Genomic DNA, 144,179 nt, shown 5'->3' with positions numbered 1-144,179 from the left:
AACTATGTGGTAATAATGCCAGATGGCTACTTGTTGGCTTAATTTCTAATAAAAAATGAGATATAGAAAGTAAGATATCTGGTCCAGAATCGCAGCATCTGGTGTGCTCTTTGTGCTCTCACAACAACAACAGTCTTTGAATATAGACAATACCCTCGTTAAGTTTGATTTATTGTTGACTCTGCCTTTAGACATCTTTTGATTTATTTTTTGAGCTTGAGATATCAGTGGTATCACCTGAGGCTCATGTTGCCATAGAAACCCCTCATGTATGAAGTAGTAAAGACAACTTTGTCTCAGTGTTGTGATGGTGATGCTCATCTTTTCCTTTATAAATCCTCCTCAAACATGGGATTAATTGGATTAAATTTTAGCAAACCGATGTCATGACAAGTCATGATAATCGTAAGCAATGGCGAAAATGTAAGAAATCAGACGAGTTAGCTTGTAAAGAAATGTACAACTTTTACTCCCAAAGGGAAAAATAAACAAACCAATGAATGATGATGAATATCCACTAACCCAAATCTACACCTAAACATAAAGTCTAATGCCCTACCCAAACTCTAAACTTAAAGAAGCACTCAGTAACTTTTTATGTGTGTTGTAGTGGACTTACACTGACACCTAGTGGTGTGGATGCTGCATCCTTCAAACACAATAGTTTTCAGTTACCAATGCCATTGTAGAAATTCACTATTCACAATCAGCCATGATTAATTTAATCCATAAGTGAAAGTGACAGTTACACTGCTGTTACAGAGATTAAGCAAGTAGTATCCATTTGGTGATTCTAACCTGGCAGCCCCCATGTGTGGATCCTCTCCATGTAGAACAAAACCGAGTCTTCATCTCATTTAAGTGGTCATTATTTTATTCATATGTTTCAAAATTATTATACATTTCTTTAGGAGTAAAACTTTTTAATGAGTAATTAATGAGTGTTTGGTTGGTCTCTTTGGGAATAAAAGCCATACCTTTTCATACGAGCCAAGTCGTACGACATCTTCAGTTTCGCCATCCCATATGAACTAGTATGAGTTTTCATGTTGGTCTTAGAGAAAAGCTGCTTTTTTCAACATTTGAATGCTAAGTGTACATTCATGAACGCTGCATGTTGATATCACCAGCGGAATATTAAGGCCAAAACATACTCAACGCAAGTTCTTGAACGCAGATCAGAGCGCTTGACCACCACATTGCCAGCGTGTGGTGTGGTTGAATATGCTTAACATGCGTTCATGCATTACCATGGTTGAAAAAAAAACTCAGAATTCAAGGGGGCGCTAGAGTTACCTTCAAATTCTGTGATATTAAACTGGTGTTATTATTTAGGTGAGCTGCTGTAAATATATAAGCGTTAATTTTTTTGCTCAGCAACATTATCTTCAAACTGTTGCTCTGCCATGAGAGTAATTGAGTTGAAAGAAAAACTCACTGCAGAAGCGGACAGTTCACACTAATCTCACTATAGTGCCCCTTGTGGCAACACTGAGAATGCAACGCATAATTGCGGTCTGATGCATTTTAGAATGCAATGATGCATGAAATCAAGATTGCGTGGAGCATGTTTCGGCCCTTACACAAATTGGCGGTATCCTTGAGTTAGCTGGCAGACTGTCTGGATATCCCATTGTGTTTCATTCTTATTTGGAGGTCTGGCCGCTGAGGTGGCACAGCGGTCACCTGAAATATATTGTTAGGCTAATTGGAGTGGAAACAACAGGAGCTGAGTCTCCTGTACTTTCTGTGCTGGTACCACAAATTCAGAATCATATAATTCAGGAATCTAACTGCAGGGCCGACAGATAATGATGTGTCCAATTAAACGCAGCTGAGACTGTTGCATTATGACAGTAGAAGCAATGTGTTGAAATGCCATGTTCTTCCAAATGCAGCTTAATTGCCACCCACTGCTTCTGTCAACAGGTGCCAAAGGCTCTGAATCATAATGGGGGGAAGAATGTTAAAGCTTTTCACGCTTCCATCTTGGATTATACTTGAATTCTCATCAGCCTGGTACAGCCTGGTGTTTCAAATCTAGATAAATCCTGGTTAAGGTTCTCTGGAAATTGAAGTAAACTATAGCAAGACTGATCACTGTGAGTTCGGCCACAGTAGGTTGAAAGTTTTGCAGCAGAAATCGGTCTTTGCTAACCGAAATTCGAGCCACTTTCTCCAGTATGTTTGGAATTTGGAATATAGTGCACAAGTCATACACACTAAAAAATGTTTTACATTTATGGCATGTTTTCTCTGTGTTACACAGTTATGCATGAATATGTGCATTTCCAGAATAACCAGAGAGAGCAATACATTTTATGCTGTCCTCTATTTCTGATAAGACAGCTTCCACAAGATGCATTTATCAGCTGTGGGTAAGTAGTTAGCAGCACTGGAGCACTGCCGGCAGCCTCCCCATGTCTTTACAGACCATTTTTTCATTTTTACCCCACATTAGGATTGACTGACACATAATCCCTATCTGCAAGAGTGGCCTCCATTTTCTTGGCAAATCGTAGCGTACTAATACCACCCTCTGTCCAAAATAACAACTCACACAATTTTGTTCCTGTAATTGGACTATAATCGCCATGGTGTGAGGGCTGAATTTTCGAGCATAATTCTTAGGCAGTCCAACAAAGTTGTTACTTTAGAGGTTTTTCAATGGCCACTCAAGAACAATTGCTTGAAAAGCAATTTAGCCAAGGCTAGCCTAATATCTGTCTCTGCCAAACTCACCTACGAAGAGCAGCCTGGATTCATGTAAACTGTTAAAGTTTTTGTTTGTCTAAGCTTTGCCAGCATTCTAGCTAATATGGCTGATATAAATGATAAATTCTAAATGATGCCACATTGTCAATATTACATATTTCAGTTATCTATTAAGAATGTCTGGTGACCTTATACCAAGAAGGAAATATTTTTCATGTTCATGTGTCATGGATCATCTTCATCTTTTTGTGTTCCTGGATCTTCATCATATTCGTGTGATGTCATGCGCTCGTAAAGTATCTCAGCAAAATTACAAAATTACTTCCGTTTTGGAAGTCTGAATTCAAGTGGCCTTCTTTTGCACTTTTCCAATTAGGAAGTTAGAAATTCCAACTTTCCAAATTGCAATGTCGATGTCTGTTTTCCAATCATAGTCTAATGCCTCAGCCACAATAATCTGTATTCAGTTCTTAAAGTCACATTTTTCCTAAGTATGAGTTACTACTACAGTGCGTTTTCGAAAGTCACCATTTTCAGTGGAGGAAAGCACCGTTCCAGTGTGGATAAGAGGTGTGAATGTAGCTAAATCAAGTTTTCAAACAAAAATAAATTCTAACCTGTTTATTTTCCAGTTAGGAATGTATTAAAGGAACCACATGGGGAAACTTTCTCAGGAAAGCTGAGTGGCTTCAGGGAGCTGATTGAGAACATGGTAATGGAAAGTCCAAACAGATGATATTCATTAGATCGACAAATGTTGATATTCATCAAATGTGATGGATCTCTGTATGAAGATACAGTGAACTTCTAGAGATTCATAACACGTAAGCAGACATACACATCCATAAATTACTGAGTTTTATTAAGGGGAAAAAAATATTTCCTCACTTGTTTTACCTTAGAATTAAGTTTATTTTTCTTCAATTTTTCTTAAATCGTTTTTTTAACACTATGTTTTTCAGTGTATTAACTGTGTATTTTTGACTGCCAAAGGGTGAACATACTGCTTGTTTTTATGACTACATTCTAGTAAAAGTGCATATGTGTGATTACTGATTATCCATTTTTCTATCAGGCACAAAAGTGTCTGTGGATTCATTAAAGCGATGAGACTCTGTCAGATGTATTTACTGTGATCTTCGTAATTTTTTTGAGACGTGTCTTTGTGCTATATTTGTCAACGGTGCTAATCTAACTGTAGCTATAGCAACGTGCTAAAATTATAGCTCTGGGTATACATTGTCATAAAATATTTCCTTCAGTTCAACCAAGGCAAACAGATTAACTTATTATTATTGAAACAGTGAATAGCAAATTTCAGCCAGGATGTTTGAAGCTATTTGTGGGTATATTTAAACAGATAGCACCCAGAGATTTGGAGTGGGTGATCGGCAGCTAATAGTCTGAAAACTGGAGACGAAACTTTGTGAACTTTGTGTTTGATTTTACAACTTTATTCAAATGAGCTGTCTCCATTCAAGATCTGTAGAAGAAAGAGACAAGCAGTCTTTTATATTCATGTCACACCAATGAGATAAAAGTTCTTTACAGACTTTAGAGTCTTAACAACTAAAGAATGAATAACACATTCTGGATTTGTGCCCTGCTTTGGGGAAGTCTTTGATTTTAGTGTTGTAACTTTTCTCAAAAATAACAAAGGATGAGAGAGTGGAAAATGCAAGATTTGTACAATTTCTGATGAAAATGTGAGTGGTGTTTGCCCATGCAAAAATTGCTGTCATGGTGTTTTTGCCAAGTTGATTGCCAGGGTGATACTGTGTGGTTTTTAGGGCATTGCTAGTTGATTGCTAGGGTGCTCTTGGTAGTTGCTAAGTGGTAGCTTACTGTCCCAAAGAGCCCTCTACCAAGTCTGTATGATACTCAGCTCCCTAAATTCACTGGCCCCTTTTTAATGTACTGTAAGTATATAGGAGTATATTGTCACGAAAACTAATAACACACCTCTTTTCAATAGGCCATTTGATTTGAGGTATCATTCATGTTGCTAGTTATGTACCAAAATGTAATAGTCAGGGATAGATTTTTTGTAAAATATCCTTAACCATAGTAATAGTAATACTGGTGCTTACCTCAGCAAACATCACTAAAGTGTAAGTAAAAGAAAAATTAAAGATCAGCAAAAAAGAGAGATAAAAAAAAAAATAAAAAAAAAATCAGATATAAACAGAAACAGAAACAATGTTTTAATAACAAAATATCATCCATCTGATTCTCATAAAACATCAAAACAAATAATATACGAGTCATAATTCCATTAAAAATAAAACATTCACTTTTTAATGAGTTGAGGAAATTAATGGCTACGTCCAACATATCACCATAATTACAAAAAATACATAAATAAATAAATAAATAAATACAGAACATGATGACAACACATTTCTTAACACCTATAGCAAAAGCTGAAAATGGATAGATTTATTCACAGCTGTCTGTGATTGTACAATCATAGGGTCATGGAGTTTTTTACAGTAAGTGTGATTTTCTTGAAATGAATTGCTGCCACTTGACAACTAAAAACATTTAGTTAGTTTGCTTTTGAACTGAATGGACCCCACTAAAGTCGTATGTCTCTATCTCATGAATTTTTCTCATCAATACCTTTATCTCACTAACACACGTTAGGACATGTAACTCAGCAGTTCACGTTTCCAAATTTCCTCTGTCCACATCAAACTCTTCTAATTTAGCCTTGTCATGTTTCCTCAAGTTCAGGTTCCTCTGGAAGTGTGGTGAGATCTTGTATGACCACCTGCGGAGTTGGTATGGTAGCAGACATGGGCATTGTGAGTGGTACTGCCCCTCTAGAACTTTGTGGCACTGCATCCCTCTGTAGTTCTGTTGCGAGAGCGGGCACTGGCGCCTCCTGCAGGTGTCTCCGGTACTGCACAAAGCTGCAAGTCTTCAGGACAATGGCGACGACGTTTTTACCCATGAGTATTCCAGACACTCGAACATCTCTATAAAACACCATGTTACCTCCACGTATAAAAAGCGTAATAATGTTGATAGCAACCAAACTCAGGATGGGATACAACAACATCTTATGCGGCACAATGTTGACACCTTGCATGCTAATTTCACTCAATGAAACACACGGCAGTATCAGAAGAAGTATGTAGCAGTAGAAAAAAGTAAGGCCCTCCACCCATAGGGGGAGCCCTTTCCTTTGAGGTTCCCACAAACTGGCCTGAATGTCCAAAATGTCCAGTAGATCCAACACAACCCAGAATAGTCGACTTCTAAGCTCCTCCCTCTTCTTGATTGGTCGAACGTATTCCATGTGGTCAATAGCTGCTAGCGTAACGTAAAGCCCCGGTACGAAAACTGAAAGCAACACCGTCAAAGCCTTGCAGGTGAGTGAATCGACTTTGTCGCCTTCCGCCTTGTAATTCTGGTAAAGGAAGTAGACCTTGATCTCCAATACGAAGACATAGAAGAACCAAAGGATCATGGCGTAGCCGCGCTTCGCAGTTCTTACCTCAGAGCCCACCCAGACCGCTATGTACCTCAGTACGATAAGGAAGCAAACATCCCCAACCATCACCATGATACAGACGCCCACCTTCCGTGGACCTTGATTCTGCTCCACCAGGTAGGCGTCCAGTAGAGCCATGCTACTCATTATCAGCACACACAAAAGGCAAACGTGTGGCTTGTTGGAAGGGGGAGGAGGGACCATACTGATTAGCAGGAACAAGGTAAGAAGGATGGAATGTGTGGTGGAATATTTGTTCAAACTGGGCAGCTTTGTGCCAAGAATTTAGCAGTTTTGAAAAGCAATAACAGAATGCTTTTCTGAAATTGTTCTTTTTAGGTAGCTTGACCCCACAGGTAATGTATATTGCTTAATTTGATTTACAAAGGTAGCAAATCATGATGCACCAGTGATGCAACAGTTAGAGCAGCAATGTTTATACTTAATCTGCTTATTAGCAAGATGACTTGTTCCTCAAAATGAGGAGATAACGAGAAAGCGAAAAAAAGACCAAGTAGGTGCCAAGCTGGCTGTTTTTAAATTCAGCCTAAAGCAAACACAGTAATTCAGGATGTACTTGTACACCTGTCAATCACGAGCAGTGAAATGTCCTCTATTCTTAACTCACTCCCACAGTTCTCCGTGTGAACATAGGCAACCTATGCATATTGATCACAGCTCCTTCGTTTTTCATTAATCGTTAATTGCATCATTCACAGCTGGAGTCCTAAATATTTCAGATCTGGCGGTCTGTAAGCAGAACCATCGGCTGTTATTTTCTAGAGAGGAGCCTCACAGCATAAAAACAGAGAGGGAAGATGTAACAAACCACATATTCTCCAGCAGAGTGGGTCAGAAATGATTGGCTGTATTACATTTCTCATTTGGAGCCAGAAGTTTAATTGCAGGTCCCAACACTATTCCTCAGAGAGGTGGAGACAAAACTACAACTGACATGTTGCTCCTATGAGGGCTGTCATTCCAAATCCAAGACAACAGATTGCATTGAACTGTAATCCCAATGAAGTATGGTTTGCGTATTATTCACCAAAAAATTTAAGCAATAATGTCTTTAATGCCCCAAGTCTTAAACCCAATCCACTCCTTAGTTGTCTCCTGATGAATAAACGAAATTTTCATGGATAAAAATGGAAAGAATTTTGGGAAAAATGGGAGAACTCTTTTAAAGTAATTTAAGAAAGTTTATGCAGACAAAAATGACCTCTTTTCGGAAGGATTAGAGGCTCCGCCACAGCAACTCCTCCACAGCAACACATAAATAGAGTAACAGTCTGCAGCTTCTTTTGATTAAAATCACTCTCCTCTCATATTATCCAAGTTAGGTCAATAAGTTCACACTTCCCCTCACCTCCAAAATCTTCACAGCAATAATCTTGGCTGGGGACAACCCTCTGGTCTTCTCCTTTCATTCTGGTTTCCTTATTCATTCGTAAACTCCAGAGAAATGTGCTGTGCACAGCCTGTGGCTCCTCAACATAGTCTGGTCAGATTGCACCCTCCTCCTGCTGTTTTTCTCACTCTCCTCCCTCTCTCTGCTCCCCTCCACTTAGATGCAGTCAAGCATTGGGTGTCGATGAGTAGAGCTCAGCAACAGCTTCAGATGAAGAGCATGTGAAGCTTGCATTTGATCAGCTCTGTGCCGTCACATCTTGTAATGTCTTCGCATGGACTCTCTTAGGAATTCCCTTTATTGTCATCTGGCGTTCAGTTCCTCAGTCCAGAGGTCTTGAGGTTCAGGGTCATAAATAGTAAAGCTCAGAGGAACTTAAACTATAGAAACAATGACGAAGTGGATATTGGACCACTGAGGTACCGCAACGTAGAGAAGGACAAAGATGGTAAGGTCTAGATGGTAACTCTCTTTCTGTGGAAACATCCCGCGAGATTCAAATGCGACATACAAACACTTCACTTTTTTGGAGCAGTCCTGGCATTTGTGTGGGCGATGTTCAGTTCTGTTTGTTTGGCACCAAGAGAATAAATCAATAAAAGAATACACACAACACACACACAAAGATTTGAAACCCAATACAGCTTATATGAATTTGTTAAAATAACATATTTACTGCACTGATTTTTACATTTAACTAAAATAATCTGGAATGTAAGAATATTTATAGATACATATGTATAATTCAAGTGTATTAATGTTATATGTAGTTAATAGTTCATCTTTTAGTTAATCTGTAGTTAATCTTTTTAAATAGAGAGGCAAATGGTGCAAGGTTTATAAAAGGTGGCTAGCCTTAGAAATTTTTGTTTGGCTTGCAACATTCCTATAAATAAAAAAAGATGATTATTTGATATTTGTTCGTACAAATTATGCTTAAAATAGAACATGTTGCTTTGCATGTTGCTTTGCACTCTTTCACAAACATCTAGTCAACATATGTGTGTTTACAGTAATGAGGAAATAGTGTGAATAAGTGTGAGTACCTGGGAAGGAATGAAAAAAATACATTAATTCAAGTGTTTGATTCTGAGGCTTTGGGCACAGCTTTCATTTATGAACTGAAGAGGAAAGAACAAAGGATTCTGATACAGAGAGATTTGAGAATGAAATCAGAGAAACAGAAATCAAATGAATAGTTTCCTTAGAGGTCCTACACACCGAACGCATCCTTGCACTAAAAAAAGCTAGATGCAGTGCCACGAACGCATGTTTTTAACAGTTGAAATTCTTTTAACTTGGCACAGCATCTAAAAAATCCTTGTGCACAGGATGCTGAAAAACAGTGAGCTGCAGCACAATGGTCAAATACAGGCATTTAGTGCTTGTTTACACAGAAAAGCAAAAATGAAAAACAGCAGATGCAAAATAAGTTGGGTGTGAATGGCCACCCAGGTGACCTTTTGCATAAGGTACTTTACCTTTGTAGCCATTTACTGTACATGCTAGTGTACTCGTAAAGGTTGACTTAAAACTTTTAGCAGGCATACGCGTGGACCAAATGGACCAAAAATTTGTGATTCACTTGGGAAAATTCCTTTCATCAAACTGCACACATGCTGGGTATGTCTATGATTTTAAAAGTGGCAAGACATAAACCTTCAGATTAAATTACCATAATGATCGACAACGCATTGAAAATGCACAGAGCCTTTTTTCGTTAATTATGAATCGTCTTATAAATGTCCTCCCATCTTAGATTACCACAGTGTTAGACAGTCATGAATATTTGACAAGAATCCAGGCCATTAGTTCTAACAACGAGAGTGGTCTCAGGGCGATCTCACTCCTTTGTTAATTGGATGTGTTTGATCACTTTCCCAGGCGCCCTTCTGAAAAGCACCAGGCATCAATCTAAATGTGCCACTTGGAGAAGTTACAGTACGAGGAATCGTCTGATGGATGGTAGTTTGTACTGTCAATGTGTCAAAGAGCGCATCCATCCACAAACGCCGTAAGACAGTGATTCAGATGAGTTCATGATCATAGATGACCATTAATAAATGATTCAACAGATAGTGATGGGTAGAAATTGTACATTTGTATATCAGCATAGTTGGGTGCAAAGGAATCTGGAGTTTCGATATTATGATTGACTCCTATAAGGCACCAAGTAAACAATGGCTACAGTATATTAAGAAAGGAGTGCTACTATACTGCTTATTACATACTAGGTTGTGTTCAGGCTATTTTTACTATTTAAAACAGTAAGAAGTCTGTAATGATTCATTTAAACTGTAGAAATCTATAAAGTAGCTCATGTAGCTATTAAGTATACATCCTGCATAATGCTGTAAAAATAGTACAAACAATATGGTACTATGCCATTCTTAAGATACCAAATGTAGCTGGGTGTTTCTTCAACTTTGGGTACTTTTAGCACTGTGGACGTCTAGAAGCTACAGTCTCGTTAAGACATTTGTCACACTCTCACTAGTTTATTCAATTTGTCTTCTAAAAATGTCCAACCGTATATGTACATCCATCACAAGAGATTTCTGTGATTTTCTCTGAAAGTCATGAAAATTCCTGGTGGAAATTATGCTGATGGAAATGACATTTTCATTGTATTTGAAATAAAATTGCTAAGTTACATCTGAAAATGCACCCTCTCATATCAAATCTAATCAAATCAGCTGCATCCAAACTATTCATTTCAAAGACACATTTGTCTCAATTAATGAAGCACTTGGAACACAAATTCAGCACGAAGTGCCAAATTACCCTCTTCTTAACCTGAGCAATTACAAGTTTCGAACTTCTGCAAAATATATTGCACACCATATTGACAGGGTAGCGCAATGAAACATACCCTTTATGTCTCTTAATTAAATCTTCTGGCTGTAAATGTAAGTGACACTGAGCTTGTTCCATGTAGTGAAGAGGGAGGCATAATTCCATTACGGCATTGTACCAGGAGATGCAAACTAGAAGCATCTGTAATTATACTTGATCAAAGAAGCAATAAACTGTGAAAGCAATATAACAAGTCTTCCAAGCTCAGCAACATGCATTATACATGGGAAAGGGATGCTGTAGATGAAATACAGAAATCTGTGTTCTAATGGTGTGTTAATGTAAGCTGTGTAAATCTCTCAGTGAGTTTTCTTACCATGAGTCACTAGCAAAGAAATTTTTCACATGATGTCTTTAAACTCATAAGAGGTGGTACCGCATTTATACACACCTTCAATACCTGGGTCATTCCTATGCAGTACATTTTCATGCTGCTATTATTATGTCTGTATATAATGGATAAAATATTCTCACAATTTTTTAATGATGAAAATCATAAAATATGTTACAAGTTAAGCTCAATCAAAAGCATTTGTGGCATAATGTTGATTACCACAAAAATGTATTTCGACTTGTCCCTCCTTTTTTTTAAAAGAGACCAAAAATCTGGGTTCCAGTGAGGCACTTTCAATGGAAGTGAATGGGGCCAATCCATGAATGTTAAAATACTCACTGTTTCAAAAGTATAGCCTCAAGATAAAAACAATGTCAAGATTATTTTAGAGTGATAAAATTGCTTGCTAACCTTTTCTGTGTAGTTACAACCAATTTTACAACATTGTCATGATGACGACATAAACCCTAAAACCCTAAAATGACAATAAAATCGACAATATAAACAACTTAACTGCTTAAAAAATACACAAGTTTTAATAGAAGAATTAATGCACATGATATTATAAAATTATAAGCTGCCTTTAAACCCTCCAAAAAATTGCCTCATTCACTGCCATTGGAGCTGCCTCACTGTATTTTTGCTTTTTTAAAGAAAATGAGAGACAAGTCGAATGAATCTTTTGAGATGGTCAACATTATGCCACAAATGTTGTCAATTGAATTTAACTTGTATTGAACCCATAGTACTCCCCACGTTGCAACCCCTCCTATATTTAAGCCAAATCTACGTCCTTACTCCTATAAATTGCACCAGTCCGTTTTTCTGACATCAGACTAACAGACCAAGAAAAATAAAACATAGCTTGGCTAAGTCCAGCATGGATACGCGTTAATAGGGGTATCAGTTGGCCTCGGCATTGTGCGCACGCTCCAAAAGACATTGGTGGCCCACGACGTGTATTTAACCGGGCGTATTTGATGTCCTTCTTTCAAATATTCAATAACACGTTTTGTTATACTTAGAAGACTGTAGCTTGACTTCGCTAAAACCTGCCTCGTACCTCGTACCTCGATTAAAACTGCGCATGTAAACACACTTAATGACATCATACCTGACACGATGCGTCAACACAGCATGCATATTCATTTCTTAAAAGTCCCGGAGTTCAAAAGGTACTGCAGAACAGATATAATCTGTCAAACACTCAAAGAAAAAGAAAAAACCTTGAAGTGTTACAAAAAAACATTTGGGAAATGTTGTTTCTGCTAAAAGTGACTGTTTTTTCCCCCCTTTATACACAGAGAAAGCACATATTTTCTTCAATGTTTTTTTCCCTATATCTGTGAGCAAGAGAGATCGGGCTCCAAGTGTTCATTTTTAGCAGTGGCCTACTTCTCTGTCACCGTGAAGAATTGTCCCCGGGCATAAGACCTGTTCCTCGTGCCTCTCTCCCTCCGTCTCTCTCTCTCTATCTCTCTCTCTCTCTCTCTCACTCGCTTTACAATTTTTCTCCTTCCTTCCTTCCATGTGGTTTAATTTTCACCCAAATCCACAGACATATTCACCAGATGCTTGTACAAGCATATACCTTCTACTTTCAAAAAGTGTTTTAAAGGGATCATGTAGTTTCAAACCCATATGACTTTCTTTCTATCAAAAGAAATTCTGTTAAGAATCCCTTTAAGTAAGTCCAAGTCAAGGTATGTCATAAAAAAAAATCCATTATGTAAACATGTGACCCTAATCCATAACCCCTATATGCATGTGTTTCTGCATTATTTATCATATATAACTTGATTTTGTGTGCATGTGTGTGCTGTGTAGGAGTTCAAGGTCTCTCGTTTTTCTGCCTGGGCAACTGCAGCTAGAGATTGCAGACTTTATCGCCCTCAGGCAAATTGATTTTCATTTGAAACGGCTCACCCATGGTGGCAGCATACTGTACCTCTCCTCGATAATAACTCGCCAGCACATTCTGGTGGATTTATGGGCAGCAACTGCAAGTTAACATGTTGGTTCCACTCGTAAATTTCCAGTATATTTATGGTGACATTGTTAGTTCATACAAATATGAACAGGTCCATTTGCTGATGAGTATTAAAAACCAAATGAACACTGAGGGGGAATTCACCAAGAATGAATTGTGTCCTCCAATAGCACTTTCTGTTTGTCCGTGTCGCTGTTGTTTTAGTGCCCGATCAATAAAGGAATTGCAAATTAGCTCTTTAAAATGCTTCTGTTTTAAGCATAACAGTATAGTTCTGGAAGTAAAAATCCCATTCATTTGTTCCATTGGGAAATCCATTCATTTCCAATGGCCGGTCATTTTTGACCAGGAACACAACAAGTGTAACAGAGTGAAATAAAACCAAAACATTTTACAAAAATGTTGTGTGTGTGTGTGTGTGTGTGTGTGTGTGTGTGTGTGTGTGTGTGTGTGTGTGTGTGTGTGTGTGTTTTCAGATACCATATGTGAACAAACTAAAAAAAAATAATAATAATTGCACGAAAAAAAGTTGTCTGGGTCAAAATGAATGGAACACAACACAAAGGTTAAATCAAGTTTTATTTTCTATCATTTGATCATTATTTGATGAATTGCTGCACCCACGATTACTAGAAAATATAAAAAAATATCTCATTAGATACAATCAAGACATATTTGCATTAAAAGGTGGTGGGTTTGCGCTGAAAAATAATGATAATTATTCATATACCTGTAAATACTCATGGCAATTTCAGGACCTGGTTGGATTGCAGATGGTTAGTGAATAAGTTGTGCCACCCTCAAATTTGCATTAATTGTTATAAAGTATAATAAAAGTTATAAATTATGTCATTAGATGGTATATTTTACAGTTGCATGTTCAGGAGGGCTAGAGAGAAGCTTATTCAGAGTGGCTCGCATGTTCAAGGGAGAACTTGCGTGGTTTAGCACTTAAAACAATGCAAGTTCTCGCGTAATTATAAATTAAATGTAAATATAATTACATAATTGCATGGTAGATATTTACTGTTAAATATTCATGAGTGCTATGAGAGAAGCTTGTTCAAATTTGCTCATATTTTAACGCGAGAATTTGCAATGTATAGCATTAAAAACAATGCAAGTTCTCGCATAATTATAAATTCTGTCATCGGATGGTATACAATTACAGATGCATGTTCATGAGGGCTATGAGAAAAGCTCGTTCACAGTGGCTTGCATGTTCACACGAGAACTTGCGTTGTTTAGCTCTAAAACAATGGAAGTTCTCGCATAATTATAAATCATATCATCGGGTGGAATATATTTACCATTGTGCATTTGTGAGGGCTATGACAGAAGCACGTTCTCAGTGGCTAGCATGTGTGACGAGAAGCTAAAAACAATGCAGGTTGTCATGCAATTATAAATTATATCATTGGATGGTATATATTTAAAATTGCACGTTCATGAGGGTTAGAGAGAAGCTTATTCACAGTGGCTCCCATATTCACAATGCAAGTTGTCTCATACTTATAAATAATATCATAAGATGGTATCTTCTGTAAATTCTCGTGTAACCATCTGACGGTATATGAACACATGATGTGAACAATATGTGTTCATACCATATATGGTTTTCACCTATATGAAAAAGTCACTTGTACATAGATGTAACACATTTCAAAATACTAAAAAAATTACAGTTTTCATATGTAACATATTTTCCCAAATACTAGTGGAATTTGAATATATACATAAATGCTTGATACATACTGTATACTGTATATACAGCTCTGCAAAATTATCAGTTTCTCTGGATTTGCTATTTATAGATATGTGTTAGAGTAAAATAAACATTTTTGTTTTATTCTATAAAGTACTGACAACATTTCTCCCAAATTCCAAATAAAAATATTGTCATTTAGAGCATTTATTTGCAGAAAATGACAACTGGTCAAAATAACAAAAAGATGTTTTCACACCTCAAATAATGCAAAGAAAAAAGTTTATATTAATTTTTAAACAACACAATACTAATGTTTTAACTTAGGAAGTGTTCAGAAATCAATATTTGGTGGAATAAACCTGATTTTCAATCACAGATTTCATGCGTCTTGGCATGGGTGACTTTATGCCACTCCCAGTGCAAAAATTCAAGCAGCTCAGCTTTGTTTGATGGTTTGTGGCCATCCATCTTCCTCTTGATCACATTCGAGAGGTTTTAAATGGGGTTCAGGTCTGGAGATTGGGCTGGCCATGATAGGGTTTTGAACCGGTGGTCGTCCTTCACAAAGACGAATCTGCCCGATTCCAGCCTTGCTGAAGCACCACCAGATCATCACTGATCCTCCACCTGGTCGTCTAATTGTTAGACGGAGACCTGGAGAGGCCTTCAAGCCACAGTGTCTTACACCCACTGTGAAATTTGGTGGAGGATCGTAATAATCTGGGGGTGCTTCAGCAAGGCTGGAATCGGGCAGATTCGTCTTTGCGAAGGACGCATGAATCAAGCCACGTACAAGGTTATCCTGGAAGAAAACTTGCTTTCTTCTGCTCTGTCAATGTTCCCCAACTCTGAGGATTGTTTTTTCCAGCAGGACAATGCTCCATGCCACACAGCCAGATCAATCTTCAGCAGTGAATAAAATTCAAACAAAATCATAAATAGTTAAAACATTTCAAAATGGTATGTTTGTAAAACTGTTCATTAAATGTGAAAATATAAATCTAAAACCTACTAAATAAATTACATGTATGGGGTGTTCTTATAACATTAATCACACATATGTAATCATTGATTACATTTGCTCTAGATGAATCTGGCTCATTAACTCTCAAGGGACGGTGAGCGCAGAGCCTCAAACAGATGTTTACCAAAGCGCACTATCCAAACTCTTCAACCATTTATTTTCTTTGTACTTCAACTTCAAAGCTTAAAGGGGGCAATCACCCACACATTTGCATATATTTGCATTCCCACAGAAGCGCGTTAATTTAAGGCAGCTGTTGGCGTAAGTGAGTACAATTAAGGAAAAGAGGGAGTTTAGGACCTGCTGCGACAGACTAATGTATGTCAGTCCCCCTATCAAGTAACATGAGACCACTTTGGTCAAAAAGTAGTAGAATTTTTGGCCACGATTTAGTTGCAGCTCACAGAAGTACTGTATGTAACAGGCACTTTCAATGAATAGGCCACAGCCACCACACTTTGGTGTAATGTTAAGAATACCATGTTTTTTGTTGTGAGAACTATTAGATATGTTAGAATAACTATTATCTGACATACAGTGCATCCAGAAAGTATTCACAGCGCTTCACTTTTTCCACATTTTGTTATGTTACAGCCTTATTCCAAAATTGATTAAATTCATTATTTTCCTCAATTCTACAAACAATACCCCATAATGACAACGTGAAAGTTTGTTTGAAATCTTTGCAAATTTATTAAAAAGAAAAAACAGGGGTATTCACAGCCTTTGCTCAATACTTTGTTGAAGCACCTTTGGCACCAATTACAGCCTCAAGTCTTTTTGAGTATGATGCTATAAGCTTGGCACACCTATTTTTGGGCAGTTTCTCCCATTCTTCTTTTCAGGACCTCTCAAGCTCCATCAGGTTGGATGGGGAGCGTCGGTGCACAGCCATTTTCAGATCTCTCCAGAGATGTTCAATCAGGTTCAAGTCTGGGCTCTGGCTGGGCCACTCAAGGACATTCACAGAGTTGTCCTGGAGCCACTCCTTTGTTATCTTGGCTGTGTGCTTAGGGTTGTTGTCCTGTTGGAAGATGAACCGTCGCCCCAGTCTGAGGTCCAGAGAGCTCTGGAGCAGGTTTTCATCAAGGATGTCTCTGTACATTGCTGCATTCATCTTTCCCTCGATCCTGACTAGTCTCCCAGTCCCTGCCGCTGAAAAACATCCCCACAGCATGATGCTGCCACCACCATGCTTCACTGTAGGGATGGTATTGGCCAGGTGATGAGTGGTGCCTGGTTTCCTCCAGACATGACGCTTGCCATTCAGGCTAATCTTTGTTTCTCATGGTCTGAGAGTCCTTCAGGTGCCTTTTGGCAAACTCCAGGCAGGCTGTCATGTGCCTTTTACTGAGGAGTGGCTTCCGTATGGCCACTCTACCATACAGGCCTGATTGGTGGAGTGCTGCAGAGATGGTTGTTCTTCTGGAAGTTTCTCCTCTCGCCACAGAGAAATGCTGGAGCTCTGTCAGAGTGACCATCGGGTTCTTGGTCACCTCCCTGACTAAGGCCCTTCTCCCCCGATTACTCAGTTTGGACGGGCGGCCAGCTCTAGGAAGAGTCCTGGTGGTTCCAAACTTCTTCCATTTACGGATGATGGAGGCCACAGTGCTCATTGGGACCTTCAATGCTGCAGAAATTTTTCTGTACCCTTCCCCAGATCTGAGCCTCGATACAATCCTGTCTCGGAGGTCTACAGACAATTCCTTGGACTTCATGGCTTGGTTTGTGCTCTGACATGCACTGTTAACTGTGGGACCTTATATAGACAGGTGTGTGCCTTTCCAAATCATGTCCAATCAACTGAATTTACCACAGGTGGACTCCAATCAAGTTGTAGAAACATCTCAAGGATGATCAGTGGAAACAGGATGCACCTGAGCTCAATTTTGAGTGTCATGGCAAAGGCTGTGAATACTTATGTACATGTGATTTTTTTTTTTTTCATTTTTTTTTTTAAATAAATTTGCAAAGATTTCAAACAAACTTCTTTCACGTTGTCATTATGGGGTATTGTTTGTAGAATTTTGAGGAAAATAATGAATTTAATCCATTTTGGAATAAGGCTGTAACATAACAAAATGTGGAAAAAGTGAAGCGCTGTGAATACTTTCCGGATGCACTGTAAAATGAACAATGCATGAAAAGTAGGTACTTTACATAAAATATATATATATATATTATTAACTTCTCATAATGATCAAAAATCTAATGTTTAGCTGAGTCTCACATTTTGCATGCATGTTACCACACAGTTTTCTCCTTTTTTACACAAAAATTAACATTCCTTCAAATTGTGACCCAGGAAGTAAAATAATTTAGACTCTTTCTACAGTATGGCAGGAAGACAAGTACAGTAAATAATGTCATAAAATCTTCTTAATTTTTGCACAAATTGCTGTGTTGATATTTGTCAAGCTCGACCCTTCAACCCTGTTACGAACGCTATTTTCAGAAACATGATCAAACAAATATTTTTTCCCCTAATTTTTGGGAACTGTATGTTTATCATTAACTACTAACAAACTTTTGGTTCCAAACTAGCAAGCCCTTACTGAGTGATAGCTTAATTTAGGCTAAATTTGCAACCCTGTTATTTATTTATTTATTTAGTGTTTTTTTGCATTTTACACATTTTTATTTAATTTTAAAGTTTATTTTTAATGTTTACTGCTAGAAACTAACAAAATCAAGGTTTTAAGCAACATTTAAACATGTCCCAAATTTTGGTAACAGGGCTGAAAAATTGCAAACCCCACATAAAATAAAAGATTTGGACCCTTTTTACAGTATGGCAGGAAGACGAGTAAGTAATGTAATTAAATGTAAACATTTTTACAAAAACATTTGTGTTGACTGCATTCGTCAAGCTCAACCATTCAACCCTGTTAACAAAGCTATTGTAAGAAAATTTCACAAACTATTATGTTTCATTGTTTTATGGGAAATGTAAGTTTATTAAGAACTACCAACCAACATTTGGTTTTAAACTTGCCTTAATTTAGGCTACATTTCAACCCTGTTATTTGCAACCCAGTTACCCATTTAGCCATTTGTTTGTTTTTTACTAATTTAGTTTATTTAATTATGATGTTTATTGCCCGAACTACAGTAACAAAAATCACACAAAAATCAAGGTTTTAAACGTTATTTAGACATTTCCCAAATATTTGTGGTTGCAAACCCCAAATAAATAAATGTTTTTAAAAAAAGTTAATATATGCCAATGTATATTCAACAAAGAATGATCAAAGAATATTATTCATATAATATTTTATTTAACTTCCTGAGCCTGACAATCAACATTTTGAAGTTTAAGCATCTCCTTTCACTGACCATTGGAAAGAGAAAATAACTGACTTCAAAATTTTCATAATTGAGTTTCAGGCACTGTTTTGTACTCTATGTGTGGAAAGTCCCAACAAATGACAATACTTTTTATTTTATTTTTGTTTAATTTTTTTTTTTATCCCATTTGCTCCCAATTTGGAATGCCCAATTTCTACTACTTAGTAGGTCCTTGTGGTGGCGTGGTTACTCACCGCAATCCGGGTGGCGGACGACAAGTCTCAGTTGTCTCCCCTTCTGAGACAATCAATCCACGCATCTTATCACGTGGCTCGTTGAGCATGACACCAACGGAAACTCCGCATATGGAGGCTCATGCTACTCTCCGCGTTCCACACACAACTTACCACGCGCCCCATTGAGAGTGAGAACCACTAATCGCGACCACGAGGAGGTTACCCCATGTGACTCTACCCTCCCTAGCAACTGGGCCAATTTGGTTGCTTAGGAAACCTGGCTGGAGTCACTCAGCACGCCCTGGATTTGAACTCGCAACTCCAGGGGTGGTAGTCAGCGTCAATACTTGTTGAGCTACCCAGGCCCCAACAAATGAAAATATTATATTATATGGTCATTATTAAACAGACAAAGAAAATATTACTCCATAAACTCACCAGAACAGCTTGCTCTTTGTTTAATTGTGTCTCATAAACTAAAAAGGCTTTAAAACATCTGTGTAGTCCATCTCATAAAAAAGCCATAATTATGCTTATGAAAATGGCAGACTTCCTGCAAGCCCTTCCTCATTGTCCAGTGCCCATCTTCAGGCAATAGAATTGATTTTCCTCACTTCTATATTTAAAGGGTATTAAACATAAAGAGATTAGTGTCTGGTGCTTTCGCATCTGCGGTTTGCCACATTTTCCTATCTCATTTTTCTTGGGACTATTACCGCTTGCCTATGAGTGCTTATGGATAATCACAGTTGGCAGCCTCGGCCGTGTAGCAGCTAATCTTTTTAGCTCTTCTCTTGTTCTTGTTCAATTTGTAGGAGTGCTGTGTATCCAAACAACAGTCAATAAGCCGGCTGGCAGTGTTAAACATTTGCAGGCTTGTTTTGTTTCTGGTGGACACTTGGGTGAGTCATTTATCAAGTAAATCATCTGCAATGAGAGAAAGCTCGCACACAATGTCCATAGAAAAAATTTTTTAGGAAGAATTTATTAAGAAGTCAAAAAAGTGCCAAAGTGCTCAGTGCAAGAACAAAACTTTTTCGATTTACATCGTCATCAGTGTCAATCGAAAACGATCTGTTCTTGCACTTTTTTGGACCTGTTAATAAATACTTCTTATGATTTTTTCTATGGACATTGTTTACAAGCCTTTTATTTCATTGCATTTGAATTTTTGAGCCTAGTTACCTAAGCAATATATACAGTAGACCTTATTCATTGCAGTGCCATCTTTGATTTAACGGGAATGAAAATGAAGCTGTGAGGGATGGACTTACCTTATCTCTTCAATGGCATGCACCGAGAAAAACTCGCACACTTACTTACTGCTCGAAAAAATGTGTATTTAATAAATATCCATATTGATAATGTTTCGACCCATGAGTCTTCCTCAGAACATTAAGACAAACTTTGTGATGTCAGTTTCAACAAAACATCCCATGGTTCCCACAGGTGCTCACAATTTGATGTTAATGACTCTGAGATTTGTGTGTCTTCGGTAAAGTATAGATAACCAGCTCAACAGGGTGATCAAACTCTTTCTTAGTCATTTCACCATGATCAAGAACATTTTTTAACATATCATGTATAATTTCTTTAAATTCAAACATATGGTCTGTAGAAAGTATTTTATAAAATTTGTCATCATTTAATTTTCTGTATATTTCATGTTCATAATCAGTTAGAGACTGTAAAACCACTGCCCCTCCTTTATCTGCAGGGTGAATCACAACATATTTATCTTTTTGAAATTCAATAATGCCTAGTCCCTTTGCCATATTATTCCAAATTCTAAAATCTCCATTCTTGTGTTCATTCATAGCCAAATTAATGTCCCGTTCAACCAGTCTGCAATAGGTCTCTAATGAGGTATTCCTGCTCTTAGCTGGAATAAACAAGGATTTACCTCGGAAAGGAGTATCAGTCCTCAAAGATGATGTTTAATGGAAAGTGGGAACGGTATCCTTAACAGTGTCGATGGGATTAACCCCGTAACTCCAGGGTTGGTCACTGTTGCTGACATAGAAGACCCAAAGAATTCCTTTAGATGGAGATTTCAAAAAAACTTTTGAAAGTCTATATTCCTCTCAAAGTCTCGACAGTGTGTGGTGGGAACAAATGAAAGGCCTTTTTGTAGAGCTGTGCATTGTGCCTCAGATAAAATCTTTTGGGAGAGGTTGATTATGTTTTCTTGGGACAGGCTGCATGCAGCGGGCCTCTTCTTACCTCTCCGACATTTCTTCTTCATTCTCTTTGTCGGATCTTACCCGATCGCTGCAATGGAGGAAATTTGTTGTCGCTGTGAACTCACTCTGCCCCACGATGAATTACTGCTGTTCTCCAATGTACTATCCAGGGATGAATAGGATGTTGAGTTTCCTCATTGTCTGTACTGTGAACGATTGCAGTTCATTCTTTTTTGTTCACTCCTCCAAAAGTATTTTGCATTTGTTATCCACTGCATTTCGATTGAATTTCTTGATCTTCGTCAGCCTAGTCTCTGTTTACATCTTGGACTTCTAGGACTTCAGTTCTTCACTTATTTTAGTGAAATCCACTCTCCCAGGATCACATTCAGACGCAGTGGAAAGTTTCACATTGATTTCCTCTATATCTATTTGGGTACATTTCAGCTGATCGGACACTTCCTGGATGATGAGAACCATTAAATTAAAAGAGCATTTATTAAGTATTTCGCTCCACTTATTAATTAAGTGCTTTAGTCTGTTCTGTAAATTTACTGCATCTTTCATCTCCGGTGCATCAAATAAAGAAGATTTTAAAATAATCAGTTCATAATCTTTGAATTTGAGTTGAATTCAAAGGTACGACTTAGATGAATATCCATGTCAGCCATTTCAGAGATTGACTTTTAAAAGACAACATAATCTAAGAGATATGTTGGTTAGAGCTGACATGCCTCCTCAAAATATTGGAACATTCTTAGATAATATACCCGATGGCAATTATAAATGTGGGTCCTTTGCCCAATGTAATTTTACATAGAAATGACGATTTTTCGACCATCCTAGTACAGGCAAAAAAATTTAAAAATACAATCAAGGTTTGTAATACGAACAACGTTATTTATCTTCTAAAATGTCCATGTGGTTTGGGATATGTAGGTAACACTAGGAGACCTTTGAAGATTAGAATAGGTGAACATTGCTGCAATATACGCACTGGTAACATTAATAGTACGGTAACTATGCACTTTCTGAAATGTAATCACTGAGTATCTACCCTTAGATATTGGGGTATTGGAAGAGTCAATACCCCATGGAGGGGTGGTAATATAGAAAATCTACTTCTCCAGAAAGATACTTTTTGGATTTGTTTTTTTTACATTATCTCCGAATGGTCTGAATGAGGATTTTAATATCAAACCATTTCTTTAAGTGTTTTGGTCTTGATATGTTCTTGATGTTTGCATCTCTGGTACTTTTTGTTGTGTGTAGAGGGATATCTGTATTCAAGCTCTATGTATGTGCAGATGCACAGTTATGTATATAACTATATGTATATATGTGTGTGGATATGTATGTATATACAGTAGGTATATATTTAGAGTTTATGGGTGCGGTTTATTGTGAAACTGTATGTAAATTATATCCATTTGTTTTTGATTATATGTATATCATTTTCTTTGTGTTGTCTATGTCCACCCTAGGATTTCTGAATGGGTGGAGTCATTAACATCAAATTTGCAAGCACCTGTTGGAACCATGGGATGTTTTGTTGAAATTTACATCACAAAGTTTGTCTTAATGTTCTGAAGAAGACTCATGGGTCGAAACATTAACAATATGGATATTTATTAAAGACACATTTTTTTGGAGCAGTAAGTAAGTGTGTGAGTTTTTCTCCGTTTTTTTATAGTACTTTTTGACTTAGCATGTTAAGAAATTTTGCTGTGGTGTGCGTGTGCTTTTATGAATGTTATTATGCACCGTAAAAAAGCCATATAAAGCTCCTAAATCCCATCTGAATTTCCACAACTCGTGTTTTCTGGTGTTTTTTGTCTACTGAATGTTTCTGGGAAGATATTCTTTCAATGTTTTGTTCGCGGAGCGACCCAAAACACTTTAACACTTTTACAGCCCATTGAAGAGACTGTACGTCCATCCCTCACAGTCTCGTTGTCATTCCTGTCAAAAATCAAAGATGGTGCCAAGTCTATTACAAGCTTTTTAGTGTTTGGCCCAGAAGATTAAACTATTTTTTCAAGTAAATCATTAAATGTTTATGAGCCATAGAACGCAGTGCACAAACACACAATTGGTCTCTTACATAATTTACACAGTGTGATGTCATTATGAGAGTATTTATTTATTCCAGCTGATATGCAACATGCGATCATTTGAAAAGCAGGTGATCCAGCACAGCGCTTTTGGAAAGAGCCATGAAATATTGCATCGAGGAAAGTAAATATTTTCTGTAATTACCTATCAGCTTTGAAAAATTGGCCTCTTCATTCATCGGTGAGTTATTCTAATACCTCCCCACATATGCCTGAGTGATCTACAGTAAATCATGTGGGCACATGTCAACGATACTTCTTTTCCAATGTGATATGGGCTTGGGTCCGAAAGCTAAAAAATTGAGGTAGGAAGGCATTAAAGGAATATTCGGGGTTCAATACAAGTTAAGATAAATCGACAGCATTTGTGACATAGGCACTTACGATGGAAGAGAATGGGGGCCAATTTCAGAACATTTAAATACTCACCATTTTAAAAGAATAGCCACAAGACATAAACAATATGCATGCAAACATGATTTTAGTGTGATAAAATCACTTACTAACCTTTTCTGTGTAAAGTTATAGCCAATTTTACAACTGCTTTGCCATGACCAGGGTCGTATCACCGCACGGGCTTACTGGGGCTTAAGCTCCGGGGCTGCAGGGAGGCCCCGGACTCCCAGCCACGGCATCCTCCACCATATTCTCCCCCGTCTAAGTTCTCGGGAGGGTGCATATGTAAACACTTTCAGCGGGAGATGCTGATGTAAACACAGAGAAGGTACGCAATGGCTAATACCGTCCGTGTAGCGCATGGTCATCGAGTGATAACGATCCGCCTCCAACTACCGATCATATCTCGAGCTTCATCTCATGAAAATTACTTGACTGTGGTGACATTTTTGCAAAATGATTTTGGTTCATTGCACATATCGCGGCAGTTCCAAAGTGAGATGTCCACTGATGTTTTTAGTAGTGCTAAAAACAAGTTACTGTAAATTTTCTCCCAAACAGATGAGGTTCTTAAAAGTTAATGCTCTATTGAGTTTTAAATAAAAAAATAAAAAAAAACTACTTCCCTACCCTAAACCTTAAAACTAACTGATAGTGTCATAAAATGCAATTGTGAGATGAAAAATGTCAAAGCAATCACGTAATTTTATGGTGCTTCTATGACACTTTCGGTTCATGTGTCAACTTTCATGCTCTTCAGGACTCGAACCTTGGTCCTTTGCAACACGTGCAACACTCTATGCTATCTTGCTTTTAGGTAGCAAGCAAGGTAGCATATTCAAGCTCATTCAAGCATGATCAAATTGTGTAACTGATAGTGTGTTGCATATGCATTGCAATTTGACATGGGTATGAGTCATGAAGTGCAAGTCAACAAGAACTCCTCGTGTTTCATCCATGAGGCCCAATGAGGAAGAACTTGTCACTAAATTTGCCATGTTCTCAAGGTTTGTGGCATTGAATCTTTGAAAAGTATTCAGGTGTTTTGTTAGCTGCAAGAATAGGCAAGTAAACCGGATGTCCTTGAGCACAATATTCCGCTTTGTTATCTGAGTTATATCAGTGAAGTAATCAGTACTAATTACACTGGACAGACAGAAATTCAGACGCCGAATCACAAATTTTTCCACTAATGGACTGCACATTTTGATAACTTTGTTGCATGCCAGTATATTATTGTGTTAGCATTGATTTCAGATTTACTCATATTTTTATGACATAAAATAGTGAAATGTTGGTTGTTTAAAATGACAACCCCTTCTGGGTAAGTAAACACCATGTGATATTTGAGGACTAATATTATATTCCTTCCTTTCTTCAGTTTCCCTGCACTGCCAAAAACAATATCAAGAAAAGAGCTATTGGGCATGCAAAATATTTCTGACAATGCATAAATGGTTTTGTTCTCTCTCAGATGGAACAGGGCAGACTAAAATATAGTCACAGAAATGGCATAGCACTAAGGAATAGCGGGCACGTTTTAGGTAATTTCATGGAGAGCATTTTTCACAGCATATCAAAAATTCATACACCAACAGTATATATTGGCAATATGCACCCTGCAGAGTGTACCAGTGACTTCCTACTGGTTTTGATGTAAATAAACCAGATATTTGCAGTGAATGTAGTATCTCTAGAGTCACACATAAGCCTAAATATCAAAACATTTTGCCGTATAAATGTTGTTTAAGGTGTTTGTTAATATTAGCATTAAAATAAAATTAATATTAATTCCAAATTTCCCCTCTGAGATCAGTAAAAATACATTTTTAAAATAGATTTTAAAATCGGAATGGATGAGGCATGCAAAGTCAATATGGAACCAATAAGGATTCTATACTAATATGCCAAGTTGTTACAAACTATATAACACCCCTTGAGTAAATCTAACGAAAACGCATACATCATGCGTCATTTCACCCCAAAATTTTTTACATATTACATATTTGACCAATTTAGTTATTTAAATCTACATATTTTTAAACGTATTTTTTTTTTGTCTATTTAACTAAAAAAATAAATAAATATTTTTTGCTGTAGTATTTTTTCTTTACTGTTATATAATTTTAAGATATTTAACTTTAACATTTTACTTTCTTTACTATATCTTATTATTTACTGTTATGTTATAAAAACTTATAAATCAATAATAAATGAAAAAATAGAATAAAAAGAAAAAATTCATTGTATTTTGCACTTTTAATTCAAGTGCTGTAGATTACATTTTACTGTACATTACATTACTGTAAAGAAATGATTTTTTAAGTCAACATGAATTTAAGCAGGTACAACAAACAATACTTTGATGTACATATACTTTAAATAAGATGATTATTTATTTTTAAATTTCCTATATCTGTCTACTAATAATAAGAATTTTTTTTTTTTGCAATATCAGCTGCAGTTGACGCTTCTTTCTCCTATAAATCAATAAATGCACTGGGTTCATGTAGTTCTATAATTCATCTAGATCTTCCTTCAACCTTCCCTTTACCTCTAAATTCTCCTCAATACAGCAGACACATGGAACTCTCCATTTAGCACACTTCCTGTGTTTGCCATATTGACAGCGCATAGATGCATATCCTTGGTACCACAGTGTTGTAATGAGCTTAGACAAGATCCATATCCCATCCAATTAACTACATCAGCACTGGCTGAATTACACGCATACATGTGCAAATGTCTTAATATCACTTATAAATTATTAACAAGGCACAGATTATTATGAATATGCAATGCACTGAGCATACAAGATTTTACATGTGATATGCACTACACGTTGTATCTGCAGGAGTGGTGAACGCAAATTTAAATAATTCATGAACATGCATAGATATGAGGAGAGAGGCTTTTAGTTATCACAAACATCAAAGGTAGGAATATTAAAACCTTTACGCCCACCATATAGCAATGTAACACACAACCCTAAGATAAAGAGACAGTATCAGCGCTTAACTGATTGGAACAAAAGGCCTTGAATTAGAAAATTAGCATGAAAAATCCTACACATATTGCTTCTGAAAAACCATACTAAAGTTAATAAGCTCAAATGTGTTGCTCGTATGCAAGCTACAATTTGCAAATGATTTTGATGAAGATGTAACTTAGCAACAAAATCAATCAATCAATTTTTCATGCTGGCACTGGTATTCCACCAGGATTCCTTTAGCCTGGGGTGATAAAAGACAAAAGCTTTCAAAAAATTAGCCATGAAGAAATCAATGCTGATAAAGCATGCATAAAAGAGGAGTCTTTAAAATAATAAAAGTCATCATCGATGTAAAATGACTACTCACTAAATGACTTTTATTTTATATTGCAATTCAAAACACTTACTCAGATCATGTACAAAGTACAACAAAATTGCATTTTAATAATAAAAAAAGACCATCTACGAAGGCATTCACATTGTCGAAGTGTGGAATATCTCTTCTCTGAAACAACAAATAAATTGCCATCAAAGAGGAACTGCAACTAATGGCCTCAGTTTTCACAAGTCAGATTTTTCTGATCTGAAGACAAAGTCTTCTGTGATGTGGGAGCTGGACCACTTGAAAAATCTGATTTCTTCTCTTGGATTGTGTATTTAGATGAAGGACCAGCATCTATAGACAGCAGAATTGAGACACATGAATATGGGCAGAACATCTGTTTTATTATAGGTAAAGTGTACAACTACAGTCTCTTTAAAGCCCATTTAAAATGATAATACAACTAAATTGACATTCTATGTGGTTTGAAACCCAACTAATGTTACTGGCAATTCCTGCTTGACAAAACAAATTTACATGAGGGTCAGAGTATAGATAAATGCTTTTTAATTATCATCTTTACCTGGCAGAGTCTGGTTTTCTAGTTGAGCCTCTGGTTGGTCCACCCACAGTTTATGCTTTGGGTTGTTTGGGAACCGTTTGGTCAGTCCACAACTTAAACATCGCACAATGGTCCTGCACTGTCGTCTGGGTCCCCCTTAATTATATGGTTTAATATTGATACATTGTAACAGACAGACAGACAAACAGACAGATAGGTGGAAGAACAAACAGACAGACAGTCAGTCAGACAGATAGAAGACATGTGGACAGACAGACAGATAGATAGACAGACAGACAGATAGATGGAACAATAGATGGATGGATGGAAGGACAGAAAAGACAGAGAGAGTGTTAGAGAGACAGACTGATAGATAGATAGATAGATAGATGGATAGATAAATAGACAGATAGATAGATAGATGGACAGAAAAGACAGAGTGTTAGACAGACAGATCAATCAATCGATGATGGAAGGACAGAAAGAGTGTTAGACAGACAGACCGACAGATAGATAGATAGATGGACAGAGAAGACAGAGTGTTAGACAGAACGATCGATTGATAGATGGAAGGACAGAAAATACAGAAAGAGTGTCAGACAGACAGATAGACAGACAGACAGAACAATAGACGGATGGATGGATGGATGGATGGACAGAAAGAGTGATAGACAGACAGAGACAGGCAGATATATGACAGATAGACAGAACAATAGATGGATGGATGGACAGAAAGAGTGATAGACAGACAGAGACAGGCAGATATATGAGACAGACAGACAGACAGATAGAAGACATGTGGATGAACAGACAGACAGACAGATAGATAGATGGAACAATGGATGGATGGAAGGACAAAAAAGACAGTGTTAGAAAGACAGACAGATAGATAGATGACAGACAGAGAGATAGATAGATAGACAAATGACAGACATGTGGACAGACAGACAGAGAGAGAGACAGATAGATGGAACAATGGATGGAAGGACAGACAGAAGGAGTGTTAGACAGACAGACAGACAGACAGATGACAGACAGACAGACAGAAAACATGTGGACAGACAGACAGACAGACAGACAGATGGATAGATGGAACAATGGATGGAAGGACAGACAGAAAGAGTGTTAGACAGACAGACCGACCGATAGATAGAAGGACAGAAAAGACAGAAAGAGTGTTAGACAGACAGACAGATAGACAGAGACAGAACAATAGATGGATGGATGGACAGAAAGAGTGATAGACAGACAAAGGCAGACAGACAGATAGAAGACATGTGGATGAACAGACACAGACAGATAGATAGATGGAACAATGGATGGATGGAAGGACAGAAAAGACAGAGTGTTAGAAAGACAGACAGATAGATAGATGACAGACAGACAGAGAGATAGATAGATAGACAAATGACAGACATGTGGACAGACAGACAGAGAGAGAGACAGATAGATGGAACAATGGATGGAAGGACAGAAAAGACAGAAAGAGTGTTAGACAGACAGACAGATAGAAAGATGACAGACAGACAGACAGAAGACATGTGGACAGACAGACAGACAGATAGATAGACAGACAGACAGCTGGATAGATGGAACAATGGATGGAAGGACAGACAGAAAGAGTGTTAGACAGACAGACAGACAGACAGACCGACCGATAGAAGGACAGAAAAGACAGAAAGAGTGTTAGATAGACAGACAGACAGATAGACAGACAGACAGACAGAACAATAGATGGATGGATGGACAGAAAGAGTGAGAGACAGACAAAGACAGACAGACAGATAGAAGACATGTGGATGAACAGACAGACAGACAGATAGATAGATGGAACAATGGATGGATGGAAGGACAGAAAAGACAGAGTGTTAGACAGACAGACAGATGACAGACAGACAGAGAGATAGATAGACAAATGACAGACATGTGGACAGACAGACAGAGAGAGAGACAGATAGATGGAACAATGGATGGAAGAACAGAAAGAGTGTTAGACAGACAGACAGATAGATAGATGACAGACAGACAGACAGACGGATAGATGGAACAAAGGATGGAAGGACAGACAGAAAGAGTATTAGACAGACAGACCGACCGACCGATAGATAGAAGGACAGAAAAGACAGAAAGAGTGTTAGATAGATAGACAGACAGACAGAACAATAGATGGATGGATGGACAGAAAGAGTGATAGACAGACAAAGACAGACAGACAGATAGAAGACATGTGGATGAACAGACAGATAGACGGATAGATGGAACAATGGATGGATGGAAGGACAGAAAAAGACAGAGTGTAGATAGGCAGATGACAGACATGTGGACAGACTGTCAGACAGATAGGTGGACAGACAGGAGCAAGCAAGCAAGCAAGCAAGAAAGAAAAATCTTACTTTTTTGTCGAACAGTTGATGTGACACCTGGTACCAATAAAGTGCAACATTTCTTGCAAATGGTTCTTTTCACTGAAGGATCTCTGCGGAGAGAAATAATCATGTTTTAATGAAGCACAAATGTTTTTGTGTATTCAAGCAATCATAACAAGCATTATATCATCATAACACCTACTGCATTTGTCAGAGAATGACTGACAAAAGTGAGAGTACTCACTGTCGCAGCACCAGTCGTTTGGAAATGGTCTTTTGCGTAAAGCAGTAAAATCTTGCCAAGTCAATATTTTCTGGATTTTGGGCCAAAACACAATGAGCCGCCTGAGATCCATAAAAACAGTATAAGAAATTTTGGAGATATTAAAATAAATGGATCTGACAAGAAAACACATATTCACAAACTTACTTGATAGAGGAAGTTCAAGCGCTGAAATGCTTCTTTATCTTTAATATTTCCCGCCATGTGTCTTTATTGACGTCCAATCTGGAAAACAATAATATTAACGATACTTAATGCTGTAAAACGGTCTAATGCAACTCAAGCTGCAGACAGCATGTTGTTTTCTCTTCTTCTCAGCGACAGTGTCAGGTTGAATCACTATGTTTGCCGCATATCGCCATCTAGTGGAACAGCGGTGTAACGAGAACAAAAGTACTTCCAATTCATCAGACAGCTGCAGTGCAAACAAACGGCAAATAGTATAAAGAATCCCGAATTGCGTGTCATAGAGACGAGAACGTCTGTTTAAGTACTTTGCAAATAACAATTCATCCAGACTATTTGCTGGTGAATTTTAAATAAAACTATTTCTGAAGGGTGATCTCATTTCAATCAGCCCCGAGTTCCATGTATCCTTATTGTACACAGGGGAGGCGAGATTATGGCATTTAAAAGGATAGTTCACCCAAAAATGAAAATTCTCTCATCATTTACTTTTCTTCGTGCCATCCCAGATGTGTATGACTTTCTTTCTCCTCCTGAACACAAATTGTTTTTTTTATAAGAATATCTCAGCTCTGTTGGTCCAAACAATGCAAGGCAAAGATTTGAAGCTCAAAAAAGCACATAAAGGCAGCATAAAAGTAATCCATATGGAGCCTTATGGATTACTTTTATGCTGCCTTTCAGTCCTGCCGCTCCCTATACGCATAAGACTGTGTAGGGCACCAACTCCCTACGGGGGCACCATCTTTCCCTAGGGGGGCACCAAGAAATCCACCGATTGCCCTTCAATGTTCAGAACACGGACAATCACCTCACAGCTCTCACAATTCTATATGTTATGAATGATTAATTTAATCATTGATTCAAATGATAAAAAACATAGTGTCGTTCACGAACAAAACACAAAAATGATTCATTCACTTAGAAAATTTGTTCATGAACACTTATTCATTTACGTGTCCAATGTTTACTCTCGAGTGAAGTTAAAAGATTATACAAAATGATAAAACTATGATGAACTGCACAGAAAATACAGATTTGTGCATCATGGTAATATTTTATATAATGTATCGCTATGCATATAGCGTTCACTACTTTTGCTATTTATAATTATTATAATAAATTACGTCTATCTATCTGTCTATCTGTCTGTCTGTCTGTCTATCTATCTAGCTATCTATCTATCTATCTATCTATCTGTCTGTCTGTCTGTCTGCCTGTCTGTCTGTCTGTCTGTCTGTCTATCTGTCTATCTATCTATCTATCTATCTGTCTGTCTGTCTGTCTGTCTGTCTGTCTGTCTGTCTATCTATCTATCTGTCTGTCTATCCTGGAAACATGAGCAGATAAAGTTTGGCCCTGCATCTCGGGCAAAGGGAAGGGGAGTAACTGGAGTGGGCGTTCAAAACTGAAAGCCAGCAATCTCTCTCTCTCTCTCTCTCACACACACACACACACACACACACACACACACACACACACACACACAGTGGACACATGTTCCCACACAGGGCCCTTCCTCGCATGTCTCCAAACCAGCCTGTCAAATCACGGCAGCATGTGAAACCCCCTGCAAAACCTTTTCTCTGGATACTTCAATCACCGGCTTTTAAATGTGCATCTCTTCTGGATAATATTTTGTACTTGTCTTTGATTGTTTTTCTCTTTCCAGTACATTGGCTCACAGGGCTTTATTTGGACTGAAATGGTGCAATGCTCCCTAGGACAGTGCCGCGTTTATTTTGGATGTGTTGGATACTGCTTTTCTGTCCGTTAATATGGGGCGTTGAGTGTGCCAGTGCACAAAGTTGTCATGAAGTTAAAACTGCTTTCCAACTGCGCCAAGTCGGTCCATTAAAATGGGTTCCAGAGACAGCAGCAACAGGTTTGTTCATATACAGCAGGCTTCATTATAGTCATAGTAATTTACAAAAACATGCATTTACATTCTGACTAAGACTTTGATTACTTCCAAATGTCCTTTTATTCAGCCATTTGACTGGGCAGTCCAGAGACTCGCACAAATTAATTCAATTCCACTTAATTCTGTATTAACATATAATAAATGCACACACACACACACACACACACACACACACCCGCACGCACACACACAAAGATTTACACATTTCAATTATATGAAAAGCTTCTATGAAACTGAACTTAGTCATCTTCAAATAGTGTACATATTTTGTTTCAGAATAAATGTGACATATTTAATTGAAATTAATGAGGAGTATGAACTTTTACAACTTTGTAAGTTTTAAACAGTACAATTTGGTAAATGGCAAAGCAACTACATTTGATTTGGCATTAACTGAACTAATTTTATACTTTGCAAAATAATGCTTATTGAAATAAATTGATTTAAATATAAATTTAAATATTAATTTAATTTAAATAATTATTTATTTAATAAACTATTTGTTTAAATCTTGCCAAGATTTGTTTTATTTTTTACTTATTTATACATTTTTTGTGTATGTGTATGTAAAATACATTTTATTTAAAGTAGTAATAACAATGTGCATCTAGGTAGTTGAAAATACAAATTTTCAACTACTTGTTATTTAAAGTTTTTTCTTTCTTTTTTTTTTTTTTTTTTTTGAAGTACAGATATTCCATAAAGTCTCTCAATCTGAATATGATCTCATAAAAACTGTATGTATAATAATTATATAAGAATTAGAAAATTGTTGTGTAAAATAATAAAGGAAAGCATGCTAATCTGTAGGACACTGCTGTTACTGCTTGACCTGTCAAGTAACCAATTTTAAGGTGATCCACAATATATTTACATATTATTTATTAGTATTATTGTGTTAGTTTTTTTATGTAAAATGTAGCTGAAACACTCATCTAACTTCATGTCATTGTGATGACAAACCATAAATCAAAAATGTCAGGTGCTGACTAGCTTTACTGGATTGCCATTCCTGTAGGACAAATGGCGAATGTTTTCCATGTTCCACATTTAGTATTAAATCAAATAGTCATTCATGTGAATTAGCCAGCTCAAAAATTCTGGAACTTGTCATGAAATTATGAGCATATCAAACTCTCGCTTGGAAAAGACACATTGGATACCTAGTTAAATATGAGCAAAACAAACTTTTATTCTTTTACTTAAAATTCTGTCATCATTTATTTACTTTTATGTTGTTCCAAACCTGTATGACTTTTTATACAAAAGTAGATATTAGGCAGAATGTTAGCCTCAGTGACCAATTACTGTCATTGTATAAAAAATAAGAAAAAAAAAAGTTAATGGTGACCGACATTTTATTTTTGGGTGAACTATCCCTTCAAGTTTCGAGGCAGCCTGAAAGGGAGGCATCACTTCCTGTGTACTGAGAGCAGGGGGTGAGAGAGTTCAGGAGTATCACTGTGATTGCAGTCAGCTGTTCTAATGCATGGCTTATGAGGTCCCATCGGTGTAAAACTGGTCTTATAGGACAGGGCAGGGTGACTAACGGAGCAGATATCATCTGTCTTGATCTATATAAGGTATCTCACAGACTCACACACACTCTTGCTCACGTGTGCTTTCTTTTACATGCACCTTATCTTCTTACTTACATTAACTTATGAAGGTGCATTAACTTAAGATAATAAATAACATGTTATTCCTCCATAGATGCAGATCTTTTTATCTGCAAGCACCAGGGTCCCACCTGCTGCACCCGGAAGATGGAAGCGAGCTACTATGCAGCCGCCCAGAGAGACACACTCCAAAACATTCTCTCCTATAGCTTCGAACTCAAATTTCTCATCCTAGGCCATGTCTCTTCCTTCCAGGGTACGTATGCGATATGAAGTAAAGCTTAATGGGAAGGCTGTTGTGGGCAATGTACTTTTTGCATTTGCACCACAGCTGGGTCATGGGGGTACACTGTAAAAAAAAAAAAAAAAAAAAGAAAAAAAACTTAAAATTTACGGTAAATTACCAGCAGCTGTGGTTGCCAGACATTTACCGTGAACAATACGGTAACCACGTTTCAGGCTTTACGGGATGTAATTTTGATGCCTGTATATTTTATGGTGCATTACTGTTTATATTATTAATTGATAAACTTGATATATTAACCTTCTGAAACTGTAAAAATCTGCTTTCACTTTATAATGTATTGTTAATCACCATAGTAATTACAGAAGGGCACATGATGACAGAGATGTTGAGACAGTGCTCAGTGTCACTCACACAAACACATAAACACCATCATGTGAGATAACACATGTGAAATTAAAATAATGCAGTAAACATGAACTAAACTACATAAAATATAACACAGAACACCCCAATGTACATAAGTGATATTAAAAATAAGAAGAAACAAAACTATTCCCATAAAATATAATAAAATGCAATGGGTCACGCAGGGAATTCTGGGAACGCCCTTTTATTGTTTTTTACCGTAATTTTAACAATAATTTACCGTAAAAAGTACATGCACTCTCTTGTTAAACATAATATACGTTTTTACCATTAATTATACAGGAAAATTATATTATAACTTTTTTCTCTCTCCTTTTTCTCCCCAATTTGGAATGCCCAATTCCCAATGCACTCTAAGTCCTCATGGTGGTATAGTGGCTCGCCTCATTCCGAATGGCGGAGGACGAATCTCAGTTGCCTCCACATCTGAGACCGTCAATCCGTGCATCTTATCACGTGGCTTGTTGATTGTGTTACCACAGAGACATAGCATGTGTGGAGGCTTCACGCCATCCACCACAGCATACACACACAACTCACCACGCGCCCCACCGAGAACAAACCACATTATAGCAACCACGAGGAGGTTACCCCATGTAACTGTACCCTCCCTAGCAACCGGGCCAATTTGGTTGCTTAGGACACCTGGCTGGAGTCACTCAGCAAGCCCTGGATTCGAACTCGCGACTCCAGGGGAGGTAGTCAGCATCAATACTCGCTGAGCTACCCAGGCCCCCAAATATATTATAACTTTTTACCGTATAATTCAAGGTAACTACCCGTTAACCAATGAACAATTTTTTACTTTAGCATTTTTACAGTCTTTTTCCGTTAAAGGTAAGCCTCTAAGGCAAGCATCACTATTACTTTTGCTACTACTATTTGCTCACCATTGCAATTAAAAGTTCTTATATGCAACAACAAAATTTAAACCATTTGTATGTGAGCAATAAGTGTCATTTCCGCCTACGAGGAGCATTGAAACAAAGAATATGTTTATTGAGTCTGGTGTCTGCTTTGCTATTGTCAACTCTCGAGTGCTTGAACTTTAGCAGGTTGCCATGGGCGCGTTGTCAGGGTAGCATGCTGGTCACACACCACTGCACAAATTTCAGAAATGTAGGATGGCAGGGGAAGAGTCATTCATATTCATGAGAAAAACTATACTTGATTGGACATTTCAGTAAGATTCATCAGGAAGTAACTTTGAAGTAAATTTGGAGCAGAAGAAATAGAAATAAACCTTGTGTAAATTGTCAGCTTTACGCTAAGCTAAAATGCTATTTCTAGCCATTTTATATACACGTTACCAGACACGATCATATTTTTTAATCAAGAAAATTCACGTTGGATCATAATTTCTTTTTTTCTAGTAAGATCTTTGATATTAGAGCAAAAATCGTATTTTTGATAATAATTTTTGTATTGTTTTCCTGTAAAAATATCTAAAACTCCTTTAAACAAGATCAGTTTGATTCATCTTGTTTTAGAAACAACACTGCATAAGATATTTAGGTTTTTCCGAGAATGTATTTTTAACGTGTATTTTGTCTTACTGTACTGGCAGAGTTTTTATAGTCAAAACAAGTGAAAAAATCTACCAGTGCTGAAGAAGTAATCCAAAGTATTTAGAATACGTTACTGACCTTGAGTAATCTAACGGTATACGTTACAAATGACATTTTACAGCATGTGTTCTGTAATCTGTAGTGGAATACATTTCAAAAGTAACCCTTTCCCTGCCATCCTATACATTTCTGAAATCAAGAGTTACGCATTTACAGTCTGCGTATGTAACCGGTCCTGCTCGACCTGCTCGGAGCGAGATTCGGACCGGTGTCAGCAGGTAGGGGAGACAGGCACGCTAACGATGAGGCTCAAGGCTACAGCCCCTAGCATCAGTCGCTAGTCCGCCTCTTTAGGCCAAGGAAGTGAGGATTACACTGCACAGCAATCATATACCAGCTGGCTCCCGTTACACATGCAAAAAAATGCTGAGTAAACTGATGCAATCAATAAAAATGTGAGATATTATTCTGTTTTCCCTCTCATTATAACTGATTTGGAAACTTTTTTACCAGGCCCTCATCAATTCTTTTTGGAACTTTTGAAATGCCTTTAATGTATAAATTTGACTGTTTTAGCCTTATTGCAGACCAAGACTCCTAATATTAAACTACGAAAATCCATTATAAAAATACAAATTATTACATGTTTAAAACTATGATAATCTAAACAAAGAGTACAAAAAAATCTATATTTATTCTGTGAAAATCATCTCTAACAATTTTTCAAAAAATATGACTGTCCCACAATTGTGGCGCCATTTCTACGGCAAACAACTTTGCGCCTAATAATGTTTTTTTGTTGTTGTTGTTCTTTTGTTTTTGTTTTTTAAAGTTAATGTACTTGTTAACCAAGTGGACAAAAGTTTCAGTGAAGAGCATGATTGAGATGAAATATGAGATAAGTGATGTTTGAAGAAAACAAAGAAAATTTTAGGTAAATATGACTTGAGAGCACAATATTTTTATTGGGAGTCATTTTGAATCAAGCTGTAATTTTGCCAAATTACAGAAAAATATCATTTAATTGTGTATATTTAGGATACATAAAATGTTAGCTACAAAGTTAGCCTTAGCAAGAAAAGAAGTGAGAGTAAGAGTGTGAAAAATGTTTTATCAAGACTTTACTTTCTAGAAGTGCTAAAAGTGGCAGAATTTGAAGAAACATCAACATACAAAACCCTTTAAGTCACTTTGGATAAAAGTGCATGATGTATTGAGTTGCTTCATTACTTTTTCTAAGTGATCAGACTTATTTTCATCCTAAAATAGGTGAAAAAAAGATCTCATAGCTTTTGAAGCAGGGACCTGAGTCATATCTAGGGAACAGAATATCTTAGATACTTGCATGGTGGGCTGTTTTTTTCTTTTCTTGGGCCAATAAGCATCAACCTAGCAACCCCCCAGAACACCCTAACAACAACAAGCAACGCCTTAGAAACCAATCAGGACACCTGTGCACACCAACTGCACAGCAATGCCCAGCCAAACAACCTGGGCTGAGTTTCTCAAAAGCATTGTAAGCCTAAGTAGACCATAGAAACAACTGGCACCACTAAGATCAACTTAAGCTTGCGATGCTTTTGGGAAATGCAGCCTTGAACACTTTAGCATTGAGGCATTGACTGTATGGGCAAGCATCACTCTCATATTCTTCAGAAAATGTTAAAATCTACTCTCTCTTTAGCTTGTTCCATTATTAGGGATTATATGTTCAGCCATGTCTCTTATTCATATCAGAAGAATGCCAGCCTAAGAAACTGGGGTGCAGCCTGCAAAAAGGAGTCTACAAAAAGGAGTCACACACCATGAATGTCTGAATGTTATTTCCAGATTTTCTTTTTGTCCACTGTGTCAAGCTCACAAAATGATCCTTTATCTGACTGCACTCTCCTCTGAAGCAGTACATGTGCCTCTTTGGGGTTGATTGGCGCTTGAGGATAAGAACAAATCCTTTCAGAATCAGTGTTTGAATAAAACAAAAAGAACCAATCAGATTCTTTTGCACACACACACACACACATTTACAAACACACAGGCTCTGTGCATGTTATTATCTCAGTCCAGTGCGTTTTGAGTTTAACATATGGCATTATCAACCGTGTTTAAACCATGTCAGCTCAAATATATGACACTAAAACCCCCTAACCCAACCTAACTAAATATTTAAGTTCTTCCAATTTGTCCGCTCGTACTTCACAAAAACCCTTTCAGGTTTACAGGAAAAGGGCACGGTCGCAGTACCCTCTGTTTTTTCTACCAGCCGAGTGACTATTTAACGAGTTTGAAGCAAACCAAGAGAGAAATGTTGAAATTCCTTGGGTATCCTTGGCGATCCGTCTCAGTGAACTTCAATGTATTGCTATATAATGAGAGCTTCTGAAAAGATCAGTTGTCTTTTTCGGCTACTTTTCACATTGTTGTAGCTGGTGTCCTGTTTAAAAGAGAGAAAGGTTTGTAAAGTGTTTTTCATTCCCATGTGAAAGAGGATTTTTAATGTAGACAGCTTTGGTTTAAATACCCCTGTGTGTTTAAGGGTAAAGTGATTATTCAAATATGAAGAAAAAAAAAAAACCTTGTTGACTCTCTCTAGAATCTGTTTAAGGGTTTGTTCACCTAGCATGGAAAATTCCATCATTCTGGTTGCACCACAGGGGAAGGTAAATACCTTGGAGCCAATGCAAAAATGTCTAATAGGAGTTGCTGCTTGTTGGTGATTCTGCGTTATGTGGCCGATCCTAGGGTACTGGAACTCAATCGGTGTTATCATGTTGTTAAATCTGTTTGTGCCAATACAGTTTTTTCCATTGTATTTGTTAATACCAGTCTGGGATCTCTCTACCCTTCATTTAAAAGCAAACACAACATTTGTTACTCACATACTGGCTAACCAACAGAGCTCAACTATCCTCACCAACCTAAAAGGCACTAAAAATACTGTGTGTTACCTCACCTTCTCTTGATCTAAATTCAGTCCTGGACTGGGTACAACATGTGAGCAAAAACGTTTGGACACTGATATGCTCTAAAGAAGGACCCAGACCAAATTCAGCAGGCACTGATCATTATAGAGTTAATAGAGCGATCTGAAGTACAGTCATCCAAGCTGACCCTTCAATCCGCCTGTCCCAGAGGTCATATGTTAGTTGTGGTGATCCTGGGCACCCTCGATGACCCCTACCATCTGTGTGACCTCACCCCACATACCTGCATGGCCCAGATCCATGTGAGAAGAGACCCGTTACAAGATCCAGGCATAATCCCCAGCAATGTAACCCGATATCAAGGTGTTTGGGTGTAGTTGCCAGGATACATCCCAGAAGGGATTTTTAGACATTCAGCAGTTTAAAGGTTTAATTTGGGATGTTTTATAGATTTGCCATCGGACTGAAAAGGCCACCTCCGAATAACGATTTACATTTTGTGTCTGTTCCTAAAAGCTATGGTATGGCTAGGAATAATTTGGGGTGGTCCAGTGAGTTATGATTCCAATTAGTTAATGTTTACAGCTGGTACAACTTACCAGTGACTCACTTATATATCTCAAAGTGTCATTCTACATCCAGAACTTTAACATGTTCTCCACTAGCCAGCACCAACCACCTGTCATGCTTCCTAAACATTCATCTGACACCCCTACCTCAGCTATGTGGTTTTGGGTTTGTGAGTGGGAAGCCAGATGCCCATTCCTGACCTGAGAAGGTCACTCTCATAATGTTGTTAGAATTACGGGATGGTTTGAATGCCATAAGGAGATTAGTGAAAGTAGGAATGCTGACTTCGGTTGCAAGACCAGTGATGCTGCATTTCAGGAACCCACTGGTTTTCTTGCAAAACCTTAAAGGCTTGTTACAGTTAGCCTATTTCCTGTTGCAAAAAAACAAACAAACAAAAAAAAACCAGCTCAAAACCTGCCGGTTGGCTGGTCTTACCTGGTCTCCAAGCCTGGTCAGGCTGGTCAGTTTGCTGATTTTGGGCACTTAAAAACTGATCAGGATAAAACCAGCTAAAGACCAGTTTGGATAAATTGTGAGACCAGCTTAAACCACATAAGACTATCTTAAACCAGAAGAAACCCAGCTGAGAACCAGCATGGCTAAGCTGGGAGACCAGCTAAGACCATCTTGAAACCAGTTAAAACCTGCTGAGGACCAGCTTGGCTAAGTTGGGAGACCATCTTCAATAAGGTAAAACCAGCAAAGGACCAACTTGGCTAAGATGGTAGAGCAGCTTAAACCAGCTACAGCCAGCTACAACCATCTTAAACAAGCTAAAACCAGCTGAGGACTGACTTTGCTAAGCTGGGAGATCTTCTTTAACCAGCTTATACCATCTTAAACCAGCTGAGGACCGACTTTGCTAAGCTAGGAAACCACATTAAACCATCTACAACCATCTTCAACTGGATAAAACCAGCTGAGGACCAGCTTGGCTAAAATGGGAAACCAGCTTAAACCAGCCAAAACCATATTAAACCAGGTAAAACCAGATGAGGACCAGCTTGGCTAAGATTGGAAACCAACATAAACTAACAAAGATCATTTTAAACCAGTTAAAACCATCTGAAGACTGGATTGGCTAAGTTGGGAAACCATCTTAAACCAGCAAAGTCCATCTTAAACCAGCTCAGAACCATCTTGGCTAAGCTGAGAGACCTGCTTAAATCTGCTATTAAACCAGGCAAGACCAGCAAACAAAGAGGTGTTCTTTTGTTCTTCCATCAATAAAGAGCAAGCATGTTTGGCTCATTCTTAGCATGCTAATCATTCATATTGAAACAAGATTGAACTGGAATGCTTTGATTGTTATGAATAAGATGACACTAAAACAAACTGCACCTCTACCAGCTGTCTACATAAATACCTGTCTGTCACGTTACACAAAATGTATATGCCATTGTAAATAATGTGTATGGTAAGATTTTCAATTTCCATTTGCAACATATAAGCATTGTATGGTATAGTATGTCACCCCTGGTTGCTAAAATTGGTTATAAGCTAGTTGCATGTGTCACATATCTCCAACATAACCTTCATCCCAACAGCGCCAGCCCAGAAGATCCATGGATTAAACGTTGTCAGCTCCCATTAGCCTAATGGAAAGAGAGATTAGATGTGTAAGAAAGTGTCATAAACAATGTGAAACCAGGGTGAGACTGGCTGGTACGTCTGACCCTCTCGTAAATGTCAAACAAAATGACCACAATTGTTGCTCCTCTTATGTTACGAATGTTTATACCTCTGTGTTGACTGTACAAAATTGCTGTTCACAGATGCAAGCACGTGGTATATTTTTGTGTTCCCTAGCTTTAGGGCCATTAAAATTGCACTTTAAGGAATAGTTTGTACAGTCACAGAAACCTTTATGTACTGTGCTTAGTTTCACCGTCAGAGAAAAAAAAAAATATTATGTTGGCAAATGTGTTAAATGGAATGAAGAAGATGCTGTATTATTTGTTTTTGCTTTTGTACATTAGAGCTGACTTATATGGTGATATTTTCACAGATGGACATCTTGGGGGCAGTTCACAACAAACAAAAAATGTTTCGCATGTTTTTCAATAGTATTCTATGTAAATGTGCCAGAGAGATGTCTTTGACTGTTGCAATGTGACTTGCCATTTTTTTAGCATCTCGCACAAGAGCTGCACGTTTTTGAAGATGGTGTGTCAAGTTATAAGATACTGACCTATTAAAAACGCATCTCAAGGCATTTGCGTTCGGGTCCATTTGTCAAGAACATGGTCGGTCTGCACAATTTTGTGAAAATCGGACTGATATTATTTAACTCAGACTAAAGTGTTTACATGACATTTTAACTACCACGAAGAATTATTAAGACTAATTATTGTTCTAGTCCAACTGAATTTGAACTTTAAAAGTCCATATAAATGTACTGAATGTGAAACGTAGAAAATCCAGGTTTCCATTTTCCTGGGGTTAAGAATGACCCTGGTTTAACCATTTAAAGTGTGAAAAGCACATTTGAATTTTTTCTAGTGTTGTTCAGTCTTGCATTTCTATTTTTGTTTCTCTTTCCCACAGATTCCTTCCATTCCCTACTCTCCTTTACATTAAATCACACCTACTCCCTATTCGACAGTGCCTACAAGCCAATCTCTCAAGACGCAAGACCAATAGTGTCTACCCTCTTCTTTGAGCTTGGTGCCTACCTCCGTGGCAACGCCAACATCTCCGTGGAACGCTCTGTTAATAGTTTCTTTGACAAACTTTTCCCGTTGGTCTATCAACACCTGGTCAATCCTGGCCTGGGTTCCCCCGTATCTATCTGGTCTTTCGATGGAAGTGAGTGCTTGCGTGCTACGCGGCACGATGTCAACCCCTTCGGTTCTCATCCACAAGACCTTTTCCAGGAGCTGTCTAGGGCACTAGCTGCTGGACGTGCCCTAAGTCGGGCTCTGGCGGTGGGTGGCGAGTTGCTGAATGCCACAGAGTTGGTAGGGTTGGCGCGCCAATGTGGACACGCACTGGTGCGGATGCAGTTTTGCCCACATTGCCGTGGGTTGACGCTGATCCGACCATGTAGAGGACTGTGTCTCAATGTGATGCGGGGCTGTCTGGCGGATCTTGCAGAGTTGGATGGACCTTGGCGACGCTATGTAGCATTGCTAGAGGGGCTGAGTGGGGCACTGGCAGGAGGTTACGAGTTGGAGCTGGCCCTTCTACGCATCCGGGAGAGGATCAATGATGCCATCCTTACAGCACAACTGCACGGACCACATCTCAGTGCTGTGGTGAGTCATGTTACACTCTGATTCAGAGAACAAATTAATTTGTATGGGATATAGGAGATGCAACATGTGCTGGACTAATTAAGGTCAGGCGTGCATGCAACTGCAGCAATATATTTATTGATTGGTGCGTATTTCACGGTCAGTCAAAGGCTGGGCTATTGCAAATCTGTGGCAATGGTTCGATCGGGTCTAGAAAGGAACCGTTGGGCCAGGAAAGTCTTGCTAGAGTTGTGTTTGCTGTTAAGGTTAAAGTAAGGGTTAGGGGTAGGGTTAAGTTTAGAGTTGGGGTTAGGGGTAGCTGTAGGGTTTCTGTGGGTCTACAATACAGTGAATGAATGTCACATGCGACTCATGCGAGAGTTTCCCCAGCCACACGGTTCCCTTTTAGACACAATGGTGTGGTGTTTTATATTCTAAAAACTGTGTTTGTTGAATAATTTTCACTTGTACAGTATACTTAAACATGAAAGATATTTCTTATTTCATGTAACTAATTGCGATATAGAGTATATTTATGATCATTTTAGATTTGCTTACGTTATTTTGAGCTTTCTATCTCCATCAACAAAGACAGGTGTTAGAAGTTAACTTCCAGTTAAATGATTATTTTTTTATGTTATTTTTAAAAGTACAAAAATGTGTTGCTATATTGATTTGTAGTTAAACATCAGTTATTTATGCCATGCACAACAATTATTTTACCACATGTACGTAAATCTTAAAGGGATAGGTCACTAAAAAATGTTGTTCCAAACCTGCATGACTTTCTTTCTTCCATGGATCACAAAAGAAGATATTTGTTAGAATGTTAGCCTCTGTTCACTTTAATTGCCTTTTTTTTTTTTTTTTTGTAAAATGCAAGTGAATGGTGACTGAGGCTGACAAACTACCTAATATCTTTTGTCATACAGGTTTGGAACAACAGCAGATGGAGCAAATGATGATAGAATTTTCATTTTTGGGTAATTATAATTATTTTAATTTAGCTTTTCCCCTAAAACAGATCGACCTGCTCTCAATGCTGTTATGAAACCCTGCAATAATTACATCTGCAGAGGGTTTATTATTAGCACAGTGATTAGTAGTTATGTGGTAACATGACACGTAGTGTAAAAAATGTGTCGGTCATGCCAGCGTGACTATTGCTGTCTGTAAATTTATACCCAGCCGCCCACCCTGTGGCTATTCATACCATTAATGCCAGAGTCTGTGTGCATGGCTCAGGACGGCCGTCTGCCGGTCTCTATCACTCAAACGTTTCACTGGAAACATGGCTGTAAGGTCCACACAGATCAGGGCTTCCGTGACAGCACTTCTTTCACCCATCAGGACATGGTGCTGACAGCTGTATGTGGGTAGGTCAAGTTTAAGAAGCATTCCCACACACCTGCCTGAAAAAGCATAGACTTGCCAGCCAAAATGCAACAAAAATGCAATTACGCATTGCAGTCTCAGCTTTGCCATAAGGGGCGCTATAGCTGGCAATCGCATAAACTGTCTTCTTCTACGGACATTTTTTTTTGTTGTTGTTCAGGTCAACAACTGTCATGGCAGAGCTGTCTTGATAGAAGAAGCTGGGAGAATATATTCAGTAGAATATGTTTTGGGTTTTAGACATACGCTTTATTGGTTGACTGGCTACAAAAGGGAATTGGTTTGTATAACATACTTGCTAATTGTAAAGTCATTCTTCGATTAGACACTGCAGAATATGTCAGAGAATGCAGGCGGCAGGACCCAAGTGCAGAGTTAAAAATAAAGGAATTTATTAATACAAACAAGAGGCCAAAAATAAAACCAAAACTCCCAAAAGGGGGAAAACAAACATAAACAACCTTGTAGAGGAAAACTACAATCCAGAGCTGGGGTGGAGGGAAACGGGGAACCAGGACCAACCGGACTGGACAGGGATGGGATGAAGAACAGCACCAACAAACAGGCAAGACTGACTAACTAGACCAACTGGAGACACAAGACCGACTGAGTAACATAATACACACAAGACTGGAAACAAGACGAACTGGCACTGGACAGCAAACACAATGAGACCTAAATAGGGAGAGAAATCAAACGGGTTAACAGGGGACAGGTGAGGCAAATTAACTAATAATAAGCAAACACGGAGGCGCTGTATGACGTAAGACAGAGAGACACACAGCTATACAGAAACAAAATAAAGCCACATGCTCTCACAAGACAACAAAACACCCGAATGGTATGAGCGCACATCACCAAGACAATAAGGCAATATACGCCCATGCCAACTGACAAACAAGACGAGAGAATGCGTAGCAACGCCAAACAAAGCGATGCTACGTGTTCTCACACTAAACGAAACCTAAGCGTACATCGTGAGGAAAACGCCACGTGATGCACACAACAGGTGATAAAAACAAGACAGGACACCTGTGCAAAGTGTGCGCAACCCACGTCCATGGTCGCGACGCCAAAACCGAAACCTAACCAGACAGAAGGGTCAGGATCCAGACACCATGCTCCAGAAATGAAACAAGACGGACCGAAGAGTGCACAACAGGGAATACAACCGAAACCGCGTGCTCAGACAAAGACAGACACCGAAATACAAGACAGACATGGGATGATGATGCCACAGTCCCAAAGGGATGCCTCCCGGCATCAACATCAAACAATACACAAGACAGACAAAACGAGCACTAACAGAAAACAGAAAACACAACAGAAAGGGAGCGAAGGGAGGAAAACCAAAGAAGGAACTTAAGGAAAGGGGTGGGGTCCAGCGGCCTGGGGGAGGCCTCAGGGTGGAGGCAGGGTCTAGCGGCCTGGGAGGAGGTCTCAGGATGGAGGCAGGGTCTGGCGGCCTGGGAGGAGGTCTCAGGGCGGAGGCAGGGTCGGGTGGCCTGGGAGAAGGCCTCAGGACAGAGATGACAGAGGACTGGGCGGCAGCTGCTAGACAGAGGGCAGTGAACTGGAGGGCGGCCGCTGGACAGGGTTCAGGAGGGAGCGGCTCAGTGGACGGATCCGTGGAAGGCTCGGGCACTGGCCGCGACAGGGGAACAGCCTCCATGGCTTTGAACACCGGCAGAGTCTGGGGAACGGTCTCCTTGTTCGTGAGCGCTGGTAGTGACAGGGGAACAACCTCCTTGGTCGTGAGCACTGGCATGGACAGGGGAACAGTCTCAGTGGTTGTGAGCACAGGCAGTGACAGGGGAACGATCTCCATGGCCGTGGGCACTGGCAGTGGTAGGGGAACAGCCTTCATGGCTGTGAGCACAGACAGTAACAGGGGAATGGTCTCCGGGGGCACTGGCAGTGACAGGAGACAACCTTCATGGCTGGGAGCACAGGCAGTGACAAGGGAACGACCTCCATGGTCGTGGGTACTGGCAGAGACTGGGGAACAGCCTCCATGGATGGGAGTGGTGGCAGTGACTGGGGAACGGCCTCTCCCTTTTCCAGGCAGTGAGGTGCACTGCTGCTGTAGCAGCCTCTGCCTCCTGGCGAGGTGTCCACTTCCATGTGGGGGGTGCCCTCGTCCTCGGGTTGGGATGAGGAATGGAAGTCCTCCGAGGCACAGGCTGAAACAAACTCCTCTCATTTCATAGCCTGCTTGACTGCCTCGAGAAAACCTACATCCTCATCCTGGTCTGGGACCCACGATCTAAAAATTCATTCAGACCTGCCTAAAAGAGATCAATTAGGCAGGTCTGATTGTATCCTAGACCCGAGGATGATGATAAAAACTCAAGGGCATACCCGCACACAGACTTGTCCTCCTGTCATACCCTGCACAGTCTCCTTAAGTGCTCTGCGTGCTGGCAGGCAGGAGAACCAGTTTGAAAATAAAAACTCTGCTGGGTCCATTCTGGCCAGTTCATTCTGTCAGAGAATGCAGGAGGCAGGTCCCAAGCGCAGAGTTAAAAATTAAGGAATTTATTAATACAAACGAAAGGGCAAAAATCAAACCAAATCTCCCACAAGGGGGAAAGCAAACATAAACAACCCCGTAGGGGAAAACGAACAATCCAGGGCTGGGGCTGAGGGAAACGGGGAACCATGACCAACCAGACAGGGATAGGATGAAGAACAGCACCAAAAAACAGGCAAGACGACTAATTAGACCGACTGGCGACACAAGACCGACTGAGTAACATAAGACACACAAGACTGGAAACAAGACGAACTGGCACTGGACAGCAAACACGAGGAGACTAAAATAGGGAGAGAAATCAAACGGCATGCGATGCACGCAACAGGCGACAAAAACAAGACAGGACACCTGTGCGAGAGTTCGGCCACACACAAACCCGAAACAGCTCGCGGCCCGGGCGTGCAGCGCAAAGCGAGCGCAACGCACGTCCGTGGTCGCGAGAGACAGACATAGATTATTGATGGGAGTGCATGCCACCAAGATGACAAGCGCTATGCACTCACGGCAATACAGGACAAGACATGGAACATGAGTGTCCGGATACCGACACCAAAACCGAAACTGAACCAGACAGAAGACATGAGATATTGACAGTGTGAAATATCTCATGATATCTTCAGAAGACATATTATGATAATGCCCACTATAGCGCCCCTTGTGGGAATGCTAAGAATGCAATGAATACTTGCATTGTGTTATGAATAGCATTCATACACATTTTGGAACACACATGTTTTTGAGCTTGTGTAGCTAAGTATGTTTCGGGCTTTAGAAGTACGCCTTATTGTATGGCTAAACGATTAATCGTAATAAAATCGAAATTGCAATATGGCATAGTGCGATTATCAAACCACATGTGTTTTACTGTATTTTTTATTTATCTGTATTTAATCTGGGTCTTTTTAAGATGACTTAAATGTGAACACCCTTACTTGAACAGTATTTCTATTGTCAGAAGAGCATGTTTGCCCATGACTTAATTTTGGTTAAAAGGAAACACTTACTAGTTTTTTTTTTTATGTTAATTTCATAACGTAGTTCAAATAGCAATCACAATATTTATAAAAATAGTCACAATAAGATTTTTTTGTCCAAATCGTTCAGCCCTACTTTACTGGTTGATGCACTACAAATGGGAATCGATTCTCTGTATTGTACGTGCTAATTGTAATGCCATTCATGAATTAGGCTGTGCAGAATATCTTATGATATCTTCTTCATTGTTTATAAGATGTCTATTTGTGGCACCCAACATTGGCATGGACATGGAGGACTATGGAGCCTCACGCTGCATGTGGTCTGGCGCTATCTTGGTGCTTCTTGAGTTGTTTGGGTGTTGTCTACTCCCAATCAGCCTGATGTCCTGCATGCAAATTCACCTCTGGACAAAGAGGGCTCTTGCGAACCGGACAGCCCCTTCCCGAAATGCAATGCAGCTAGCGAGGGGCCAGAGCAGGGGAATGAGAAAGTTCGACTAATCCTTAGATAAACAAGACACTGTTGACAATAAATACAACTACAAAATGTTACACACTCTCACATAGACAACTCATTTATTCCTCATCCGATATTATAATTTCCACAAAAAAGTTAACATTTTGATTATTTATTTATCCTAATAAATAAACTTTATGATAAGGTTCATGAACTAACAATGAACAATATTTTTTTATTTTACAACAGAATTATTCTTGGTTAATATTAATTTATCAAAATGAAGTTGTTCATTGTTTGTTCTTCTTAGTTCATATTGTTAAATAATGTTAACATTTACAACTTTTACTGCAAAAATGTATTAGTATATGTAGAAATTAACATTAACCAAGATTAATAAATGTTGTCAAATTATTGTTCATTGTTGGTTCATGTGAACCATTGCATACAACCTTATTGTAAAGTGTTACCAAAGAAAAATGTTTTTTTTTTTTAGATGCATGATCCATTTTTAGATATTTATTATTTTTAAATATATTTGATGGTGATGGTGAGTCATTGATTGAAATTTGGATTGGAAGATGGATTGACAGTGTGTCAAAATTGCAAAAACACACATTTTTGGCATACAGTAAAGTTTGTACAAGCTTAAAAAATTCAGTATAGTTAAATACAGTAAGAGCTTGATCTTACTGTGCATTAACAGTTTTGTTAAAGGGGAAGTGTGTACATTTTTGCCTGTTAATATACTTTCTCTAATCCCAGTTTAATAAACCGAGAACATATGCAGGTGATATGGTGTTATCAAAACATTACTCTGTTTAAGCTGCCCATAGAGCCCAACACAGCAACACTGACTCAACCAATGGCTTACTTTTAGGGGAGGATTATCTGTTTGAATGACCAATGAAAATTACACACTTCATCTTTAAAAACCATTTTGTAAATATTGATAAATTGTTGTGCTGTTTAGCAGCAGCCACCAGATGGAGTCATCTCTTTAAACTGAGTGTTGCTAGTCAGTTCAAATCGGCCTATTTACTGTGTGCCATGATTTTCCATCTGTGTTACTGTGGCCAGTGTATTCTTTTTCCTTTCAACATGAAACAATAACAATCCAGTTGATTTATATTCCTTCTATTTCTCTCTCAGGTTGGTAAAGTTTGTGGATCCTTGACTGAGCCAGTTTCCTCCACTCCAGTCATTTCCACCTCGAGGAGTCCGGCTCATTCAGTGAACTCCACCATTGAACTCCAAACCTCTGTCTCATCCTCAAGTCCTACAACACTACCTAATACAGGCAACCAACACAAGCTCATTACACTCAAAAGAAGGTGAAGAAATAACATGTATCCACCGCATATTTAAAGGGATTGTTTCCCTAAAAATTTAAAATCTACCTTGAGAATATTGGCTTCATTTTATGTAAAATGTAAACATTGCTTCAGATTATATACAGTATTTACTACTAAAGAAGGTCTCACATAATAACTTCCCTGCTCCCCTTCTTTCCTCGTTTCTTCAATCTTTGTTGTTTCTTCTCATCTCTGCATCTGTCTGATGACCACAGGTCTCTGCCTCTAAAGCCATCCAAACATGACAAACCCAGAAACCTGAAAAAGATTTCAAAGTAAGTGTTTATTGGTGGATACCTAAAACTGAAAGGCATAGTTCACCCAAAAATGAAAAAGGTCATCATTTACCCTCGTATTTTTTTGTATGACTTTCTTTCTTTCATGGAAAACAAAAAGAGAAAAGGCAGAGCGATAGGCTCAGTTACCATTCACTTTCATTATATGGAAAAAGATGCAATGAAAGTGGATGGTGACTGAGGTTGTCATTCCCTAACATTCTGCCTTTTATTTAAAGGTAAGAAAGTCATGTGGGTTTGGAACAACATGTCAACGACATTGGAACAGCGATGGAAATTATTCAAAAATGTCATTTTTGGGTGAACTTTGCTTTTAAGGGTGAAATCCAGTTTTAGTTGTGTTTTGAATTAGTTTTATTTACAATTAATCAATTAATTGCAACTGTTAGGCCTTTGAAGCCTGTACATCAACATATTTGAATTAGAACAATTAACATTATGTTAAAGGTACACTCTTTTGTCTTCATGTCATCTTGGACTTACAGTGACACCTATTGGTTTGGATGCAGCATCATTTAAAATATCAAGAAATTTAGTCAAGAAAAATCAAAAGAAATGTAGTATTCACAGTCACTCATGATTACTTTAATCAATGAGTAAAAGAGTCAAATAATAGAACGGTTACTGAGATTAAGCAAGTAGTATTCGGCTGGTCATGTGATTCTAAATTGGCAGCCCCCATGTGTGGACCCTCTCCATGTTGAATAAAGCAGTTTTTATAAGGTTACTGATATGACTGGAGTCTTCATTTTAATGTGAGTGGTCATGATTTCCTACATATATTGCAAAATTACAATTCATGTCTTTAGGAGGAGGAAAAAATACTGAGTGCACCTTTAACTTTCCAAAAAAAAAAAAAGTCAATATAAGTGTAGAGTCCCTTAAAAAATTAATGATGCCGCCAGGTTATGTTGTTTCAGCAATTTCCAAATTGTATATTTTTAGTGTTTTTATTTTTTTATTTTTTTATGCTCTCTAATTATTTTACTGTAATATTGACTGTCAGCCTGAGAATGTTTCAACAATTAAATCACACACCAAATGAACTTGTATGAACAAGAACAAACACTGTCAGCATTAATAATAACCATCACAAACAAGTATAGGAGATCAATCCAGCGTTCACGTCTACCAGTGATTGGGCATTTTTGTTTAGAGTACTGTGAATTCATGGATGTCTGGGGCAGAACAGGTTGTACTGTATAATTAGGCCTGATTTGATGTTTTTAATAACTTCCTAAATAGTCTGTGCTTCCTACAGGGAGTTTACGGGTTACATCCAGCGGTACAAATCGTTCTTCTCCACCCTGCCGGAGATGCTGTGCGAGGGGGAAGTGGTGATGGATGAACACACTTGCTGGAGTGGAGAGGATGTGGTGGAGAGGTGGGTGTTTCAACTGAGCCAATCAATGTTATCTTAAAGCTGAAGTATGTAATTCCTGCGACATTAGCGGCACCAAATGGTATTGCAATAAGAAACTTTTATTTGCTTTCTGAATACGCCCCCAGTCTGCAGTTGGTCAAACAAAGAGATAGTCCAACCCCCCAACTCACGCCATTGGTTGAGTAACGTTATTGGGGCGGGACTAAGCAGGTCACTCAAAACAAACAGAGAAATTTTCATAGTGGCACAGAGACACAGTGCTTACAGTTTTTGAGAAAATGTTCCTATTAATGGCTTACTTATAATTGTCTCTGCATATTAAACTTGGATAGAAGAAAGTATTTTAACACAGAAAAAGTTACATACTTCAGCTTTAAGGACTATTAGCTTAATTCAGGCCATGTCCACGCTTGTAGATTTTCATTCAAGAATGATTTTGGTACGTTTATGCCTCTCATCCACACTGGAACGGCGTATTTCTCTATCGAAGAATAAGACTTTGAAAAAAGCTCTCTAATACTACATACTTTGTAAAACCAATGACGTTTGGAAACTGAAAAAGAGTTTTCAAACGAAAACGGATTAGTGTGGACGTGGCATAAGACTGTCAAAAAATGTTTTACAAACTTGAAAATGTTCTTTAGAACCCTCTCGCAAGTGAACTTAATAGTAGCCAATCAAATCAGAAATCTCTCCAAAAATGTGAGGTCATTAAGTTCATAAGATAGGCCCAAGAGTGGCACTGGTTGCCATGGATTTGGAGGAACTGGTCCTCGTCCTAACAGAAGCTTCATTCAGAAAGCGCTGGAACTCTATTGAAACACAAATGAGATACCCCAAAAACACACACTCAAAACAAACATTTGCATATAGGCGGTTTTACTCTCTGTCAGTATATAGCGAAGATCTTTTGCGACACTGTCCCTCCTGTTTACATTTGTCCACATTCTTGACATGATCACTTTATTTGGAAGGATAAAGTTTTAAAATCCCTGATATAAACCCCAATCAGGCCTCATTTGTTCCTAATTCCAACTTTGGCCAAAGGGTTAGAGATGGACAAATGTTCTGGACAAATTGCCCCTTCGTCCCCACAGAATGGCACTTGTGCAAGGCTGGCACCATCCAAACTGGGGGCCTCTCAATGGCACAGACACATGGTAGTCTTGGAGACAGCTCACTATTACCATGGAGAAACAGGCTAGCATGCTAATCTTGCTAAATTTGTTTACAATGGAAAACTAGCACAGTGCTAACTGTATACCCTAAATGCTTGAAACAATAAATGTTTCCAACAATATTATACAACAGTTAGTTCCGGTCCTTGAATCTGATTGGATGAGAGGCATTCCAAGAGTGCTGATAAAGGAGACATAAGAGTACTAGGACACTTAACTGTTTGTATCACTCCGTTTGTGTACGTTATACTCTAAACCAGTGTAATGACAGAGGTTGTGATTCATCCTTGTGAAATAACACATTTACACCAAGAGATGGCAACAAATGAACGTCTTTTGTGTTATGAGTGCTATTGGGTGAGAAAGAGAATCAGCATTGTTTGTCACCCATGTTCACCCACGCTCTCGAGTTGATTGACAGGTGATGTATGTATCTAAAAGATGATTGGCTCTTTTACCTTAAAAGCGGGAGGCCATTCATTTTAATAGAAATGGCCCATCTCTGCTAAATAGTCTCTGGACAGATCCAGGTAATTACACACTCTCAGTCGCTTTTTCTCGCTACACTCTTCCTTGTTACTCCAATAACTTGCTAGAAACAGCTCAAGCAGTTACACAGGCTAGGGCACGTAAGATAGTTTCAAACACAAGGGTTTTGTGATGCTTCTTGGTTCTTCCTTAATTATTTATTTACTTCTCTGTTGAACTGTTATATAAAAGTAATATGACGCTTGCAATTATGCTGTTTTGTCCGCATATCAGCACAGCTGTGATTACCTGTGGCACTCATCCACCGAATCACAACCATGCTGATATACAGCTTTAGTTCGCTACCTTGCAGTCTAGCCCTTGCAAAAAAAATAAGAGTTCTGTCAAATATGCTACAAACTCTTCATTATTGACAAAGGTTTGCTGTAGGTTCACCACTACTGGTGAAGAGCTGCAAACTTCTGGTAAACATTTGCGACAAATCACAAGCTCATTTGTATATAAAAATAATGATTAGGAAATTTGCAGGAAGTTTGCAGAAAGTTTGCGGCAAGTTTATCAGAGCTCTAGATTTTTTTGTAAGGGAGGCTACATGCTAGGCTAGCTTGCAAATATGTTATTATTTTGTTCAAATTTAAATGCTAGTGTACGGCTTACAGTATACTATACAGTATACACTAAAGTGCTTCAAATGTTTCAATAGTAGCCTATGCTACATTGTGTCGACGCTATTTACTAGGCTAGCTTGCTAATCTTTTTGATTATTATTTGTTCAAAATGGAATACTTGCTAACTGTTTATACTGCACAGAATACAGTAAATACTTGAAACTTGTTACAGTGTTGTGCTACATTGTGTCTAGGCTACGTACTAGGCTATCTTGCTAATCTATTTTTTTTTTCTTTTTTTTTTTCATAATGGAATACTAGGGCACTGCTTACTGTTTAGCACACAGTGTAAACTAAATACTTGAAACAATAAATGTTTCAAACAGTAGTATGCTGCATTGTGTCTAGGCTATATACTAGGCTAGCTCACCTAATCTACCTTTTTATTTAGTTCAGAATGTAATACTAGCGTACTGCTCACTTTATACTGCACAGTATATTCAAACAGTAGTAAGCTATATTGAAAACTGACAAACTGCTTACTGTATACTGCACATAATACACTAAATAACTGAAACAGTGTTTCAAAGAATAGTATGCCTCATTGCTGTCTAGGGTATATACAAAGTTAGCTTGTTAATCTGTTTTTTTATTTTTATTTTTTTTATTTTTTTATTTTTTTTCAGAATGTAATACTATCATACTGCTTACTGTATACTGCACAGTACACACCAAATACTTGAAACAATAAATCTTTCAAACAGTATTACGCTACATTGCTGTCTAGGCTAAATACAAGGTTAGCTTGCTAATCTGTTTGTTTGTTTTTTTTTTTTTTTTTAAATGGAATACTACCATACTGCTTACTGTATACCGCACAGTACACACAAAAACAGTGGTATGCTACATTGCTGTCACGTGACCTATTATCATGTAGAAATTCATCTTGGAAACTGGCAGTTTTCCTGTTAGCACAATCTTTCAAGAGAGTCAACACTACCCTCTTCTGGCTAAAGTGATTTGCCCCATTTAATTGTTCAATTTTCAATATCAATTAGGTGTGTTTTCTAAGGCAACAGGACAAAGCATTGTGTATTTTTAGCATGCCACAATTAGCATGCACCATGGCAGAAAAAAATTGCAAGACCAACATGCATTAGATGTTTAAAAATATTCTGCCACCAGTGGTCATTATGAGCATGAGGTCAAAAAGACACATTGAGCAAAACGTTTTCATAATATGGCCCGGCTTTCACTCCAAGTTTCAGTCTAAAATGTACATTTTTGGCATTAAACTTTCAGGTCCATTAAGATAGCTAAGAAACATTTCAAATTGAGCGAACAAGGTCTTTTAAGAAAATGCTTAGCTGAAGCTGTGGTTCACCTCCCATTGCACAGTGAAGTGTATAAATGGATGTTTTGAGGGATGTAAGGATATGTTAGCATGACTTGTAACGTGGTCTCAGCCAGACTTAGTAAGCGAAGTCGGTCAGAAGCAATTTAATGTGTGAGGTTACTGTGGAAAAAGTTTGTTTTGTTGACAATTATGCGAGTGCCATCCATGGTCACAATCCTACAGTAGGTTGTTCGTAGTTTCTCTCTCTTTCTCTCTCACCTCTTGTCCTTTAACGATGGAAACGCCAAACTTTAACCCATGGTAAACGGATTGTTGGCTATCATCAACCGATACAATCTCGTATTCAATGTTGTGTCCATGACTAATTTGTCCTCTCCAGCAACACTTCAACTCTTGTAGTTTGTTTTTTGTTTTGTGTGTGTGTGTTTTCCTCTTCTGCAGTCTTGGGCTGACCCTGTCCTCCATTACAGCTCTATTAGATTATGTGTTTACAATGAAGACTCGCCCTTATGCTCGCAGAGTCACAATTAAACTCCTTTGGGTCCTTTAGAGTGCAGACCGAATATGCAGTTTTCCTGCTGATCTTAAATCATCCTAAAGTGGTTTGCTGGTCTTAGCTGGTTTAGGATGGTTGCCCAGCTCCAAAAAAAAAAAAAAAGCTGGCCTCCCAGCCTGTCTGATCAGACAGGCTGGGAGATTTAGCTGTAAAACCAACCAACAGACCAGCCTAAGACCTGCAAACCAGCCTAGGCTGATTTAAGTTGTTCTGTGTTGTGTTTTGTATTGTTTGTATTTATTTTTTGTATTTTTTATATTATCCCCCTTTTTTTCTCCCAATTTGGAATGCCCAATTCCCACTACTGCCTCCGCTTCTGACACAGTCAATCCGCGCATCTTATCACGTGGCTCACTGTGCATGACACCGCGGAGACTCACAGCATGTGGAGGCTCATGCTGCACTCTGCGATCCACGCACAACTTACCACACTCCCCATTGAGAGCGAGAACCCCTAATCGCGACCACGAGGAGGTTACCCCATGTGACTCTACTCTCCCTAGCAACCGGGCCAATTTGGTTGCTTAGGAGACCTGGCTGGAGTCACTCATCATGCCCTGGATTCGAACTTGCGAAGCTACCCAGGCCCCCTGTTGTGTTTCGTTTTGATTTATTTTGTTTCATTCCATTTTGTTTTGTGTTTTGTGTTCTATTCTGTTGTGTTGTGTTGTGTTCTGTTCTGTTCTGCTTTTGCATGGTTAGCTGGTTTCCTAGCCTGACTAGATGACAAGTGCCCACAACCCCTATAAACCCATTAAACTAGACCAGCCTGACTAGTGGAAACCAACATAGTGGCCAGCTAAGTCTAGCAAACCAGCCTAGGCTGGTTTAAGTTGTTTTGTGTTGTTGTGTTTCATTTTGTTTTGTTCCATTCCGTTATTTTTTTATTTATTTATTTTTTCTATTCTGTTGTGTTCTGTTCTGTTTTTGCATGGTTAGCTGGTTTCCTAGCCTGACTAGCTGACAAGTGCCCAAAACCCCTGTAAAACCATTAAACTAGACCACCCTCACCTGTGGAAACCAGCATAGTGGCCAGCTAAGCTAAGCTTTTTATTTTTTATTTATTTTTTTTCCAACAGGATTTGTGTACCTAAAACGTTTTCTTGAGCCACACATCTTAGCTCAGGGTTAAAAAAGACTACATCTGACAAATCAGGGACTTTACTTGCATAGTTTATTTATCTGTTTCTAATTTGAATTTTTACCTAGGCATATAAAATGGTATTCTGTGTAGCATATTCAGAGTAACTTCACTGTAGGCATTCTTAATAGGTACAGTAGGCCTATGTACTGTAATAATGACAATGCTAAGACACTGTGGCTGTGCTTCAGAGCATAGAGAGCTGCCTACCTAGACAGCATTTCTGGACATCATAAGTGGGCCTATGATGGCCTAAAATGATCTCTAAGAAGGCAGCTCGCTAGATTTTAAGACACAGCCTACAAATGCTACATGATACATGAATATTTGCTGTATTTATTGTGACAGTTTGACCTGAAAAGCTGTAACAGATACAGTAAAAGTGTAACTGAATGCAGGATATCCAGTGCTTGTATTACAACTTATTATTCAAGTTCCCTGTAATTTCAAACAGCTGCTTTAATTCGGGACTGTTAGCTTTGTGCAGTTCAAAGCTGACTAGATACATTACAGCTGTCCTACATTAGCATGGGCCCTTCCCTACTTCATAGACCACAGACAATAAATAGGATGGAAAACTAGCAACCAGAAGGTCTCCTGTAACCGGTTATTACACACATGAGAAGGCACACAGCTCAATTCATGCTGACATAAGAGAGAATAGCACAGAAGTGCACCCTGAAACAGATTTTTTATTAGTTTTTTGGTTTATTTGAATGATTTGTGTAGAGTAAAAATGAACATAAATGTTTAAGTAAACTATAATGGTAATATGTTTTTAAAATAAATTTTTATCTATTAATAAATCTATTTTTTTAAAATTATTTTTTTTCGATGTATATTTTGGCCATTGTTGTGTATTTTATAATCAAAATATATAAAAAATATTTTAAAACAAAAATATAAAGTGGTTTAATAGAATATTTGTCAGACATTATAGCAACTTACAGTGTTTTTAAGCTATGCGTTGTCTTCGTATATTTGTTCCCTGAATGGAGCCCATCTTTGAGCTGCTAGTTTTCTTTTCCCAGTAGTACATTTTGTAATATATTTTAAAATCTGCAGGTTTAAGCTAAATATGATTATTTAAACTGTAGGGTTTACAACATATATTTACAATATATTTCAATATATTTTGGCCAGACATTTGGCCAATAAATAAATAAATAAATAAATAATACAAATAATAATAGGCCATATAAAAATTTTTGGCCATCTGGGTTCAACACGTAGTTTAGAGTTTAGACCAAAGTTGAGTATTCAGAAGAAAAAGACTTATTTAAATATTAAGGCATGACATCTGTGTTTCTTTTCCAAAAGCAATAGCTTTTGTTGGAGCCGTTCTGAGGAAGTTTTAATGTACAACTCAAGAACGGATATTGCTTGCTCATTAGGTGCTGAGTTTCATAACCTTCTGAGCAAACAAATGAGCTAATCCAATATAGCACATGAATTTAATTGAAGCTTTGTTTCTTACCAGGGGATGTATCTGAATGTGTGTGCGTGCGTGTGTGCGTGTGTGTGGCTTCCATGGGAAAATCAGCAGCGTTTTGTCAAAGGGGAACTCCAAACTCTTTGGTCTTGAGCTGGATAAATATATTTCCCCAACCTTTTTTCTGGTTTAGATTTATTTGGCCACTAATTATTGTGAGAAATGTGGGTGACTGCAGTGACAAGCCCACCACATTGGCCCCTGTTCTCTCTGCTGCATCTGTTTAAAGAGCCTGACACGTTCTATATTGCTTATTTGAAACGGTTTGACTAGTGCTGTATGAGGTGGTTTGTTTGTTGTGGTGTTTCTTTAATTTTTTGTAGGCATATTCAGTTGGAGCTGACAGCCATGGAAGCTAAAATTTTGGATCAGTGAAGAGTGTTAGTTAAATAGTTAATTAGTTGATTGGTTAGTTTTTTTTTTTTTTTTTTTTTTTAATTAGTTAGTTATTTAGTCAGTTAGTTTGTTAGTTAGTTGTTTAGTACTTTATTTTGTTAGTTTGTTTGTTATTTCCTTAGTTTTTTGTTAATTAGTTTGTTAATTTATTCATTAGTTAATTTGTTTGTTAGTTAGTTTGTTAGTTATTTAGTTGGTTAGTCGGTACGTTAGTTAATTTGTTAATTTATTCATTAGTTAGTTTGTTAGTTTTTTAGTTTGTTTATGTGTTAGTTATTTAGTTCCTTAGTTTGTTCGCTTATTCATTAGTTCATAGGTAGGTCGTTAATTAATTTGGTAGTTGGTTGGTTTGTTAATTATTAGTTAGTTTGTTAATTTATTACTTCATTCATTTGTTCATTTGCTCATTCGAGTATTAGTTAGTTAGTTTATTTCATTTGTTTGTTAATTATTTATTTATTTCCATTACTTTGTTTATTCATTAGTTAGTTGTAGTTCGTTTATTAGTTTTTTTTTCCATTAATTTATTACTGTAGTTAGTATGTTAGTTATTTAGTTAGGTCGATTGTTAGTTATTTATTATGTTAGTTTGTTCATATGTTAGTTATTTAGTTAGTTACTTAGTTTGTTAGTTAGTTATTTAGTATGTTAATTGGTTTGTTTGTTTATTACTAAGTTAGTTTGTTTGTTTGTTAGGATGCTACATTCTTGTCACATGACCTCACATAGTTGCATGTTTATTTCATAGAATGGTATCTAGTTATTTTAGAAATAAATATGCTTGTTGCATTTTTAATATTGTTGTGTAAAATATTTGTGCAGTCTTGTATAAAAATGTCTTATTTGGCAGTCTGATCAAATAATGAATCAAGAAAGAGTTCAGAATCATGGTTGATATAAATTCCACTTCACTCTCGAAATTGCAGTCAAGTGCACAGGCTCTGTTACATGTCTTTAGATTGCTGAGTTTATGAGATTATAATTTTCTTTTTTCTTTTTTTTTTTTGCAAACAAAATTGCATATAGACAATTTGCATACTGTGCACGGCATGCATACTACATACTTCAAAAACAGCATACACTCTTGCAGTTAGCATCATCTCATTCAGGAGAAGCATGTTATTTAAACAATGAGGCTGAATAAGTTTAAAAAGACCACCAACTTTTGGCATCTCGAGACACCTACATTCAGTTCTATTCCTGGACTGCATCTAGTTTATTTAGCGCTATTACATGTTTGGTCTAAATGGCCCCTTAGTCTCCATTCATTTTCATTTCCGGTCAAAAGAGTAGCATCAGCATTCTTCAGAATGTCTACTCTTGTTTCTCACAGAAGAAAGAAAGTCATTGAAACAACTAGAGAGTGAGTAAATGACAACAGAATTTTTACTTAGTGAGGACTAGTCCTTTAAGGTGGACTAAATGATTATTAAAGCATATCAAGCAGATTTCTCCCTATTTATGAGCATATGGATAAAACCATTGGCTACACATGAGGAGCCAATAAATTGACAGTATCTACAGACAGCTCATTCTTCATGTAAACAAGCCAAATAATGCACTCTTCGCATATATTGAATACTTGCGTATCTCAAATCTACCATACCTGCCACCTTTGTTATGTGACCAGCCGAGCTGCCAAAATGCATTTACATAAGGCAGCCAAAAAGCACAAACCAACAAATAAGTCCATTGCATATCTTTTCCAGACAATGTGTTCCCATTTCTAAGGCAGCTATGTATTCTGATGCTGTACGGATGCAGAATGCAAAATGAAGGTGTCTGGGGTAATTATTTATTCACTCAGATTAACTGTGGTGAAAACAGCAGGCGATTTCTCCCACAAGCATCCATTTATTGATGCCCAGGCACACAGCTACATTATTCAGCCCCCCTGCCGAGATTTATATGCCCCCCCAATGCTCACCCTTTGATCCGCCTGTCTGACTGCCTGTCCGACTGTATGTCTGTCAGTCTCAAGGACGTCTGGAAATATCTTCTGCATGATAGCCTAGCAATTTCATTGACAAGCTTTTTTGCATTATTTTATGGGCGTTTGATGCTTAATCTTGATGTGGAAATTGTTAACAAAGAATGAAAGGTTGTCCCTTTTTTGCTGTTTGATTTTTAATTAATAGTCGTGCTAAGACAAGCATCACTATAGACACTATAGTTAAAATCCCATTCATTCTTCCATAGGGGAATTGATTATTAACAATAACTTATAAACCTTTAAAGACAGACTTACTGTGAGCTCTGAGGTTGTTAATCGATATGCTTCTGTTGAAGCCATCAGTCTGAGTTACTTCAACTTCATTTAAAAAACAATCATGTTTAATAGTAGAATTCTTATTGAAGAACTACATTACCCATGATCCTGAAGGGAAACGATCATCCAGTCAGAAAATCACTGCCAACAAAGCACAGCAAAAGAGCTATGCAGCGATCGGCTACTCCCATGATACGACTGCGAATGACGCAGTCGTATCAGTCTCTCTACATTCTCAAACTAGTTACATGTTTGTTTATATCAGAATATTTTGCACTGGATTTTAAATATATTGATTCTATACTTATAATCAACAATTTGTATATTTCTCCATTGTTTTTAATTCGATTATATCATACGCAATGTTTCATGGGATTGTAGTTCATTCCCTCATTAAGTATATGTCTCGTACTTTAGTCTTTTTGCCTGGTTTTCAAATGCTTTTTTTGGTTTAAATCAAACACGTATCTAGAGTAGGGACCAGAATATAAAACTTGGACCTAGCAACCACCCAAAACACCCTAGCAACTGCCTAGCAATGTGCCAATTTGTTTAAATTACTGTTTATAATTTGTTTAATAGGTTATTGTGTCATTGTACTTGTATTTAACAATAAAAAAACTATAAATACAATATTCTCCTCTTGACATTTTTTATAATGAAACTGCACTTGGATTAGGACAAACATTTTGTTGTTTAACTGAGTGACACTTAATGATGGTCGCCAATATAGAATATAAAAACATTCCATGCCTAATCAAAGTCTTAATCTAACTGACCTGCCTGTGCTTGACACATTGATCTCAGAGGCTGCTGATTATGGCGCTCTGAATGTCGCCATGGTGACCAATATTAGGACCAGATAATGAGATTAAATAATACTAATATTAAGACTAGATTTTAGATTTGCTCAAGAAAATGGATAAGTGGTGCTCACTCATGCGAAAGTCAGACATTGGTGGTTGCCAGGGCATTGCTGTGTGGTTGCTGAGGTGTTCGAAATCGTTTTAGCGCATTGCCATGTGGTTGCAAGGGTGTTATGGGTGTTTGCTTACTAGCCCAAGTCATAAGAGCCAACCCCATAGTCTATAATATATATGTCTCTATGGACTGACTCCCTCTTTCAATGTAAGTCTACAGGATTTATTTACCAATAACGTCCGACAAACATCCACATTTTTATTTCTGCAAAAATTTTAGCGTCAAAAATCTTACATCTGATCCCTTAGAAAACAGTACAGACATCTTCTTTGCTGTTCCATGGAAGAAAGACCATTTTGTTTCCTTCTGTGCTGTTTTTCAATTGGTTTTTCAGTATAAATATGCACAAGAGGACATCTTTGACAGTTGCGCAGAATCTTGCACAGGAATGCTGACTTTGTAGACACATGTCAAATGGTCCCTTATGTGGCTCATACAAAGTGTCCTAAAAAAGCAGGAAATGTGTTAGAATATCTTGTCTGGGTTTTACCAGCTTGGCCTTTGCAGAACGCCCTCCTATCACCTTCTCGACCAACATCTCTAATAAAGGGCACAGGGTCAATATCTAGATTTTCTGCACAGTTGTGTCTTCAGGCTTCTCTATGGGTTTCCTAATGAATCATTTATGTGAGTGAAAAGGCTATCTGAATGGCCGATCAATCGAGAGGCCTGCTTCTGATAGATGAGATTTGAGCATTCTTTGCATATTTAGGCATCGGAGAAGATGGAATTAGGAGATCATTTTCAGTCCAAAGAGCGCTCGATTTCCATAATGGTAACTTATTTTTTGTTCTGTATCCGCTGCAGTTATACAGGTCACGTGGTGGGAAACGGACTGCAAGCCCAGAGACATAACCCAGAGATAAAAATCAAAAGTCCTGATCCAGTCCTGGTCACTGTGAAGGAAAGATTAGAGCACTTTAACCAGGTAAGTTCATCAACATCTAAGACTGGAACGTCAATAATATATTAAACAATTCTGATCAATCTAAAATTAACTGCACATTTGAATAAAAAAATATTTGTGTTATGAATTTTAAGTTCTAGTGTGGTATAAATGTGGACTTATACAGAAAATTACGTGGTTTATTCATTTGTTACAATTAAAATTTATACTAATAAAAATTATATAAAAATTGTACATTTGGTTCCATGATAAATTTTTTCGCAACTAGACATTACACTTTAGACATTTCATTTTCAAGTCAAAATAATTATGGGGGCCATTCACACAGAATGCGTTTTGCATTAATTTGTTGCTCTGCACCTAGCTTTTTAATCGCAAGAACATGTTTGGTTTTAACGGCCTGTAAAACTGCAATAATTTTTGCGTCAGTCTGCGCTGTTTTTCAATTGTTTTTCTATGTGAACATAATGGACGTACTTGATCATTGCAGCACATCTCTTTTTGTTTTTTTTGTTTTTTTGCATTTTACATTTTGCATTTTGCACAGGACTGTTGCATTTTTAGACGCCTTGTCAAATTAAACAGTCCATCAACTTTTAAACTTTTGCGTTCGGTTTCCTTCGTTGTTTTGCATCTAGCTTTTATACCGCAAAAATGCATTTGGTCTGAAAGGCCTCTAAAACTGCAGTCAGTTTTGCTTCAGTCTGCGCTGTTTTTAAATTGTTTTTCTATGTAAACATGATGGATGTCTTTGAACGTTGCACCACCTGTCTCTGTTTTTCAGTAGTTTGCGCAATAGTGTTGCATTTTTTAGACTCCATGTCAAGTTAAAAAGGCCAACTTTTAAAAATGTGTCTCGAGACACATGCTTTTGTTTTAATTCATTACGCTGTGTCTAGCTTTTTCACCGCAAGAATGCCTTTGGTCTGAATGGCCCCTAAAACTGCAGTCGTTTTTTTTTTTTTTTTTTTTTATCAGTCTGTGCTGTTTTTCAGTGTTTTTTCTGTTTAAACATGATTGACATCTTTGACTGTTGCACCGGCCATCTGTTTTTTCAGTTGTTCAGTGGTAGTACTTTTAACTTCCTTCAAATTTTTATTTTAGTTATAATTTTTCATCCTGCTTGCTACCTAAACTCAAATATGAGAATTAAATTTGAGGATTAAAAGTGCACTCAGTAATTTTTCCTCATTAAAAAAGTTTATCTCCTAAAGACATGAATATGCAATTTATGTAGGAAATCATGACCACTCACATTAAAATGAAGACTCCAGTCATGGGGGCCTGGGTAGCTCAGCGAGTAAAGAAGCTGACTACCACCCCTGGAGTCACACGTTCGAATCCAGGGCGTGTTGAGTGACTCCAGCCAGGTCTAAGTAACCAAATTGGCCCGGTTGCTAGGGAGGATAGAGTCACATGGGGTAACCTCCTTGTGGTCGCTATAATGTGGTTCGCTCTCAGTGGGGCACATGATGAGTTGTGCATGGATGGCGCAGAGAATAGTGTGAAGTCTCCACATGCGCTATTTTTCCGTGGTAACGTGCTCAACAAGCCACGTGATAAGTGGATTGACAGTCTCAGATGTGGAGGCAACTGAGATTCGTCCTCTGCCACCCGGATTGAGGCGAGTCACTATGCCACCACAAGGACCTAGAGCACAGTGGGAATTGGGCATTCCAAATTGGGGAGAAAAAGGGGAGAGAAAAAAAAAAGACTCCAGTCATATCAGTAACCTTATAAAAGCTATTTTATTCAACATGAAGAGGGTCTGCACATGGGGGCTGCCATGTTAGAATCACATGACCAGTCGAATAACACTTGCTTAATCTCAGTAACCGTCCTCTTGTTTGAAACTTTCACTCATTGATTAAAGTAATCATGGATGATTGTGTATAATACTACATTTCTACAATGGCATCTGAAACTGAAAACTATTGATTTTAAATGATGCTGCATCCACACCACCATGTATCACTGTAAGTCCAAGATGGCACAAAGACAAAAGTTACTGAGTGCACCTTTAAATTGGAATAAAAAAGGCCTTCTAAATTCAGTTTTGAATGGTTCCCAACCGTTCTTTTCAGATGTACTCTAACCCTAAGCCCAACAAAATCTGAATGTTTGCTTTGTGAGCCAAGAAGAAGACATTAAAAACCACCAGAAATGCATACTTTCAAGTTTGCCCACTAAACAAAAATAGGCTAGACCTACCAAAAAGGGTCTGCCAAGCCAGCGCAAGTGATGAGAGTGGTGAGACATATCATTAGTCCTGGGTTTGCTCTGTGATCAGTCTGCAGCAAGATCAGACCGATCATCCCCAATGGCAGTGTTGAAGACCTCCTTGGCATGACGACAAAGTCTGTCGCTGCTGCAGCTGCTTTTGGGAGGGAATGGAGAGCAGTTCAGTTGGCCCTTTGGAAGCCATTTTGTAACGTCTTTCATTGCTCAATTAAAACCAGACGGTCTGGTTCCACATTATGCACTAAACCCGACCCAACCCTGGCCCAAAGAGCTGCTGAGTTTGTGAGGAGGACTTGCGTCACTGGCAGGCAACAAGATGGGAAAGTACAGTTGTGTCAGGGGTTGAGGAGAAGGTCACTTTGATGAAACTCTTGTGAAAGTAGTTCCATTATTTCTTTAGGTCGTGAAGTCCATGATGAGATTCTCACACCATTTTTCACTGACCAGTCACATGCTCATTTTTAAGGGCTAACTAGAATAATTCACCAATCCTAAAAATTGGCTAACTAAATTGTCACCAACAAGCACCATCTCCCACCAGACATTTTTGCATCATTTCCAACCTTTTCCTGTGGCACTATTGTGCATGTTGCGTGAGCAGCCTCAGAGATACGGGATTTGATCCAGTAGGAAGTAATTGCATTAATATAATCATTGATGATCGAGATTCGGAGTATGCCTTTTCCATATAAAATAAAAATTTGACTCCACTGATGATTAGGGTTAGGGTTGGGGTTTGCATTATGTCATAGATTTAATCAAATCGTCATTCCTGTTGATTGTACTACATCATTTACCACTAAAAAAAACAACTCGCTTTAGGCACCACTCTGAAACTGAAGCTCACATGTACCCATACATTCAACTACACTTCCAGCTTTGACCACTTGGGCAGTGATTCGAATATCAGTAAGCACAGACCGATTTCATCTGAAGAAGTTTCGACCTGCTGTCGATGAATTCATCGTGAGATCAGTTCAAGCAAATTTCTATATTGGGAATCTGATTATGATGGTGTACAGATCCATTTCAGAAGTCTTTGTTTCAGAAGTGTTATGCAGCCCATATAAAGTGTCCTGAAAAGGTAGGACATGTGTTAGACACTGAACAGTACACAAAGTGTGACAGAGGATATTATGACATTGTACCTTGTGTCTTAAGTTACACAAATTACCCCAGAGCTGTATGAGAACTTTAACCTGATAAGCTCTGATGCCTTTCCAAGTAAAAAACAGAATCGTGGGGCTTTATGATAAATCTTACACTGAGAATGAGAGGACATATGAAATATTTCAGTAAATGAAAGGGTGATAAGCAGGCCAACACAAAATCTGTGCCAGGAGAACTCAGCAGAAACTTAGAAAGTTTTGCATTCAGCTTGATAACGCATTCAAACAGCAAGTGTAGTACTCTTTGCTCCATTTAACACATTTGACCATGTTTGCAGTAAAACAATTGCACAGAATTCCACAGATTTTCCATAAAAAATGCCAAAAAGGCACCAAATCAACCTGGTCTCATAGAATTACACATTACTATATCAAAATGTTTGCAAAGTTATTTTAACATGGCTCGTTTTACGTATTGCAGAAGCTTCCTGGTGAAATGACCACCAGAGGCGCTACAACAACAATTACTTTATTTTCCATTTGACACGAATCATGAGTAAAACGGCAGATTGTCAGTTCCTGAACACTTCATAAAAACCCTGTTCCTCACGCAATTCTATCTTATGACACAGGGCCGTAGCTAGAGGGGTGAAAGGTGGTAATGATTCTAGGGGCCCACAGGTCCAGGGGGGCCCGACAACAAATTCTAAACTGTATTTTTTAATAGGAAAGGGGCCCAAAGCAATATAGAGTCAGGGGCCCCAGAATACCCAGCTACAGCCCTGTTATGACATCAAAACACTTTTGCTATAGTGCATGACTTGTAAGGCGAAACATTTTAATGTTTAATTGCAACAACATTTACAAGCTTGTTCAAGTGCAATTAAATTGCGTGGTAGCTCAACTGATAGAGCATCGCACTTACGGTGCAAAGGACTGGGGTATGAGTCCTGTAGAGATTGCAATTTGACACATGAGCCGAAAGTGTCATAGAAGCATCAAAAAATGACATGGTTGCATCAGCAACAAATAAGCTTTTTATGACACTGTTGGTTGGGTTTAGGTTTAGGGTAGGGAGGTAAGTTTCATTGATTTAAATCTTGATAGAGCATTAACCCTAAAACCCTCATCTGTTTGGGAGAAAATATAACTAGCTTTTAGTGACACACAGTGGAAATTTGCTACTGCCACATGTAAGGAACCACGAAATATGATTTTGTTAAAATGTCACCAGGAAAGTCTGCAGGTTCTGTCAGGGCCTGGTGATTAGCAAGTGACATTCCAAGCTTGATTCAATGTGTATTAATAGTTATTGAGAAATCAATATTGCAGCACTGTGTCCCAAGAGTGAGTCATCTTACCCTATGGGAAAGATTTATGCCTTTCGAGGATGAGTTTGCATCAAAGAGAGAAACTTGAAAGAATTTTTTTTTCTCTAAATCTTCCATGCATCCTTTAGCTTTGAGCGGACAGTATGATGTAATACTCTTTTGCATAAAGCTAAGTTATTTATGAGCCCTCTAAGTGAAAACAGCGAATGAAGAAATCCGTGGCTCGACTTACACAGCTTTATGATCCAGGAAGTGTCAAGGAGGGATGCTAATGTGTATGAATGCTTTCATAACCTGCTACCAAATGTATACATACATCACGCAAACTCATATGCATACGTATGACACATGCAAGTGGATGTGCATGTCATATTTCAATGCAAACTAAAGACAGCCAAGTCCAGGTTACTTAGTATTGTTAAAGGGATAGTTCACCCAAAATGAAAATTCAGTCATTACTGATTCACTGTATGACCTCAGAAGAGTTGTATGTGTTACTGTTATGGACTACTTTGTACTTGTATGGACTACTTTCATGGTGTTTTTTTATTGTCTTTTGGAGCTGAACAAAGACTGCATATACATATGTGTTTGAAAGGACATTAGCGTGTATGAATATTGACAGAATTTTCATTCTTTGGGTGAATTATTCCTTTGAAAGGCAGCAAATGCTCTGTTTCATTGCAAAACAGTTTGGCTGTGTGCAAAATACAGATGTATCATCTGTCCCCTGCCAGACAGGCCTTTGTATCGCTTTCCTTTGACCATTAGAGATGAGTCTCAGTCCAGTTGATGAGGTTATGGCACTGGATGAGGCTTGTTGTCAAGGAGACGTTGTTTGGCAACAAAGACCTCCCTCAACCAAAGCATCTTATTGATCTGTATACATGAATAGTGTCTTAAAATTCTTGCGATCGCACATCTGAGCCCTGCCAGAGGTATAAGGGAATTTGTTTTCTATTTGACTTGCATTTCTATATATATATATATACACTAATTTCCTGTTTTTCACATCGAATTGTCACATTATAGGAGTAACAAGGGTTGTGAATGCCACTTAATGACTTTTTTATCTAGCTAGGTTTAAAAAGCATCAAGAAAGAAACTTATGACTTAACACACTTATGACTTTAATACTGACAATATTGACTCAATATGTTTATGAGCGCAATGACTTAGCAAAGAGGGCGAGAGGTCCTTGTTTTAATTGTTTCTTCTCTTATCACAAACAGAACAATTAAAATTTAATGTGTAGTTAAATTGAATAATGAAGTAGGCAGGGAAAAAAGAAAGCTCTAATAAGTATGTCCCTGCTATTTTATCTAAATGGATAGGAGGGGTGTCTGCTTTGGCTGAGAGGACAGCCTGTTCCAGCTGTGTTGCCATGGCTTTCGCCTGATGCATGGCATAATTCATTATACAGGAGTTAATTAACAGTTCCCTGGGGGACGTTTTCCACAAAGTCAGTATGGAATTTAATTGTCTGAAGTTCCTTGTGAAACGCAGTCAGTAAGGAACGAAATGCGACAGAATGGAATTCAAACTGATGCTTGAATGTAGCGCAGTACAACAAAAGAAATCTGGCCTTCATTTTAACACTGTGTCCTTAAAAGGCGTAACACGATAAAAAATGTCAAGCAGTACAAGCTTTATTTTCCAAGTGAAAGATTGCAATCTGCAAAGCTGCAATCGCGACAAACGACGGTTGCTTGGTTTCTATTTTTTATTTATTTTGCCATGACAATACTTAACTTGAATGACAAAACTCACTGTAGATGCAGACAGTTTAGAGTAATGTATGCTGTAGCGCCCCTTGTGGCAACATTGGGAATGCACTATATTATTATTTTTTGTTCTAACCAGCTGTGATCATGGGAAACATTGGTTGCATGGTTTCTGTTTTTGTTGTGTCTTGCTCCGTAGTCCTGTTCACATAGCTGTATAATTAACATCAAATATGTTGTAATTGGCTGTGATTTTGTGGCGTAGTGCAGCGTTTTTGTGTTTTAGTGTAGACCGACAAATTTGATGTGTCAAGCTGTCTCTTCTATGTAAAATTGTTTCGACGTAACTCACGTTTAATCCTAACTGACCGCAGCAAACAACAGTACATTTTGTATGTTGTTTTCATTGATTTTTTGTAACAACGTGCCCACAGTAACATCTCATTGGTACAACATTCCAAGTCAGCATGGTTTTACATTGCATTGCATTTTCACTTTTAGTGTGGTCAGACAAATTACTTGTCACTGAAAACCTGCATGGTTACGACAGAGTTTTACGACACTGTAATACCTGGTTATGGGGTAATTTCCACATGGTTCCACCTGGTCACGACATGTTATAATATCCCAACACGACAAGCTAGAACGTTGCCATTATAATAAACAACGTTAATGTCTGAAACATACTCAGTGTAAACTCTTCTAACTATGCAAGCTCGATTTCATGAGTTGCATATCCAAATGCGTCTGAAACCAATTTATAGCCCGTACTTGTAATGGAAGTACACATTGCATTCTAAGCATTGCCACAAGGGGCGCTATAGGGGACATTAAAGCTTCTTTTTTTACATTTCTTTTGCAAAGTTATGCACAGTCAAGCGCTCAGCCTTTCAAAGTTTAATCTTTTGACTGCGACCACATACAGATGCATTCAACACATAAACAATAAGACTGCTTTGTGATACTCTTTAGTACAATCAATGGCAGGCATATGCGCCGACGACGCACACAGACAAGGATTACGTTGATGATAAAATTTGTGTCACGAACACTGTACATGAGGCGTTTTGGTTCAACTACTCTCATTGCAGAACAATACTCTGAAAAGAATCTTGCTAAGCAAGTTAGTTAAAGTTTGTTAAACTGTCAACAAATTTATAGCGAGACACCTAAATACCAACACATCCTACTGAACAGCCCATAAATTTGAAGGTAACTCTATCGCCCCCTTGTGTTATGAGTTTACACATTATGTCTGTGTTTGGATACTTGCACAGATTATTACTGGCCTTAATTATGCAGCAGCCATGTAAACAACTTTGTTGATTAGAACAATGTTGCTTTTGTGCTTTTCTGTGTAAAAATACATTCGAAAGCTATACTGAATCTGAAAATAGAAACAATGGGAAGCCAGAAAAATAACCCAGTTAAGATGTTTTGAATTATGCACTTGTACAATCCCTGAGCTTTTTCACTATTCTGAAATGCCCCGCAACTGCACATGTTTAATATTCTTTCGCTATAAAAATTGAATTTGCACTTGAGCGAGTCCATGTTTAGTGGGCTGGAATGCTTCTCTTATGAGCCTTGACGTCTTGCCTGGAAGCCTTTGTTGGAACGCTTGATAAGTGATCTTGACTCACTCACTTGCTTCAGAGGGACTAATTTCAGTAAAATTCCCCCAATTACAGCTTGCGAATTTGAGAGCAGAGCTGCAGTAGTTGTTATGGTGCACCAACTGCAGTGTATTTCAGACTATGAACAAAGATTAATGGGTTTGGCTATAATTTAGAAAGTATGAAATGTAACGAATAATATAGCAGTACAATTGTACTTTGTAACAGTTTTCATTAAAGCTAAAGTATGTCATTTTTTGGGTGACAATTAAACCTTAGGATCTCATGATAACATGTGTCTGATGTCAAAGTGCTCTTCTGCTTCAGCAGACAGGTGCTGAGATTTCTGTTGTGTTACAGGAGCTGTGGGGTGAGGCGGGTTTGGCAACAGATGGCCACGAAGAAGCTGAGACGGGCAGCGGTGATGCAGCAGAAGGCAGTGGCGAGTGTGACGATGAAGACGGCTGTCAAGGATCGGGACACAGCAAAGGTGAGACAGGTGAGTTTGCTCCTATTCATCCTGTGCGTCAGCCAACGTCTCTCTGCATTTACTTGATATAGAGCTCCCATGAGGGGACATTGTTCACATTTTACTTGGAAACCATGGCCATTTACTGTCTTGTGTTTGTTTTAGGAGGTCAGACTCTTCCCAATTTGTACAGTGTTGACAACAACATGGCATTTTGGACTGATATTGTTCCTTCGAATGTTCTATTATAGTTCTTTTGTACCCATATATCTGCTGCTATATTTAAATCAGTGAATAACATCATGTGACTTGCAAAAACTTTGCATCGTCTTGTTCAAACATTGTTAATCACACATTAATCACTTGCTCCATTTTATGCAATGTTAAAGTTATATTGCATGAGCAAGAATAGTTTTGTATTTTCTTATAAATATTTATTGAATGAATATTTTAAATGTGTTAATGAATGTCCATTCACTTTGACTGTAAGGTAAAAAGATGCAATGATTCTAACTTTCTGCTTAACATCTTATTTTTCAGGCAGGCAAAGGAAGGAAGTACAAGAAAGAAAGTAAGGTAGAATGGAAAGGAAATAAGTAATAAGAAAGAAAGAAAGAAAGAAAGAAAGAAAGGTAGGAAGGAAGGAAGGACAAGAAAGGAAGGTGGAATGGATGGAAAGAAAATAAGTAAGAGGAAAGAAAGAAAGAAAGAAAGAATGGAAAGGAAAGAAAATAAGTAACAGGAAAGAAAGAAAGAAAGAAAGATAGAAAGGGAGGGAAGGAGGGAGGAAGGAAAGAAAGAAGAAGGGAAGAAAGAGAAAGAAGGAATGAAGGAAGGAAGGAAAGAAAGAAAGAAAGAAAGAAGAAAGGAAGGAAGGAAGAAGGACAAGAAAGTAAGGTAAAAATGGAAAGGAAATAAAATAAGTAATAGGAAAGAAAGAAAGAAAGAAAGAAAGAAAGGGAAGAGGAAGGGAAGAAAGAGAAGGATGGAAAGAAGAAAAGAGTGTCCAGGCTCAGTGCTGCTTTTATGAGGTCATGCATTGGTTTCAGATACAAGCGATTTCCATGTAGACATTTTGCTTCAACTGTTTACCTCTTTGCTAATATTTGGCACACAGAATGTGGCCATTTATTTGTATTTCTTTATTTTTACATATTATTTCTATAAAACAAACTATGGCATTTTTGTAATTATAAACAGTAGACCTACTTTAAACATGTAAAAACAATATATACAAAATATAAATGTTTATAAGTTGTAACAAAAATGAGTTATATTCCCTCACTCTTCTTTGTAGCCTATGACAAATTTAATAGAGCTGAAGTAGTGATATGATGATATTTATCAGTCTATTTCTGCCTAAAGTACAGTTAGTGTTACTATAGTAAATTCAAGGTTGGTGATGTAGAATTCTCTGCCGAATTCAAATGGTTTCTGCTTCTCGCGCCATGCTTCACACTGATTCTCGCAAAGCTGCGAGTTTAAGAGCTCAAGCTTTAAGAGCTTTGCACTCGCACTACTCTGTCCATTGAGCCGTATACATCTACAGAGCCATACAGGTGCATTAGCCGAGGTTGTGCCTCCGCCTGTGTATTTGACACTGCTAAACCAGATACTTCAGATGCGCTGCTAGACTTCAAAATCAGATAAACCGCGGTACAAATGTGTACCAACCCGTATAATTGAGAACCAACTGATATACTCCAAGTCTAGATAAATGTTTTAATGCAAAGAGGAACTTGATGATAGGTTTGATTATTATGACTGATAAACACCCCCCATTTGTAACCTAACACCTACTAATTTGCTCTCACCGCCCCCTGGCATCCTTTGAATGTTTCCGTTGAGAACCCCTGCTTTATAGCATCACACCTAATAGAGTGCAACAGTGGCCACACACTTTTCAGCCATCTTGTTTTTCCCATTCATTTTTCTCAGGAAAATAGCATACTTCACGCCAGTTCATTTATGTACAATACACCCCCATTTTGCGCACATACTACCACAGATGCAAACACTCCCACCCATGCCCACTTGTGTTTTGCGCTAGCACGGAATTTGCACTTAGAATTAGCACTCTCACGAAAATTGGATAAGACATTGTGCGTAGAGCTGCGCTTAGCTACTCACGAAAATAGAGCCCTTAAAACACAGTTTTTTAAAATGGGACTGAGCCACCAAAAAAAAAAAAAAAAAAAAAAGTGTGATACCCTTGATCTTTAATATTTTCAAGCTGTTCATCTATCTCTTGACACCCTCGCCCACAATTTTTCAACAAGAGCTGTCATGGTGCTGTCATATTGACAGAAGTTACAGTTCCACTTTTATTCTTGACAAATTGGCTTACTTTTTCTATAGCAATTTTTAATCTATTTTTCTTTTCTTAATACCGACTACTCACCTCAAATTAATTCCTGCCATGTCCATTTTAAATTGCCCAAATCTCTTTGACTTGATGAAAAAATGAATTGCTGAATGACAGCCAGATTCATCTGGGGTCACTGTGGTCCAGTGATTGATTATCACCAGCTCAGCGACCACAGAGCTGGTGATAATCAATAAATTATTAATTAAGCAGGAAGCGGTTCATTACCGGAGACCAGAGCATTATGATACCCATTTTCTTTCTCTCTCTCTCTCTCTCTCTCTCTCTCTCTCTCTCTCTCTCTCTCTCTCTCTCTCTCTCTCTCTTTCTCATCTAGCTTTTCATTCTCTGTGTCTCTCAACAATGATGCTGAGATAAGACGTGTAATTTTCATTGTTTATTTTCGTCTAGTCTACCTCGTTATTATTGGCCATGACCGATCATCTCTTTAATATATATATATACATATATATATATATATATATATATATATATATATATATATATATATATATATATATATATATATATATTATTATCATTATTATTATTATTATATTAATGTGTCGTTGAGTGATGTGCTGATAACCTGAATCCTGAAAATAAAAAAGAAACAAAGTTCATTCAACCCTGGCTAAAATGAAAACGAATGCAAACTAGTGCTACAATTAAATGCAAGTGACATTTATTGATTTATCAAGTAATTTAATGATTAATTTATTGCTTTTATAGTTTTTACAATTATTTCATTATGCATTGAGAGTTTTTTTATTTTTTTATATTTAAATATTTATTTTAATTATTTAATTTGGAGTAATTTGGCCCTCCATATTATATTATATTATATTATAGTACTGTATACAAATAATTTACTATAATAGTAACTGTAATAATCAATAGTTAATTAGCAATATTGGCTGGAATGTGAAATTATCATGATGTTCCATTATGGAAACTATAATGTAATATCATGGAAGCTATGAATTTTTATACACACTTTTACTGGAAAATAATGTAATACAATGCAAAGAATCAATTTTGTCAGCCAGCTGGATAACTTACCTTTGTGACATTTAAATCAGCAGAATTTGCAACAATAATGTTCAATACATAAAAAATAAAAAAAAGTCTAATTTTAAATTTTCAGAGGCAAAAAGTATGATCAACGAATGTAAAATGTAGCACGTAACAGTTTAGTAACAGTATAGGGCAAGTAACAGTTTTGTTAACTAGCCTGAAACCCTCTCACACTGGCCCCGGGGCCCGGGCCATTGTTATTGTTGAGCCGGATGAATGGAGATCCAAGCCATGGTCTGTTTGAGGGTGTGGCCCAATATTCCAGTTTGTTGATTTTTTTTTGCATGCACCTCCTCCGAGAGCCACATAAAATTGCACATTGATCTTTTCCTGCAGAACCCCAGAGGATCAGATCTGAAATGGGTACGTTCACTGTCTGTGTCAATAATGCTAATACAATTCGGTGAGGATGGAAACTGAAGCTCTCTTGTTGCCAAGCGCAAAATCGAGACCTGTTTTCTTGATTGTTTTTAAGTTTATCTTGTTTTCTTGTTTATTCATTCCTTTCTTTTTGTCCCTGCTTTGTCCTTTCCTGTCCGTTATTGGACCTCTGAATTTGCAGAGCACGTGGGGGATGTGATATTTTAAATGTAACTCTATCTTGTTGTTTATGGAACCAGAGTCTGATAAGCACTTGCTGAGGCTATAACCTCCAGACAAAATTATACCTTGCCAAACCAGTGTGTGTGTGTGTGTGTGTGTGTGTGTGTGTGTGTGTGTGTGTGTGTGTGTATGTTCTGTTTGTGTTTCTGTTTGTGTGCCCAACTCTGCAGTGTGTGAGTTCATAGTTTGGATAACCTGCTTGCCAATGCATGGAAAATATGGACCGTAAAAGTCAACTCACGTGGTGTAGCCTATTAGAGCTTGGTATCGGCACTGATTTCCTAATTCCGATTTAAAAGCTCTGAAATGGATTACATTTGATTCTATTTGATTTGAATTCAGATTCAGTTCAGTTAGATCGGATTCAATTACATTTGATTAGACAAGTACGGCTTGGAAATCAGCACTGATTCCCTGATTCGACTCCATTCAGATTCACAGTCTTTCAATTTGATTCCATTCAATTAATTTCGTATTCTGATATGAGTCCATTTAGATTCGGATTCAATTCAATTTGATTAGCCTAGTAGGGCTTGGAAATCAGCACTGATTTCCAGATTCGATTCCATTCAGATTCACAGGAATCCCTGATTGATTCCATTCTAATCATTTTGCATTCTAAAACGATTTGATTTGGATTCAGATTCAATGGAATTTGATCAGATTCAAACCAATTTTATTAGCCTAGTAGGGCTTGGAAATCAGCACTGGTTTCCTGATTTGATTCCACTCAGATTCACAAGCTCTTGGTTTGCTTCCACTGAATTGGTTTCAGATTCATATTCAATTCAGTCTGATTTGATTCCATATATTGATCCAATATAGATTCATTTTGAAATACTGGGGCATTGATTTCCTCATTTAGTTCCATTCATATTCACAAACTCTCAACTTGATGCCATTTGATTCATTTCGGATTCTGAGTCAATTGGATTTTAATTTTGATTCAATTTGATCGGATTCCAATTTGCTAAAGATTCATTTGGGAATATTTCAGTTACAAGTTTTAATTATTATGTAATCACCTGGTTGCGTAACTGCAGTGGAATCAGAGTTCACTTAATTTTCACATTCATGCATTTCCATATATTTTTGACTGTTACTGTTTAACATATAAACAGTCGGTCATGAAATTCTGAGAAACAATCCCGTAAAAATTAGGCTGCAAACGAAAAGTTTACCCTTGCCAAGGGTGAAAAAAAATTGAATCACTGAAATTTTCCCTCAGTGCCCTTGCATATGGTACTTAACCCTGAGATACAAGTTGCTTAACAACTCCGCCAACTCTGTTCGTTTGGTAATTAAGACTTTATTCTCTTGTATCAAAGCCAAAAAAAGGTCTCCAATTGTCTTGGTGACTGGACTGTCCTCCATTCTCTCAGCCGGCTTTTCTTTGATTAATTAAGTGGCATCCATACCCGTGATATTGAATCGCTGTTGTTGAGAGTGAAAGAAGGCTCATTAGTCAATCTGCCAACTCGAGATCTCAGCAAAGGAGATCACTCCTGCTTAATATATCAATTAATGCTGTTAATGTGCAAGGATAAATTTCAAAAGAGTGCTTTTTACTGTAGCCTGGATTAGTGTTTCGAATAGGTGGGTGTATGTTTGGTTGTGATGTGTGGGTCTGCTGGTGTACTTGTCTCGGGGGATTCGTGGCTTGGGTAATGAAGCACTTATTAGCGATTCAACAAGGATTGTGAGAGATACCTTTACACCCCCAACCTCAAGCCTCTAATGAAGGTCAGGCAATGCCAGCGTGCGTATCTGGATATGAGTATGCGCATGTGACCCGAATTTATGTTCATGCAAAATATCTTTGCTTTTTTATGAGTCATCAATATTTTTGGTTTGTTTTCTCGAAAGAGAATGTCCATTTTAAAAGTGGACGTTTATCTGCTAAAAGTAAATTTTGTCAACTTTTAAGAGTACCCTGACATATAGATAGCTTCAGAGCTAATAAAGTAATATTTTACTTTCCTGGTGTCTTTAAATTTGACAGACCAAAAGCTTTTGTTTGCATCAACCATAATGTATGAAACGACAAAGAAAATACTACTCGATGTTTTGCAAAAATGGCATAATTAAAAGCACCTACGTATAATACAGTATGTACTGTACAACAGTCTCTGAATAAATTGCTAAGAAAAAAAACTATTATTTATTTCAGAACCACTGACTGTTGTTTGTATAGCACATACCTGTGGTTGCACTCATGTTACCACATTGTCATTCATGTGTGTCTGACTTTATAATTACCAGATTATTTCCCAGCATCAAACATTGGTGCAGGCATGCCCTGACAGCTTGGAAAACTCTGATTAAGGTGACCTCATCTACAGTGCATGTGCACATCTTTTGTTTGTCAGTGCCTGCTTTTTTCTACTTTTTTCAGTATGTCTATTTTTCTTAGCTCTCTAGGGCACATGCGCACATATACGTTCACATGCATAGTTAAAAAAAATTAACAACTGGTTTTTGCTTAGTCGAGCTGAAGTCTTCAACTGTCTGTCCAAGTATACATGACACAATGCGCAATCAAATATTTGAAGGAAGGATGTCAAATATGGATTAAATATACTGTATGTTGCAAGTTACCTCAACGCGTATTTGCCATGGCCTAATGTGGTCCGATTAACATGTATGCATGCTGGATGAAGCCAAGCGACAATTGTATTATCGAGGTCTGTTAGTCCAACTTTGCAAAAATAGGACGATTTCAGTCTGACTAAAGCATTAACATTACTTTTTAAAGAGACAAACTATTGTTTTAGTTTGACTGAAATCAAACTATTATGGTGCATGTAAACTTTTATAAATAGTGTCCATTACTACTTCTCATACTTAAGCAAAAGGATTTGAAGTATTAATCTTCAGCACCTAACTCCTGCATTTTTGGTGCAACAATGATACCTCAAACAATGTGACTAGTTGAGGAGACCCTTACTAAAATCGAGAGTTCATGGCAAATTTGCCGCAAATTCGCCACTGATAATTTTCACATGCAAACAAGCTTTGCGGCAAACTTGCGGCAAATTGTCCATTGTTGCCAAAGGTTTGCTGGAGGTTCCCCACTACAACAAAAAAAACATGGCAAACATTTGCAGCAAATCGCAAGCTCATTGGCATGTGAAAATAATGAGCAGCAAACTTGTAGCAAATTTGTGGCAGGTTTAGGTTTTTTGTAAGGGGAGGTTAGGATCAAAATTTAAGTCTTTTTTTTTACTCTAAATCTCCATTTTCACTTTCACTTTAAAGTGAAAGTTAAAGTAGAGATTTAGGGTAAAAAGGGATTTAAATATAGTTCTTTTTCTCACCCATACCTATTATATTGCCTCAGAAGATATGTATTTAAACACAAAAAATACTTTTATGTTTCCTTTATGTGATTTTTGGAGCTTCAAAGGTCTGAGCACCATTCACCTACAGAGCTGAGATATTTTTTTTTTTTAAAGATTTGTTTGTGTTCTGCTGAAGAAAGAAAGTCATACACACCTAGGATGGCACTAGGGTGAGTAAAAGATAAGAGAATTTTCATTTTTGGGTGATCTATCCCTTTAATGCTAACATAATTTCAGGCTTCCGCTAGATCCACTGGCTCTCTCACCCTTCCCCCAGTTTCACAGCTGGCAATGAGAGGAGGATGATTAGATGGAGTCCCAGGGGTAAAACCAGGGAACTGGCTAGTTGCTAGTTTCAACCTCTAGCTGTAAATTTATTGCAGACCTTGTGTTTTATACTGAAAGTTCCCTTATCTAAGCCTTGTCCTCTTACTGTATGTCCACATGTGTTGGTTATATCCAATCAGAGCTTAAGGTCAGACTATGTTTTTATTGGTTAAATTTAGTGAAGCTTGCAAAGGCTAGAAATACGTATATGTTACTATTGCTCATAATAGGGTTAGGGATTTGAACAAACCCCTAAACCTAAGTATTAAACATTGGTGCTTAGCTCCTCCAATACCGTCCTAAGATGTTCCAAGTTCTTTTTAGCACATGCCATGTGGTTGCTAGGGTGTTCTGGGTGGTTGTTAGGTGGTTTATGACTTTTCCTTTTCCGGGGGTTCACCACTTCCGGTGAAGAGCTGCAAACTTCTGGCAAACATATGCAGTGAATCACAAGCTCATTTGCACGAGAAAATAATAAGTAGCAAATCTGTGCAAATTTGCAATGAACTGTCGATTTTTGTAAGGATTTACATTGAAGGATGAATCCAAACCTTACAAAAAATCTAGAGTTCTGGCAAACTAGCCACAAATTTGCCACTCGTTATTTTCACATGCAAATGAGCTTGTGATTCACCACAAATGTTTGCAGGTAGTGGTGAACCTGCAGCCAACCTTTGGCAATAATGGACAATTTGCTGCAAGTTTGCCGCAAAGCTCATTTGATCAGAAAATGATCAGTGGCAAATTTACGGCAAATTTGCAATGAACTCCCGATTTTAGCAAGGAAAGCCATAAACCACCTAACAACCACCCAGAACACCGTAGCAACCTCATGGCATGTGTTAAAAAGGACTCGGAACACCTTAGCAATTGCATAGCAACATGCTAAAAAGATTTAGCATTATGGCGGCAAGTTTTGAACAAGCAAGCACCACTCACATTTTCTTTCGAAAATGTAAAAATAAAGTTTTTGTGAGTGTTTTAGTGGCTCTTTGAGAACACCCTAGCAACCACACAGCATTTCTCTAAAAAGCACTCAGAACACCAAAGTAACTGCATAGCAACATGCGAAAAAAACACACACAGGCATCACTCACATTTTCTTTCAAAAAAGTACAAATCCTAGTTTAGTTAGTATTTTAGTGCCTCTTTGAGAACTTGTATATATTTTTGTATTTGTAAAATATAAGTCTAGTTTTCTATAAAACTAATTTATGGCACAATTGTGGTACCACAGTACTGTGAATGGTGGTGTCATAATAATAGATACATATTTTTTTATAGTGCCATAATAAAAGTTAGCACCTTTATAATTTGTCTGCTGTTTTGAAGCAATCTAGCACTGCTGCCATAGTGGTTTCCATAAAACAGTATCAGTGATTACAGGTTTCAACAAAAACAAGCCACGTATTAACATAAATTACTGAAGAAGCAAGTTGGGGGATTTTATAGCCATTATCAGAGTCCTGAACACTCTTTGGTATGTGAACATAATTTTTTATTTTATTTTTTTCATTCTGCCTTAATTATAAAGGAAGTAGATGTAATTGGAATTTCTTGCGACTTGTTGCCTAAACTCGCCGTGTGCGTCTCATTTGTAAGGTTGGCATAGCTGGTAGGAGATTGCATTTCAACACCTGCTTTTCTCACCTCTGGTACTAAAAAAACGAAACTAAATGAATGAATGGACATGTTTTGTCTTCAGTCTTATAAACATCAAAATTATTAGTGACTGCCAACTACCACACATAATTACACCCACATTGTGGGCGGACAAACTAACAATAGTACCCTGTCTGCTCTTAGACGTTATGTCTATCATGACAATGTCTTCTAAAAACTGAATGCAGCAATATTAATGATTATCTCACCTGGTGTATCAACGAGAAAAAGCAAGTCATGGTTTTGAATAAAATGATGACAGAATTTTCAATTTTTGGTGAACTAATTCATTTACGATTAACTTAGATGGCCTATAACAATGTTGCAAAATGTGGAAAGTAACATAAGCGATACACAAGACATAAACCCAAGAGGTCAGCTTCATAAATGCAAATCAAGTCAAGTACATTTATATATAAATCTTGTAGGCTCTTCATTGTTTCTTGTGAATTAGGCTGTATATAAGATGTTGAAACTAGGCCAAAGAGAGCCCAGTGCACACTTCACTGTCAGAATAAAATATTCAGTCAGCTGGCTGTGTTCTGTGAGGTGTCGCGCGTACCATCTATTCTGCCAGTATAGTTTCAGATCTCGTGAGTTTGCCATGTGATCTGTGGCGGTTTGTCCCTGCAACAACTAGAGATTCATGGGAAGATGTAAAATTCAATCATTCTTGCTGTCATTTGTGGTTATGCTTCACCTGCGTGATTGATAGACAGTGTAAACATGGTTTTATGGAGGCGTAATTATGCTGTTTGCCTTTGCCTTACGAATGAGTGGCCACATGTCAAAGCAATTTTGGTTTTCAGTGTGTGGGGTGTTGTTGCATGTTGGCATTAAACAACTAAGCTGTGTAAATTTCTAATCAAAATATTAAACCTGAGATTTCCAGTTGTCCAGGATGTTGTAGGCCGTCTGGTAAAATGCAGTCAACTTGTTTAAATTGCCTTTGGGGCCGTTCACGTCCATCTGCTTTATACAGTGCTGTGCTCCTGATTTCTTCTGTTTTTGTGTATTTTTCATACTAAATTGTTTTAGATCTTCAAAGGAGATATAACATAAAACAAAGGCAAACTGAGTAAACACAAAATACAGTTTTCAAATATATATATATATATATATATATTAAAGTAAAAAAGTTATCCAACACCTATATCACCAATGTTAAAAACTAACTGCCCCCTTAAACTTTATAGCTGGTTGTATCACCTTTAGCAGCAACAACTGCAACCAAATGCTTCCGATAGCTGGAGATCAGTCTTTCACAATGCTGTGGTCAAATTTTGGTGCCCTGGCTCTGAAGCAGCAAAGCATCCCCACACCATCACACTACCACCACCATGCTTGGCCGTAGGTATGATGTTCTTTTTGTGGAATACTGTGTTTGATTTACACCTGATGTAACGGGACCCCTGTCTTCCAAACAGTTCCACTTTCAACTCATCAGTCCACAGAACATTCTCCCAAAAGCTTTGAGGATCATCAAGGTGTTTTTTGGCAAAATTCAGACGAGCCTTAATGTTCTTCTGGGTTAGCAGTGGTTTTTGCCTCGCCACTCTTCCATGGATGGCATTTTTGGCCAGTCTCTTTCTGATAGTGGAGTCATGAACAGTGAATTTTATTGATGCGAGAGAGGCCTGCAGTTCCTTAGATGTTGTGCTTGGCTTTTTTGTGACTTCCTGGATGAGTTGTTGCAGTGCTCTTGGAGGAATTTTGGATGGTCAGCCACTTCTGGGAAGGTTCACTACTGTGCCAAGTTTTCTCCTTTTGGAGATAATGGCTCTCACTGTGGTTCTTTGAAATAGCTTTGTAAACCTTCTCAGACTGATGTATTTCAATCATCTTTTTCCTCATCATTTCTAGCATTTCTTTCAACCTTGGTATAGTGTGCTACAGGGTGAGACATTTTAGCCAACTTCGTGCTGCTGAAAAAGTTCTATATAGGTGTTGATTTGATTGAACAGGGCTGGCAGTAATCAGGCCTGGGTGTGTCTAGTCCAGCTGAACCCCATTATGAATGCAGTTTCATAGATTTGAGGATTTAGTAACTTTTTCACACAGGCCCAGTTGGTATTGGATAACTTTTTTGCTTCAATAAATAAAATTATCATTTAAAAACTGTATTTTGTGTTTACTAAGATTGCCTTTGTTTTATATTAGATTTTGTTTTAATTTTTTGAAACAATTTAGTATGAAATATACACAAAAAACATCAGAAATCACTTTTTCACAGCACTTAAATACTGTAAATATGCACTAAACAGGCATCTTTGTCCACTGCACCGGATCTCACTGTTTTTACAGCGGCACATTTTTTATATGCCGTATCAAGTCTACATACACCTGCGTTGTGTTCTGTTAGTTGAGCAGTGTCTAGCTTTTTTAGCAAAACAACACATTCTGTCAGAACAGCCCCTAAAAGCTTGGGTATAATTAGTTTTTCTGCATGCTATTAGGTTTCGCCAACGGTCAAGTGCACAGCCTTTCAAAGTATACCTTTTTAACCGCAAGCCCATTCAGATGCGTTTGATACATTCGCATGACGATGCGCAAAGATGCGGACTGTCTGAATGTTAAGAAAATCTAGGCTGCATGTGGACAGTCCATGTACAAAATTAGAGTCATGCGCACCGACTTCTACGCTCGGTTTGAGGCGCAGAATGACGTGGCGGCGAGGAAGACCACCCCTCCTCCCAACGACCAGGTGCTATGTCTTACCACGGTTGATGTGAGGAAAACTCTACGTAGAGCCAACTCATGGAAGGCTGCTGGACCAGACAACATTCCTGGCAGAGTGCTCAGAGCATGTGCAGACCAGCTGGCGGATGTTCTTACCGACATCTTCAACACCTCTCTGAGCAGCGCCGTCGTTCCAATGTGCTTCAAGGCCTCCACCATCGTCCCCGTGCCGAAGAATTCTTCAGTGTCCTGCCTCAATGACTACCGTCCCATTGCACTCACACCCATCATCATGAAGTGCTTCGAGAGGCTCGTCATGAGGCACATCAAGACCCAGCTGCCCCCCTCACTAGACCCACTGCAGTTTGTGTATCGTCCCAACCGTTCAACAGACGACGCCATTGCCACCACCCTCCATCTGGCCCTCACCCACCTGGATAAAAAGGACTCATACGTTTGAATGCTGTTCATAGACTTCAGCTCAGCATTCAACACAATCATTCCTCAGCATCTGATTGGAAAGCTGAACCTGCTGGGCCTGGACACCTCCCTCTGCAACTGGATCCTGGACTTCCTGACTGGGAGACCTCAGTCAGTGCGGATCGGGAACAGCATCTCCACCGCCACCACACTGAGCACTGGGGCCCCCAAGGGCTGTGTGCTCAGTCCACTGCTGTTCACTTTGCTGACTCACAACTGTGCAGCAATGCACAGCTAGAACCACATCATCAAGTTCGCCAATGACACGACCGTGGTGGGTCTCATCAGCAAGAACGATGAGTCAGCATACAGAGAGGAAGTGCAGCAGCTGACGGACTGGTGCAGAGCCAACAACCTGTCTCTGAATGTTGACAAAACAAAAGAGATGGTTGTTGACTTCAGGAGAGCACAGAGTGACCACTTTCTGCTGAACATCGACGTCTCCTCTGTGGAGATCGTCAAGAGCACCAAATTCCTTGGTATTCACCTGGCAGAGAACCTCACCTGGTCCCTCAACACCAGCTCCATTACCAAGAAAGCCCAGCAGCGTCTCTACTTTCTTCGAAGGCTGAGAAAAGCACATCTCCCACCCCCCATCCTCACCACATTCTATAGACTATTGAAAGCATCCTGAGCAGCTGCATCATTGCCTGGTTTGGGACTTGCACCGTTTCGGACCGCAAAGCCCTGCTTAGGATAGTGAGGACAGCTGAGAAGATCATCGGGGTCTCTCTTCCCTCCATCAAAGACATTTACACCACACGCTGCATCCGCAAAGCAACCAGCATTGTGGATGACCCCACACACCCCTCACACGAACTTTTCACCCTCCTGCCGTCTGGTGAAGCATCCCTCACGGCCAGACTGTGTAACAGCTTCTTCCCCCAAGCCATCAGACTCCTCAATACTCAGAGACTGGACTGACACACACGCACACACACACACACACACACACCTGTACACCATCCAACTTTTGCACATGTCCAGAGTTGCACTTAATTCATTGTCACTTTATAACTGGCTGCTACCTCAATAAGTGCTATGTCCATAGAACACTATTTCATAGTATGTTATGTTTACATTCTGCATTTTTAGAAAGTGTCATGTTTTTGCACTACTCAGATTAGAAATGTGTACTGGTCGGCGCTACACTGTCTCTCACTGTCTCTTACTTTGCCTATTGTCCTGTTTCCTTTTTAGTAATTATTGTACTGTCCTGTACTTTTTGCACACATTTGCACGTGTACTTTATGTAGGAATGTGTAGGTCTTATTCAGTCTGTGTAGTCTCATGTGGTCCTGTGTTTGTCCTATGTTGTTTTATGTAGCACCATGGTCCTGGAGGAACGTTGTCTCGTTTCGCTGTGTGCTGTACTAACTGTATATGGTTGAACGACAATAAAAAAAACACTTGAACTTGAACTTGTGTGCGAATCATACCGACACATGAAAAACCAAAGTATATTTTGGTCTTTAGTCTTGCTTCCTTTTTATTATCTGCGTAAACTTTTAAGCTTATTCTCAGCAAGAATAGACAGGAAGAGACTGTTTGACAAACATGGAAAGGGACCAGCCACAGTTTGTGGTTAAAAACGGTTTGTTGTTTGCCAATGGGGTAAGAAAAGTCTACATTTTGTTACATTTCTCTGAAAAGAAGCATAACGGCAATATAAATGCATTTGTAGCAATACTAACATTGTGTGAAAAACTATTGGCAGATGCTGTTTGCACTCTGGTGTAAATAACGGTATATGCTATTTACACCCCAGTGCAAATAGTGGCAGATATTATTTGCACCCCAACCCTGGTGCAAATAGTGTCAGATACTATTTGCACCCATATTTAAATACTAACATACAGTATATGGGTATCACTGCAGTGTGTTTATTGTGTTTATTTAGAGTCCCACAGACACACTACATTAACCTCATCCCCTAAACCTAACCCTAACCTTACATTAGAAAAATTAACTTTGGTTTTACTACTGTAACCATGGTTTCACCATGGTAGTTTTGTAAATTTACAGTAAGCACAAAATTAACCATGGTTACTATATTACCATCATATTCCTGTACTAACACCATGGTTAATTGCATTACAACTTTGGTTTCTGCCAGAAAACATGGTTTCTATATTAGTCATACAGTGATGCAATACACACAATCCACGGTGGAGCCATGGTCACGAGTGTGATCGACAGACCCCTTCTCCAGATCAAACCCTTCTCTGCACTCCTCGAAATTCACTGTGACCAAATCACTGTGACATGAAATCAACATTTATATTCATTTTTATCTATTATTATATGTAGTATTAAAATAAATATTAAGAGTGAAATCAGGAAATCGGATGGGAAAAAGAGTGGGACAAAAGGCGAATTCGAACCGCGGTCGCTAGAACAACAATACACAATCACACACTGTCTTTACACCCCACACCAGCACAGCAACATCTATTGACTGATTTGTTGTATACTCCTGTGGTTTCACCAGACTACTGGGGTGTAAATAGCTGCCCTGTGTGGCAGATGCTCTTTACAACGGGCTTAAACTAGACACTTAGGCATTCTAAAATAGCCCATGCAAAGTCAATTATTATACCTATAAATCTCCATTGTGAAAAACACCATAGCAGTCTGCCAATACTGTTTGCAGAGGTAACATAAAAGCAAAATGCGAAATAAATTTGAGCCATGGATCAAAATCCTTCCCAACACTCTCACATTCAGCACCAGCTAATTTCGCACAATTATTGCATATTTAGCGTGATATTATATGCCATATGTGATTGTGCTGTTTCCACAGAAGCCCTTTCACACACATACAGTATATACTCTCTACACATCTTTCATGTCAGTACTAACCAGCCCTATGGGCATTCGCTCTCTAGTCTTATACGAATTGGATACATTTACCGTTTTAATTGGCATCAACAGATCACCTCCTAGTTATTGCGGATAAATGAACCCTTTGTGTATTGTGCACATCGCACAATGGCTAGTGTGTGCAAATCGCAGGTTGAGTTTCATTGTAAAGAGGCGTGCCGCTTGTTTTGTCTCACTACAATGCTTCATTGTGTCTGGATCGAATGTGTTGTGTGTGCAAAATTAGGCAAACAGAGGCCTTGAAAACATCAATCTGCCCAGGAAAATTTTACTGCTTAGAAGTTGCTCTTTCATAGCTCAGGACACTTGATGCCGTTTCTTTTAAGTATTCGTTTTCTTTTAAGTGTCACTTTGAGTCTCAATTTGCTCTCCATTTAATATCATCACTGGCTAGGAGAAAGAATTGAGATATTAAAGAGATCTCCTTTGTGATTGTTCATTCCTATGGAAGTGAATGTGTTTTTTGTGCCTGTATGCATAGGCTTCCACATGTCTCGCCACATTAAGTCGCTCATTTATGTCCACATGGTCACTATGTATCATTCCATTATGACACGTTTATGTGCTGAGTTCCGTCTGTTGGTTTCTGTTTGTGAGCGCACGCCGACGCACGGCTCTTAGCCTGGTGTTGATGTATGGCCCTCTTCATCTGCTGTGCAATGCACATATGTTCAAGCAGGAGATAAAATCACCATTATTGTGTGTGCGTGTTCGGGTTTATGTGTGATGCACATTTATCACTGTAACCACATCTCGCTCCCAATGTAGTCTTTCTCCTGTAGAGGGATTGTTTTGCGCATCTCTAAATGACTTTTTCCTTGTGTGATTGCACACAGCAACTGCAACTCCCTGTAATGACATCTTGCATCACACATTGGAGCCAGATGTATATATAAAATCGCATTCCAATAAGAACATATTTGATATTTAATGCGGCGCTTTCGGACAAATCAAATTTAACTGTGGGTGGGGCTACCTAAAGTAACTAGTGCACAGGTTTACATGCAAAATCTAAAGTATGCATCATGTACAGTATGCATGATGCACATTTCATCATCAAAACAGTCTGCTTGGACTGTCCGCAAATGTCCCAGATTTTCAGTCCTCTTATGTGCGCACTGCACAGCCATTGACTGTTCTAAAAGAGTATCGCAAAGCAACCGTAGTGCGCATGCATCGAACGCGTTTGTATTCGCTCACGGTCAAAAAAGTGTACTTTGAAAGGCAATGCGGTCGACCGGGAGCGATCCAATCAAGAACACACAAAAACGAAGTACTCCCGGGCCGTAAGTATGGGAATCTTATGAAATTCATTGATTCAAGCTGTGTACTTTTAAAGTCTTTTTGGGAATACAAAATATTCATAACCTTTTTGTTAAGTTTTAAAATAAGAAGAGAATTGTGATTAAGAATTTCATTCTTAAGAATGTTTTGTAAATCCGGCCCCTGTCAACTTTGGCAGAAGAATGCAGATGTTAGGGATGGGCGGTACCACAAATTTTCTATCTGATCTGATACCAAGTACTATCAATGCCAGTACTGCCGATACCAATACGATACCTCTATTAATATCTCTAGAATTCTGAGGATAAAATGGTAATTGTAAATATTATGCACATTATAATGTAACATTTTCATGGTATTTCAAAAATAAAATCCCCCCAAAAATGTATAATCTATATTTTTATGTGAGGATATTCTCGATACAATGTCAGTATTGGAGAAGACGTTCAAGAACCAATTACGGACCCAACTGTCATGTGTTCCAGTATTATTTTAAAAATGGAGCTGGTTCTGAATAAGAACCAGTTCTTAATTCTTAACACTAATTACACCCATATGAATAGTTTGCCTGTAATTAAAGGTGATAATTGCAAGTAATTCTCACACGTCTTTTGTTTATTTCCTCTTTCTCTCTCCCTCCTTCCTGCAGTGAACCTTCAGAAGAAAATCAGAATACAAATTCCACCATGGGGAACCAATACCCCAATCAAACCCAGACCCAAACCAGGGGTGAACGTCAAAGGAGCCGCCCACACCCCGACCATCTCACCCATCCTAGTTCTTCTTCTCTTAACCTTGATACTCCTCCTCCTGTTGTCCGACACTATCTGAAGCTCACAGTCCAGTGCAAAGATCAGAACAAACAGGAAAAGAAAAGACTCAAGATTCAAGCATGCATTTGCACTAGTTCCATTAGAAGCCTGCACACTTGTCTCATGTTGTGCATCGCACACAGCTGATCTCCTCAAATGCTCAGTATGTTCTTAAGTCGGCCCCAAAGGATGTGACCATTCACGTTGCCTGTTCAAAAATCACTGGTTATTCACACTGGCTTGTTTGCTCAGTTAAAGGGTTTTATGTAGATTCTAAAGGCCTTGCACACCAAAGGCGACGCAAATACGAGAGGCGAATCGCCGACAAATGGCCCTTGCGCGTAGAAGCAACGCGAATGACCGCTGTTATCACATTCACCCCTTTACAAAAGGTGGCGCTAATCGACAAGCAATTTTACCCTGGTATGGTAGGTGGCTCAGCACAACTTTGAGGTAGTCTGCCTTCCACATATGATGGATGAGAAGTACTTGACAAGTAGATAGAAAACAGAAAACACATTTCTCTACATGCTGTAGCAGTGATGAAGAGTTTGTTCTGGATTTGCTCAACGAAAAAGAAAACATTCTAGACACTTCACAAACTATTTCAGTTCACCTGCTGGTCCAGTTGACTTCACAAGTATTATCATGTGTGCACAGTCTGAGGGGTGATCAGAAAGAATTGAGAGGGGTAAAAAAATAATGGTTTAAACATGTTATCATTTGGAACAATGCTGATTACGTGCCAATGCCAGGCATTCTCTATATATTGTGTTAAGTATGTTTCTTTAAAATCACAGCGTAATGCACACACATAAAATGACTGTTGTAACAGATGTTGTCGATTGGAACAATGCTGATTGTATCTTATTGCATGTGGTACATTTGCTCATAACATGTTACTAATTAAACGTGAAAGCATTTAAACGCTCAGAGTCTATATGATGCAAGAAATACAACACAGATCTCACCCAACAAAACCATCTTCAGTCTGACCCATTATTAGATACTAAAACTTGCCAACGACAGCCGTTAAGGACTATTAACAATTGCACAGAAATAAGGATTTTGTCGAGACACCACCATGTTTTTGGTATACAAAGGCATTTTGATACAAAGACATACAGTGCACTGCAAGTCACAGCATTAATGTAATTAATATTTGGCAAAGAAAAAAATATGATCTGTAAAGATGTTCATTAAAAAAAGTGATACAATGAAACTATGCCACGATAAATGTTATAGTAAAGAAAAAAGAGAACTCAAGTAATATTAAATGCAAAGGCAAAAAATTCAGCTATATGGAATAAATTATGAAGACAATCCACATAAGATCAGAGAGGTTTTTTAAGGGGCTGCAAGGCAGTGATACAGCAATATAATTTACATGTTAAGAGAACCCATATGATATTTTCTTTTTTTTTTTTTTTCAGTTTTTAAGGCATTTTATGCAAATGAACTACACGTCCTCAGCCCATTGTACAAAGGTGCCTCTGTCTGTTCCTGGCAGGCAGCAGATACCCTAATCCCGGCCCCATCCTAATCCTAACCATATGGAGGCTGTAAGTCTGAGTTCCTGCCAGGGACAACCTGAGGCACCTTTCTCCCATGGCGCACATCCTCACTGCTGGTTCAGGATTTCATCCTCAAGTTCCTTCAGCGTTTAATTTTGGTGGTCAAAACAGTTTTCTGTACTTTAGCGCTACCTGTTTCGCTGGTTTTGGTAACTGCAGCAGCTCCAGACACTTGATCTAAAGCTAATATTTTATTGGTCGGGGCATTTTATTGCCTGGCGAAGAAAAAAAATGATCACACTCACAGTAAAAAAAGCTTCGGTTTGTCGATGCGTGATTTGGCGCGATTGTTTGCTCCAGGTGAGAATGGCTCATTAGGAATGCATTGTTTCGATTCAAAATGTTAATCGGGCCAAGAAATCACGACAAAGATTCGCTTTTGGTGTGCAAAGGCCTTTAATTACAAACATGTAATTCACAATGATTTATTGGAGTGGGCGGACACTGTTGAGGTTTTTGCTGCTATCTTTTTCCATGGTAACAGTGACTTCTCTGATTGGTGGATTTCTCTTCAGGATTATGGGTAGTGTAGTATTTCACAGAGGATTCATTAAAAAGGAAATCTCACTGAGAAGTCACACTGACTTATGGTTTTTACAATGGCTCACAGCTTATGGTAGCTCTGTCTTTATATTAGGGATGTGCACGGATAGTCGACATTCGGTTAACGTTTGACACGCCACCATTCAAATACCAAAATCACTATTTGGTTATTCTACACGTGAATAACCAGATGTCTTCAACCGGACATGAACTCGAAGTCTTCCAACAAACTACAGGGTTTTCCATCCCGGTTTGGGTCCGTTTTTCCAGTATAGGGTGAGTTAGGAGCTGTTCAAACATGCTTTTGTCTGTGTCTGCACTGTTTTTCTATATACTGTTAACATGCGCTGGACGGACCTCTTTGACTGTTGTGTTGAATCAAAGTAAAAAATCCAAGGCTTAGACACCAAGTAAAGTTAAAAAGAACTTTATTTTTTATAAATGCATCTCGAAACACCTGCGTTGTGTTTCATTCATTGTGCTACATTCTGAAGAAGTTCAGGTTGCAAAAAGGGACTTTGTGTGACTGTTACGCCTCAAAGGAAATGTGAACCTGCGTGTGTTTGATTATTTTTGTTTGACTTCAATATGAGATTTCATAATTTGAAAATATATCTATTTTAGGCTCATAGCTCACTGTGCTCTTTATTTGCTGCTATTTTGAGTAGTGTTCATGAAATTCTATTGCAATAAAGACTCTTTATTCTTACATCCTGATGAAAAAACAATTAACTGTTCATGAAACCTCACGGTTAACCGAATGTTAAAGACGCCGAATGTGCACATGCCTAGTTAATTACATTATTGCAAAAAAAAAATTATCTATGGAGAAAATTAATCAATTTTTTACTTTCAAAACCCTACTTTAGTGCTCTATTAAGCTTGTCTGGTTCAGTACGTTTTGCAATAACATGTTACATCCTGAAAGAATTGACACTGCCCTTTAAAGGTATTGGGAAGTCTGCCCATGTTTTTTGATTTGTGTACTATTGTGTGTGTGAATTATATTCAAGAAAGAGCGAGAAGAAAATGTAGTCTTTCTTTTATCAATCTACCTGTTTGTGCAATTCTAGGACTTTTTTTAAAGTCAAATTGTACATTAACATACAGTATTTATACTGAAATGTATGTATACAAAGTGTGTATATGGGATAGTGGGGTTGTGCATATAACCATTTAAAAGTATGCAAATAGCTTTTTATTAACTCAAAGTATATTCAAACTTTATTTTTTAGCTATATGTACAGTACAAAGTTTCAAAACCACTGGCTTCTAACACTTCTCCAAGATGTTACGACTGTTTGCCATAACATCACAGTCTTAAGATTTGGCTTTTCCATGTAGCTCTGACAGTACCATATGTCATTTGTTAATGTAAGTGCTCGCACACAAATCGATCAATAAAATGATATCAGATTTTCAGAGTGGCAATGTCTTTTTCATCTCTTTCCCTCTCATTGTTTCATTCTCACTAAGGCACTCTTTGAAATGTAAATTTTAGTTCCTATTTCAGCACTTTTTCTGTATCAACAGTAACCTCTAACAGGGCCGGTACTAGGATGTGATCTGTGATCCGGGTTTTGGGGGGGTGGGGGGGCCAGTTTGACCTTTAGGGTGGGCAATATTTTCTCTCTTGGTCTGACCAGTGGGGATTCCCTTGGTCTTTTTGCTGTTGGACTCAACACCCCATCCCCACCCCCCAAAACCCGGTAATGCATGTTTTTTAATCTGATAGCAGTTTATTTATTTTCCTGTGGCAATGCTTTGCCCCTCGAATCCCATGTCAAAAAAGAAGACCTGATCTGAACTGAATTAGTGTCTATTACATAAATAATTTCCGACAACATACTATGTAGACCATAAATGAGCAATGCTGGCAATTTTATAGACTAGTCACCCCCAGAACACATCATGAATAATCATGTCATTCAGAAGACATGTTGTAATTTATGCTGCTTTATTTTATTTATTTATTTTTATTAGCTGTGTCTTGTTATTTAGATGCGAATTAAGCTGTCAGCATGGACGTGAACATTCCCTGGTTCCCAGCCACAGCGAAACCCTCCATTTTGCCATTGCTACGTTTTTATGCCAACAAAGTGCATGGCAACTGCCATAGACATGCAGGAAAATTGCTTTAAAAAGTGCCTTGAGCTTATAGGTGAACGCTTTATGGTCAGTGATGACTCACTTTCATTTTTCACTGACACCGCTATTATCAAAGAGGGACTTTCGGGTGTAGAGAGGTTAGATTGTACAATATGTGCTTGTGGACTTATTCTTAGTGTGAAAATAATTATTCTTTAGGAAGCTGTGAAATCCTCATATAATTGCAATAAACCCATTCAACATAAACCCAAAACAATTTAAATGCTCTTAATTAGACGTGTCTTGACTGAAAAATAACTGTTCTTCTTGGTTTCCTCCCTTGAACTGATTCACTCTGTTATATGATCACATCCATTTAATATCCCACCTCAAAATCAATTGCCATATAGTTTGCATTCTGTTACAGTAATCGAAGAAGGCGGCAGGGGGCGTGTAGTACTACCTGCAGAGGTCTTTGCCCCCACCCTCTGCTTCTATTCTACCACGGGGCTGGACATGTTCGGTAACGTTGGGAAATCCGATTCATTTTAGGGAGTCGGTTCGTTCGAACGGTTCGAACGGTTCGTTTCGATGATTCGATTCACTTGATTCCTTATTTCAAAATGTTCCCAGAAGTCCATACGTGGGCGGTATATCACCTCTTTATTTTTATTTTTGTATTTTTTTTCTTGAGACAAATATTTTACATATTGTTGCTACAATGTTTTCGCTGTTTTAATTTATTATATTTGATGCAGGCACCATAATTGTGTAAAAAAAAAATCTACTAATCTGCCAATTGAAACACTTGGCTGCAATTTAGGGGCCCGTTTGCACCATTTTTACATTCGTTTGCTCTTATTTTCAATTGTTTTGGGTCACGCGCTAGACGGACGTTTTAGACTTTGCTGTTTTTCACCATCTCGAGCAGGACTGCCTCTTTTTTTAAGACACCGAGTCAAGTTTAAAAGTACTTAAAATTTTAAAAACATGTTTCGAGACACATACGTTTAGTTCCATTCGTTGCGCTGCATCTAGCTTTTTGAGCGCAAAAAGACTGAAATGTGGTGAAGCCATATTCAGTCCAACTTTTGACACTCGGCTGTCTCAAAACCTAATGAGCTACTAAGTAGACATCATTTTTTTTTTTTTTTTGGACATAATAGGTGCATTCAAACAATCAGAATATGGCTATGATGCCCAAAATTGCAGATTTACAATCGCGAATCGGTTCTTCTGAATCATTCAAAGGAACCGGTTCAAAAGAATCATTCGTTCGCGAATCGAACACCACTATTGTTCAGTGAGAACGGGACAGTAGAGAGACAGACAGCGGCGAGAGCGCACGGCAGCCACACTGAGTTCATATCATTTCTAATGGGACTGTGTTTACTGTCCACACTACAGTAATATTAAGGATATTATTAGTTATTATTAATCGTGCGTGTAAAGACATGAGCACCAGAAACAGATCCCCACCTGACTGATCAATAACCAAACATCATTCATAAGGACCTCTAGCTATACACCTGGACGGGTGCGAAGGCTGAGGGGAAAACATAAGAAGGTGCATTTATATTCCTAAACAAGTGGATTTATTACTATATATTCTGCTGTTATTGAAATATTGGATGTTTACATTCGCTATCCTGGACCTGTTTTGAATAGCACAGTAGAGCATCAGTGGACTTTACTGAGTTGCCCGTCATCAGTCAATAGCTGGATCCGGACACAATGGATCTTACACCGGTCGCGCTTCTCGTGTCCCTCATCTCCGTGTCTCTGTCTGCGGATAACGCGGGCGGTAAAGCGCGGAGCTGCGCGGACGTGCGCCTCTTCTACAGCGGGAAAGGGTTCACGTTAAACGGTGTCCCGCAATCTGAGATATCAGGTATGAATTACCGGTGACAGAGGTCATTGTCACCCGGGCTGCTGTCTGATTAATATTGAACACACTCATTTCTATTCAGCAGTTATTTCTATTCAACAAAGTATTTTCTATACTATTTCTATTAAAAACATTCTATTTGTCAATCAACACGGTTTTTATTGTAGCCTATCTATCTATCTATCTATCTATCTATCTATCTATCTATCTATCTATCTATCTGTCTGTCTGTCCTCTTTCTTTTTCTTTCTGTCCTCTTTTCTTTCTTCTGTCTATCTATCTATCTGTCTGTCTGTCTGTCTCTCTGTCCTCTTGTCTTTATTTATTTCTTCTGCCTGTCTGTCTGTCTGTCTGTCCTCTTTTCTTTCTTTTTCTTTCTTTCTATCTATCTATCTATCTATCTATCTATCTATCTATCTGTCTGTCCTCTTTCTTTTTTCTTCTATCTGTCTATATATCTACCTGTCTATCTGTCTGTCTGTCTGTTTGTCTATCTGCCCTCTTTTCTTTCTATCTATCATCTTTTCTTTCTTTCTTTCTTTCTTCTGTCTGTCCTCTTCTTTCTATCTATCCTCCTTTCTATCTATCTATCTATCTATCTATCTATCTGTCTGTCATATTTTCTTTATTTCTTCTATCTGTCTATCCTCTTTTCTTTCTTTTTACTATCTATCTATCTATCTATCCTCTTTTCTTTCTTCTATCTATCTATCTATCTATCTATCTATCTATCTATCCTCTTTTCTTTCTTCTATCTATCTATCTATCTATCTATCTATCTATCCTCTTTTCTTTCTTTCATCTATCTGTCTGTCTATCTATCTATCCTGTTTTCTTTCTTCTATCTATCTATCTATCTATCTATCTATCTATCTATCTATCTATCTATCCTTTCTTTCTTTCTTTCATCTATCTATCTATCTATCTATCTATCTATCCTCTTTTCTTTCTTTCATCTATCTATCTATCTATCTATCTATCTATCTATCTATCTATCTATCCTTTCTTTCTTTCATCTATCTATCTATCTATCTATCTATCTATCTATCTATCTATCTATCCTGTTTTCTTTCATCTATCTATCTATCTATCCTGTTATCTATCTTCTATCTATTTATCTATCTATCTATCCTCTTTTCTTTCTTTCATCTGTCTATCTATATATCTATCATCTTTATTTCTTCTATCTGTCTGTCCTCTTTTCTTTCTTTTTTCTATCTATCTATCTGTCTATCTATCTATCTATCCTCTTTTCTTTCTTTCATCTATCTATCTATCTATCTATCTATCTATCTATCTATCTATCTATCCATCCATCCTCTTTCTTTCTATCCTCTTTTCTTTCTTTCTTTCTTTCTTTCTTTCTTTCTTTCTTTCTTTCTTTCTTCTATCTATCTATCTGTCTATCTGTTCTCTTTTCTTTCTATCATCTTTTCTTTATTTATTTCTTCTATCTATCTATCTATCTATCTATCTATCTATCTTTCTGTCAGTCTGTCTATCTGTCTGTGTCCTCTTTCTTTCTTTCTTTCTTCTATCTATCTATATATCTATCTGTCTGTCTGTCTGTCTGTTTGTGTATCTGTCCTCTTTTCTTTCTATCTATCATCTTTTCTTTCTTTCTTTCTTTCTTTATTTCTGTCTGTCTGTCTGTCTGTCCTCTTTTCTTTCTTTTTCTATCTATCTATCTATCATCTTTTCTTTATTTCTTCTATCTATCTATCTATCCTCTTTTCTTTCTTCTATCTATCCATCCATCCATCCATCCATCTTCTTTCTTTCTTTCTTTTTCTATCTATCCTCTTTTCTATCTTTCTATCTATCTTTCTTTCTTCTATCTATCTATCAATCCTCTTTTCTTTCTTCTATCTAAATATCTATCTATCTATCTATCTATCTATCTGTCTATCTATCTATCAATCTATCTATCATCTTTCTCTCTCTCTTTCTCTCTCTCTCTATCTGCTTGGTCTTATTGTCAAGTTCAGGACGCACATAAACAGATGGGGGTCCCAGACAAAAGCTTGCCTTGCCGCACCAATGAGAACAATAGACAAAACCGTAACTGATTAACAGGGCTACAACTGGCTTTACCTTTATTATGACTGACTTGCCCATCAGAAATTACCTTTTGGCTCATTCATCATCTTTACAAAGACTCCCTCCTGATGTCTGGATGGCCTTGTGGTTTGAAAAATCGTGTGTGGTGGGCTGATTCCCACTGTATATGTGGTCTTTGTAGGTCATGTTACAAGACGAACACATTTGAGTCCCTATAGACTTCCCCCAGGGTTGCAATTTAGTTGTAAAAGCAAAGATGTGCTTGCTGTAATTGTACTCTTTGTGGTTATTCTGCAATTTGCAGGTATTAGATATGTAAGACAGTGTAAAGTCATTAAATCATGTAACATGATGAGGCAGGTCCCATGATTTCCTTTGTCATTTGCATGTAACAGGCAGTGACTGGTGAAATCTGCGAGTCAGCAAGTGACTCGCTGCTGCGATGTGATTTTTTAAAATGTTGTTTGGCCAAATAGATGCCAAAAAAAATGTTGGCAGGTTGTGAACCTGTCTTGCACATGCTGTGAACTCCCATATAAAATCTGCCATCAATCAATTTTAGACACAGATATCTTAAAACTAATCTTGATAATAGATCACACATTATAAACCGGAAAAATATCATGAATCAGTCTGCATAAACATTATAATTTGAATAATGTTTTTTTTTTCTCTCTCTCTCCAGTAATAACCCTGGAATGCATATGTCTAATTATGCTGTGTGCCCAAGAAGCTAAATGAGATAAATGATTGCACATGTGCCACACTCACACACATAAACACTTGTAAATAAAGCCTAAGCCATTACAGTTGTGGAAAGAAAATCCTCCACACAACACAATTTGTGCAACATGGTCATTATTTACTTTTTCTGTAGGATAATGAGAATATATCCATGCAATTTATGCTGCATCCTGATTGTATTCCATACACATAATATTGTATCTACAGCCTTAATGGTAGCCGTCACATTTCCTCTTCAGTAATTAGTGTATTTGAGGCATTATACATTGGCCTCCTCAGCAGATCCATGAGGCTGAGAGAAACGGAGTGTTCTTATTGGCTGGGAGGAAATTCTCAAGGTCACTGCCTGTTGTTTCAATGACAGAATGCACAAAAGGGGAGCTGAGGAAAATGTAACATGTGTCAGTCGCCCACCACACACTCATTTAAGGCCTCGGCATCTTTTTATTCATTTGTCAAAGCCGTTCGGAAAAGAAACCGAGATACGTTTTTAGTTAAAAGGTTTTAAGTGGTTAGCAGCCAGATTGTGTCAGTTTGCTTGAAGTTCAATGACATATTCAAGATTCCTTGTGAATCACTTTATAATTTAGTGGTCAAAATCATGTAAGTTTTTGGGATGAATTAAAGGAATATTCCAGATTCAATACAAGTTAAGCTCAATCAACAGCATTTGTGGCACAATGTTGATCACCACAAAATAATAATAATAATTTTCACATGGCCCTCCTTTTCTTAAAAAAAAAAAAAAAAAAAAAAAAAAGAAGCAACAATTGAGGTTACAGTGAGGCATTTACAATGGAAGTGAATGGGGCCAATTTTTGGAGGGTTTAAAAGCAGAAATGTGAAGCTTAAGATTTTATAAAAGCACTTACTTAAATTCTTCTACTAAAATGTGTGTTATTTGAGCTGAAAAGTTGTTTAAATTGTCGTTTTTACTGTCGTTTTTGGGTTTACAGCATTGCATCGCCATGGCAACAAAGTTAAGCTTAGATATAACTTTACACAGAAAAGGTTATTAAGTGATTTAGTAAGTGATTAAAATCATGTTAATGCACATATTGTTTACATGTTGTTGCTATACATTAGAAAAAGTGACTATTTGAACTTTTTCGAAATGGCCCCATTCACTTCCATTGTTAGTGCTTCACTGTAACCCCGATTTTTGCATTTTATGAAGAAAAGGAGGGGCGAGTCAAAATTAGTTTTTTTGGTAATCAATATTATGCCACAAATGCTGTCGATTGAGCTTAACTTGTATTTAACCTGGAATGTTCCTTTAAGTGATCATACTGTTTCATAATTTTTACAATATTTTATCGTTTTGGGAGGATAAAGTATGTTTTGTTGGAGTCATCATCTCGTCAGATTATTGCAATAAGACATTATTTTGATGCCACTTCACTGGGTGGGTCTGTGAGGTTTGAGATTTCCATTGCCTATTGTTTTAGCGTGTTTAACTTGTTTTAGAAAGAGCCATAAAGCGTTACCTAAAGGTCAGATTGGAACCAGAGCTGAATGCTTCTGTCTAGAATTACCAATGCAGAGTGTGTGTCTGCCATTTTTAAAATCACAGAGGCCTCATATTGTTCGGCGTGGGACTACGTGACTCTTTGCGCCCTGCGGTGACTCTAAACAATGACAATCTCACAATTCAGTCAAGTAGGGCATGAAGATGGGAGTCGGGTAACTGTGTGCACACATGCATTTGCTTATGATCAGAACTTTGCTGTTTTAAAGAAATAGTTCACCCCAAAATTTTTATTCTATCATACTTAATGTGTTCATGTTGTTCCAAACCACATGGTACATCAAAGGAGATGTTTTTGCAAAATGTTAGCCCAGTGCATTCACTTTCATTGCATCTTTTTTCCATACAATGAAAGTGAAAGCTGACTGAGGCTAACATACTGCTTGATATCTCCATTTGTGTTCCATGAAAGAAAGTCATAAGAATTTGAAACTACGTACATGAAGTTGAGTAAATGACACATTTTTAATTTTGGGGTGAACTGTCCCTTTAAGATATTTATTTTCAACTGGGTGTTGAAAGATAGATCCAAGATTTATGCATCTATAGTATTTGTTTTTTAATTTTAAATTTTTTTAATCATTTTTTGTTAATTCATTTTTATTTTATTTATTTATTTATTTTTATTATCTTATTTTTTGTTGATGAATTATTATTTTATTTATTGTATTATTTTTTATTTCTTTATTTTATTTTATTTTTAGGGGGCACAAGTGGCTGTCCTGGCTAATTTGGTGCCATATGTAACCGGTCCTGCTCGACTGACATTTTCTCAACAACAGACACAATTCAATCTGAATTGTTCTTTTTTTTTTTTTTTTGGCATATATTACAATAAACCTGCTTGCACATGCACATTCAATAACTGTAGTTTGTCGGAGACAGATGATCAGATTTGCTCATTAGAAGCTGTTTATTCATTTTATGCATCTAATTTTTGTTTCCAATCCAATTCGTAATTGCAAAGTTCTACATAAATAAGTAATTTATTAAATATGAATTGACTGATAAATTATGATGGGTGAATCGATAGGAAATTTTCCTTTCAAATAAACACTGTATAAAATGTAAATGTAACTGCGTGGTCACACGTTTTTACAGTAAACTACTTTGAATAACAACAGTTTTAGTAGTTTCAGGTTGCGCAAATGCACACAATACAAAGTCACTTGATGGACTGTCGACTCATGATTATTTGAGCATAATTACACCTTCTCCCACACAGCTCCTCTCCCTCTGGTCCACTGATTGTTCTTTTGATGCGTGGGGGTGTTCTCCTGCGACGGCTCAGCGGGGATCTGCAATCTGCAGTGCGCCGTGATGCTTGTTAGAGCTAAGATCATGCCGATCTGATCAGGGCAACGTTGGCTCATACTAAGACGTGGCACCACGGTTTCACTCTTCAACACTGATCTCGAATAAAAGCACATCTGCATTCGTAGGTACACGCATCAGCACCTGGAACGACTGAAAAGTGTTCTTGTGTTCAAAGGCATGGGAACAAATAGTTGGGGCGGACAGATTAATGCATGGGTCTTTGAAAAGATTATCTCTCGAAAACTTGGGAGGACAAACGTAGACATTTCTACACAAAAATGTATGTATAATGGACCTCATTGAAGACACACAAGCATACTGTATGGTGCCTTTATTGTGTCACGGGATAAAAAATAAATAAAAAAAGTACTTCTGACTTTATTTTTGCAATTTCGACTTTATATCTCATAGCTGAGACCTTACATCTCCAAATTGCAACTTTATTTCTCGCAGCTGTGAGTTTATATCATGCAGTTACAAATTTGTATCTTTCGATTTTGACTTTATTTACCACAATTTTGATTTTACATCTCACAACTGCGAGAATTTTATATCTCGGAATTGCGAGATATCAACTCGCAATTGCTAAATAATTTCTCACAATCACAACTTTATATTTCATAATTGTGACCTTACATCTCGCAATTTCAACTTTATTTACCGCAATTTTGACTTTATATCTCACAATTGCGACTTTATATCTCCTGACTTTATTTCTCACAAATGCGACTTTATTTCTCGTAATTTTGACTTTATTTCTCACAATCACGACTTTATTTCTCACAATTGCGACTTTATTTCTCGTAATTTTGACTTTATTTCTCACAATCGCGACTTTATTTCTCACAATTGCGACTTTATTTCTCGTAATTTTGACTTTATTTCTCACAATCGCGACTTTATTTCTCACAATTGCGACTTTATTTCTCGTAATTTTGACTATTTCTCACAATTGTGACTTTATTTCTCACAATCGCGACTTTTTTTCTCACAATTGTGACTATTTCTCACAATTGCGACTTTATTCCTCACAATTGTGACTTTATTTCTCGTAATTTTGACTTTATTTCAGAATTTTATATCTCGGAATTGCGAGATATCAACTCGCAATTGCTAAATAATTTCTCTCAATTACAACTTTATATCTCGCAATTTCAACTTTATTTACTGCAATTTTGACTTTATATCTCACAATTGCGACTTTATATCTCCTGACTTTATTATCACAATTGCGACTTTATTTCTCGTAATTTCAACTTTATTTCTCACAATCGTGACTTTATTTCTCACAATTGCGACTTTATTTCTCACAATTGCGACTTTATTCCTCACAATTGTGACTTTATTTCTCGTAATTTTGACTTTATTTCAGAATTTTATCTCGGAATTGCGAAATATCAACTCGCAATTGCTAAATAATTTCTCGCAATTACAACTTTATATCTCGCAATTTCAACTTTATTTACTGCAATTTTGACTTTTATATCTCACAATTGCGACTTTATATCTCCTGACTTTATTATCACAATTGCGACTTTATTTCTCGTAATTTCAACTTTATTTCTCACAATCGTGACTTTATTTCTCACAATTGCGACTTTATTTCTCACAATTGCAACTATTTCTCATAATTTTGACTATTTCTCACAATTGCGACTTTATATCTCATAATTGTGACTTTATTTCTCACAATTGCGACTTTATATCTCGTAATTTTGACTTTATTTCTCACAATTGCGACTTTATATCTCATAATTGTGACTTTATTTCTCACAATTGTGACTTTATTTCTCGGAATTTTGACTATTTCTCACAATTGTGACTTTATTTCTCGTAATTTTGACTATTTCTCACAATTGTGACTTTATATCTCATAATTGTGACTTTATTTTTCACAACTGTGACTTTATATCTCAGAATTTTGACTTTATTTCTCACAATTGTGACTATATCTCAGAATTTTGACTTTATTTCTCACAATTGTGACTTTATATCTCAGAATTTTGACTTTATTTCACACAATTGTGACTTTATATCTCAGAATTTTGACTTTATTTCTCACAATTGTGACTTTATTTCTCATAATTTTGACTTTATTTCTCACAATTGTGACTTTATTTCTCAGAATTTCAACTTTATTTCTCACAATCACAAGTTAATTTCTCGCAGATTCGACTTTATATCTCGTAATTTCACTTTACATCTCACAATTGCAACTTTATATCTCGGAGCTATGATGATTGCATGTTTTGATATCTGGTTATAATGTACTCATATACACATATATCCATGTGTAATTCTGCCTCTCCACACATAAGATACAAAACAAAGAAGCCCTTGACACCCATTCACCATATTCACTAGTTTAAAACAAATTCAGCTACAGTTCATTGTTTTAAGCTCTTGTATGATGTCAGCATCTCTTGACGAATTAATAAAGAAATGGGTTCATTTGTGATTAGTCTTCCAGAGCCATTGACAACTGTTCATCGCCTCGTGCTGAATACTTGCTAACAGCCGTGTTGTGAATAATTCACAGTAGCGCCGGGCGTTTCTCCAGCCACTTTGCTCTGTCAATATTAATTGTGCATTTTTTGCATTAGCCAATTTTCTGTCAGGTTATCTTGCTGCCAACACGCTCGTGAAAGAGAAGGGAGGTGAATTATGAAGACGGAGAGGTGATTATTATCATTGACAGTGAAACGACAGCTTCTTTGTTCCTTCAGGGTTCAAGGAACATTATACTGCACAAGTGTCAGAGTCACTGAGCGCTGTGAAATGACTGTTGTCATAGCATTTGAACAAGGTTCCAGTGAGTGAATTTGAGAATATCATATAATAACATGCCTGTTAGTTAGTATCTTGCTGGTTTTTAGCATATGTTTTTGTCTTGGTTTAGCTATATCACTAGCTTTTCATTTGAATTTTATTATCTTGTTGTAACATGTAATAAGGTAATTTTCTTATACTGTTTCTTATAATGCTAAAATACCTGGAGAAAGCTATCCGTTCGCATTACCGTTCATCTCAATGGGAGTTGCTCAGCAAGCAGTCCCAGAAGTCTGCAACCAACAATCGAAACACAACATGATTTATTTTCAGCTGTATAGTTGCACAATACTTAAGTAACCTTAAATGCAACAATTAGGGTCAAAGGGTCTAACAATGAAATCCACCAATCACAATACAGGACAGCAGCAACTAAGGGGCCGTTCACACCGAACACGTTTTTGGCCCCAACACAGGGTTCTGCTTGATTAGATGTCTTTACCTTAAAGAGAGTGCGTTGTTGTTTCCACATATAGCTGTGTCTGTAGACTTTGTCCTAACAACAGGGTCACGCCAGGTGATGTCAGGTTTCAGAGAAGGTTTGGACATTGGACATCATCCCTCATTGACTATCTTAGCCAAGTAATCTCTTTAGGGTCTTGACATTGAGTGAATTATCAGTTCTTTACCACTTATTCATTAAGTGCCTCCTTGTAATTGGATCTAATGGAAAATAACACCTGTCAGAATCTATTAAATGTGAAAGTTTGGGGGGCCTGCGTAGTTCAACATGTAAAGACGCAGACTACCACACCTGGAGTCACAAGTTCGAATCCAGGGCGTGCTGAGCGACTCCAGTCAGGCTTCCTAAGCAACCAATTGGCCCGGTTGCTAGTATGGGTAGAGTCATGTTGGGTTAACCTCCTCGTGGACGCTATAATGTGTTTCTCGCTCTCAGTGGGACGCATGGTGAGTTGTGCGTGAATGCCGCGGAGAGTAGCATGAGCCTACACATGCACTACGTCTCCGCAGTAACGTGCTCAACAAGCCACGAGATAAGATGCATGGATTGACTGTCTCAGACGCGGAGGCAACTGAGATTCGTCCTCCACCACCCGGATTGAGGCGAGTCACTACGCCACTACAAGGACCTAGAGTGCATCGGGAATTGGGCATACCAAATTGGGAAGAAAAGGAGAGAGAGAGAAAAAAAAGTGAAAGTTTGGCGTTTGGTACATACCAGACCTGAGCTGACCTGAGATCCTGGATTTGGTTGTAGATCTCTATAAAGATGAAGCCACTACCCAAAGCTCCAATTCCCTTTGACATGAAATGCTAGCAAAAACACCTCATGAATATACAAGTTCTACCAACAGTTGTACTCAACTGGAAAGTTGCGTCCCAAAAATTTGTCACAAATCTGTTCTGATAAGTTGCAGACAAGGAAACGATGGTAAATCGAGGAAAACATGCAGCTAACTAAATTGTGCATAGTTAGGATAGCAAAATGAATAGGCTTTTGGGGCCATTCACACCGAACACATTTTTTTGCATCCGAAAAAAAGCATTTATACACTCGTTTGATGTGGTCTCGCTGGTATTTAGCATCTCACGCAGGAGTGCAGTGTTTTTTTAGGTGCTGTGTCAAGGTAAAAAGAATTTCAACGTTGAACAATGCGCGTTGAGACACTTGCACTCTATTCGTTAGCACTTTGTCTATTTATTTAATTTTTTAGCTTTTGTGCAAGGACGTGATGTGAACAGCCCCTTAGAAGGGAAATCTTTTGTTGTTTGTTGTTGCTTTCAAAAGCATAAAAAAATCAGTCATTGAGCACCACCTCAGCACTACATAAATTTAGCAACAATAAACGTGGTGAAAAAGAGTTTGGTCATTTTTATTTTGGTTAATTCACCTCATGAGTGGTTACTAGGTAGCTGCGCACAGGTACACTATAAAGCACACAAGATGTGTTAGCGCCGTGGCAACGTGCTCAACAAGCCACGTGATAAGATGCGCGGGTTGACGGTCTCAGACGCGGAGGCAGCTGGGATTCGTCCTCCAGAGTCACTACGCCACCACTAGAACTTAGAGCACACTGGGAATTGGGCATTCCAAATTGGGAAGAAAAGGGGAGAAAAAAAAAAGAAAAAAAAGAAAACACATACATGAAAGTTAATGAAATCACCTGTGTTTTCATATTAACCGTTAGAGATCCAAGTATTGATATTGATTGATTTAACTTCCTGTTTCTGTTGCCACTAACACGTAGCCTGAGTTTGTGTTTGGAGCCTGCTAAGCATTCTGTATTTGATCTTTCTGTTAAAACACTTTACTTTTTACTGTGTACATCCATTTTTTAGCGCTGTGATTCTCAATATACACTGATCATGCATCAATCGCAAACGCCTGATGTCAAAAACTTACTTGGAAAAATGCTATATTTCTTCCAAAAGTGTTAGCAATTGTGTCAGCTAGCTTTTGTCCATTTTGTGTGACTTTAGCAAGCTCTGACATTTAATATGCATTTTGAGATTCAGTTCAGAGTGTCGCATCCCTTACTTGCCACAAATTTGCAGCAAATTTGCCACTCGTTATTTTCACATGTAAATTAACTTGTGATTCACCGCAAATGTTTGCCAGAAGTTTGCAGCTCTTCACCGGTAGTGGTGAACCTGCAACAGACCTTTGGCAACAATGTACAATTTGCCGCAAAGCTCATTTGCATGTGAAAATAACCAGTGGCGGATTTGCGGTGATTAAGTTTATGGCAAATTTGCTGTGAGCTTTCGATTTTTGTTAGGACTATTGTTATGTGTAGTGTTTACCCATACTTAATGAATATGATATAATATTTAATTGCTTCAAGCAAACGTTGCAATTCTGTTACACTTGGTCTCTGAGGGTTAAACATGGCAAAAGTCATTTATCACTAAATATAGGGGCATAAGCATGATGAATTGTACGATTTATATTTATTAAAATTGTAATAATATTTTTAAGTACAATTACATATGTATACATGTGTTACATACATGTTTAATATGAAAGCATAACCATTTATATAATATTTTATATTTATTTACACAAGTATCTGATCATCACACGCAACACTCCTAATCTGCACGACTCAATTGTCTGGACAAAGAAATTTTGTCCAATTAATTGAACTTTATAGTGAACAGAGATCCCATGCTCAGCGTGCAGGGAGCAGTGAACACAACGTAGGGACCTTGTACATCAGAACGCAACTATATTCTTGACAAAGACAGACATCTGATGCGTGACAGCTCAGGGATTAGGATTTCTTAAAGACACAAATACATTGCCCGTAATCCAGGAACCCATAATCCAGATTTTAGCAGCACCAAGGATGGCAATTAGAGTTGGTCTCAATGACCTTGTTAGAAAGAAGAAAAAAGTTAAAGAAAAAGCCTTTAAAGACACTCAAATCAAATTTTTCTGTTCTGGCCATGTTTTTAAATTCGCATTGAATCTGTCAGCCAACACAACAGATTATTAGGATGAAGAGATTTATTTATTGTGACATTTTTTATTGTTGAGTGGAAGCAATTTTGAAGAACGTTTTATTTTGCATAATGACTCACCATTTCAGTGACAGCACGTTTGCCTTGCTCACTAGAAGAACCTCATGCAACAAATGAGCTATTCTGGTCGATAAAAGTCAGTGACAGATTAGAAAATGAATGCATCATATGGAGGGTAACGCAACATTAGAATTTCCTGTTTTTATATACGCAAAACGGATGTTAAAGAGATCTAATTTGTGATTTTCCTCTCCTATGGGCTCTCCCAGGCTGGCTACTTGCTTGAAGTTCAAACCCTGTGATTTATCCACTTTTTCCACCAAGTTTTCTCTTCCTGTTATTATCTGTTGGCTTAACCCCCCTACACCCCCCACTCTCCCAGTAACATCTGTATGTACAACCAAAGTTGAAAATTTAAAGGGGTCATGAATTGGAAAATCAAACTTACCATGATATCTTGACATATAAGGGTTCATAGCACTATAAAAACATACTGTAAATTTCAGAACCGAAAACTTCTTCGTTAGTCCAAAAAAAGGCTTTATCGAAACCAAGGTGCCAAAATGGCTTGTTCTCTACTTCCTCCTCACTAATACGTCATAGTGAGGTATTACATCAGCACAGGCCAGCCTCTGCATAAACAGATCAATGCCTACTTTATCATCGACACTGCTTAGGCCCGCCCACCGGTCTTGTCGTTAGAGTAGAGCGGTGAGATTATTTTTGGAGGTGTCACGATGGCAATGAAGATGTCAAGACATTGTGCAGTGCCAGGTTGTGGGAAACTAGATCTCTTGCATTTGCTTTGCAAGGATCCCAAGATTAAGAAAGGGTGGCTTATGTTTATTTTTAATGAAGTCCCGGATCACGTCATTTTTTTTTTTTTTTGCTCACTTCATTTTGCCAATGATTCTTTCACAAACGAGACACAGTTCGAAGCAGGCTTTGCAGAGAGACTTAAATTAAAAGTTGATGCAGTGCCAACTACAGTATATTGGACCCGACAGTGATGTCTCAACAAACAAGTGTGAGTATCCATGTTAATTGTTTTGCTTCGTATGTTACAGACTGTTAGATGTGTACTGAATATTTGATTTGATCCTAGTGATTTTAGACACTCGTGTATTAGTTTTAATGCACAGAGATCTCTAAGCAGCATGTATTTTCTTGTTCTGTTGGCATGATGGCACAATTGCCACAGATGCACCTAAAGAGTATTGATATCAATATATTTAGACAATCTCTTTCCTTTTTAATGAAAACATGACTCATTGTAATGAACAACGAATGCGTTTGTCACTACACTGAATATATGATGAAAGATGATTATATGATGAATGATAGTGCGACAAACACCGGTGAGTGTATCCTGTATATGTTTACATGTTGCACGGTAAGTGTATCCTTTCACAGTTATAAATTTGACCATGTATTTACACTTTATTTGGTACTGTCATTTACTCAGTGTGTTACTCAGCATTTGTAAAACACAGATATGTTTAACCGTTGGAAAATGCCCCAACTATGTAACAAGATACACACCGTTGTGTCGCATCTTGGTTTAAACAAGAATAAAAGTAATACCTATTACACAAATAGACAAGTAAATTACAGTGATTACTTACCATGCTGTCACAGACTGCAGTATCCATGGTGTTTGTGGAGGGGGTTAATTCGGGATCAGACTCTGGCTCAAACATGTATGGATGAATTCCCCCGGTTGTCATTTTTTTAACCATCCGAAGTTTTCAAAACAACCCCACACGTGCGTAATGGCGGGGGCATTTACACTTTTCCACATGCAAAGATGTTACTCAATCACAGCAGTGGGGGTTTACACTGAATTCTTCAAGAACACACGCCCCAAAAAACAGAGCATTTGAATCAGAGGCACAAAAACTGGATAGAAAATGACCCATTATTCCTAAATTATGACTACTTTTAATGAAAAAATCACACTAACATTATAAGTGAACCTCAAGGAACATTATAAAATAAAATAAAAATCCAATTCATGACACCTTTTAAAGGAAACGGCACCAAAATCCAGGGAAAAAATCCCTACGAAGCACTGAAGCAAGAAGACAGGAGGTCATGTGGTCTGTCTCTTAAAGGGATACTTCACCTCAAAAAAACAATTCTGGTCATTTTTTCCATGCAATCCACCCAAGTGTTTGTCACATTCATAACAGAAGTGAGAATGTCCAAACTGTGAATGAATTGTTTCACAAACTGAATCAGTTTGATCTGGTTCACCAGACCAGTCTGAATGATTCGTTCATGAATCGGACTGATCTTGTTCTCAAGTTCAAGTCGCTAGATGGGTTTCAATCCACATATAGTATTTTTATGCATATTTTGGGACATAACATGAAAAAATTTGATAGAAACACCAATAAAAAAATGCAAATAAAATCACATAACAAAATATACGTTCGCTTGAGGTGGATACATTTTGTATTCCATCAGAATACATGCACATAAACCATGATGTAAACATAATTACTGAATATATTCCTGCAGAATTTATATAGGAATATAGATGTGCATCAAATAACTTTGCAGCAAAAAGCCATGTGAATGCATAATTCGCTCAAAGAGTATTATCAATATCATTCCATAGCATCTCGGATGTTACACAAAAAACTGACCGGCTACTATTACTTCCCAGAACTGTCTGACACGCTTTTGAGTGAAAAACATGAAGTTCGTGAGAGCGTTTTGTCTTTGCGTCTAAACCACGTAATTTATTACATTAAACAAAAGAGCCACAGTGCCTAAAACTTCAATTTCCATTTCCACTTTTTTGCGGCAGTTTCCGTGGCAATTTTGTTCTCTTGAAAACATGAGATGGAAACGCAGCTTTAGTCGCAAATTGTTATTGCTATATTCCAAAACACAGCTGCTGACTCTTGATCCATTCACACTGGTTAACAGCTTTTTGGAGGGGAAGATTCTCAGTAAATAACGAATTTCGGTCTGCTCCTCATACAAAGCATCAGAAGGATAAATGCGAGTCTTATGGACTACATTTCTAATACTTTTATGACTCTTTTGTGTCATTTATTAAGCTTAAAAGCTTCAGTCCCCATTTCTTGTAAATGCATTGAAAAATGTATCTTTTTGTGTTCCACTGTAAAAAGAAAGTCAAATGGGTTTGGAATGACATGAGGCTGAGTGTACATGATTTTTGGGTGAACTATCCCTTTAAGTTTTACTACGTCTCAGTCTCTTAACCTGTTTTCCTTGTCCGCACTCACACATGTGGCCACACATCATGCTTGATTAGAGATCAGGTCGTCCATTTTAACAAGGTTTGGCAAACATTGTAATGTGCATGATTACAAGCACTGTTTGCTTGAGTCTGAGCCGCAATGTATTTTTAGAGTTATGGAAACCTGGAAATGACCCATTCAGAGAGCTGAGTCATCCGCTTTGCCATCTTTTACCATTAGCGATGCAAGATGTACGTTTCAAAGTGTATCCATAATACATATTACATGTCGACTCCGATCTCAACAAACGCTCAAGACGTCGAGGAGTCATTTAGAAAGAAACGTATCTCTACTGCCTCAGTGTACTGTCTGAAGAGGTTTATCAAACAGTTATAAGTGATGTGATAATCTAATATTTAGTTCAGTCCCAATGTTGGAAATTAATCCAGTACAAATTTCTCATATTAAATTCAACTTGAAATATTTGCAACCCATTTTACATCTATAACATAGCATATTTTTGAGTGAAACAATCAAATCTAGGGTGAGACTTTATCAAGATCTGATTTGATTATGAAATGTTAAACAATTATTTTTTCTTTTTGAAAAAAAAAGCTTTTTATTTTTCAAACATACTGAAGACCAGACAAAGTAGACAACAAATGAAAACTAAATTACAAGAAAAACACTACAAATATACAATAAATTCATAAAATTGATAAAAATGAACAATAAGGGTTACTCAACATAAGAAACATAAAAGGCACACCAATCAGCCACAACATTAAAACCACCTACCTAATATTGTGTAGGTCAACCTCATGCTGCCAAAACAGCGCCAACCCGCATCTCAGAATAGCATTCTTCTATTCTTCTCACCACAATTGTACAGAGCGGTTATCTGAGTTACCGTAGACTTTGTCAGTTCAAACCAGTCTGGCCATTCTCTGTTGACCTCTCTCATCAACAAGGCCTTTCCATCTACAAAACTGCCCCTCAATGGATGTTATTTGTTTTTGCACCATTCTGAGTAAATTCTAGAGACTGTTGAGCGTGAAAATCCCAGGAGATCAGCAGTTACAGAAATACTCAAACCAGCCCATCTGGCACCAACAATCATCCATACGATTATCTAATCAGCCAATCGTGTAGCAGTGCATAAATTCTTGCAGATACGGGTCAGGAGCTTCAGTTAATGTTCACATCAACCATCAGAATGGGGAAAAAAATGTGATCTCAGTGATTTGGACCGTGGCATGCTTGTTGGTGCCAGATAAGCTGGTTTGAGTATTTCTGTAACTATATATATATATATATATATATATATATATATATATATATATATATATATATATATATATATACACTGTAAGATGTATACAATTTCAATACAACTCCAAGATTTTTCAGTACACTATTCTCTTTAATTACATGTTAAGTCCTTTTTTCATTATAGATAATAATTTCTAAAGCAAGTCATGAGGTCATCCATTTAGAAATCCCAGGACTTTTGACTATGATATTATTGCTTTATACATTTTCTGGCTTAAGTGACTTAAGCCAAAAAGGAAAGTAATTTCAGAAGTGGAGCAAGTTAATAGGTTTTAATAAAAGATTACAAAGAATTTTTTTTTATACTGTTATGAATCATGCACAACAAGACCAGGAATATGTATTAAGAAAGTAAATAGGGTCAAATTTGTTTTCATGTTGACTTAAAATTAACAATATATAATAGTAACAATATCACAACAACAAGTATTACAATAAAAAAAAGTTTGACTTTTGGTGTAATGGTGTTTCAAATGCTGGTGTTGCTCTATCATTAAAAGCTGAATATCTGCGCTATGCTATCTTCACATCTCTGAGCTGTAATTTTTGTTTTACTAGTTTCCTAAAGGGCCTCTGTAAATCAGGTTCTAAATATAAAGTCAACAGGGTTGTATTTTTCCCTTTGAACCCTCTCATATACTGTGTGTTGTAGGATCACAGCATCTCATTAGACCGACCTGTTATGGCCTTTATATTTCACACTCCCTCCTGTTTCCTCTGTTCCCCTGGGTCATAAAACTCTAAACACACATATGAGACCAGACCATGGGTAAACTAAATCACAATCAGACCTCGGCTATTTTCACAATAAATTTCGGCCAAACCCCAGACGTACACACACACACACACACACACGCTCATTTAGTTCCAGGCGTGGAGTTTGCCAATCAGAAAAGAGTTGCGATGCTACTAACTTAAAGCTGAAATGTGTAATATTTTCAACGTTCAAATATGTGTAATATGTGTAACCGGTACTGCTCGACCTGCTCCGAGCGGGATTCGAACCGGCGTCAGCCGGCATGGGAGATGGGTGCGCTAACGAGGAGGCTAAAGGCTATAACCTTTAGCATCAGTCGTTAGTGCGCCTCTTGAGGCTAGGGAAGTGAGGTTTACACATACCGCACAGCTATTACGTACCAGCTGGCTCCCATTACATATGCAACATCTAAAAGTAAGCCATTTGTAGGATGATTTCCCCAAAAAGTAAAACACTGTGACTCTTTAGTGCTATCAAAACATTACTGTTTGTTTGAGACACATTAATCTGGATAAATTCGAAAAGGCACCTTTTTCTCTACATTATGGCCTTCCATCCACACTGTGACAGAAAACGCTCTACCAAGTGGATACATTTTAAAACACCATATTTTCATTGTAGTGTGGACTGGTAAAACGGAGACATTTGAAAACAATGATGCATTTGTTGTCGCGTAACGCAGTCATGTGATCCATTCAACCCAAAACAATCAAGATCGCGACCCATATTGTAGCGGTGTTGTTGTGTCTGCTATCCACTTTGATAGCATTGTTAGAGATAAATGTTACTTTACATTGCTTTCCTTTAAAGGCAACGGGAAGTTTACTCGAAATTGCTGTCCTACGGCGGAACATAAGGACAATTCCGTTTCAGACCGTACATGGAACGGCAATTTTTTGCATGCGCAGATTTTTCGCAAGCGCATTTAAGACATTTCAATGTGGATGAACAACTTTTGGAAAACGTTTGATAATGGCAGTGTGGACAGAGAGCGCTTCAGAAAAAAACTAGCTGTTTTCAAATTTATCTGGAATTATGTAGACGTAGTCTGAGTGGCCCGTCCAGCTAGATACAGATATAGCAACATTGGCTCAACCAATGGTGTTAGTTTGGGGAGGGACTTCCTATTTGCCCAACCAATGAAAGATGGGGTAAGTGTTCATTAATTTTTTCTTTCTGTTTGGTGCTGCTAGTGGCATAGAAATACAGGCATACGCTTTAACTACATTTTTATTAGTGCAACAGTAGCTTAGCTGTTTTCAAAACAGTAGCTTTTCCACTAACGACTTTTTCAATAAATAGTGGTGCAGAGCAACAATGTGCCACATTGCTGTTTTATATTATATTGTGCTGCAGCTGTAGAACCGAGCAAACTGAGATAATATTCAAACTCGCCCACCTAAAATATTCCCTCTCTCTCATTTAAAGCATTGCAAAGTTTGCATAATTTAGAGCATTTTTTAAACTGATTAATTTGAGTCCTGGCTCAAATTTTTTCTTTTTGCATTTTTATATTTAAAAAAAAAAACGTTACAGTAATTTTACAAAATACACCGAAATTTTGCGCTATAGCTCTCAAATCAAATATGTGGCAGGTTTGACGTCATGATGTTTGGTTACGAGACATGTGAAAAACAATGATATTTGGTGTTATTGGTATTTGAGAGCTACAGTGAAAATAAAAATATCAGAAAATAACTACTTAAATTTTGTCAATTTCATAAAAACGAGTTAAAGCTGTCATTTGGTTTCGGAGGGCTTGGAAAATAGTGCGCATGTCGTATGTACTACTTTTAATAGTATCATGTAGTGTAGCTAACTACTATTTCAAAATGTACCTTGACTGTAGTTCAACTACTTTCAGTGAGTAACTTGAAAAAGTACAGTTTCAAAATAGCTTCACTAGCACTCGATCAATCCCATTTACCAAGCAAGGGCTGGCATCTTACAACTACCTAAGAAATCAATTAAAGTGTGTGTTCCAATGTTTTATAGGGCATACCAGGCCTGTTCTGAAGCCGTCTCTTTTAGCACATAAAGCGAGTGGCCGTCAATCGCCTTTATTGAGGCTTTGTGCAAGGCCTGGTTCAGGGGTCAGGAGCTCTAAGCGTAAGACGGCCCGGCGCCTGGGATGTTCGGGCCGCTTTGAGCTGCCCCACGACTCAGCAGGGTAGCGGATAAGAAAGACCAGAGGCAGATGGTTAAGAGAGTGCTAGAAACACAGTGGGAGGGGGATAATGAGTGCTAAAAGGCACAGGAAGAGGTTGAAAGAAAGGTCACCGGGAAATGTGGCAGAAGGGCAATAAGAACGACGTGGCTATTGCCACGAAAATGAAAATTAAATGAATACTTAAGCCAAAAATGTTTATTTGGTCATTATTTACTCCCCCTCTTGTCATTCCAAACCTGTATGAATGTCGTGCATTATTAAAAAATTTCCACCGATGATGAAAGTTATAACATCCATGCAACACCGCAAATTTAAAAGTTTATCTGCCCTGCTGTAGCTAAAAGCATCATCATACCAATGTCATAAGCTAAATCAACGTGGATGTTTTTAAGTATTTTTTACCCCCCTCAAATCATCCCACTGGCCACATTGGAGTCCTTTGCAGGACATGTTTGACACCCCTGTTGCAACCTGTTGTTGTGTGGAAAAGATCTGTGCGATGATCCTTAAAAAATTCTCAAAAGATTGTGTTCCACTGAAAAAAAAAAAAAAAAAACATAGAAAATTATTATAGCATACCGGTTTAGATCAACATAAGGAGGAGTAAATAATGAGAGAATGAAAATTTGGGGGTGAACTATCCCTTTAAAACAGTTGACCAGAGGTGATGAGGCGCAAGTGTCGTTTCATCTGGATTAGCAACAAATCCCGGAAACTCTGGATTATTTTTTGTACTGTCATTTTAAAAAGGACCTAATTCCTCATCAATTATATTTTTTTTTTCACAAACACGTACATTTGTGTATAAAGTCAAACCCGCGTTGCTGACACAAATGTAGGGGTGTTAGACACATTTTTTAACTGAATTATGAACTCACTCTTTCTGGCTTTCTAACCTCATTTCACATACTTCTGTGTCCTCAGAGTACATGGGTCTACTAGGGATTAAGAAGATATTGCATTGTGTTCATTAATGGCAGCTTATCCTCTTAATTGAGACCAGTGTTTGGGCAAAGTGCCATGACACCCTTATGACCCCATATTTAAAATCAAGGTCAGATTTAGAGATTAGTTGTGAATGGCAGCCAGCTTTGGATGGACAATATGGCTACATTTACATCGTCAACCCAAGAGTTTTTCATAGATATCTAGACTAGCATAGATCAGATCTTTTTGTATGCATGTAAACTGTAAAATCATTCAAAATCAGATTTGGTCCACTGTCAAATGTGATACTAAATTTGATCCATCCTCTTAATGCAGAATTTATGGTTACTATGAGGTCAGTGTTTGGCTTGTTAAAATAAGCCAGTTATCCACTGCTGGTAGATGCCATAACTACACCATTGTGGGGGCAAAAATAATTTTTCAAGCAACATATACAGTAAATCACAAATATTTCATAATATTACAATAGATATTTTGCAAGTCACTGATTTTTCGGAGGCCTGGTAAAGACTTAAAAAGAAAAGAAGTGAAATGAAATGTTAAAAATGTTAGCATGAAATTAAGAAAATGTGCTAATATGCTCTGAGTGGTAGTTAGCACATAGCTGTGTGTTGCCAGGGGTGTTCCTCTGCGGTTGCCAAGGTGTTCTGAGTGGTCATTGGCATATTGCTATATGTATTTTAGTGTTATGGATGGTTGCCAGGGTGTTCCTATGCAGTTGCTAAGATGTTCCAAGTGGTTGTTAGCACATTGCTATATGTTTTCTGGGTGGTTGCCAGGGCATTTCTTATGTTGTTGCTAATGTGTTCTGAGTGGTTGTTAACACATTGCTATGTGTTGCCAGGGCATTCCTGTTTAGCTGCTAAGGGGGAAACCATTTCATATCTTAAAAACAGGAAAATAGGTGTCCCATACGGGACTCATAGCCAGGCATAAGGGGGTGATAAGAGGGGCATTGAGAAACACGAGCATGGGCGACCAACCCAGAGGAGCGCGGTACAACAAAGAGATAAACAAAATAACATAACATTTCTGCCAAAATATGGGACAGTTAGCAACCTTTTCATTATTTGAGGTATCATTCATGTCCATAGCACAAACTATGCGAGACTAGTCACATGCCAAATTATAATGCTTATGTTTAGGAGTTTTGAAAAATCTTTAATGCTAAGTATGAGCAATAGTAATAGTTATGTTTTCCTTAGCAAGCACCAGCAATAAGAGTGATTCATTTGTATCTATGTTAGTATGTCAGCTTAAGCACTTAAGATCCAATTTTTCCACTTTTGTTCCACTTTAAATAAATCTCTTAGTATGTTTCCATAAACTGCTTGCTCAGCTGGTTCCTGAACCTTGTGCTCTGTGGTACTTAAGCGGTCACATCGGGGTGTGGTGTTTATGAGACTTCCAAAAGGGTTTGGTTGGGAACCAAGCTTACCAAACAGATTCTCATTCCTCCGAGACAGCCTGTTAATCAGGCACAGAGGACATAAACATGTTTTTTGGCCAGCGCAGGGAATTCAAACTGCGACCAGGCTCACCTGTAGATACTCACGCACCTGCTGCTGGTAAAGCAGCGCCTGAGGCAGCCTGTGCTCTCATCTCAAAGTAGTCCTCTCAAATCCTCTCCTAGTAAAAGAAGGAAAGGGAGATGGGAAAATAAAAAGGACTATTCACATTGGTATGTCAGAGGCTTTGAAGGTAAACTTGAAGAGGGGCCCTCAAAAGAACTTCCTCTCATTGTTTGGATGTTCACTCTTAAAACGAGGTCTCGCCTTTTGCGTCTGAAGTCTGTCCAAGTCAGAAGCCAATCCAAAAGGCATGAGGGTGTTTTTAGTCCGTCGGGTCAATATCAGTGTTTTATAAGAATTAGCCTAGCTTTGTTTTTGGAATGCAGTCAGAGAGGCCTTGGAAAATCAGTAAACATACTATATGTGCATCACTTTGTTTCAGCTCTTGAGAGTCCCATCCAGATTCATTTTTTTATTTTTATTTTTTATTTTAGCAATGTGCATACTTCACAACACTCAAGCTACTCATAATGATATATATAAATCAAAGAAATCCATCAACATATTGCAATTCCACCATAGTCTCATGACAACTTGTAATGATTCGTATAATTAGGCAAAATCGTCAACTTAGCTTGTACGAAAACGAATGACTTTTAGACCAACCAATCAACAAACAAAATTTCAAAACAATACATCAAATTTTTTCTAGCCTACACTTTATTTTAAGAAAGGGAATGTCAGTGAACAAATGTGGTTATTTAGTTTTTGATTTGGTTTGGTTATCAATGTTTTCTTCCATGTTGCACAAGTTATTTTCCTAATAAAACCATGGTTAGGTGTAGGTTTGGGTTAGTGGATAAACTTTGGAAAAATCGTCATAACATCTTTCATTGTTTTTGTTTTTTTCTCCCTATAGAAGTAAAAGTTGTAAGTTTTTGTACGTGCTAACTTTACAATTTCTCGTGATTTCAACATCTCATACTATTAAAATTTTTCTTGAGACTTGGGCAATACACATTTGATCAGCCCTTAAAAATTCCACAAAAAGGTTTTGTTCTTTATTATTTTCTGTTGTACTATGTGCAAAATTTAATGTTTTAGAGATGTATATATACAGTATCAAAGATCAGCAATAGGCCATTCATGTTTCACAATACTCAAGGTTACTTGTGATTTTGCGGAAACATTTCAGATTAACCAAGTTTCTATATTTTGGGGATGTGAGTGGCATTTACCCATGTAGAAGTCACTGTCATGATGCTAGGATGTCGTGGGTGGTTGCCAGGATTTTGTTAAGTTGTTACGGTTATGCAATTCTGGCCCATAAATATGGCTCGGATCCCTCTTTTAGTGTAAATCTATGGTATTTTTTTCACCTGTTTTATCGTCCGCCAAACAAAAATTGTAAGTCTAATGCTGCGTTCCATTCAACTCGGAAAGTCGGATTTTTCAACTTCCTACTGGGAAAAGTGCAATGGAACACCACTTGAAGTCTTAATTCCAACTTGGAAAGTTGTGCGGAAATTTGAAACTCAGATTTCGCCGAGATGCAGGTGCGTGACGTCATGTCGGACACCCAGGAAGATATACAAATAAATGATAAACATTCACTTGTATTAAATAATATCGATAAATGAGTCAAAGTTCCTACATTACATGATATTAAAGCATGTTTAACAAACGTTAGCAGAGTAGCAGGTGTTCAAAACATGGTAAATTATACTCTCTTTTGATAATCGTACACCTGTAGCACAAATTCTAGCGTTGCACATTGTTTATGAATTGGGTTGCTAGGATACATCTCTAGTGACAGTCAAACACCTGCTAAGCTAACGGGAGCATTGCAGTTTTGTTTCCTTAAATGTCATCTTCCGAGCATCTGGCAAAGGAATGCATTTATGGTTGGAGAGCGGAGATATCAAATATGAAATATCCCACATCTCATTTGAATGGAACGCAGCATAATGGCTTAGAAAGTAAAAGGGCACCTCTCCTTAACAAGCCGCATAAATTGAGGTATCATTCATGTCTGTACCACAAACGGTGTGGGAAGAGTTACACCAAAGATTAATACTTAGGGTTTTGGCAATAATAGTGATGCAAGCAGCACTTAAATGCATTATAAGCAAGCCACTGTATATTTTCACAGCGCTTTGTTCAAAAGTGCTTACTTATTTGTAATGATCTGTTCAGAAGTTGACACCCTGAAGCATTTTGAAGCATGTAAGCGAAAATCAAAGAGCCCTTCAAGGGAGAGGAATGGAAAAAGAGTGCTCAGCACTATACTGCATGGAGCATTTGTTTGATTAATATAGTCACTGGCCCTGAAGGGATCAAGCCAGTAGGGTTGAAAGCAAGTAAGTATTACCATGTCCTCTTATTATAAGTGACTTCAGACTTGTTTTTTCATAAAGTCACTTAAAATGTGGGCAATTGCAAGTTGTAATGTTTTGGGATTACTTTTAGTATACAGTTGCATACTTAGGCTTGCTAGGGCTTTGCCCCCAAAGCTCAATGAAGCAACCACTAATAGCAATAGTCAACTTGATAAAGTTTGTAGAGACAAACTTCGATGTTGGTTTGACAAAGCCTTGTCTAAAAGCAGTCTTAAAGCAGATTCAAGGCCTAGTGTGGGTTTGTTTACATTTGAGTTTTTTGATTGTTGCAGTTTGAATTTACAAATATTCCATCAATGTAACACCCTGAGTGAATCTCAATGTGCGTTCTTTTGTGTTCTTACGTTCTCGTGGACTCGTTCTACGTCATCATCCACTGCCGAAGTTCGATTCCATTCCTTAAGAACGCAAGTACTGAGAATGCAGGAAATGACCCATATGTGTCCTTGAAATCGAGTATGCAATGGATGGTGACTTGTGGGCAAGAACTTGGTGCTACAGTGGCAGGTGAAGGATATTTATTGATTTGTTTTTTCATCAAGAGTTTTCCGCTGTAAGCTTGCGAATGTCTGACGGCTCATGAGAGTCGTTATACTCCATCAACATTTGTTGTTCTTTTGGGCATCATTTTAAAACAGTAATAAACATAGAGAGAATGAGTGTTTACAGACTTTATTCTTTGAATGTGTCACTAGTCCTGAAAAACCTCACTGGTGTGATGATATTAATGCTGTCACTGGTGTGATAATGCCAGTAGTTCTCTCACTGGATTCAAATGTGCTGTGATGGTTTATTGCGCAACAGGAAGATTGCAGCACATCTCAAAGCTTGCAATAGATGCATTCTACGTCCTCCTGTCCTTCCAAGTTCGTTCTTCCAAGGATGTTTGGCAAGACCGGTCTTAATAAGAATGTAAGTCTGTTCTCCGCGTTCTTTGAATTGAGATTCACCCCCTGTCAAAGTCTTTCTAGCAAGTCCACTGTCGGCCATCTTTGGAACGCTCTCAGGAGGCTATTTCCAGTCATGACAGTGCAGCTCCTATCTACTAGAATGGGGAAAGACCGAAATCTCCAAAACGGTTGGTCAAGATTGCGATCAAAGAACATTTCAGATCAGCAGTAAAATCTGACAATGCTGGTATCCTAAATTGTCGTGTATAGCTAATGTGCATGCATGTTCTTAAGTTGATTGACAGATGATGTCTGTATCTAAAAGGTGATTGGCTCTTTTACCTGTAAGACGGGACTTCCTTTCTACATCCGTTGACCATTGAGCTCCTTGGTTGGGCATTCCTATTTTTCCCATTAATTTTAATAGAAGTGGCCCGTTTCTGCTAAATATTCTCTGACCCTGTCTACACTGGACGCGAGCAATGTAGCGTTGTGTTGCAACACCTTGAGGCGGAGTTAAAGTTTGAGCAAATCTTTTTTATTTATTTTTTTATTGGTCCTTTTTCATGAATTGGTCAACGGAGGTTTGAATCAAAATGATTTTTAATCATTCTTATCCAGTAATCACAAACAACTAGTAAAGTCATGGAAAAGTCATGGAAATTCAGGATGTGAAAACTGATTCCACAGTAAATCAGAACTTGGGTCACTTATTTAGATGTATTTTTGTAAAGGTGATTTACTTATTTTGTCATACCAAATTGCTTGCTTTTCTAGCAAGATCTAGCAACACTGGTTGAACACTACCTGCTAACAGTTTAACATGAAGGGCTTTGCAGCCTTATCTGACACAAGGTTTCTCCACTATTTAAGCCTGTATGTCATCCTGCTTGGCTATCTGTCTAGCCGTCCATCACTGACAATTACGCTGTCTGAAGAAACCGTTGATTTTTCAGCTCAAAGATAGAAGCGGTTGACAGGTGATTCTCAGTCACTCTTTGATTCTGGGTCTTGTTCTGGAGGCGGCCTGTCGATTTCCATCTAGCGTACACGGAGCAACACAAGAAGGCTTGAACAATGTTTACACGCAACAGAGAAGAGATAATTCCTCTGGATTTATTTATAGCCTATGCAGAATATTACCTTGGCGAGCCTTCTGCATTCATAAGCACATGTATCATCTCTGGATCTAACTGAAATTATGGGATATGCATGCACAAGAGTCTCTCTCTGGTTATGTTTGGAATGGAATACTTGCTTACTGCATATTTAGTAGTATACACTATGTACTAGTCTTTATATAGGGTGAAAATATCTCAACTCTATTGCTGATCTATTACATATTGTTGTGTAAACAACCACTTAGTAATTAAAAGAATATTCTGGGTTCAATACAAGCTAAGCATAATCAACCGCATTTTTTTTTTTTTTTTTTTTTTACAGAAGAACAAATGGAAGTGCGTTTATAAAATTATAAGCTTCACATTTATGCATTTAAACCTTCCGAAAATTGGCCCCATTCACTTCCATAAAAATGTCTCTAACTCATGGAAGTTTCTGCCTATTTTGACAAATGTAGTTGGTCTGCCAGGTGTTCCATGCATACATAAAATGTACACTACGCAGTGTGCATATACACATTGCATGCTGCTGAAATAGTATGAGTAGTATAGAAGCATGCTTTTCAGAACTCAGCATTTGTTTCTCTCGTCTCTTTCCTTCTCTCTCCAACTCACAATGCCCCTTTGTCTCTTTTCTGTCTATGTGACATTTTCACGCAGTTAATGTGCAAAGCAACATTCCTGTTCCAGCAATAATGGCTTGCGAATTGTGCATACTACCATACTACTCATACTATTTCTGCCATAGACACATATGGCAAAAGTAGTAAGAGAAGTATGGGTAGTATACCATTCCGAACTCAGAATATGTTCGTGCATTCATGGGTGTGCGGGCAAATGCTGCTGCAGATTCTTCTGCAGAAAAGCCTCATCTGTCTTGTGTCTCGCAGTCCCTCGTCAGTGAGCATTGATATGCAGGCCACACTCCCGCGCCACTCACTGACTCAAATGAAGGAACTGTGATGCTATGCGTAATGAGAAGTCTTTTTAACACCACGAGACATCAGGCATGGAGCGACACGCAAAATATGATCTCGGTATCCCGGTGCATTTATGCACGACCGCTCATGTTTCAAATGAGATTGTTACATGCGCGCATGTGATTTAATGCAGCGGAGCGTGTTTGAAACCTCATCTTGGAGACTTACAACCCCACAATGAGAGAGAGGGAGAGAGAGGTAGTGAGAGAGAGAGATAAGGTGTTAGATAAAATATATATATTACAGATCCTTTCCAAAAATGTTCCATGATAACCACAGTTTTCCATCAACATGCCATAGTTGCACAGTTATTGTTACTACTGTAAAATCATAATAAATTAATATGGAGTCTTTGTCAAACCGTTCACACCAAACACGCAAAATATACACCAGATGCAGCACCACATGTAGAACAGAGTGCAGGTGTTAGGGTTAGGGTTACCCTAAGTTCTTTTTAACTTGACTCAGAGTCTAACAAATGTGGCGCTCCTGTGGGAGACGGTAAAAAAAATAAAAAAATTTAAAAAAAAAAACAGTGAGATGCAGCTTAACAGTTAAAAACGTCCGTCTAGCATATGTTTACATAGGAAAAAAAATAGCAAAATCCCAGACAGATGCAAAAAGCGTTCGTGTGTACAGACCCTTTTTTTCTTTTCTTTGATAACTTTTTTAAGTACCATGACAACACAGTGGTTTTTGTTTTTGCACATGTAACATGATGGTTGCACTTTATTTTACAGTATGTGTACTTTCAGTATACTTAAAGTGTACTTACCCAAGATAGTACTGAGTAGTATTAGGTAACTACATGTTCTTAATATGGGTTAGGGTTAAGGTTAAGGTTGGGGTTAGGTTTGGGGTTAGTACCTAGTAATTACTACAGTTGTTGTAATTATACTGTATAGTAGTAAATGTAGAACAGTACTGTAAAATAAAGTGCTACCCACATGGCAATACCATGTTTTTGGCACATGTACAACTGTAGTACTGTTTAATTATTTCAAATACCTTGGGGTACCATGTAAATGTCCATTACCATTGTATATATCCAGTGTTTTCAACCAGGGTCCCCTGGGTTTCAATGAAGGTACTGCAGGGGGTCCGTAATAATATCAATATTGAAAAGATTTGCTGTATTTCCTTCACCATACTTTACTTCTGGATAAATAAAATATTGTATAAAAGACTGTATATTGATGCACTCAAGGGTGTGTAGTCTAGGCAAAAATGCATTAGCACAAAAAACATTTCCAAGTACTAAACTGCAGATACACATGAGATCTCATCAGATGGCACTCAGGTTGACCATAACATGGTGAAAGTGAGTTTTCAGCCCCCTCTGCTACAGTCTTACCTTGGTGAATACATAAAATTGTGCTTCTCTGTGATTTTCCGCTCTCGCTGCAGTCAGCCGGCATAAAAAATGCATGGCAGCGATAGCATCTCGCGCTCCAGTTCCCAAAGCCATGACCCAAGACAGGCTCAGCTGGGAAAGTTGTTTGCTAAATGTCAACCGGATCCAAGAAGCTCTTGCCCTGACTGACCCAGTGCTGTGTGTGCCTTTACATGGTAACACACACAGGCCATAACTGCTTTGTAAAGATTTTACCCAATCATCCAGGAGCAACAAAATGTAAATTGCTTTTATGCAAATTCATGTGTATCCACATGTATCCTTAATTGCCACAATTGAGCTGAATTCCACTTGCCTGGAAGCCCTCGATCAAGTTTGTATGACGTGTTGGTTAGTGATACTTTCACTCAGACATTAATGTTGGCAAGCAATTAACTAAAAGTGCACTAAATACATTCTTAAGAAGCGTGACCATAGTTGAACTATTTTCAAAACGGAGCAACTTTTGCTGTAACAAATGTTTTTTTTTCCAACCTGTATTGGTTTGTTTGGACGATTAATTTTGCCTATGCAACATGATCACACGGAAAATCTGCATGCTGCTTCTGAATATTCATGTACCCCGAAAACGACTCCATTCTGACAAGTACCGTCCCCTGTCAGACATTTTTGCATCAATTTAAACATGTTCACCTTTCCCTGTGGCACTACTGATCTCCAAGACAGCTGGTTCTGGTCCCGTGGAAACCAGGAAGTACATTGTAATTTAATTCACATAAACAATGGTGAGCGCGATTCAGAGGTTGTGAGGCGACTCTGACAGTTAGGTTTAGGGTTGGGTTTGGGTTAAGCTGTAGAGTCAATAAAATATGCATTCCTGTTGATTGTATTACATCATTTCCAACAAAAGAAAAAAATACAACTCGCTTTTGGCGCCACCCTGTGGCCATTTCACCTCAACAACATTCCAGCTTCGGCCACTGGGGGCAGTATACATTTATTGTTATATAAAACTTATTTATTACAATAAATATACAAAATGATGTAATATTTAGTTAAATGCAGCTGTTTATCATTGCGTTTTCAACTTAGTTACATCAATTATAGCGTTTTCTTGTTTTATTGGTGGTATTAAGTGTAAATCGATCTGTTCAAATGCTTTTACCCTAATTGAGATCCTTGTTGTTTTTGTGTCTGATAAGTACTGCACTGATTTACATATATATATATATATATATATATATATATATATATATATATATATATATATATATATTTAACAGAGCAGTATATACTATATGAGATCCATATAGTATATTTGTTAATGCTTTTTTGAAATCATGTCAACCTTTTCCTCCACGTTCAGTTTAAGATAAGTTTCAAACCTTACAGAACTTGACGCTTGATATCTTTTGAGTAATAGCTGTCTTGGTGCCATAACTAGGTTAAAAAGCTTAAATCATGTTATCTTTTGATTCCATTTGCAGGGGAACATCTTCGAATCTGTCCTCAGGGCTACACCTGCTGCACCAGTGCCATGGAGGAGACACTGTCGAACCTGAGCCGCCGGGAGTTTGAGGGTCTGGTCAGGGAAGCCGGACGTTCCATACAGGCCTCGCTCAATGCCCAGTACAGAACATTTGACAGTGAGTTCTTACCTCAGACGCACAGATACGTAGTCTTGCAGTTGGTCAGATTTCGTAAGTCTTCTTCAGCATATTGTCTTGCCGCTTCTTACATGTCTGTTTAGTTTTCCCAAACTGCAAAAATGAAGATACTTTTGCCAGTGTGGTACCTCAGAATGGTACCTCAAGTACCTTTTCACATTCAAAGTGTACTGCCGGGAATGTTAGCTGTATGTTTAATAAGCAAGATGATTTTCAAATGATCTTTGGACTGTTTCTTAAGTAGTAATTTCTCCACCAAGAGTATAAAATTGAGGAAGAACAGAGCGCTGACTGCAGGAAATGAGGTTTCAAGGTTTTACAGTGTACTAGTACTGTCATGGACCGCTGTCTTATCCAGAGCGGTAGTTTATGAAACTTCATCTGCTTTTAGTTAACATTTTTCTTTTACTCTTCTACAACTTTAACTGCATCAGGGTTAATGAATGTAAAGGGTGAAGGATTTGTAGCACTTTGAAGCCCAAACTCTCTCCTGGTTTGTGTCATTTTAAGTGTAGATTAAAGGAAAACTCTGAAACTCATGTGCTTTCACACCGAGTTGTCCTCATGGGGCAATTACAGTGGGGTTTTTTTATGGCATTTTACTGCAGTGCAGCATTTAACCATGATAAACGATAGTGACGGCCAATAATGATTAGAGATTTTGATGGAGATGCTCAATTTCCTGACCCTGGATCAGATACTTACTGCAATAAAGGTGTAGGGTGCTGCTGCAGTGTAATGCATAAATAATATTAAATTGTTTTTATTTATATTTATATATTTTTTTTTTCAGTTACTTAATTACTTTTGTAATATATTGTTCATGTCGTTCCTTTCAAACTACTGGTAACCAATAAATTAATTTTTAATTATTAAACATACACGCTTTCTATAGAATTTACTGGAGTAGATTAGAATGTTGGATTAATCCATACGTTATTAAAATGACAGTAATTATATTTGAGTAATATCTTACAAATTCCCCTTACAGGCAAAATGCTCTGGGTTTCATAACAAGTCCTCCCTTTCATCTTCTTTAAAGGAAGTTAAAGAGACTGATTATTTATTTATTTGTAGAAAAATCACGGGCTGAATTTTTCATCACAACTTATTATATACATTTTTTTATTCAGATTTTACATTTCAAATAAGCTTGTGGCGAATATATTAATGTTGTAATTAAATTATATTATTAAAACTGCATCATATACCATAATCCACAGGTCCACAGAACTGAATACTGCTTGTACGCTGTATAAAATGTCACATAAAATTTAAGGGTGTTTTCATGTTGTTGTGTTGAAATCTGTATCTACATTGGTGAACAGCACACTGCAAAAAAAAATCTATTTCTTAGTATTTTTGTCTTATTTTCCAGTCAAAAATATCTAAACATATTTAAAAGTTGCACTTACTTGAGAAGCTAAATTACATAAGATATTAAGTCTTGTTTTCAGTTAATTCATACAAAATGTGGTGACGTTTATGATTAACAGTACACTCAGTTATTTATTTTCTCATTAAAAAGTTTTACTCCTAAAGAAATGAACTGTAATTTTGAAACATATGTATAAAATCATAAGCACTCACATGAGATGAAGACTCCAGTCATAGCAGTCACCTTATAAAAGCTGTTTTACTCTACATGGAGAAGGTCTTCTCAAGGGGGCAGCCATGTTATGATCACATGACGTTAATGTTGAATACCAAAGAAAATATTTTTGATTGACTGCTCATTTCTTAAAAAATTTAAATTAAAAAACATTTTTTTAAAAAAAAAGCAAAAATCGAGGTTAAAATGAGGTACTTGCAATAAAAGAAAAAAGGCCAATTGTTGGTTTTAAAGCAGAAATGTGAAGCTTCTAAATTGATAAAAACACTTATATTAATACTTCTCTTAAAACTCATATATTATTTGAGATGAAAAAAATAAAAACTTTTGCAGGATTAAATGGTTTACAGCCTTATGTCGTCATGGCAACCAAGTTGTAAAATTGGATAAAACTTTACAAAGAAAATGTTAAGCAATTTTATCGCAATAAAATCATGTTAAACACAAATTGTTAATGTCTTGCTGCTATACTTTTAAAACAGTGAGAATTTTAATGTTATCAGATTGGCCCCATTCACTTCCCAGATTTTTGCTTTTTTTTAAGAAAAGGAGGGGCAAGTCAAAATAAATTGTTGTGGTAATCAACATTGTGCCACAAATGCTGTCAATTGAGCTCAACTTGTATTGAACCCGGAATATTCCTTTAATCTCAGAAATCGCCCTGTTATTGAATACTTACACTGAGGGATTTATCACTTAAGGCATCAATAACTGAAAACTGTTGTGTCTAAATGATGCTTCATCCATGCCCCTAGGTGTCTGTGTAAATCCAAGATGACATACATAAATAATTACTGAGTGTACCTTTAAAACAAGAAAAAATTATTTGCCAAAGAGGTAAGGAAACCTCACTGAATTTTGATAGATTTCTCTTTGTTTCACAAGAAAATTCATAATTCAATTCAATGGAGTCAGATTTACAACACTCTTGGAAAATTCAAATTTTTTATCCTTGCAGCATACTTCCTGGAACTTCTAAATGGCTCTGAACGGTGGCTGGAGGAGGCTTTCGTGGCAGCTCTGGGGGATCTGTACCGGCCTAACGCGGGAGTGTTTCGCGATCTCTATGCTGACCTGCGGCGGTATTACAGTGGTGCCGCCCTAAACCTCGAGGAGGTTTTGGACGAGTTCTGGATGAGGCTCTTGGAGCGTCTTTTGAAGGTGTCCGACCCTGAGACCGCCTCCCTGCTCTCTGACGACTTCCTGGAGTGTGCCTCCAAGCAGACAGAGACCTTGCGTCCTTTTGGTGATGCTCCACGTGAACTGAAGGCCAAGCTGGTGCGGGCTTTCATTGCCGCTCGGGCGTTTGTCCAAGGCCTTAATGTGGCGGGAGAGATTGTACGGAAGGTGTCTCAGGTACTGTAGTAATACTGTAAAATTGTATTTGTCCTCTCTACGTCATGATACATGAATACTAAACCTACTTGATAAAGAATACAATCGTCCTCCAGTCCTCCTGAATGCTCTTGCAGATCACTGCAAATTGTGCTCCAGAATCAGTAGTTTGATCCAGATTTCCTTCTTCCTTAATGAGTTTTCCAGTGTGAGTTGCCGAGTTTTTGCGCCAAATATAGCACTTCGCTTCAAAGACTAAACGTTCCATTTAGGTCTTAGAAGATCAGACCATGGATTCTTCTCCAAATCAGTGAGTCTCTCACATGCCTTTTGGGCAAATACCAGCAAAGAAGTGATAACAAAAGCTTCCTTCATCCACCCTCCCATACCAGCAAGATTCATGAAGTGTGCTTTGCTATTGTCTCATGCACAGTTTCTTCCATCTCTGTTGTGGAGAACTGGCAAATTCTTTAGGGTCGCCAAACTCTTCTTGTTCAAACAGTCAGTTTTGGAGGAAGTTCAGTTCTGGGAAGATTTGCAGTTCCATAATTTCTCACATATTTAATGACAGACCTCACAGTGCTTCAAGGTATAATGAATATTCAAAGTTGTCCTAGATCTGCCAATAATGATCCTTGGTCTTTGTGGTATAGTGTTGCCTTGGAAATGGAAGTGTTGATTTTCTCAGATACAGGTGTATTTGGCCTAATGAAGTTCTATGGGTCTTAGATCAATGCATCTTTGTTCCATTTTCTAACTAAATGTAACTGAGAAAGTCCATGGACGGCGAATGCTTTTCTTTTTTAGACATGACTAAATCTATCAAAACTGAGCATGAGGAAACTGGCTAAATCAGGAGGCATTTGTTGAACTCAGACATACTTGTTTGAATGAACTTGCTTGTTCCTCTATAGGTAGTCTGTTTGCTTTAACCCTCCTGGGCTATTCGGTCATTTTTGACCATTTTCAGATTTGCTTTTGTAATGAAAATGGTTTCCTCAATCAGAGTGGTACAGTGACTTTTCCTAGACTTGCAATCTGAACATAAAAAAAAAATTCTTCATTCGATGAGTCTGAGTGGTCACAAACAAAAATGCGACACCTTTGCTGTTTGCAGTAAAAACTGACCGACCATAGGAAATTAATGGGAGAGACTCTAAAAAAATAGCTTTTTTTTATTTTTTTTAGATTTGTCGAATAAAATCAATAAATCACCCACAATGCCGATCATAAACATACAGAAATGAAGAGGTGGGACTATAAAACATCCTGAGTGCAAAACATACATATATGCACTTACACACACACACACACACACACACACATAAATGAATTGGTGAGACTATAACACAGAGCAATTTTTTTAAATTTGGCAAATAAAATTAATAAATGAGCCACAATGCAGAACGCACACACACACAGAAATGAGGAGGTGAGACCATAATACACCTACAATGCAGAACATGCACCCCCCCCCACGCGCCGCCAAACACACACACAAATACAAATGAATGGGTGAGACTAACACTGCCAGAAGGCAGAACATGCACACTCACACACAAACACACACACACAGATCAAAGAACAAAATATAAAATCTGAGTCTGGCCCCAATGTATATGCTTAGGTGTGGGAGCTGACCTTCCAAACAAAACATTGCATCTTTCTGTTATGGAAACAAAGAAACAGTAAACTAATTTACTTTGAGTTATTGAATTTTTATATTTAAAATAATTTTCGGTAACAAAATGCATATTCTATGTCTTCTCTTTGTAACACCATGGTCAGGTTTGACAGTAAACATACAATAATGCCACATTATTGCAAAAACAGACACTTCAAAACAAAAACAAAAAGGCTAAATTTTTACTAATAATACTTTCAAATTATAGCCAATATATTGTCTATATATATACAAATGCATAACTTGTGATAATCTAATCTAAATCTAAAATTAGAAAATCATAAATTAAGGCCACACAGTCTCTGCAGCAATATACTGGTTACTATTGTCATGACATAATTTTCAAGTAATGTAATTGTTATTTTTTACCATCAGATTTCAGCAATCTGCTCCTTAATACATGACACATTTTCATATCTTCTTTATGTTTCAACTTATAAAAGTGTAGGTTTTTACTGAAGTGAGGTTAAAATAAATTTGCATATGCAAATGAATTATGTAATTGAGAAATTTACAGGTAAATAAGATCTAAATAGCATAAAATCCCAAAAGAAGTGCATCATTTTATTGTAATTTTTTCAGGGAAGAAGAAATGTTAACATTTCCTTCAAAAAAAAAAAACCCTATACCTGTTCAGTTTCCAGTCAAAAATTACCACGAACAGCCAAGGCGTCGGCCTTTATTGAACAGCCTAGGAGGGTTAAAAGAGGGGAAATACATTAAAGTGCCTTTGTTGCAGAGATTGTCTGTCAACTTCCAAATGCATTGATTTTTTACTTGCTGTGAAACGTCATGGTTACTGGTGTAACCTCCGTTCCCTGATGGAGGGAACGAGACATTGTGTCGATGTAGTGACACTAGGGGTCACTCTTGGGAGCCCGAGACACCTCTGGTCTTTGATAAAAGGCCAATGAAAATTGGCGATTGGTATTTGCATGCCACTCCCCCGGACATACGGGTATAAAAGGAGCTGGTATGCAACCACTCATTCAGGTTTTATGCTGAGGAGCCGATATAAGGTCCGGCCATTTTAGCGGGTAGTTCAGCGTTGTGGCAGGAGGGACACAATGTCTCGTTCCCTCCATCAGAGAACGGAGGTTACACCAGTAACCATGACGTTCCCTATCTGTCACTCACTCGACATTGTGTCAATGTAGTGACACTAGGGGTCCCTATACGAAACGCCACAATTGGCTGAACTGTGTTACGTGAACTGGTGGTGTGTGGTGGGCAGACTACTGTGTGTCTCATAGCCAGCACACCAGGTCGACACGTAACCTCCCCCAACATAGTTATGAGTGTCGAACGGCCCTTTTTGGGGACAAGTCGACTACCCAAAAGATAGAGACAGGCTTAACCCAGTCGTGGCCTCTTTTCCCCTTCTTTTTTTCCCACTTCCTAAAAAAGAAGGGGGATTATCCAACTGGGCCACCAGGTCGGGGGGTGTCCCTCAAAAGGGGAAGACACAGCGGAGACCACACCTCGCCCAAAGAGAGGGGGGGATATTTAAGTGGAAGGATACATCACATGGTCTTTCCAACCATGTGGAGAGTCTTCAAGGTAAATCCTGCCCAATGGGGAGGAGTTACTACAATCATGGAGACTGGGGCAGAGGGGTTCTGCCCAAAGAAAACACAGTTTGCCAACAGGGAAACGAATTAGCGGAAGATATATATCGCATGGGGTTAGCCTTACAGGGAACCGCACCATGCGGAGCACCTACCCCAGAACAGGGCTCTTAGTCAGCGCGTGTACTGGGCCGGCAGCAAATCTCTCCGAAAACTCGACTGCCACAGGGCTCGGAGGAAGTCAACCAGGGAACAAGCTTGTGAACACTACTGGGAATTAATGGCACACGTCTTCAGCTCAAAAGGAGGTGGAAGGCGCTATGTGCAAGCAATACACCCGGCCGGCTATCTCGGGCTTATCCGCTTGTATTGCGTGCCACTACCTGGGACGAAACCGGTTCCACCCGGAGGTTGTAGAACCTTGCAAAGGTGTTGGGTGTTGCCCAGCCCACTGCTCTGCAAATGTCTGTTAGAGAGGCACCCCTGGCCAGGACCCAGGGAGCCGCTACACTCCTGGTAGAATGGGCTCGTAGCCCTACCGGGGGCGGCATGTCCTGGGCGACATATGCCATAGTTATGGCATCAATGAGCCAGTGGGCGATCCTCTGCTTGGAGACAGTGCTTCCTTTCCGCTGTGCACCAAAGCAGACAAAGAGCTGCTCAGAGATTCTAAAGCTCTGCGTGCGATCCAAATAGATACGTAAAGTGCGCACTGGACACAGCGACGACAGGGCTGGGTCTGCCTCTTCCTGGGGCAGCGCTTGCAGGTTCACCACCTGGTCCCTAAAAGGGGTGGTGGGAACCTTGGGCACATAGCCCGGTCGGGGTCTCAGGATCACGTGAGAGTAACCCGGACCGAACTCCAGGCACATTTTGCTGACAGAGAACGCTTGCAGGTCACCTACCCTCTTGATGGAAGTGAGTGCAGTCAGGAGGGCAGTCTTCAAGGAGAGTGCCTTAAGCTCGGCTGACTGCAAAGGCTCAAAGGGGGCTCTCTGTAGACCCTGAAGAACTACAGAGAGGTCCGATGAGGGAACGAGGCATGGTCTGGAGGGATTCAGCCTCCTGGCGCCTCTTAGGAACCTGATGATCAGGTTGTGCTTCCCTAAGGACTTACCGTCGACTGCATCGTGGTGTGCTGCTATGGCGGCAACGTACACCTTCAAGGTGGAAGGGGACAGCCTCCCTTCCAGCCTCTCCTGCAGGAAGGAAAGCACTGATCCGACTGCGCATCTCTGGGGGTCTTCCTGTCGGGAAGAACACCACTTAGCGAACAGATGCCACTTAAAGGCATACAGGTGCCTCATAGAGGGGGCCCTAACCTGAGTGATCGTGTCTACCACCGCAGGTCTGGTCACGGGTGCCAGATGGTGCCCCGTCCCTGAGAAAGAAGATCCTTCCTCAGGGGAATTCACCAGGGGGGGCTGTCGTGAGGAGCATGAGGTGGCTTGGCTTGTCCAGCGGCACCATAGGCCTTGGCCGTCAGAGACGACATAAACCTACAGGCCTTGGACGGGGGCTTTGGGCACCCGCGCCAGGTGGCAGCGCTCTGTGGGCATAGGTGCACCGCAAGTGCCTTTATCCACCGGGGGATTGCCGAATAGCCCTTGGCCGCCCTACCATCGAGGGTAGTGAGGGTGGGGAAGCTGAAAAGATCGGGACCGGGCAGTAAAAAGTGCCTCCCACGACCTTGTCATCTCTTCATGCACTTCCGGGAAGAAAGGAACGGGGGCGGGGCGTGGCTTTGAGCGGCGCCGCGAGCCCAGGAACCAATCATCGAGCCGTGAGGGTTCAGGGAAGAGCAGAGGGTTCCACTCTAGCCGATGCTCGCGGCTGCCCGGGAAAGCGTGTCATCATCTCCGCGTCAGCCTGTGACTGAGCAATCATCCCTGAAGGGAGGAGCCCAGCTGAGGCTTCCACGTCCGACTGGACGAGCCCACTCTCCGATGCTGCGCTCGAGAGCTCATCACTTTCGCAGGCTCCGAACAAGAGGTCGAACTCGCCATGAGACGAGCCGGCGGACTCATCCGGAAGCCCAATCGGGGCAGATGAGCATGCTGGGGAATGGGAGGTCTGCGGGGGGACACCCAGTGGAGGCGGTCCCATTGGGGTCCCCAAATCGCCCCCAGTGCTAGCTGCGTTGGCCTCATACCTGTGGGTAAAAGGACCGAGACGGGGAGCCTCTGGGGTGGCTTGCTTTCTTATGAAGGTGAGCCGCAACCGCATCGTTGCCATGGACATGTCCTCGCAATGAGAACATGACCATCCATGAACGCTGTCTCCACGTGAGCAGTGCCCAGACATGAAAGACAGCGATCGTGACCGCCAGAAGGCGAGAGATGACGAGCGCAACCAGGAATAACACACAATCAGAAAGGCATCTTTAAAAAGACGCGTCTTTAAAAAGACGTTCTGTGTGTGTCGCTCTTTTAGAGAAATATACTCTTATTTCTGCCGAAGCACCCAGGGGCATTCTTTGCATTGCACCAGTGCAGAGGGGGGAGAAGCCGCTGAAATGCGCCGTCAGATCCAGCAGAGGTGAATGAACAGTCGTGGGAATTCGCTCAGTGAGCGTGACCGTTGGCTCCGAAGAGAAAATCTGAATGAGTGGTTGCATACCAGCTCCTTTTATACCCGTTTGTCCGGGGGAGTGGCATGAAAATACCACTCGCCAATTTTCATTGGCCTTTTATCAAAGACCAGAGGTGTCTTGGGCTCCCAAGAGTGACCCCTAGTGTCACTACATCGACACAACGTTGAGTGAGTGACAGATAGGGAACTATTGTTAAGGATCTGCAATATCAAGACAAGTGACTAAACTGCAGCATCCCTAATGATTTTCACCCCACAGTCCCACATGGAAAATCAGTCCAAGTCCTTAGTGGATATCCTACGCTTTCCTACAACTCCCAGCTGCTTTGACAGACGAAAGTAGGGCACACTGGTACATCTCTGTTCTTTAAGGGATTTCTAACAGCATTGGAGTCTTCCGGTGAAGAACCCTTTGGAGATTCCTGCTGAGAAGACCTAAATTCTTGCTGATGTTGAGAATATATCGGTTCAGAATATTGCGTATCTTTTAGAAATTGCTATGAGTAAAACGTCTTGTGTTGACATATGTAAAAGCTTAAACTCGCTTTCTAGAATCACGACCTCACTGCATAGCACATGTGGAGAGATTGGCATGCCTTGAACATGAATACATTCATTCTATGATGTTTGCGAGTTCACACGGTCTAATCAAACCATGAAAATGGGTTAGTTCACACAGTAAGGCGATTATATTGGAGTTGCCTTGGGCTAATATACAGCATGATTAGTTTGCCTTCTATACTTGGCTTTCCCAAAAGACTTCAAAATTACCTAAAAGTTTTCATTACAGTTTGCATCAAGCGAATGACCTAAATTCAAATGCATGTAATATGCAAAGCTGGAAGCATTTAGGAAAGCAAGCTAACTACCTTACAGCTAGTTCTCTCAAGTTTACAGATGTTTGTGAGTATTATACTAACAGCAATTTTTTATTTACTAACCCCACAGGGAGAGAGATGTGAGTGAAGTTTTGAGGAGACAAACAAAATTATATTTTAGAAAGAAAAGGTTACATTTTAGTCCAGTAGAATTTGTATGGGAAGTTTTTCATTACATCAAATGACCAATTCATAAGACAGTAATGTGTATGTGGCCTTTGAACATTGTGAGTGCAGAGCATTAAATATGAACTTACAAAACAGCACCTGGTGAGAGTATCAGAAATATTGCGATAGCAGTCCTGTGAACAAAATGTCACTTTCAATCTACTTACCAAAAGCTCCAAGATTACAGCCTAGGGTATTATTGTGAAGTGATGACAATTCACAGGACTTATCATTAGGAGTCTTCAATCTCCAAACACTATCAGAACTATAAACTTTTCTTTAATTATTGTACCATCAGGATTAAAAATTACATTTCATTTATAAAATGTTACATGTAATTCAAACGAACACTAATCTCCCCAACGGTAACCTTAAATCAAACATTGTAATTTCAAATAAAACTACATAATCAACACTAAACTGACCTCGAAACCCCAATTACTGATAAATGACCATTTTTAACATTCCCAAATGCTCCCCAAACCTTGCACAGACCTATCTAATTAATTATTCGAATGCAACCGCCAATAGCTAGTCCCCTAAAGCATAATCAACAATTGCAGGCATTACAATACTTTACTGGCAGATTAAAATAGAGTATGATGTTCAATTTAAAACCTAGTTCATCAAAGTGGCGAATAATTTGTATTTGAAGTGCAATCTCTGCATACAAATTTTATTAAGCAGCCTGTGTTTTTAACCACCATACCAGAACACCAATGTATGGAGACTTTTCTATTTTTGTGTGTAAAACTGGATGCAAAACTTGTTATAAGAAATCTGTTGCAACTGACCAAAAGAAGTGAATGAAACCCTACTGATGAGCCCCTTTCCTACAGGTTCCTCTGAGTCCGGAGTGTAATCATGCCATTATGAAGCTGGTGTACTGCCCGCATTGTCGAAGCCTTGGTTCAGTCAAACCTTGCATTAACTACTGCAAGAACGTCATGAAGGGCTGCCTGGCCAATCAAGCTGACCTAGACACTGAATGGCAGAGCCTTTTAGGTAAGGCTGATTAAAATACAGTATCTTGTTTTGTCCAAACAATCCATAACCACTACAAGCGACGCTTGACAAGACATTTTGTCAGTTGCTTGATTTTGTATTTTTTTGTGTTGTGCTGGGTAAATAGGTTCTAACTGATTAAGATTTTTCAGTTTATGTATTTTTGTATCAGTCAGTACTTTTACAAACTACAGCGGGTTTTTGCATAGTTGAGCAACAGTCGAGCTTCATCTGTCTGTGCAAATATACATGACGCAATGCATTATCAAATATTTGAAGGAAGGACGACAAACACGCTTGGTTAAATACACGTTGCACGTCACCTGTCTTTCGGAGGACGCATGTGCAAACGCCAATTGTGGCCCGATTAAGATGAATACATGGATGAACTGGATGAAGCTGAGTGGCAATCGTATGATCTCTGTTAGTCCGTCTTTGCAAAATTTAGTCATTTACATGACATTTAAAAAAAACAAATGATTGTTTAGTCTTACTGAAATCTAACTTTTAAAGTGCATGTAAACAAAGTTTGAGAACAGATAAATTACGCTGGAAACTTGTATGTTGCACCTGGTCTAACTTTCTCTCTCTCAAACACACTTTTTGTTTTTCTCGACCAGAAACCATGCTACAGGTGGCCTCCAGTTTTGGTGCCGAGCCCAGTATGGACACGGTGATCTATTCCATTCCTGTGAGAATTTCAGAGGCTGTTCTCACCATGCAGGAGAATATGGAGATCTATACAAGCAAGGTAAAAACAATTGTATGAATTATCTTTTGTAACTTACGTGTTTAGGTCAGGTTCTGGCATACAGTTGGGTCCAAAAGTCTGAGACCACTTGTTAAAATGCTTCTACTTAGCATTTTTTTAATTGATACTTTTATTACAAATTATATTATCAGTATAACAATTTGAGTGAAAATTTTACAGAAAAATGGAATTTAAGAATTTCTTAGTATTTGGTATCTCAACCATTTGCTTTAATGACACCATGCACTTGAGCTGGCATGGACTCCACAAGTTTGTGCCAAACCTGATGATCTATGTACTAAATACCAGCATGATTTAACCCTTGTGGTTTTAACATGATTTAACCCTTGTTTTAGACTCACACTTGTATTGTTTGCGGTCAAATTTGACCAAATTTGGGTTTTATTTAGATCTTTTCAACCTTTACATTTCTCAATGACAGCATTAATTTGTCATTAATGTTCACATTTATGTTCATTTCTCTACAGTAAAAACCTAAATTTCTATAGGCTGATACATGAAGAAATTATGAGAATGTATCATGTACTGGGGCAGATTGCTGCATCTGATGCAAAAAAAATAACAATTACATTACTTAAAAAATCATATAATGACAAAAATAACCAGTTGATTTTGCAGAGATCCGCTAAGTCATTCTTTGTTGTAACAAGATGAATTTGTGTGTGTGTGTTCTGCATTGTGGATGTGTAATGGTCACACCCATTCTTTTGAGTTTGTGTGTTCTACTGTATATTGTGGCAGAATTATTGATTTTGTTTGACAAATTCCAAAAAAATTGCTCTGTGTTATAGTCTTGCCCATTCATTTCCTATGGTCAGCCAAATCTGACAGCGAACAACACAAGTGTCACTTTTTTCACACGGCCTAAACTCATTGAATCCAGTCCAAAAATGTTTGTGCGTTCAGGTGGCAAATTTAGGAAAAGTAACCAAGCCTCAAGCCACTCAGATGAAGTACACCATTTTTATGAAATAAATAAAAATTGACTGAGTGCACAATTGTTAATAAAGTTCTATAGAACATCTTTTGTTCAATGGATGGTCAATGTCACAAATGTGCTTATATTTCATTAGTGAACTAAAATAGTGCAGAACCTTACATAACTTTCTTTTTTTTTTTAAATATTTCCAAATCCTAAAACTTTATTTATTTCCTGGTGTCAATGGAATTTTAATGTGTGTTTGTATTGTGCACATTGTGTTTCTTGTTTGAAGTGTTATTTGTCTTGGACTATACTTATGTGTGTTTCAGGTTTTTAAGGCTTGTGGGGACCGTGGTGAGGAAGGCACACCGAGCTCAGTATCTGATGAGTCAAAAAAGAAAGCAAACACAGTAACAGCCCTTGAATATAAACCCAGCCCCAAAGCTGCAGCCAGACTGGAGGTACAGGTATGTGTGCATGTGTGCCAGTTACCAAGAGGGGACACTTTTGCCAAGTTTCAACTTATGAGTTTTATACAATATTGTTTTAGTGTATGTGTGTGTGTGTAATTTCCAGGTCACAGATGTGTCCAGTAAACTGAAGGAAATGCAGTTGTACTGGATCCAGCTCCCCTCCGCTCTCTGCAGTGGAAAAACAGCATCTACGGCCAACAGTGACAAATGTTGGAATGGCATGACCAAAGCTAGGTATTACCAAATTATATTTAATCCTAGTACCTTTAAAGGGGCTGTTCACAATGAACGCATTTTTTCCCTCCTTTGTGCTATTTTTTTTCCAATGTAAATATGCACTAGATGGACGAATTTGAACATTGCACATTTTTTCAGTGTCTCTTTTTTACCAATAAGGTGGGAGTTCCGGTGTTATGATGCCTCTATCAAAAACCAACTGTCTCTTTTAACTGTAAGGCGGGAATACAGTTGCCATATTTAGTGTTACAATGCCTCCCATTCATATGTTTATGAGTGACCAGTCTCATTCCCTAATAATGTCTTTGGGCATTACACCTCTGGGCCAACACTATATGAGCGGCTTTTCATTTAGCTGGTTGGTACATGTAATTTGCTGTTAATTTTGATATAATTAATCAATTTACACAGCTCTCAAGGCTAAATAGATCTGCGGGATTTTGATAGATGACTTTTTGGATGAATCCACATTATGAATTTCTAAATCATTACTCACGGTCAGTGCTTGCAGACTTCTGAAAACTGCGCTCCTCCCTCTTTTTGCAGCCAAAATTGTTAAATTGATTGTTTAGCTATCACTGCCAGAGAACTGAACTCCCATTGTCGAAAAATGATGAAAAGTCATTAATCATTGGATGGGGTTTAGGTGTGTTTGTTTGTATGAGGAAGGATGGAGAAGTACATCCAAACAAACTTTTTTATTCAAGCATTAGCTGCATGTAACAAAACTAGTACTAAAAAATATCAGAACACTTTAGCAACTATGTGTTTTGCACAGGCATGCACAAATATATATATATATTTTTATTTTCTAAATGTTAACATCTAGTATGAATAATTACTGCCGCACAAGCCTGTTTTTTTATTGGAGCAAAATAATAGTGTAAATTGCCAAAAATATTATAAAATAACCATTACCAATATGTGAGTGATTGAAATGGTTATGGAAAATGGATTTCTCTGCAGTTACCTCCCAGAGGTCATGGGCGATGGGCTAGCCAATCAGATTAATAACCCAGAGGTGGATATTGACATCACCAAGCCAGACAGGACTATACGTCAACAGATTATGCTGCTGAAGATCATGTCTAATCGCCTGAAAAATGCCCTCAATGGCAACGATGTGGATTTTCAAGACACAAGTAAGGGTCTAAAACTGCTAAAAGTGCAAATCTGTGAAATAATGTAAAGGACATTTCAGAAAAAAATTTAATTTAATGTTACACTACTTTTTGACAAAGTAATTAGATTACAGTAACTAATTACTTTGTAATCAGATAACACCCAACAGTGCTCATGAAACACTGATAGAACGATTTTCTGATTTTCTTATTTTTATGGTAAATTCACAGAAGCAATATTTCAAAGATCCCATTAAATCACTTGACTTGGTTGTTTACTTTCATGTGTTGACATATTTCCAATTGAAACAGGATGTTTTGGCGGGAAGTATCGAAGTCTTCATCCCTTTTTTTCTAAATAGCCAATAGCATTTATTTACGTCGCACCATGTTACACCATACACCATGAATTACTTGCTAGTCAGTTGCAGGGGGTATTAGTGGGAGGGACATTCTCATTTTAGAAGGGCATTTGATTGGACAAAACTCTTGTGAAGTGCAGGATGAGTCATTAATATTTTTGGTACATTTTCCCGGAAGAGATGGACTGTGAGTTTGAAATGCATATTTCTACTTAAGGTTAATTTTGTGAACTTTTAGGAGTACACTAGCATATAAATATCATCAAAGCTAATAGATAAAGCCACAAAACACCAATTTTGATTCCATGGGGTCTTTAATGTCTTTGAGATGGTGAAAAATAGCAGATCATATAATTTGTGTCCTGAAGTAAGCTGTAATTTCACATAATTATGGCATTATGTTACTGTTTGTAACCTATTTTGCACCCAAGTATTTACGTCTTTTTTCATGATGTGCCTCTAGGTGATGATTTCAGTGGCTCGGGAAGTGGTATGTGTGCGGACCACCTTTGCGTCCATGGTAGGCCACCAGTCTTTGGGCCGAAAACTGACAGGCCCAAACTCTACGCCTATGGCCCTGAAAACAAAAAAGTCAAAGGCTATGGCAACCAGATTCAGCCTTCTGTCATCTTACTGGTAGTGTTACTTGCAAGTCTACTGCTGAGACGGTAATGGAGACACAGTACCGCTAAATCAAACTTTGGGATCTGGGTCAGAAAATTTGGATAGGGTGGAGACAGAACACGGAATGTTATAAATAAAAGGATTAGAAAAAATGAGAAATGGTGAGCTATTAAAATTGCCAAAAGAAAAAATAAAACCATGTGAGTGAATGGACATTTTACTTCCTCTGGAATAAAACAGAGGCATGAAAATAGCTGGAAATGGAATTTTGTTTTTTGTGTTTTTGTTATGTTTTGTAATACACATCAGATTTTAAGTGCTGACTTGTTGCATCAATTGACGTCTTGTTTTTTTTTTTTACCTTTGAATGTAAAAAGATGAACTGGAGAGGAAGAATTCTGGTTTAAATTCACAATATGAGGATTTCAGCCACCTAATCGACTTACATTTATCTGCTCATAAAGTCACTCAGACACCAACTACACCAAGTGGTTTATGTCACCATACTTGAGTTATGCAAGGTCATTTTTGCACAGTTGTCCATTTTGTCTAAAATATTTCATAGACGACCATAGTTACGTAAGACTAAAGGATTAAGGGGCCGTTCACACAAAACACATTTTTGCATCCATCTGCTGTTTGTCTAGGTAAACATATGTCTAAGTTTTGTCTAAATAACATTTTGTCTAAGTAACATAACCGGTGTGACGTCTTTGATCTTGCAGATTTTAACATCTCACGCAGGAGCAGCACTTTTTTAGAAGCTGTGTCAAGCTAAAAGTACCTCAACTGTCAAAAACCTGTATTGAGATACCTGCATTATATTTGTTGCGTCTAGCATTTTTTAGCACAAGAACGTCTAGTGTTTTTTAGAGCAAGAATGTCTAGTGCTTTTTAAAGCAAGAACGTCTACCATTTTTTACCGCAAGAACACCTAGCGTTTTTAGCGCAAGAACTTCTAACATTTTTTCACTGCAAGAATGTCTAGCCTTTTTAGAGCAAAAACGTTTAGCATTTTTTTGTGCAATAACGCATTCGGTCTCAACGGCCCCCAAGTCTGTTCTGTTTTACATTACAAAAATATATGAGCTTTGGCGTGAACATGAACTGTAATATACTGAGTATCTAAGAAATTATGTGACAACAAAAATGGTGGTTTCTTTAACTGTGATTCATCATTAAAGATTTAGACAGTGAATTTACATACTGAATGTCTGCTACAAATTTGTACGATAGCAAGCTACATTAATGGGTAAAGGTTGTGAAAACTGTAAAGAATTTTCCAGGTTATATTTTACCGAAAAATCAAAAGGAAAATAAGACATTATATTTTGCATAAAGAAAATAATGTCACAATACAAAAATCATTATGGTCCTACAAATAGGCTTCATTTTCTTTGTACAAAATATAACTAATGTAAAGTGTTGGGTAAGTAACTCAAAAAAAAGTAATCCGCTACAAATTATTTCTCTAAAATTGTACTCAGATAACTTTGCTGATTACTTCCTGCCAAAAGTAATCACATTACTAATTACTTTACTTTTAAGCTACTTTCTAAAATACTTTTTCACAGAAGTTTTTTGTTTTTCTGTCAACAAATTCAAACATCAATATTTCCTCCTTGTTCACTGTTGTCGCACACAAGTTATATATACCCTTACGTTTCACCCATACAATGACTCGTTACTATCATTGTTATTTGCTATCACAAAAACGCAAATGTATTCTGTTCAACATGTATTCTACATGTTATTTTAGAAAGATATGTAACCCAAGTAATGTACTTAAAAGTAATTAACTTAAAGTCAGTAACAGTAATCTGATTACAAGAATTTGAAATGTGTGACACTAATTTTAAAATACAGTAACTAATTACTTTGTAATAAGATTACATCCAAAACTCCATTCATAACTAAATATGAGTATGTTTTCTATTGATTTGGGGGTAAAATATGACTTAGTAAGAGGACACAATCATCTACCTTTAGATGTTCTTGTTTAAAATTGTAAATGTACAACAATGAATGACAGGAAGAAAGCTATGTACAAAATACTTTTGCAAACCATTAACTTGCATTTAGGAACTGTTGGCTGCATTATTGCTCAGAGCAGCAAATAATTATACTTGGAATGTCACTTTTTGGAACTCAATTTGTATGAGTATGTTCAGTACACATGGCATACTTATGAGTTAAACAGAAGCATGTGTCAGCCTTGGATGAATTGATTTGCCTTTAATGGAATTTTTATTATTAGCCAAAGCACACGGGAAGCAGTCATTTACAGACTGTACCATTTTAAAATAAACAACTGTCACTTTCATGAAATAAACTTGTGAGGCATTTCACGATTTCTATTCCAGAGTAATGTGATTTGGACAAACATGAAAAAACATTCCTATAAAATGACTTGGACAAAATGTTAATATCAGCATCTATTGTCTAACTGTTGCATTTAAAGATGTGAAACAAGATCAAAATGTTCTTCATCTTTTGTCAACTTCTGAGCATCTTCCAATGTTTGATTAACAGATGACCCTTCCTTTTATGATACACGATTGCTGTTGAATACATAAGGACCTGGTTTTGTCAGATAGGTACGATATGTGAAGCAAAAATGTAAAAAGTTGTGGAATGTAAACCAAGAACATGAGATGTAGTGTACGGTCTCTGTCACAGAAAGGTTCGTTTTTGTACTTGGTTGTCCGATATAAATCAAAAGCACATTGTTACTCTTAGTCGAACGCATGACTCATCGAATGGACATTGAGAAGGGCTCAAACTTAACCTTAATGTGTTCCATATATCAGTGACAAATTGAGCACACTCTCATTTGAGCATATTTGAGGGATGCAGAGATGTGTGTATTGGGAAATTACATTTGTTATATTTCAGCACTTGCATTTTGATTTGAGGTATGAATGTAAATTTGGTCTGTTTTACGTAAATAAACATGCACATGTTGTTTAAACAAAACGTCTGTTTCTAAATCTAAATCTTTTTGCATATTTTTGATGTTTATGGCCAATGCAACTACATCGCAATTTTCCTAATCAGCATACAGCATTTGCCTTGTTTTTCAATTAAGATATTTAAACATTCTTAAAACAAGATACATTAACCTCAGAAGCAGAAATAACATTCGATATTAAAAGTGCACTCAGTAATTTTTTGAAGTATGTTGAAGTGGCTTACACTGACACCTAGTGGCCTGGATACTGCATCATTCAAACACAGTAGTTTTCAGTTACCAATTCAATTGTAGAAATTCACTATGCTCAGTGAGCAAGGATTAATTTAATCCATGAATGAAAGTGTCCAATAACAGGGCAGTCACTGAGATCAATCGAGTAGTATTTAGCTGGTCATGTGATGCTAACATGGCTGCCCATGGGGGGACCCTCTCCATGTAGAATAAAAGACATTTTATAAGGTTATTGATATGACTGAACTCTTCATCTCACATGAGATGTCATGATTTTATACATATGTTCACAATTACTATTCATTTCTTTAGAAGTAAAACTTTTTATATGAGGAAAAAAAATTACTGAGTGCACCTTTAAGTCTTGTTTAGAGAGAATTCCAACAACTTAAACAATTTAAGTTTATGCTTAAAACAAGAAAAAAGTGTTTGCTAAAGTGGTAAGAAAAATAATTAATTAATT

The 144,179-nt window shown here is 38.1% G+C and overlaps 4 protein-coding genes across 6 annotated transcripts; 2 read left to right on the top strand and 2 right to left on the bottom strand.

Annotated features, from left to right (window-relative positions):
• Positions 1-5,043: 5,043 nt before the first annotated feature.
• LOC127439050 (transmembrane protein 121-like) lies at positions 5,044-7,608 on the bottom strand. Its single transcript, XM_051695074.1, has 2 exons — positions 7,584-7,608; positions 5,044-7,330 (listed from the first exon to the last, which is right to left on the bottom strand). The coding sequence occupies exon 2, from the start codon at positions 6,416-6,418 to the stop codon at positions 5,432-5,434; it is 987 nt and encodes a 328-aa protein (XP_051551034.1). The 5' UTR covers positions 6,419-7,330; positions 7,584-7,608; the 3' UTR covers positions 5,044-5,431.
• Positions 7,609-27,102: 19,494 nt separating this feature from the next.
• Positions 27,103-30,595, bottom strand: LOC127438972 (ribonuclease P protein subunit p21-like). Its single transcript, XM_051694926.1, has 5 exons — positions 30,427-30,595; positions 30,241-30,341; positions 30,024-30,106; positions 27,652-27,786; positions 27,103-27,422 (listed from the first exon to the last, which is right to left on the bottom strand). The coding sequence occupies exons 1-5, from the start codon at positions 30,481-30,483 to the stop codon at positions 27,301-27,303; spliced, it is 498 nt and encodes a 165-aa protein (XP_051550886.1). The 5' UTR covers positions 30,484-30,595; the 3' UTR covers positions 27,103-27,300.
• Positions 30,596-31,960: 1,365 nt separating this feature from the next.
• On the top strand, positions 31,961-92,293 carry LOC127438970 (glypican-5-like). 3 transcript variants are annotated; one of them, XM_051694924.1, is made up of 10 exons: positions 32,224-32,350; positions 33,776-33,972; positions 34,103-34,264; positions 42,291-43,000; positions 49,497-49,678; positions 49,915-49,974; positions 51,257-51,379; positions 62,654-62,774; positions 71,135-71,273; positions 88,594-92,293. In XM_051694924.1, the coding sequence occupies exons 3-10, from the start codon at positions 34,156-34,158 to the stop codon at positions 88,773-88,775; spliced, it is 1,626 nt and encodes a 541-aa protein (XP_051550884.1). In that variant the 5' UTR covers positions 32,224-32,350; positions 33,776-33,972; positions 34,103-34,155; the 3' UTR covers positions 88,776-92,293. The 3 variants fall into 3 exon arrangements, with proteins under 3 accessions (XP_051550883.1, XP_051550882.1, XP_051550884.1); XM_051694923.1 differs by lacking the exon at positions 33,776-33,972 and having other exon boundaries at positions 31,961-32,350; positions 71,135-71,264; XM_051694922.1 differs by lacking the exon at positions 33,776-33,972 and having other exon boundaries at positions 31,961-32,350.
• A 2,010-nt stretch (positions 92,294-94,303) lies between these two features.
• LOC127438971 (glypican-1-like) lies at positions 94,304-143,469 on the top strand. The gene is made up of 10 exons (XM_051694925.1): positions 94,304-94,528; positions 94,630-94,852; positions 124,979-125,137; positions 127,729-128,126; positions 135,835-136,000; positions 136,621-136,751; positions 138,024-138,161; positions 138,271-138,401; positions 139,371-139,546; positions 140,351-143,469. Exons 2-10 carry the CDS (start codon positions 94,696-94,698, stop codon positions 140,557-140,559), a joined length of 1,665 nt encoding a protein of 554 aa, XP_051550885.1. The 5' UTR covers positions 94,304-94,528; positions 94,630-94,695; the 3' UTR covers positions 140,560-143,469.
• Positions 143,470-144,179: the final 710 nt, after the last annotated feature.

Source organism: Myxocyprinus asiaticus, chromosome 50, assembly GCF_019703515.2.
Source record: "Myxocyprinus asiaticus isolate MX2 ecotype Aquarium Trade chromosome 50, UBuf_Myxa_2, whole genome shotgun sequence".
Classification (NCBI taxonomy): Eukaryota; Metazoa; Chordata; class Actinopteri; order Cypriniformes; family Catostomidae; genus Myxocyprinus; species Myxocyprinus asiaticus.
The sequence above is the reverse complement of the archived record's forward strand: the minus strand, read 5'-3'. Positions and strand labels throughout refer to the sequence as shown.

Excerpts from the sequence above, each read along its gene's own strand:
- LOC127439050 (XM_051695074.1), bottom strand. The coding sequence starts at position 6,418 with ATGGTCCCTCCTCCCCCTTCCAACAAGCCACACGTTTGCCTTTTGTGT.
- LOC127438972 (XM_051694926.1), bottom strand. The coding sequence starts at position 30,483 with ATGGCGGGAAATATTAAAGATAAAGAAGCATTTCAGCGCTTGAACTTC. Across the intron at positions 30,107-30,240 it reads AAACGACTGGTGCTGCGACA|AGATCCTTCAGTGAAAAGAA; the intron begins GTGAGTACTCTC and ends TTCTCTCCGCAG. Across the intron at positions 27,423-27,651 it reads AGAAAACCAGACTCTGCCAG|ATGCTGGTCCTTCATCTAAA; the intron begins GTAAAGATGATA and ends TGCTGTCTATAG.
- LOC127438970 (XM_051694922.1), top strand. The coding sequence starts at position 32,179 with ATGCTCCCTAGGACAGTGCCGCGTTTATTTTGGATGTGTTGGATACTG. Across the intron at positions 43,001-49,496 it reads GACCACATCTCAGTGCTGTG|GTTGGTAAAGTTTGTGGATC; the intron begins GTGAGTCATGTT and ends TTTCTCTCTCAG. Across the intron at positions 49,679-49,914 it reads CTCATTACACTCAAAAGAAG|GTCTCTGCCTCTAAAGCCAT; the intron begins GTGAAGAAATAA and ends TGATGACCACAG.
- LOC127438971 (XM_051694925.1), top strand. The coding sequence starts at position 94,696 with ATGGATCTTACACCGGTCGCGCTTCTCGTGTCCCTCATCTCCGTGTCT. Across the intron at positions 94,853-124,978 it reads CCCGCAATCTGAGATATCAG|GGGAACATCTTCGAATCTGT; the intron begins GTATGAATTACC and ends TTCCATTTGCAG. Across the intron at positions 125,138-127,728 it reads CCAGTACAGAACATTTGACA|CATACTTCCTGGAACTTCTA; the intron begins GTGAGTTCTTAC and ends TTATCCTTGCAG.